Below are 103,422 nucleotides of genomic sequence, written 5' to 3' on the forward strand. Positions count from 1 at the left end.
CCAAGTCTATTTTGCTCACTGCTGCATCCCCGGAGCCTAACACACTGCCTAGAGTATAGTAGGTGCTCAATAAATGCTTGTAGAATTAATGAAGAATTCTGAGTTTAGAGAGGCAGCATAAAATACCCACGACTGGAAGTCCTTGGTTCAGCAGTGTGGGAGCTTGTGCAAGTCACTGAATATCTAGTTCCCTAGGTCACTCAGCTAATCTAGAGTTGCTTGTATGAATCATCAGCAGTGCCAATTTATCACCCCGGGGTTTTGGCATCCTTTAGCAACTTCCAGAAGAACGGTTTAAAAATTTTAAAACCCCACTTCCTAGCCCATAACATCCGTATCACCGTGTGTTAGAGTAGGGGCCCTGAAGGGTCAGGGTGCTCTATAACCTGCTATGCTAAGTCTCAGCTATAGAACACATAGTGGCCCTTTCCTTTCCTTTCTTTATGTCAAAGGATACCGATCACTAAGAAAAATCTCGTGCTCTCTAGAAGAGTGAGAGGCCTGAGTGTACTCATCCAAAAGAAAAGCTGGAGCTTTTTGTTCCCATAAAAACACTGCATCCAGGGAACTAGAGCCACTGAAATGTCAATTTAATCCCATCCTCAAGAACTGATGTTCTTTGTGGAGTTTGGAACACCAGAGCATGTACAGCTAGCCAGGTGTGGTGATGCTTTCTCTTAAATTAGAACTCACTTATTGATAGTAGTGTAATAAAAGGTAGAAAGCTTCCAATAAATATAAAAACACTTTTTGTCTGTCTCCTTGCAAACAGATACATGCCATAAGACGTCATAATGCTGCTAGTGAATTTGCTCATCTATGCTGATCCAGATGGCCTCTCAGCGAAAAAGGAATTAGAAAACGGGTAGCAAGGAGAAGACAGCAGGGTGGGTGAAAATGAGGAAAACTAAAACCAAAAAGGTGCTTACAAAACCTTAAAAGAGATGGTATTGTCAGAAAGTTAATAGGAGAAATCACTGAAGAACTGAAAACAAGGCCTTGCAGAAAGCTTCCCTTACATGCTTTGTAGAGTGATATAGTTAGAAATACCAGTTCTAAAGGAAGACATCCTGGATTCCAATCCTTTTTGCCACCGATTACTTATGGAGCCTTGGGGAGTTTGCTTAACCTCTCAGTGCCTCTATTTTCTCATTTGTAAGATGGGGATAACAACAAGTATGTCATAGAGTTGTCGTGAAGATTTAAATGAAATAATTACATTACAGAAGTGCCTGGAACACAGTAAATGCTATCTGCTAGCTCCTCTCATCATTATCACCATTCCCTATTTCCAGAAGTGCAGTAGGTACATTTACTTTACTTAAGCACCACCCTGACATTTAGGAAATCAGGTGAGTCTAAAACTGATAGAACACCTAGAAATAAGCCTTACAAAAATGTGCAAGACCCACAGCAAGAAAACTATACAACTTTACTGAAGTATATTTTAAAATATTGAATGAAATGTACTTCAGTAAATTCGTATATAGTTGGCCCTCTGCATCTGTAGATTCAACCAACCACAGATAGAAAATATTCATAAAAAAATTCCAGTAAGTTCCAAAAAGCAATACTTGAATTCACTGTGCACTGCCAATAATTTACATGACATTTACATCATATTTACAACTATTTACATAGCATTTACATTGTATTAGGTATTATAAGTAATCTAGAGATGATGTAAAGTATACGGGAGGATATAGACAGGATATATGCAAAAACTATGCTATCTTATATAAGGGACTGAGGATTTGCGGATTTTGGTACCTGCAAGGGGTCCTGGAACGAATTCCCCACAGATTCCCAGGGTTGACTATAGTTTTCTTGCTACAGTTCTTGCATATTTATGGCATAGAGTACAGTGATACTTCATGGATGTATACTTGTCTCCAAACTCATCAAGTTATATTCATTAAATACGTAGAGGTTTTTCCTTGTCAATCATATCTCAATAGAGTGATTTTTAAATATTTAATGAAATGGAGAGTTAAATTAACATGAAATTGACTGATCCTATAAAGATGTAAATTCCATCCAAAGTAACTTAAATAATTTAATGCTATCCCAATCACAGTCTCAACAAAATCTTCTTTTGTTGTTATTGTTTTGCTTTGTTTTGGTTTTTGGTGAGGGAATTGACAAATTGACTGTAAAAATTTATTCTGTTGGGAAGACCAAGCTAAACTGCTCTATCAGATATGAGCTGTGAAAGGCCTTTCTAAGAAAAGCATGGGATCTAAAAGCAATAAAGAATTTGAATATATAAAAATTTAATGCTTCAAAATGCCAGAAAATACTACAAGTATATTGTCTCTTATATGTATTGTGTTGCATATCTGTTACATGTATGACATATATATGCACATTTAAAATATGTGTGTATGCATCTATGATCAATTAATCTTTGACAAAGGAGGCAAGAATATAAAATGGAGAAAAGACAGTCTCTTCTATAAGTGGTGCTGGGAAAACTGGACAGCTCCATATAAAACAATGAAATTAGAATATTCTCTAACACCATATACAAAAGTAAACTTAAAATGGATTAAAGACCTAAATGTAAGGCTGGACTATAAAACTCCTAGAGGAAAACATAGGCAGAACACTCTTTAATATAAATCGCAGCAATATTTTTTTCGAACCAGCTCCTAGAGTAATGGAAACAAAAGCAAAGATAAGCAAAAGGGACCTAATTAAACTTAAAAGCTTTTGCACAGCAAAGGAAACCATCAACAAAATGAAAAGACAACTTATGGAATGGTAGAAAATAGTTGCAAATGATGCAACTGACATAGGCTTAATTTCCAGAATATAAAAACAGCTCATAGAACTCAGTAACAAACAATCCAGTCAAGAAATGGGCAAATGAACTAAACAAACATTTCTCCAAAGAAGATATACAAATGGCCAATAGGCACATGAAAAAATGCTTAATATCACTAATTATCAGGGAAATGCAAATCAGAACTACAATGAGGTATCACCTCACACCTGTCAGAATAGCCACCATTAAAAAGTCCACAAATGATAAATGCTGGAGAGGGTGTGGAGAAAAGGGAACCCTCCTACACTGTTGGTGGGAATGCAGTCTGGTGCAGCCATTATGGAAAACAGTATGGAAATTACTTAAAAAACTGAAAACAGACCTACCCTACGATTCAGCAATCCTATTCCTGGGCATATATCTGGAGGGAACTCTAATTTGAAAAGATTCATGCACCCCAATGTTCATAGCAGCATTATATACAATAGTCAAGACATGGAAGCAACCTAAATGTCCACTGACAGATGACTGGATAAAGAAGTTGTGGTATATCTATACAATGGAATACTATTCAGCAATAAAATAGAATAAAATAATGCCATTTTCAGCAACATGGTTGGACCCAGAGATTGTCATACCAAGTGAAGCCAGAAAGAGAAAGAAAAATACCATATGATATCACTTATATGTGGAATTGTAAAAAAGGACACAAATGAACTTATTTACAAAACAGAGGGATTCACAGACATAGAAAACAAACTTATGGTTACCAGGGGGAAAGGGGGTCAGAAGGGATAAATTGGGAGTTTGAGATTTGCAGATACTAACTACTATATATAAAATAGATAAACAACAAGGTCCTACTGTATAGCACAGGGAACTATATTCAATACCTTGTAATAGCCTATAATGAAAAAGAATACAAAAAGGAATATATATATATATATATATATACACACACACATACGTATGTATAACTGAATCACTATGCTGTATACCAAAAACACATTATAAATCGACTATACTTCAATAAAAAATAAATGTATGTACACACACACACAAAACACTATGCAAATATATACATACATACTTATCCACAGCAGAGAAAGAATAGCCAGAATAAGTAAATAGCTCCTCCAAATTAATAAGAAAAAGACAAACAATCCACTAGAAAAAGTGAGTAAAATATATAAATAAGAAATTTAAAGAACAGAATGACTAAGCATGAAATAATGCTCAGTTTCACTCATAATTAAAGAAAGCAAGTTATTAAAACAGTTATAGTTACACAAATATTTGGTTTAAAATATGAAGAAACAGGCACATTCATACACTACTAGTGGGAATATAAATTCATACGTTTTGGAAGGGTTATTTGGCAGTACTGATAAAATTCTAAAGGAGCATATCTTTTCACCTAGCAATTCTACTGCTAAGAATTTATTCTACCAAGTATCATTCCACTACACAGATACTTATAAAGATGTTCACAGGAACATAGTTTGTAATAAAAAAAACTTTTTTAGGTGGAAAATTATAAATAAACTTTAATCTTACCAAAAGCCAATTATGGAAATAAGAATGGTCCAATGCATATAAGGGAAATATATATTTATCATCATCATTATATATGTACGTATAAATAACTTTTGAAGAAATATTCTCATACTTTTGAAAAAGACATGTTGATGAATAGAATGTTTAATGAAGTCATTTTGGGGGCAAATATATATATACATATACATAATATGTTGTATGTATGTTTACATTTACATAGTAAAAAGAAGTCTGGAAGGATATACACTAAACGGTAAACAGAGATTACCTTTGGGAAGTGAGATTACATTTCCTGTTTTACATATATTCTACATGGTTTTGAATCTTTACCATAACCATGTATGATTTTTATAGTTAAAAAAATAAGGATCCAAGGACCAAAAATAGTAATAGACGATCATGGTAAAAAGAAACTGAAACCATATAAAAGGGTATAAAGTAAACGCTAAAAGGTGGCTGACTTCTCATTTTCACTCCCTAGAGGTAAATCGTTTCTTGCATACCTTTCTAGAAATAGTCTGTCCATATACGATTTCCTGCAGGTCATTCGGTTTGTGCGTTATCACTTTTATAATGCATACATATTTTAATTAGATGATTTAATTACTCTCAAAATTCTCAAGAGGAAAGGCATCATCATTTCTGGGGACTTTTCTCCCCAGACTACTGTCAATTCTAGGCATGTAAAAAGCTTCAAGACGAATAGAACTTCATGAATAATTCTTAATGGAGAAAAAGAGAAAAGAGGGCAAATTTCCTCCTGACATTTATTTGCCAAGCAGGGTCAAGCACCCAATAGTAAGGAAATGGTCCAACATCCTACCCACAGCTGTCCCAGCTCCAGCCCAAGCAGATGAAGCTAATCTCAGGCTGTTAAAACTCATTAACAGAATTTTATCTCGGCTTTGAAAACACTGACTCACATTTCATCCTCTGCTTACAGGTCTTAACTCATCTCAGGATCCCTTTTACAAAGTGGGAAATTAAGACAGTGACCTCTTTGGTAACTTCCTTTAAAGATCACAGAGAAGGTCAGAACTGGGACCAGGTCTGACTCGCATCAGTATTCATTCCATACTTGTTTTTCTTTCTCCCCGCTGGAGTTGGGAGAAGTGATTAAATTAGTGGTTCCCCAAAGTGGCTGATCAGAATCAACCGGGGTACTTCCAAAAAATACGGATTCCTGGTCCCCCCACACTCATATTGATTCAGGTCAAAGCATGGAATGTAAATTTAAAAAGGAGTTTTCACCCAGTAATTATGTTTTCTCATGATCAGTAATATTTGGGAACCTCTTATTTAAAGGCAGCCATCCCTAAAGCAACCAACGAGCCAAGCAAGCAAACAAAAACTCTCAGTACAACTTAAACACTGTGGATAGGAAAAATGTCCTACTGGATGCTGGTATTACATGCTTCTTCTGGGCCCAGAGAGGGTTTATCTGTGGCATTTTTAGTCTGGTTTACCCCGGTTTAAGAAATCTGACAGGCCTGAGACGTCTGGCTCCCCAAGTTCTCTGACTATCGGTGCTGTCCAATAGAAATTTCTGCAGAAACTTTCTGTGGAAAGTTCCATAATACCAGTACAGTAATCACTAGGCAAACAGCTATTGAGCATGTGAAATGTAGCTAGCATGACTGAAGAAGTAAATTTTTCACTTTTCATCATAATTTAAATAGCCACATGAAGCTGGTAGCTGGTACACTGGACAGCTCAGGTCTAGATTTCTAAGACCTTTGATTTAAGTGGAGCCCTCCCCTCAACTGACCCCACTCACCTCTACCCAGGGGGACTTCTGCAGAGATCAGGGTCACATAGAGCTGATAGGTCAGCTGGGGCACTGAGCCCAGGAAGGCTTGGATCTGTGACATACGTTTGTAGGCATTGCGGTGCATGGCCAGGGTCCGGATGGAGTGGCCCACTTCCCATTCTATCAGCACCTCCTCGCCATCTATTAGCATCTTCTTTCTGGTGAGGCTGACATAGGGCTCCTCCTGCCCCTCTTTCTTCCACAGTGTGAGGTACTTAATCATGGCCTCCAAACATCTGCAGAAGTAAAGCATCACGGGAACTTAACTAAGACTGTCCTGGGAAGGAAAGTTGCAGTGGTGGGAGGGGATAACTCAGGGAGGTTGTGCTACTTTTTTGCCATTTCTTCTCTCCTGTTCTACTCATTTCTCATGAGTCAAGGAGTTGGTTGTGCCTTCTACAAGTTACTTGAGTCTAAACCCTTTTGTAGTCAGTCATTGACCAACCTAAGAACACCAATTCAAAAGTGTCTGAGGACTTAAGAAATTGCTTTATCTCCTTAAGAATAAGCTTGTGATAGAAAAGTGGCTTGAACACAAAGACATTAATAATGTGTCATGAGAAAATCATGAAGGTTCCAAAAGGCTCTGGTTTTCATAACACCTCAAGCTCCTGAGGTAAAGCATTTCTTATTCAAAGCATTCAGCTCCATTATCAAGGCTTTTGAGCTCTGCTTTTTCAAGACAAAGTCCACACAACTATAACTGTCTCAGCCAGAGTCTTGGACAGCATCTGGGGAAAACAAACTCTGGAAAGCCATTTAGCAGCAAAGGTACTTAAAAGACTTGACAACTCAGAACTGAATGTACTATATACCTAGGGAACTTCAAAAGATCTCTTTAAGGGTTGTTTTGGGGGGCCCTCTTGACCTGTTTAGGAACGATAGCCTTTTAAACTTCATGCTTTCTTTACAAAGAGGAAAACATCCTTCTGAAAGCCTATCACCCTTGAAAATGGTGAGATCACATTTCCTGTTGTACCCGTCCCATCTCCCCATGTAAATCAGAAGTCTTTAGCAGTTCTGATGTGGTGAAACGAAAAGCTACTAGAACATCTTGTTTTGGAACACCTGAGTTACCACTTCCCCTGCTCACCCTGAAATGAATGGAAAGTGTGGACTATTTCTTATGATAAGTAAGAACAGTTGTGTCGAAAATTAAGCTGTCTTTCCTGATAGGCTGAGCGCATGGGTTGTACTTATCCTGTCCACTGCACTTACCACATGGAGCATTGAATAAATATGTGCTGAGTAAGAAGGAAGAAAAGAATACAGAGTGAGAAGTGATGAGGGGAGATGATAATAATAATGGCAACGTAATTTAACAGAAAAATAGACTGAAGGCAAGCTCAGAGATGTATATGCTCTCCGGACCTTCAACTCCCAATATGAAGATCTGGAACATGCGCTGCCATTCTCCACAGGACCCCTTTGGTGCATGTGTGCCAGCCTGAAGCATGTAGTTTGAAACATCCACGTTGTAGGGACAAACTCTAAAATCCAGGGAGAAAAAGATAGAAGGAGAGAACAGAGAAGAAAAAAAGCAATTTTCTCTTCCTATTGTGGAAAAATGCATAAGTGCATTTCCAACAAAAGATTTTCACTTTTAACCTGAGCCCATCAATGCTATTGCTGAATAAAATATTGGGGGAGTCAATGGCATGAAGCATTCTGTTTACGCTTCTGTTCTATTCTTAAGGCTACTTACTGGTTTAAGTAACAGTGTCTGCCTTGCCTATAAGTGTCAGGAAATTAGAGTACATTTTCATTTTCAGAAGTATCTTTGTATTTCATATAAGGGAGCCAGGCCCTCCAAACACCTTCATGTGCCTAATAGCACTAATCAAGTTCCCACCTACCTAAAACATAATTTGCCTTGAAAATAAGCATTATCCAGGGTATCACTTATGAGTTTTTAATTATTTTTCCCTGCTGTGGGGTTAGCTGATTGAGATTACAAATGCTTTCCAATCATTTCTAGTGGAAGCTGAATGACAAAAATGAAACAGTACTCAACACTCCACATGGAGAGTCCAAATCAAAGATGGCTTGGGGGCCACAAAGCAAAGAAAGAAGTCAAAACTGGGAACTGGGGCAGTATTTACTGAAATTTGCATCATGACAGTGCTTGATCTGTTAACTCAATATATTGTATTTGCAAAGGGGGAGAACGGTTTCCTTGCTTCTCTAATCTCTAAAAGGACATCTTGGTTCCAAGTCAAAATGAGGTCTTCCTTTTACATCTGACCTTCAAAGATTTAGAACTGGAAAGGACCTTTAGATTACCTTGTCCAGAGGTTGTACATAACAGAGGCTGTCTGGCCTAGACTGTGTTTTTATTTGATTACCATAATCAGTTGTCAGAACTTTAAATCATTATATTTCACATAAAATCCTGTCTTGGGAGCTTCCTCTGAAAAGTGGGGCCCTGGCAATACTGGGTCCGAATTTCAACAGGGAAACAATGGGCCAGAGCTGTAGAGTGGCTGCCTCCTTTAGGCAGATCTTGCGGACTCCAGATTGCCACCATACTCTCTACTCTCCATCATTTCCCTAACACTGAGACTTCATTTTTATTTATCATCACAAATGAAGCTACTGTATCTTCTCATACTTGGCTTGCTTCACTCCTTTATGATACCTGCCTGGCCTCTGTAAGCATTTCAGTTTGAGATCCATAATCTAGCCCAACCCATTTATTTTAACAGACGAAGGAACTGAGGCTCAAGGCATCTTCAGGGATTTCACCAAGGCCATGTAACTAGTCAGTGACAAAAGGAGGACTAGATCCCAGGTCTCTTGAATTTCAGGCCACTGTTTCTGTTGATAGTCCATATTTTCTCTGATGAAACATAATCAATTCCTCCCCGTTTAAATAGATTGATTTAAAACAATTTTAAAGGGGGAATTCCATCCCTAGTTTCAGACTGTTTACTTCTCTCAGGATGAAGTATCTTCCCATTGCAATTACAACATCAACACTCTGACACACATTCCTCAGCTGACTGCAGGTTTCTGCCTCTCTTGCAATCCAGACAAACTTGGTCCATTCTTTCCTACTGACCTCATAAGTTTTGCAACATCTCCCTACCTTGGAAATACCATAGCATCCAGGTGAGACTTCTGGCACAGATGCCTGACTCCCTAGGATAAGGCATATTCTTGTCCCTTCAAGGCAATCTGAATGGAAAGACTCAATACTATCACAGGGTGCTACAAGCATCCAGATGGTGAGACAGACTATCTTCCTTTGCCCTTTTCTGTGTATTCTTTACTGCAGAAAGATACAAAGAGATAAATAGGAGACAGATAAACTGACAGAGAAAAATAAACTACAATGGCACAGATGAGCACAAATGGCTTAAAATATTTTCCAGATGTCAGATAACTCCAGAAAATTTGAAAATGTCAGTAACAGCAACCCAAGCAGCTCAGGGTAAAGAAACTGAATGTGAAATGGAATGGAGGGGGTTAGGAATTTTCATTCAATTTAAAGAGCAGCTAAAAGGTAGAGTCAAAATAACATACTCAGAAGCTACGATCTGTTTTCACAAGGTGGCGACATCAATTGGTCCCATACAATTTTCACAGCCCAAATCCAGATAGCAAACATTGTCTAATGAAATCTTATCAATGGTAACCATACAGTTTTAAAACACAGGTACAAGCCACATCTTCACCGTGGTGGCACTTAAGAATGCAGATAAAGAGTTTTTGGATGGTAGGCAGGGAAGCCAAGAGTGGGAGAGAATGGGAGAATCACTTAGAGGCACAGTATCAGTCTTAGAAATATTAAATTCATCTTTCTGTGTACAAGTCGGGTGTAGGGGAGGAGGAAAACAATTCAAAAGTTGCTCACCTAATAACAGGTCCCAAGAGGATTAGATGCATAAACAATGAGAGTGGCTTGTCTTTGGCCAGATCTCTGTGGACAAAAATGAGGGTCAACTGGACCATAATGGATGAAAACATAAAGAAGGAAAAGGTGTATGTCATCCAGTAGGTTTCACTATTCTTCCGATAGATTCTAACCATGTACAAGGCAGATGCTGCCTCCCCACAGTACAAAAAAGTGGAGAAGAGGATGCCAAATGGAAAGGTAAATCGGGGGTTGGTTCCACGGATGACATCTTCCTCCAGAGAGGACACTGGCTCCACGTTTGGCTCCTCAGGAATTTCAAAAACTTGGTCCATTGTCGAGGTTCTGAGTGTTGTGGTTTGGTCTTCAGAGCACCTCTGCCACAATTCCCCTCAAGAGAATCCAGGAGCCACTGCAGTCCAAGTAGTGGTGAGGACAGCTGTCAAGTCCAACTCCACAACGTTGATCTACTAGTTAGAGCAGGAGACCACTGTCTTCTGGTCTCAGATTAGACTTGCTGGAGTCTGGGATGGAGAGCCCTGAGTGCCACTTTGAACTTGACTCCACTGGGCCTGGATTCCAATTGTCAAGATGCGTGCTGTAGAACTTGGACAAGGCAAAAGCAAGCATTTTAGCGCCCAGTCTGGAGTCCAGTTCCAGGACTGTAAAGAGCCATGGGAACAGCTGTTTCTGTGGCGACTCCGGCTTCGGCTTCAGCTTTCGCAGACCCCCAGGGATCTGAATCCAGAGGGAAAGCCACTGTGTCAGGGGACACCGACACTCAGCAGCTCTTCTCGGGGAGTCCTGACCAGTGTGCCCTCTCCAGTCAGCTGAGAACTGAGCCAGGGCAGAAGAGGGGGAGCAGCCTAAGCATCCCTTCAGGGATTCAGTTCAGTGCCCAGGTACCCTAGCTATCGCTAGGCTGTGGCTATTAGCTCGCCCGCTCGCCGGCGCCGGCGCTCTCTCCGGACCCGCGCAGAGTCGAAGGTTCTCACGCTGGCTCCTCGGATTCTCCAAGCTCCGCCCCCAAGGCAGCCAGGCCAGGGGCTGGAGCAAAGCCACAACCCCGTCCCGGAAGCGCAGTCTCGGGGAGAGAAGCAGAGCGCGCGCCTGCTACAGGATGAAGAGAAAGCTGGAGGGGCTTCTTTTCCAAGGAGAAACTTTGCTAGCGAAAAACACGACGTGCGGGCGCCAACCCCGCCAGACGGATGTCGCCAAACACTTGGGCGCCCGTCTGCTGCCGGGGTCCTGCCGGGCCCGCAATTCCAACTGTCGGTGGCTTCAGAAACTAAGGCAACGAAGGCGCCTGCGAGCGAAATGGGAGACAGCTGGGGCCAAACAAAACCAGCCTGCGAGTTCCAGGGCGGGCAGATGAAGGATGCTCGGTGCATAGAAGCGCGACAAAAAGGGGCTTAGGCCAACCTTCGCAAGTCCTTCTCACCACGACTCCCGGACCCGGGAGTCACAGCTCTCCTCTTCCCAACAGCAGCACTCACTCCTACCCCGCCCTCCCTAACTAGCTCGCTCCCACACTAGCTCAACCCACGCGGTTAGGCAGGTGTGTCTCACTCGGCCTCAGGGTTGAACCTCCCTAGGTCCTATTGCCCTCCAGATATTGTCACGGTGGGGTTGCGGGGGAGACGTGGGAGGCAGTTAGGCCATAGTTTCTTTTCCAAGCGAGACTGTATGCAGCAGAAGGAAGAAAGAAAAGAGTTAGAGGGGGTGTCAGGACTCAAGGTCAGCCTACAGACCCTGAAAACTGATACTATATATGCCTTGATTTCTCCACTTGCAAAATAAGGCCGGGATAGGAACTTTAGAATGAACTTTCAAGTTTTTGGCTGGAACGTTCTGAAGAGGTGCCAAATTCTAAATAGACTGGAGAGGAGCCAAGAGAGCTGTTAGTAAAAACTGAGAGAGCTGTCTTAAAGAGCTCTGTAAATTGCCTAGTTCTTAAGAGCCATTCTCCCCCACCTTGCTCAGCTTTTGTTTTTGTGCCTTCATTTGCATAATTCTCAACCCCAGGGTAAAAGAGAAAACAGCTGCCCCCTGGTAATATAAATGTAGCAGAACCTGTGCCAATCTCCTGCTGCTGCAGGAGGTCAGGAGAAAGAATCTATGTGAGGAGGGGCCAAGTAGCAGCCACCAAAAAAGGATGGCCTCAAGAAAGACAGTCTTGCCCTTGTGCTGGTTTTTTAAGATTCCTGCAATTGCTGCCTCCTTTCCCTAGGGCTGATTCAGGGACAGATCAGCTTTTAAAGATTGTTGCCTTTGAAGCTGACACTCCAGCTTGGTCTGCACCTGTGCTTGCAGCTGGGCTAGCAGGCTGATCCTCCCTCCTTTCTGTTTCACAAGGCAGGTCAACACTGAGAACACTTCACACTTGATGGGCTGGGACTTTCCAAATAGCACAAGGTTCACTAGCAACAGTGTTACGGTGCAGAATTTCTTGGGGGTTTCTCAGAAAACTATTCTCAAGGTGGATCACAAGCAGGGTGACCAGCTCATCTCAGTTCGCTGAGATGGGATGAGTTGGTCACCCTAGCATGGGAGACTGAAGCTAGGGAGATTAGAATCCACATGTTTTGCTTTTAGCCTTTCCTCTTTCTTCCCTGTGCCCTTGCCGCTCCCCAAATACGCAAATCTATGATGCCTTCCTATTTTGTTCAAATATGACTCCTTCTGTCTGCCATTCAAGGCTTTCTATAATTATCACACAATTTCCCTCTCCAACTTCATCGCCCACGTTACCCAGCCACACCCTTTGCTCCAGTCCAGCAGGTTTTCTTGCTTAATCACATTTGGTTTGCACTTTCCATGCCTTGCTGAGGCCATTTTCAGCCTCCTTCACTCTTTTTTCCATTAGTCCAAACCCTAACCTTCCTTCAAATGTCAGCTCAAGTACTACCTCCTCCAGGAAGCCTTCCCTCACTTCCCCAACTCATACTTTTCCCTGTCTTTGTGCTGCTGGCACATACTCTCTTGCTCTGGTCCTTCAACTCTTTCTGTGTCTGCCCTGTCCTGCCCCCAACAGAAGCGCAGACTCAGGGAGGGATGCTCAATTAATGTTTACTGTGGTTCTTGTTGATGACAATGGTGATTAACAAATAGTGATGATGATGATGAAGCCTCCTCTGCTATTCATCCTCCGGGGAAACATGAGGCACACTCATCTCTAAAAGCTGTAGCCACTGTAGCTGGGGCATAAAGTCTTTTGGGACACCCACTGCCTCAGTCAGCCATTCAGGTCACAGAGGATGTCAGCCCACAACATCTGTCCCTTCCCGGAGTTCCTATAGCACTTTTTCTGTTTCTCAGTCCAACAGTTAAGCAACAAATTACAAATTATTTCAAGTCTATTAATTTTTATTTCACAACTGAATTACTATAAGCCCCTTGAAGGCAGAGCCTACTGTTATAAATATTTTGGATTCCCCCAAGGCTGGTATAGACCTGTAAATCTGCCATCTGATCCCCCTTACCCACCAGCTTCTCTGTTTTCAGCTGCAGGACTCCCTGGCGCTCCAGGTCACTAAATCCTCTGGTCTCTTATTTCCCTGTTCCTTTTGCCCTGCTAGGAGAAACTAACTGAGAATTTGCCCTGTTTCGGTCTAACTCTTTCCTCTTTTAGGCAATCTCTAGACTCCAGCCCTTTACTCTTCCTAGGACTAGAGATGCTGGAGATGTTTACAGTCATGAGACTGCTGAGGCCCTGGGAACTTCTTCCCCATAAAGATCACTGATCTCCCAAGGACTGATCATGTGCGGTGACACCCCTAGGCTGTGCCCTGAATGCTAGGCCGTGTTCAAAGGTTTGGTTCTCTAAGAAAGGGAGACCCAAGATTTGATTCCCCATTCTCCCTACACTCAGCCCCCAACTCAGCACGAACAGAGAACCGATGTAAAAGGCATCTGGTCGAAAAGCTCTTGGCATCTTTATCAGGTTTCAGAACCCCTCTGAACCATATAAGGCCCAGGGATAGGTTTGGGTTTTCAAAGCCCACTGCAGCCAGAGCTGACTCATAAGAGGTAGGTGGCATCCACGAGGGAAGAGGATAGGAAGGAGACTGCTGTGCAGCAAGTGGCTCATAGTCCAGTCACAGAACACTGTTTGGTGGGAGGTGATGGGCCAGGCCCAGAGAATCAGTAGCTAGGATGGAGGAAGGCTTCCTTCTAGAGGACACTCAGTTTGGACTGTTCGAATCCTTCAAAGATACCTAATGCAAAATCAGTCACCTATCCTCTGGGCCGTCTCTTTTTAAGTTCCCTGGGGACAAAGACTTTTGCCCATCTTATTCTGAGCCACTCTCTCAACAGGTATCATCCATTTCTCAAAGTGGCCGAATCATTTTACATTTCCATCAGCAGTGCGTTTCACCACATCCCAAACAGCATTTGTTACCTTTTTTCATTATGGACATCCTAGTGGTTTTGGATTTTCACTTCTCTGATGGCTAAATTGTGTGTGTGTGTATTTAAGGTCATTTGACCTTACTGGCTGGCCACAGTCATTGATTACTTCAATAAACATTTATTTGTAATAGCAATGAGCAAGACAAAGATCTCTGCTCTCAAGGAGTTCACACAGTATAATAGACATTTGTCCTTTTGGGGGTGTTGCTGTACAGCATTTGAACCCTTTTGTTTGGGGGAGAGGACATAGGAATCTTGTAAAGAAGCAGGCCCTCCTTGGAGTTGGGGCACAGGCATATGACTTCACTCAGTTCAAGGATCCATCCCTTGAATTGGGAGCTAGGGACCCAAAGAAGTGGACAATCTTCTCCGACTGAGACAGTCATGAAAATGTGCCTCTTGGTTCTTCCAGTGGGGGAGAGTGTCAACGACCTTGGCCCCAGCTGCTGTGCTTTAAATTCACCCCAATATTTGCTGCTTTGCTCTGAAGCCACACTGCTCCCAGCCAATGACTGAGCACAGCAGGAATCCTAAGTCAGGCACACTTCTAGGAGATGCAGGACTATGTGGCCTGTGACTTTAGTAACAGGACTCCCCATCAGTATGGTGGAACTTTATTAGCACAGCACTTCAGCCTATGACTCTTCCTACCCCATCTTCTTTCCTTCTCCCATCCAAAAGGTCAGATTTACACTGCAGTGTAAGAGCTCTCCCAGCTTCCTCTGGTTCCCTCCCTAGGTTCCCTCATAGACATTTTCCCACAATAAATCTCCTGCATGTCTAATCCCAGCTTGGTTTGTGCTCCTCTGAGGACCTGAGCTAACATACTAATGGTGCTAGCATGGCAGCAGTAAGGGTGGTAGCTGTGATGTTGGCTGTGTAGCCCTGAGTCTGGTTCTCTGGTCCAATGTGTGATTCTGTAAGCTATTCAAAATGCTTTTAAGCATCTTCTGCTTAAATTAGCCAGTCAATTTCTGTTGCTTGCAGCTAAGAACCCTCTGGGTTATAGGGAAAGGGACAAAAACATTCAATTACAATATAGCATGACAAGGGTTATGACAGGAGCAGAGTCTGTGGTAGCACACAGGGGCCACCTAACCCAGGCTTTATAAATCTTCTCAAGTGAAATAACCATGTGCTACCTGGAATGGCTAATCAGCTCGTTTCACAGGCCACTGCAAATTCAACAGCGCAAAACCATCTTCTCAATTTTCCATTTCTCAGGCAGTAGCTCTCATAGTTACATTCACATGAGAAGTTTCTGAGGAGGAAGACTGCTTGCAGATTTCAGGGCCCCATCCTTTAAGCAATGCTCAAGTGCTCAGATGATCATAACTTGAGAAAAACTGTCCCAGGGATAGGTCTACAATCTGTTCCTAAAATAATTTCATCCATCATCATAGTGTGCATTTCACAGATGCTGGCAGCAGTTTTCCCCTCTATGGCCTGGGCCAGAGTAAAGAGATAGATTTAAAAGTCATTCCACACAAGGGTCCTTGATTTCCTTTGGCTGCGCACAAAGACTATCACCTGTAGTTTGCTCCCTAGCACAATTCGGTAAGAATTAAACTATCTGCACACGGTTTCATATTCTTTCCTATTTGGCACATTATACATTTGTTGGACCTCAAGGTGCTCAACCCTATGGCCAAGGAAAGGAGATAGCCAAGCCGTGCCAAGAGGAGAAAGGCACTTCCCCTAGACTATATGATGACTCAATGGATGTACCAAGAGAAGAAAGCTTGTGTAAGATCATAAATCTTGTGCCATTACCAGATGTCTTCCCCATACTCCTGCCTCTCCTACTTGGCTTTACTTCAAAAGGGTCCTCTAGTTGTAATGGACTTCAATTCTAACTTTAAAAAAAAAGATGGCATTATTATTAGTGGGAGAAGTCAGAGCAGCAGGGAAAGTAAGGTAAATTAGGTTGGAAAAGTCAGATCCTGGAAAGAGAAAGCATGTAAAAACAGGGTAGTGAGATCACGGCAGGGCAGATAATGCAGAGTCCTACCTGTCAGGACAGAAATCGGGCCATGTCAAATCTCTCTGACAGACAGAAGCATGGTATAGTAAAAAGAGCTACATTATGGACTGGAGTAAAACACTATGGGTTTTAATTCTGGACCTGCTTCTGAATTTCTGTGTAATCTTGGTCCGCTCTGAGATCTCTAAGATTCCTTCTAGCTTAACATTCCATGACTTCTCTGTAGTTGGGCATAGCTAGGCCTCCTAGAATCTTTGATTCTACACATAGTACTGTGGTTTTATCGTCACCAAGCAACTGAACAAGCCAGTGACCCAAGTGCCCTAACCAATTTCTCCTAGAGATATACTCTCACATGTGAAATATAATATCTATAAACATGTTTATAATAGCTCAAGGTTGGACGCAATCTAAATATCCACCAACAAAGGACTGCTTAAATAAATTCTGGTACATCTATAATAATTATGGAATGCTGTGCAGCCATGCAGCCATAAAGAAACTCTTTATGTACTGATATGAAATAGTCTTCTTGGGGGGAGGGTATAGCTCAGTGGCAGAGTGCATGCTTATCATGCACAAGGTCCTGGGTTCAATCCCCAGTACCTCCATTAAAACAAACAAACAAACAAACCCAATTACCTGCGCTCCTCCAAAAAAAAAAAAAAGAAAAGAAAAAGTCTTCTATATAAAAATTGAAAAAAAAGCAAGGTGCAGAATAGCATTTACGGTATGCTACAATTTGTGTAAAAACTAAGGGTATACATATACAAATATGCATAGACTATCTCAGAAAGGATACACAAGAAACTGTTAACAGTGACTGACTCTAGGGAAGGGAAATGGACAATGAGGGAGATGATAGGGAAAACAGATACTGATCTGCTCAAAACATAAAAAAGAACCTTAACCAATCATGTCACAGACCTATCTTTTTCAACCATTGAACAGAACCTAAGGGAACAAAGTTAGAAGCAACTTTCTGAAAGCAGAAAGAAGAGTCTAAGGCAATTTCCTGGCTTGGCCTGTCTCAGAACAGTGTAGGTGACTATGCTGGGTCTTCAGCTGTTTCCTTCCCTCTGCCTTCCAGACCTGAAGGTGCATCTTGAGAGTTGCACGAGCAGCTGACTGTCAACGGAAACTGGCGAGGCTAAGAGAAGCTTCCGTTTGAGTGAGGCCTGGAAGAAAGTGAAGCAGCAGCCAAAAGTTCACAAACTACCAAGCGGGCATCTAGAGACTTTCTCATTCCACGAAAAAGCTGTCACTGCACCCACAGTACATCGTGAGCTCACTGACAGCAGACAAGAAAATATCTTATTTTCATTATCAGTCCCCTATGAGAACAAGGAAGAGTTCATTCTTTCTTTCTGAAATGAGTATCGTAATAGCATTCACTGAAAGCTAGTAGCAATGTAAAAATACAAAGTTTAAAAAGATATAGAATTCATTGCCAAGAACTAACCATAGATTAAAACATTCAGTGGGAAGGAAAATTTGTCCTCTATTTAGACTTATTTTATGAAGGATAATCATATAATAAATTAAGTGAAGAGTTATACTTTGAAATAGAACTCATTAAACAAAAAGTCTAGGGCTCAGTTTTAATATTCTGAATGGGCAAATTTAACACTTTTTTGGTGAAGATTAGCTTTAACTATTATATAAATTGGAATAAAATAAAAGAGCTCTTTAGTTTAATATTAATACGAACATTAATTGAATGCCTACTATGTGCCAGGTGCTGTTGTAAGCTACTTAAGATCTCATTTAACACTCACAATGCCCCTATGGGATAGAGGCTATGATCATCTCCAGCTTATAGAGAAGGACATTGAAACACAGAAATATTAAGAGACTTGTCTGAGACAAAACAGCTTAGATAGTAGGGCTGGGATTTGAAGCCAGGAAGTCAGGCTGTGCTGCCTAGGCCTTAGTCATTTAAAGTAGCCAACAAATTGTGTGCAAAATTCAAATATGGCCTGCTGGGAAATATTAGGGATTGATTTGACAATTCCAAGGTACCAGCCAGAAAGAAGATCAGGATTTGTGAAGTTCATGTCTGAACTACTTTAACAGTAGCCTAACTGGTTTCCTTAGCTAGTTTCTGTATCCTACAGCATCTCACCTTATCAAGCTTCCTATGATTCCTCTATCACCATGTCACTCCTTTGACTAAAAGCTTCCAGTGGCTCCCTTCTGCCTATCTGATGGATCTCAAACTTGAATGTGCATCTTTCATACCTGCAGAGCCTACATACAACACTGATTTCCTAAGCTGCAACTCAGAAAATTTGATTTAGTAGGTCAGGGAGGGGCCTGGGAATCTGTGTTTTAAGCAAGTGTTGCAAAACATTGGCCTCTGTGGACAAAGCCCAAGCACTTTTCTCTAGCATTCAAGGCTGTCCATGACCTGGCCCAAACCCACCTAACTCCTGATATGAATACTTATTCTAGAAAGGCCATTGTCCTTAAAGTTCTCATATAGGATGCATTTCTAACTAAACTTTTGCCCACCCCCTCCAACCCGCTGGAATGACCTCCTGCCATCTTTCCTCCTATCCGAACACTAGACATCCTTCAAGGTGAAACTCAAGTTTCACCTGTTCTACGAGACTCTCCTTAAATTCCCCAGCCCAGAAAGGGTATCACTCTTTTTCTGAACAATTAATTGTCTGACCCCAATTGTCTGGTATTTAAATGGTTTCAAGAGTATATGCCTTACTTCCCCAGTTAGACTGATGGCTGCCACTATCCACACATGGCTATTTAAATTTAAGCTGATTAGGATTAAACAGAATTGAAATTTCCATTTCTCAGCCACACTAACTACATCTCAAGTGCTCAACGGCCACATGTGTATTTGTCAGAACAGAGAGAGAACATTTCCACATTGCAGAAAGTTCTAATGGGCAGCATGGTAAGAGTCTGCTATGTCTGTCACAGCTGCAGCTACCTTCTTACATACTCTCCCTAAAAGCACTGCTTGCTCTGAAGTTAAAGTAAATATGTATCCTGGTCACAGAAAGTGATGGATTTTCTTTTTAAACTCCAGTTCCCACTTCCAGTAAAAATAAGGAGCTCAGAAGAGAAGTCTCAAATGTAAATATCACTCTGCATTTCTAATCAAGCCTCAAAATCCTTGCCTTTTCTCAGTTCTCATCCTCCTTGACCTCTCTGCTGCATTTAGCATTAGGTAGGGCAGATGTCCCTTGTCTACTGAAAATGCTCTCTCCGTTTCCATGACACTGTAACAACAGCAAGAATGATCATCATTAATTTATTGAGCTCTTACCATGTGCCAGGCACTATGCTAAGTAATTTGCATACCTTAACAACCATATTAGGTAAATACGATTATTGGACCACTTTACAGATGAGGCAGCTAAAGTTCAAAGACAACTGAGTTGCTCATAGTAAGTGGCAGTGCTGGGACGAGAACCCAAAACCTCTTTTAAGGCTCTTCTCAAGGATCATTACTATATCAAGTGCCTAAAGCAGGCAGGGCAGACCATCAAAGCCAACATCAAAGAAAGGAAAGAACCCATTAAAGAGAGTCTCTTCTTTTCTTTTCTTCCATTTTCCCCTGCCCTTCTCAAACTTTCTTTTATTCTATCTCACATACACCTCTGATAGACTTTCAAGGTGTTAACAATCTAGGGAATTTAGAGCCAATTACTAAGTAATTGAGAAAAAGTAACCACAGTAGGTCAGGGAGAGCAGGGACCATGTATTGCCTTTTCGTTTTCAGGAATTCTGTTTTTTCCTAAATACCTCATAGGCCCTTAACATTAAAACCTGTGTTGTCCAGGACTTAGAATTTTGATTCAAGCACTCTGCCAATAGTCCATTTTAATTATACCAGAGACCATTTATAGCTTTTCTGTTCTCTGGGCTAGGTAGGCTTTGAATCCAGCAGCTATGCCAGAGCTAGTCAAACATGACAGAAATGCTGAAGTAGTTCAGCTTTAGATTGGAACACTCACCTGCTTACTAGTGTTTCATGTTACCCTGTTTACTGATACCCCTAAACAGGTCCAACTCAGCATTCCTGGCCAGTAGACAGAAGGTGAGGATGTAGGAAAAAAAAAAGTTTATAGCAACCTTGCCCCTCTGCCTTCATGTAAAAGAGACGATTAACCTGTTGATCCCCAAACTCAACAGGCTCCTATAATGTGTTCTGAACTACACAAGGCATATGGTAATGACGGTGCAGACCCTTTAGAGTTTGATGCCTCCATTCCTTTGGTTAAAGAAGAATAAGGAATATGGAAAATCTCTGTACCTTCCACTCAATTTTGCCTTGAACAGTAAACTTCTCTTAAAATTAAGTCTTACTTTAAAAAAAAGAAAGAAGAAGGAATACTGGTTTCTCTCCCTAGCTCTGCCACTAGCTGGCTGTGTGCGAGTACAAATATTTAGTGAGAATTTTTTTTCCTTTTCCTTTCCATGCATGTACCATAAACATTACAGGATATTGTTTTGTGTTCTCATATTTTACATAAATGTAATTATATAGAACTTTATGTTTTTTCCTCAACAGTATGCTTTTGATTCATTTTGCTCCAGTTCTATGTTGCTACATGTAGTTATAATTCATTTTAACTGCTTTATGGAATTCTATCAGATGAATACACCATACTGTAATGAATGTATTCATTCTGTTGATAGTCATTTAGGTTGTTTTCCATTTTTTACTATCACAAACCAAAATCTTCAGTGGACATCTGTACATGCATATGTATCCTTGTTCACACGTGGGAGAGTTTCTCTTGATTTAAAATCCATGAGTGGACACAGACATAGAAAACAAACTTACGGTTACCAAAGGGGAAAGGAAGAGGAGGGATGAATTTGGAATTTGGGATTAAGAGATACACACCACTATGTATAAAATAGATAAACAATAAGGTCCTACTGTATAGCATACAGAACTATATTCAATAGCTTGTAATAACCAATAATGGAAAATAATCTGAAAAAGAATACATATATGTATAACTGAGCAACTCTGTGGTACACCTGAAACACTACAAACCAACTACCCTTCAATTTAAAAAAATAAAAATTAAACAAAATCCATGAGTGGAATTATTTGGTCATAGGTTATACATAAAAGTTCAGCTTTACTAGGCACTGCCAAATAGTTTTCCAAAGTGGCTGTTCCAATTTATATTCCATCAATAGTGGAAGAAAGTTCCAATTCACCCACATCTTCATCAGTACATGGTATTGTTGGTCTTTTTTCACTTTAGCCACTCTGATGGGTGTGTACTGGTATCTCACTGCAGTTTTAGTTTTAATTTCCTTGATGACTAGTGAGATGGAGCACATTTCATAGGTTTATCATCTGATATGTTTTCTTAAAGTAGATATGGATAAGAACAAGAAAGGGCTGAGAGGGAGGATACGGGGCAGGTAGTGACTAAGGGACATAGGTGGGAAGAGAACACCGTAGAAACAAGAGCCTAAGGGCATTAAATCAAACTTTCTGAGAAAACCAGTTTTTCTGAGGACTAGCCAAGTGTACACAGATTTGGGAGTCTTGACAGCTAAAGGTGCTGTCAAGGTGCATATAAAACATGTTTGAAGTCCAAACATAAAAATCTCCTGGCAGTGACCCAAGGCCAAGTTCTCCTTCCTTGTGTCACTGTTGTCAGCAGCAGCTCTGGCTGCTCCCTGGCACCTTTCACCAGGTTAGGTTCCCGACTGGCTCTCAAAGCCCTTGTCTCAGAAAATGACAGCTCTGGCTTGTAGATTCCACTTAGAAGGCCATATGATGCCAATGTTAAAGAGCACAGAATGGTAATTCTTTCTTTCCTGCTTTATTGAAGTACGACTGATAAAATAAAATTGTTTATGTTTAAGGTGTACAACATGATGTTTTGATATATGTATACACTGTGACAATTACTACAATCAGGCTAATTAACATCTATCACCTCACATAGTTATCTTTTTTTGGTAAATGTTCTTTTTACTGATCAAACAGAACTGTCTACAGTATTCAGTAATAGACTGTAAAGTAACATGATTTCAAGTATTGCATTGCAAACTTTCATGTGCATGTGAATCCCCTGGAGATCTGTTAAAATGCAGATTCTGATTCAGGAGGTATGAGGTAGAGCCTGAGAGTCTATATTTCTAACACGCTCCTGGATGCTGCTGATCTGAGACCATACTTTGAGTTTAGAACATGAGCCATGGAGTCAGACAGACCTGAGCTGAAATCTCAGCTCTGCTTTCTTAGCTGTGAAATCTCTGGTAAGCTATTTAATCTCCCTGAGCCTTAGTTTCCATGCCTATAAAAAGATAAAAATCATTATCTACTTCATAGGGTTGTTGTGGAGGTTAAATAAAATAATACATATAAAACATGTACAGCACAGTGCATGGAAAGAGTAAGTAATGGATAAATGTGAGCTATTATTAATATTCCATGAACTGGCACTCCTACACATTATGATACTCTGAAGACTGTGCTTCAGAATGATTATCTGGAAACACTGCAAGAGCCTAGATTAATCAGAGAGAGACAGATTGAATCATATTTAGTCGTATTTTATGTTAGGCTTACTTTATTGTATTCTAAGCCTTTGAAAATTGAGACTTCATCTGTTTCAGTCAGGGTCCCAGCAGGAAACAGATGGCACACTCAAATTAGTGTAATTAGTGGAAAGTTTAACAAAAGGACTAGCTACAAAAGTATGAGCAGGGTATAGGAAAACAAAGAGGGATATATAGTTTAGTAACTTGGGGCTGTTACCACCCCTACACACAAAAGGATGAGGTAGAGAACATATACAAGAAAAAGGAGAATGTGGTGTAGAGAGGGTCCCCTTGAGAGGCACTATGACCTTTAGTTAAGGGATAGCAGCCAGCCAGAGGCAGTCCTACAAGGAGGAAACCAGGAATAAACACACTGACCTCAGTTTCATTCCTCTCTTTGATGTCCTGCCAGTGATCTCCACTGGCCAAAACCTATCAGAAGCTAAGAAGGAAAGGGAATTCACTGATGTAATCCATACAGATTAGCCTCCTTGGGCACAGAGCAAAGTATACAAGGGTGGAGTGTGGATCAGGGGGATCAGGAGGGCTAAGCAGAAGATATCTGGTACACCATCCACGATACATATACTCAACCAAAACACTACCCAAACCAGAGCACTATTCCTCTGACCAAACCAAAAGAGAACAGACTACCTACTGTTTTAGACAAAGCTAAACTCAACTAGTTCATCATCAAATAAGGATCAATAACTTCCAGGGTATCTCCCCATTGGACATCTTATAGTCAGCCAAAATGCAACACTGCTAAAAGTGAAATCATCTTCCTCTACCACCATAACTCAAGTTTCCCACTTCCATCAAAGGTGGCCTTTGCTATCCCAGTCTCTCAGCCTGAAACATTCTTCCCTTTCCTCCTTGCATATTTAAATCCTACCTACTTACCTTTTTTCTTTTAACATTTTTATTGAGTTATACTCATTTTACAATGTTGTGTCAAATTCCAGTGTGGAGCACAATTTTTCAATTATACATGAACATACATATATTCATTGTCACATTTTTGTCACTATAAGCTACCATAAGATCTTGTATATATTTCCCTGTGCTATACAGTATAATCTTGTTTATCTATTCTACATTTTGAAATCCCAATCTGTCCCACCCCCCACCCCCTTGGCAACAACAAGTTTGTATTCTATGTCTATGAGTCTGTTTCTGTTTTTTTTTTTTTACATTTTTTATTGATTCATAATCATTTTACAGTGTTGTGTCAAATTCCAGTGTTGAGCACAATTTTTCAGTCATTCATGGACATATACACACTCATTGTCACATATTTTTTTCTCTGTGATTTATCATAACATTTTGTGTATATTTCCCTGTGCTATACAGTGTAATCTTGTTTATCTATTCTACAATTTTGAAATCCCAGTCTATCCCTTCCCACCCTCTACCCCGCCCCCCCCCCCCCCAGTAACCACAAGTCTGTATTCTCTGTCCATGAGTCTATTTCTGTCCTGTATTTATGCTTTGTTTTTATTTGTTTGTTTGTTTTTGTTTTTTAGATTCCACATATGAGCGATCTCATATGGTATTTTTCTTTCTCTTTCTGGCTTACTTCACTTAGAATGACATTCTCCAGGAGCATCCATGTTGCTGCAAATGGCATTATGTTGTTGGTTTTTATGGCTGAGTAGTACTCCATTGTATAAATATACCACTTCTTCTTTATCCAGTCATCTGCTGATGGACATTTAGGCTGTTTCCATGTCTTGGCTATTGTAAATAGTGCTGCTATGAACATTGGGGTGCAGGTGTCTTTTTGAAGTAGGGTTCCTTCTGGATATATGCCCAGGAGCGGGATTCCTGGGTCATATGGTAAGTCTATTCCTAGTCTTTTGAGGAATCTCCATACTGTTTTCCATAGTGGCTGCACCAAAGTGCATTCCCACCAGCAGTGTAGGAGGTTTCCCTTTTCTCCACAGCCTCCTCAGCATTTGTCAGTTGTGGACTTTTGAATGATGGCCATTCTGACTGATGTAAGGTAATACCTCATTGTAGTTTTGATTTGCATTTCTCTGATAATTTGTGATACTGAGCATTTTTTCACATGCCTATTGATCATTTCTATTTCTTCCTTGGAGAATTGTTTGTTTAGGTCTTCTGCCCATTTTTGGATTGGGTTGTTTGTTTTTTTCTTATTAAGTCATATGAGCTGCTTATATATTCTGGAGATCAAACCTTTGTCAGTTTCAATGTAATACATCACATCACAAGAGAAAGGACAAAACCCACATGATCATCTCAATAGATGCAGAAAAAGCTTTTGATAAAATTCAACACCCATTTATGATAAAAACTCTCACCAAAGTGGGTATAGAGGGAACATATCTCAACATAATAAAAGCTATATATGACAAACCTACAGCCAGCATAGTACTCAATGGTGAAAAACTCAAAAGCTTCCCACTAAAATCTGAGACAAGACAAGGATGCCCACTATCACCACTCCTATTCAACATCATCTTGGAAGTCCTGGCCACAGCAATTATTGAGAGAGAGAAATAAAAGGGATCCAAATTGGAAAAGAAGAGGTAAGTGTCACTATATGCAGATGACGTGATACTATATATAGAAAACCCTAAAAGGTCCACACAAAAACTACTAGAAATAAAGAATTCAGCAAGGTAGCAGGTTACAAGATTAACATTCAAAAATCAGTTGCATTTCTTTACACTAATGATGAATCAACAGAAAAAGAAAGTAAAGAAACAATCCCCTTTAAAATAGCACCCAAAGTAATAAAATACGTAGGAGTAAATCTAACCAAGGAGGTGAAAGACTTATACACGGAAAACTATAAAACGCTGATGAAGGAAATTAAAGAAGACTTTAAAAATGGAAAGATATTCCATGCTCTCGGATTGGAAGAATCAATATTGTTAAAATGGTCACACTGCCCAAGGCAATCTACAGATTTAATGCAATCCCTATCCAATTACCCAGGATATTTCACAGAACTAGAACAAATCATAATAAAATTTATGTGGAACCATCAAAGACCTAGAATTGCTAAAGCATTACTGAAGAGAAAGAAAGAGGCTGGAGGAATAACTCTCCCAGACTTCAGACAATACTACAGAGCTACAGTCATCCAGACAGCATGGTATTGGTACCAAAACAGACATATGGACCAATGGAACAGAATAGAGAGCCCAGAAATGAACCCACAAGCCTTTGGTCAACTCATCTTCGACAAAGGAGGCAAGAATATACAATGGAATAAAGATAGTCTCTTCAGCAAATGGTGTTGGGAAAACTGGACAGCAGCATGTAAAACAATGAAGCTAGAACATTCCCTTACACCATACACAAAAATAAGCTCAAAATGGATCAAAGACTTAAACATGAGACAAGATACAATAAACCTCCTAGAAGAAAATAAAGACAAAACATTATCTCACATACATCTCAAAAATGTTGTCCTAGGGCAGTCTACCCAAGCAATAGAAATAAAAGCAAGAATAAACAAATGGGACCTAATGAAACTTACAAGCTTCTGCACAGCAAAGGAAACCAGAAGTAAAACAAAATGACAACCTATGGAATGGGAGAAAATTTTTACCTACTTACCTTTAAGGTCTAACTAAAACACTTCTCCTTCTTTCAGAGGTCTTCCCCCAGCTACTTTAGCCTACACTGATTTCCTTTTTCTCTGAACCCCCACTGCCAGTAATTTAGTCACTACTGTCAGGTATTGCTATTTAACTAGTTTGGCTTTACTTACCGTCACCCCAACTAGATACTATACTTCTTGAAGGCAGTAACTATGTTTTAACTTTTTTTTCCCTCCTTGTCAAAACTAAGCATCCTGAGACTTAATTGAATATAAGTACATGATAAACACCTAAAGAATGAAGAATAGGGTAAGAAGCAAGGTTCAAAATTTTAATCTCATCTTTCTATGAGAGCTTCTCAGAAAAAGCCTCTCTGAGGGACTGGATGGCATTATGTAGAAATATGCAGGCACAAAGGAGAGCTCTACCTCCCATCTATCCACTTGGCATTTCAAAAATGCTCTTCTAAATAATAATTGGGTTAAACAGAGAATCAAAACAGAAATTATCAACTGTTTAGAAATAATCAACAAGGAAATCAACACCCATGAAAGTCCATGACATCCAGCTAAAGTGGTACTCATAAGAAAGTAGTAGCATTAAAGTCATTCGTTTACTGCAATATATTCAAATATAACTCAGTTGATAATACATAGACTATTTCGACTGACAATAAATGAACTAAACAGTCAACCCAGGAATACAAACAAATGACAATAAAATATACCCAAAGAAAGTAGAAAGAATTAATAAATTGTTTTTCAAAATTAGTGGTCCATTTCTCACTAGTTCTCCCTTTCACAACAACAAGGAAAAAAAATCCTTGACAAAATAACAATCAAGCATAGGAAGACTTGAAAAAGTGGAAAGGAGAAAGTAGACTGCCTGGGGACTTCAGGATGTGAGGAACACTATAGTGTTGAGTTGCCTGGGATTTCTTTTTGATTCCCATATATTGCAGATGGGGCACTGGAGAAGACTGCAACCTGAAATTGCCAATAGGGCCAAGCCAAAAAAAGACCCAGGAAAAGGTTGTTCCCTTTAGCTAAATAATCAGGGAAATGGTGGCCTATCTGAACAGAAAACTTTTTTGGTAATACTCAACCAATTCTGGCCAAATATCAAAGGAAAAACTGCCCCTTCCCTGTGGTGTCAGTCACATAGAGCTACCCATGTCTGGCCCCACATGGCAGCAGTTAGGCAGGGAAAGTTAATCTCTCTCTCACAGGGGTGATGTCAGTGGGACCAAACAGAACTTCCACCCCACCTCTCTAGTAGCAAAGAAGTGGAACAAGGCAATGCAAGGTGGTGATAGTTGACACTTCATTTTCCCCATTGGGGTGACGTTAGTGGGGCCATTCCCATCTGGCAGCAATGAGGTAGCAAGAGTCAACCCTCTATTCCCCATTTTTCCACCTGGTGTTGGGGGAACCTAACAGGGAGCTGAACTTCCACCTCTTCCTAGCAGGAACAGGAAAGAAATTAACAGAGCCTCAGGGACCTGTGGGAAAATGAAAAAAGGATAGCATTTATATCACTGGAGTTTCAAAAAAAGAGAAAAAGACTATGGGGCTAAAAAAGTACTTGAAGAAATAATGGCTGAAAGGTTTCCAAAGGTTAAAATGATGACATTAGTAGACTGTGATAAGTTACTTATTTATAATGTAATAACTAGAGCAGCCACTAAAAAAACTATACAAAAAATTTACTCAAAACCTGTATAGATAAACCAAAATGGAATTTTCAAAAAAGGTTCAAGGAGCACACAGCAAGGCAGAAAAATTGAGAAGAGAAATAAAAAAGAGGGAATAAACAAGAACCAAAAAATAAAACAGCAAACATAAGCCTTAGCATATCAATAATTACATTAAATGTAAAAGTAATAAACATTTACATTTGGCCTACATAAATCAATTAAAAATGAGATTGCCCAAATGATTAAAAAAAAATGACCCAAATATGCTGTCTACAAGAAATCCACTTCAAACATAATGACATAAATAGGTTGAAAAGAAAAGGATGTAAAAAGAAATACCATGCAAAAGAGTCAAAAGATAAGACAGACTTTGGAACAAAGAAAATTACCAGAGACAGAGAAGGTTATTACATAATGATAAGAGGGGCAATTCCCTAAGAAGACAGCAAATCTAAATGTATATGTGCCAAACAACAGAGATGCAAAATACATAAAGCAAAACTAATAGAAATGAAAGACAAACAAATACACAATTACACTCAGAAAGTTCAACATCCCTATCTCAACAATTGATAGAACTATTAGAAAATCAGCAAGTATATGGAAGAACTGAATACCATTAACCAACATTTGTAAAACATTCAACCCAATAGCAGAACAGACATTTTTCTCAAGAGCCCATGGAACATTCGCTAAGACAGACCACCTCCTGGACGATAAAATGAATGTGAACAAATTTAAAAGAACAAAAACTATAAAAGTGTGTTCTCTGACCACAGTGAAACCAAGCTAGAAATCAATAACATTAAAAAAAAAAAACAGGAAGATTTCCAAACATTTGGAAATTAAGCAACTCACATAAAAATATATCATGGATCAAAGATGAAATCTCAAGGGAAATTTAAAAAATACATCGAACTGAATAAAAATATAAATAAAATATACCAAAATTTGCAGATGCAGCCAAAAACAGTGCTGAGAAGGAAATTTATAGCAATAAGTCCTTATCTTAGAAAAGAGGCAAATTCTCAAAATAAATAATCTAAGCTCCCATCCTATTTTAAGAAACTAGAAAAACAACAGCAAACTATACTCAAAGCAACAGAAGGAAGGAAATCATAATGATAAGAGCAGAAATCAATAAAATTGAAAATAGAAAAACCATGCAGAAAATGAATGAAATAAAAAGCTGGTTCTTTGGTGGGGGGGGGAACCAATAAAGCTGATAAACCACTAGAAAGACTGAAAAAGAAAAAAGAAGATGCAATTTACCAATATCAGGAATGAAATATTGCCACAGAACTTGCATACAGATATGACAACTTAGATGAAATGAACTGATTCTTTGAAAAGCATAAATTACCACAACTCATTCAATATGAAATAAATAATTTGAATTGCTCTACAACTATTAAGGAAATTAAAGCCATAGTTCAAAAACTGCTGAGAGTTCTCCAGGCCCAAGTGGTTTTACAAGAGATTTCTACCAAATTACTTAAAAAATTAATTATACGCAATCTCTTTCAGAAAAGAGGGAATTACAAATCACTTTATGAAGCCAATATTATCTTGAGATCAAAATCAGATAAAGCCAGTAGAAAAAAAAAACTATAGTTCATTATCACTCATGAAAAAAGATATAAAAATCCTCAACAAAATATTAACAAAGAATATCCAGCAATGTATAAAAATAATTATGCACCACAACTAAATGAGGTTTATTCCAGGGATACAAGGCTGGTTCAATACTTGAAAAATCAATATAATCCTACTATCAACAGGCTAAAAAAGAAAAACCACATTATCATATCAAATAATGTAGAGAAAGCATTTGACTAAAACTCAACATCTATTCATGAGAAAAGCTCTCAGCAAATTAGGAATACAAGATAACTTCATTAACCTAGTAAAGAACACCCACACAGTTGAAAGACTGAATACTTTCAGAAACAAGAGAAGGAAGTCTGCTCTTACTACTGTTATTCAACATAGTACTAGAGATTCTAACCAGCACAGTAAGGCAAGAAAAATGAAATCAAAGGACTAAAGATTAGAAAGGAAGAAATAAAACCACTAATTTATAGGTGACATGATTATCTATGTAGAAATTCTGAAGGAACACACACACACACACACACAAACTACTGATACTACACACAACAAATTGGATGGATCTAAAGGGAATTGTGTTGAGTGAAAAATCCAATCTCAAATCATACTGTATGATTCCATTTATATAACATTCTCAATGATAAAATTATAGAGATCAAGAATAGATAAGTGGTTGCCAAGACTTAGAGATATAGGAGGAGAGATGATTGTGACTATATAAAGGGGTAGTCAGAGGATATCTGTAGTTGCAGAACAGTTCTATATTTCATTATGGTTGTGGTTACAAAAATCTATGCATGCGTTAAAACTGCCCAGAATTTGGGGACAACTGGATATCCACCTGCAAAAGAATGAAGTTGGACCACTACCTCATACCATTTACAAAAATTAACTTAAAATGGATAAAAGACCTAAGTTTAATAATTTATAAAATTATAAACTCTTAGATGGCATAAATCTTCATAAACTTGAATTAGGCAGTGGTTTAGACGGCATAACTCTTAGACGGCATAAACTCTTAGACGGCATAAATCTTCATAATCTTGAATTAGGCAGTGGTTTCTTAGATATGATATGCAAAGCACAAGTAACAAAAGGAAAAAGATAAACTGAACTTCATCACATTTAAAATTTTTTGCTGCAAAGGAAACCATCAAGAAAGTGAAAACACAACCTGCATGATGGGAGAAAATTCTGCAAATCATTTATCTGATACAGTTCTTGAATCCAGAATATATAAATCTTACCAATCAATAATAAAAAGATAGATAGTCAAACTTTTAAAATGGACAAAAGATTTGAATAGATTTTTTTTAACATTGTTGTGGGGAGGAGGTAATTAGGTTTTTTTATTTATTTTTTAATGGAGCTACTGGGTATTGAACCCAGGACTTGGTGCATGCTAGGCACATGCTCTATCACTGAGCTATACCCTCCCCACCTTGAATAGATATTTCTTGAAAGAATATATACAAATGGCTAATAAACACATGGAAAGATGCCCAACATTATTAGACATCAGAGAAATACAAATTAAAACCACAATGAGATACCCCATCACACATACTAGAATGGCTATAATCAGAAAGATAGATAATAAAAAGTGTTGGCAAAGATGTGGCAAAGTTGGAACCTTCATACACTGATGGTGGGATTGTAAAATGGTGCAGCTGCTTTGAAAAATTCAGTTTGGCAGTTCCTCAAAAATTTGTTACCATATGACAGCAATTCCACTCCTAGGCATATGATTGATTGAGAGAAATGAAAAGATACACCCTTACAAAGTTTTGTACACAATACACAATATCCATCACAGCTTTATTCCTAATAGCCAAAAAATAAAAACAACCTAAATGTCTATCAGCTGATAAATGGATAAACAAAATGTGGTGTATCCAATACAATGGAATATTATTTAGCAATAAAAAGAAATAAAGTACTGATACATGCTACAACACGGATGAATCTTCAAAATATTATGCTAAGTGAAAGAAGCCTGTCACAAAAGATTACATGTTGTATGCTTCCACTTACGTGAAATGTCCAGAATAGGCAGTCAATAAAGACCGAAAGTAAATTAGTGGTTGCCTAAGGCTGGGGGTGGGAAGAAAAGGTGAGTGACCTCCAATAAGGAATATCCTACACAGCAAGGTTATCATTCAGAATAGAAGGAGAGATTTAAGAACTTCCAGACAAGCAAAAGCTAAAGGAGTTCATCACCACTAGATCAGCTTTATAAGAAATGTTAAAGGACTTCTTCAAGCTGAAACAAAAGGGGACTAATTAGTAACAGGAAAACATGAATGAAAGTAAAATCTCACTGGTAAAGGTAAACACTTAGTGAAATTAGGAATATTCTAATATTGTAAAGGCAGTGGATTAATCACTTACAAAGCTAGTATGATGGTTAAAAGACAAAAGTAGTAAAAATAACTATAACCACAATGCTTTGTTAATGGGTACCCAAGATAAAGAGATATAAATTGTGACATCAAAAACATAAATCATGGGGGTTCAAAATGTAGAGCTCTAGAATGCATTCAAACTTAAGTTGTTACCACCTTAAAATAGACTGTTATAAATATAAGTTGTTACATGTAAGCTTTATAGTAATCACAAAGCAGAAACTTATAGTAAATATACAAAAGATAAAGGACTACATAAAATCATCAAATCACCAAAGAGGAGAGCAAGGACAAAGAAACAGAGGAACTAAAGCACAGGGAATATAGCTAATATTTTATAATAACTATAAATGGGTATAATCTATAAAAATTTTGAATCACTATGTTGTACACCTGAAACTAATAATATTGTAAATCAACTATACCTCAATTTAAAAATATAAAATCACATCCATCTTGTTAAAAAAATCCTGAATATGAATGTTTATTCTAGCTCCATTCATAATTGCCAAAAATTGGAAATAATCCAAACATCCTTCAAAAGATGAAATAAATACACCGTGGTACATCCACACACTGGAATGCTACTCCATAACAAAAAGAAACTATTTATACACACAGCTACTTGGATGAATTTCAAAAGCATTAGACTGATGTAAAAAAGCCAGTTTTAATCATAAATGTATGATTCTGTTTATATAACATTCTCAAAATGACAAAACTATAATAATAGAGAAGAGATGATTAGTTGCCGGAGGTTAGGGGTATGTGGGGGGAGGGAGGGGTTGGGGGAGAGGTGAAACTATAAAGGGAAAGCAACAGGGAGTTTTTTGGGGTGATGGAACTGGTCCTGTATACAGATTGTGGTGGTGGATACATGAATCTCTCTGTGTTAAAATTATATACATGTGTTTTTTTTAAGTGTATTTTATTTTTTGAAAACATTTTTAATAGAGGTACTGAAGACTGAACCCAGGACCTTGTGCATGCTAAGCACGTGCTATACCGCTGAGCTATACCCTTCCCCCCAAGTCTATTTTAATGTATGATAATTTTAAAAAGAAAAAAGAAAGGAATAGAGGATAAACCTGTAGATTAAATAAGATGATAGTTACTAGGGTGTTCAATTTATAGTAACTCTTTAAGCTAAGTTTTGTTTTCTGTATCTTTATTTTTAACTAAAAAGTTGCTTAAAATAACAGGGATGAAAGGGGAAAGGGAAAAAACCTGGTTCAGGGAAGGTTTCTTTTGAGGTGACAAGAAGATGAGAGAATTGAGAGATGAGAAGGAACCATGAAAGTGAAGGGTGGGAGGAGAGTATTTAAGGCAGAGACTGGACGCAGGAGATAAAGGGTAGGACAGGAAGTCCTGATGCAAGAATATGTAGTTGTTCATATCCTAGCAATAGGATGTGAGAGTGTGTAGATTTATTATAAGGTATTGGCTCATGTATTTATATAGTCTGGCAAGTCCCAAGATTTGCAGGGTGAATTGACAAGCTACAGGTCCAGGAGAGCTGATTAATTGGTTCCAGTATAGTCCTAAGGCCTGAGAACCAGAAAAGCTGATGGTATAGTTCCAGTCCCAATGCAAGCAGGCTCAAGACCCAGGAAGAGCCATTGTTTGACTCTGAGCCTGAAAGAAGGAAAAGAATCCAATGTCCCAGCTCAAAGACAGTCAGGCTTCTGCCTGACTTCTTCCTCTCTTACTGGGGGGATGGTCAGCTTTTTCCTTCTAGTCAGGCCTCCAAATGACTGGATGAGGTCTACACATTAGGGAGGGCAATTTGCTTTACTAGGTCTTTCTATGTAAATGTTAATCTCACCCAAAAACACCCTCACAGGAAAACTCAGAATAATGTTTGGCCAAATATCTGGGCACCCCATGGCCCAGACAAGTTGAAACACAAAACTAACTTATTACACTATGTGTATTACAAATGTATCAAACAACTTCACTAAAGGGGGTAGGCAAGACGTGTTGACCCAACTAACTTTGGAAATAAGCGGAGTCTGTAACACTAAAGGCAAACGGAACTGCTGCATTAAGGAAATGAGAATGAGGACTTTAGATGACCTTAGTATATCGATACTGGTTCTTACCTAATGCACTATATCAGCGTAAGGTGCTGTAAAAACTAATAAACAGAGTCAAGAAGCCAGAAGGGGTAGTTCTCACAACCTAGACACAGCCGCCACCAACGGGAAGTAGAAAGACTTCCTCTTTTTGCCTAGTAAGAGCTCAGCCAATGAGAGACTGCCACAACTCAGCCAATGAGAAGCCACTATACTGCAAACTCTCGATTCCACCAATGGAATCTTTGCTTACTAGGCCTCTCAACCGCCTTTTTTCTTTTATAAAAGAGTTCTCTCCCCTGTGTGGTAGAGGGAGTTGCCTGTGGCTCGCCAGAGTTGCAGGTCTGAAACTGCCGTTCTCCGCTAATTCTGAGTAAATCTATTTTTCGCTAGCGAAATAACTGACAGCCTTTTTTGTTTAAGGTCAACATTTTGGTGGCTCACAAGGGGATTCAGAGAAGACCCCCCCAACGACTCTGAGGCTGGTGAGCAGACAGGTGTGTGGAACCCAAGGAGCGCACTGAGGTAATTTTTTTCTCACCACCCCGAGGTTTGAGGGTAAGTCTTTTTCCTGGATCCAAACTTCTGCCCTCTTTGCGTTTTGAAACTCTCCAGGTTTAATTTGGGGTTTATTCTTTCTGATTAAGGCATTGTTCTGTGAGTACTTGTTTGGCACTTTGGCCTCGTTTCTTTGAAATTACGCTGTTCCAACTAGAACTGTGCTAGCCTTTAGCTTGATTTCTTTTGGAATAGGAGCTGTTTCATTGGAAACTGTGCTGTTTGGCCTTCAGCCTGACTCACTTCAGGAATAGGCTGTTCCATTAGAGCTGTACTGAGCAGCCTTTGGCCTGGCTCCTTTGAGTCTAGACTGTTCCCTCAGAACAGGCCTGCACGCTGTTTGAGGCTGTTTAAGCTGTTTGAGCTGTTAAGACTGTTTGAAAATTGTTATTTTACTCTAGAAAAAAACTTCTGAGAAATGGGATCCCAATTATCTAAATATTTTGAGGACACCCCCGCCTACAGGGACCCTGGCTGATTTTATGTTTAAAAACTGCAGTTCTTCCTCATACATATTTCTAACTAAAGGGACCAACCTCACCAAAGGCAACTTAGAACATCAATGGACATTATGGGGAAGTTCTGAAATCCCAAACTTACTTTTCTCAAAACCAAACTGGACAACCACAGCTCTAAAATTTCCAAAACTGAATGGAATGCCTATTCCGATTATTTTGAGGCTTCAATACGTTATCAGGAGCCTAAAATTGCATCTCTGCAAAATAAAGTTTTAGGATTAACTGAGGCAAAGAAAGAAAGAAAGATAAAATGGCTTCCAAAGCCTCATGTCCCTCTTCCCTGGCTTCTATGTCTCACATCCTGCCTCAGGTATTATCTTGTTCCTGTTCCCTAGCTCCACCTCCAACACCATCCTCCTTCCCTTCTATATTGCCTACAGTTCCTCTGTAACTCTCAGTTCCCCCATACCAATTCTCTCACCAAACTTTCCCTTTTCTTTGAAACTCTCCCCACTGCCTTTTCCACTGAACTTGTCAGAACCCATCCCTTTAAAATTAAGGCTTCTGAGGATCCAGAAGCTAAACTCAATCTTTTTTTATATTCCCTGGACTAAAGTAGAGCTGTGAACCATAGTCAAAGATTTTCTCAAAGTAACTGAAGATTGTCACAGGTTTTCTGAGGAATTTGATACAGCCATTCAAACTTACCAACCTGGTTACTCTGACTTAAATCAGCTAGTCATATACTCGTCAGCGAAGGCCAGGCCCAGCTTTGGAAGAAAAAATTGCCAACTGGGAAAATCCTGAAAGAGCTCTGAAATTACAACTGAGAGACCAGCCCATTAACTTATTATATGATCAAGTTCAGGCAACTGCTAAGTGACTTCATAGAGCAATTCATAGGGCTTTTCCAAAGCCTGTTGATTAGAACAAAATTCAAGCTTGCACACAAAAAAATCTGATAAACGTATTCATGACTATTACGATCAATTTCAGAATGTATTTAAGGAAAACTCTGATCTTTCAGATGTTGATTCCACCCAGGTAGCCTTCAACTCTATTTTTATTAATGGGCTGAACTGGGATCTTTTCTAGTAAAAAGGACCAGGATGGAATGGAAAACTATGTCCACTCCAGATTTACTTATCTGGCAAAACACCTCTCTCACACTCAAGATAAGTCACATAAAAGGAAAATTGCTAAAATTCTTAATCTTCAACTCCAGGAAATGGAGGCCCGTAACCAAAATCAAAACCCTCCTAGTTTCTGCTATTATTGCAAAGAGCCAGGACACTAGAAAAGAGATTGTTTACAAATTTAAGCACTTCAGGTGACTTCAGCTTTCTAACTTGCCTTTCCAACATCCTCCCAATGCTAATTGACAGGACTCCAAGGAACTACAGGGGTTTCTCCCAACCCCTCCCTCTTGATTATCTTGGAGAAACATTTCTCCAGATTAAGGATAAATCTTTTTCAGTCCTGACACCAGAGCCACACTCCTGGTGCTCAACCTTACTACTATAAAACAGTCCCTGTCTTGGAGTATTAAAACATTTCAAACAGTGGGGATCTCTAATGAACCTCAAGAGATTCCTCCGAACCTGTTGCTTTTTATTTAGGTCATTTGAGAGATACACACCCTTTTCTCCTTACTTCTTCCACCGTAGCCATTTATTTGGCTGAGACTCCTTATAGAAGTATCATGCTGGAATTTTTCTCTCAAAAGGAGGAAATGATTCTTCAATTTGATACTAGTCATCAAAGCAGCTAATCAAGTGAATTAAATGACTCTGTGAAATCTTTTTATTTGCTCTGTCTCCTTACGTGCAAAATCTCCAACTAATATTGGTAAAATTCACAGAACACCTCCCATCAAGATCCAAATAAACTTCTCAAAACTTCTCCCAGAATTAATCAATACCCTATAAGTAAAGAAGCTATTCAAGGTAAAAAGCTCATAACAGAAGATAATAAGGCTTAAGACCTTATTATCCCTTGTAATAGTCCCTGTAACTCTCTGATTTTACCAGTGAGAAAACCTAAGGGCTGAGAGCAGAGGTTTGTCCAGGACTCCTGAGCAATAAACAAGACTGTTATCCCTCGACACCCTGTTATTCTTAACTCTTATATGCTACTAACCTCCAATTCCACCAGAGGCAAATTCTTCACTATAATTGATTTGTGCAGTGCATTCTAACCAATACCTTTTTGCCTTCATTTGGGAAGAAAAACAATTCACCTGGATGGTAACACCTCAGGGTTATACTGAGAGTCCTTCTTATTTCTCACAAATCCTGAAGGCTGATCTGGATGATATAAAGTTCCTTGGGAGTTCTACTTTGTTGCAATGTGTAAGGTCTGCTTCTTTGCTCTCCTTCTCAGACCTCCTCACAGAAAAACAGTATCCACCTTCTAAAGTTTTTAGCCTTAAAGAGACATAAGGTTGTCAAGGAAAAATTGCAGTTTGCCCAAACCCAGGTTCGATATTTAGGGCATCTAATATCTGAAAAAAAGCTACATCTAGATCCAGAAGGTTTCATCATGTCCTAATTTCCCCCAAAACCAAAACTAAGTGCCAACTGTGAGGTTTTCTTGGGCTAGTTAGTTATTACTGGAACTGGATTACAAGTTTTTCTCCTATGGCCAAACCTCTGTATATTTTACTAAAGAGCAATACCAACCCAACTTTATGGGAAGAACCAGGCAAAATAGCCTTTAGGACGTAAAGGAGAGTCCGATGAACCCACCCACCAATTATCCAATTATCAGATTCCCTTTTTCATTTTTATATATGAAAAGGACGGTAATGCCTTTAGGGTACTCACCCAAAAACATGAGGACCACCATCCATCCATAGGGTATTATAGCCAGCAACTGGACCCTGTGGCACAGGGATACCCACCTTTTGCCTTAGAGCCATAATGCCACCTCCCTTTTGGGTAAGGCCACCAAAAAGATCATTGTGCAATCCCCTTTAAGCATTTTTGTACTTCATGCAGTAGAAGCCCTTCTGAATTCTCATCACACTCAACATTTCTCAGTCAGCCTCCTCACCTCCTGTGAAGTCCTTTTGTTAACATCCTCACATAATTCTTTTAGGTTGTTAATAACCTTAATTCTGCTACTCTTCTGCCCTCCATCACCAATGAAGTCCCTCACGACTGCTTAACACTGATGGATCACCTCCTGATACCTCGTGATGATCTGCAGGAAAATCCTTTGGGTAATGCTGACTTCTCATCATTCGCTGATGGTTCTTATTTAAAAGATGATAATGGCAAATATTGTGCTGGATATGCTATTGCAACTCCTTTTGATGTTGTTGAGGTAGCATGTTTACCTCTGGCTACTTCAGCCCAACAGGCTGAATTATATGCTCTTACAGAGCTTGTACTTGAGTCAAGCACAAAACTCCCAATATTTGTACTGATAGTAGATACGCTTTTGGAGCAGCTCATGTTTCTGGAACACTGTGAAAGCAACATGGCTTCCTAACTTCTAGTGGACATAAAATTTAAAATGGCCCCTATGTTCATGAATTATTGAATGCAATTCTTTTACCTACCACTTAAGCTATTATTAAAATTCCAGAGCATTCTAACCTTGACTCCCTGGGAGATAAGGGAAATTACCTTGCTGACATTTCCACAAGGAATGCTGCCCTTAAAGGAACCAACAGCAGTCAAATCTCTGTCATGGTCCAAAGGGATATTTCCCCAAATGATACTTTAGAAAAACTAGCTGGATTGACACAACATTGTAAAATGACTATAACTAAATAAAAAAAAGTTAAAAAAAAAAAAGAAAAGAAAAACTAGCTGGAGGAGCCCAACAGCTGACCTCAGAAAAGGAAAAACAAGACTGGAAATACAACAACTGTTGGTCTGATAAAAAGAGAAAGCTCTGGTTCAGACCAAATAACAACTCAGTCCTACCGGAGACTCTAAAATTCCCCTTCCTAACCACTGTACATGCATTAAACCATTGGCCTACTGACCAAATTATAGCTTTCATGAATCAGTATTGGTGGGGAAACATTAACAAGGCTGCAAAACTACCTACCTCACTTGTCCCACTAGTCCAAAGTACAACCCGGGGAAGCCTGTTCTTACTGCTCCTGGACATTTAAACTGCCTAATGGACCATTCGAGGTCTGGCAATTGGATTTCATACAACTTCCTCCATCTCAGAGATATAAATATGTTTTAGTCATGGTCTGAATGTTTTCACACTGGACTAAAACATTCCCTTGCAAACAAGCTACTGCCTCTTCTGTGGCTAAAGTCTTTTTGTAAAATATTATCCCCACCTGGGGAATTCCTCTCAAACTTCATAATGATCAAGGGACCCATTTTCCTGGTCAGGTACTTTAGCAAGTCTGTACTGCTTGGCCAGTTTTACAACACTTTCACTGCACTTAACATCTTCAACCCTCTGGTCTGGTCAAATGCACTAACAGCATTATTAAGACTCACTTGGCAGATTTGTAAGGGCCCTCTAAGTAACTTAGCCAAAAGCATTGCCATTGGTCCTTCTAAATCTTAGATCCATCCCTTTTGGAACTCAAACTCTCACCCTTTGAGATAGCCACAGGACACTCAATGCACTTGGCTTCTGCCTCTTTTGACCCACAACTGATAAAAGGAGAGATACTTCAATATTGAAAAAGCCTATTGCTTCTATTTAAAATAACCATGTTTTGGTAGAGCAATGTTTTCACAGTGCGCTCTTAGGAGACGAAGACCTTAAGCATCCTTGCAACCTAAAGATTTCATCTACTGGAAAAGACACCACCAGAAGGGCTCTCTAACCTCACTGGAAAGACCCCTATCAGGTACTGCTAACCAACCTTTGTGCCATCAAACTCCAGAGAACAGACTGCTGGATTCTTATGACATACCTAAAGAAAGCACCACACCCTGAGAGGACCTGCATATCATCTGGTGACCTGAAAGTTAACAGTTCCCGGAATTGAAGCAGACAACATCTGATGAGACAGCTTACCCGAGACATCGAGACCAGACCTGCTGGAAGTTTGTCTGCCAAACCTTTGATGATGATGTAACACTTCATATGATCCCCAATGTCTATGATCTTGATGATATATGGACTTTAGATAAAAAATGCCTGAGAGATTTCCCTCCTACCCTTCCTTGTTACTTGAATGTGACCTCAATAGGTTTCCAATACGTGCACTTTCCCTCCACTGTGGGACACTATACCCAGTAAAGGTCCCTTCTGGCATTCAAGGACAAAAAGCCACTGGAACCAGAAAACCTGACTCTTGATCAGCCATGCTTTTAGAGAAAGATCATGATCAAAAGGAGGAAATGTAAAAATGAATAAACAAAAATCACAACTGAAAGTCAGGAGGCTAGAAAGGGGAGCTCTCACACCCTGTGACAACAGCAGAACCCAACAGGAAGAAGAAAGACTTCCTCCTCTTGCCTGGTAAGAATTCAGCCATTGAGATTGCCACAACTCAGTCAATGAAAAGCCACTATAATGCCAACTCTCAATTCCTCCAACAGACTCTTTGTTTACTATAGCCCCCCAACTTCCTTTTCCCCTCCTTGCTGTAAGAGGTACCTGTGTGTGGCTTGCCATGGTTGGAAACCCCAAATTTTAATTCTTTGTTGACCCTGAATAAACCCATTTTTGTTGGCAGTCTATTTGTTTTAGGTCAACATTGTTAATAATAGGGGAATATGGGTATTTGGGGACTATCTGTATTTGTAATTTTTCTGTATATCTAAAGCAGTTCTAAAAATAAAGGTTTTTTAAAAGTTGACTAAAAAAAAAAGATAAGTACCATACAGTTTGTCCAGAAGAAATGGAGAGGCCCAGAGCTGAGACAGTTACTGTGGTACCCGAAATCTCACTCACACAGCCTGTCAGACCCTTAACTTTAATACACAGACGCTGAAGCCAGACCACCTGGCTTTGAATTCTGGCTTTACGACTTACTAGCTGGGTAACCTTGGGCAAGTTACTTAACCTCTTTGTGAACCTCATCTCTTAAAAAGAATGAAAGCCCTGCTTTTTGTCATGTTATAATAAGGATTAAATAAGTTGAATATGTATAAAATACTTAAATGTGTGCTGGTAAATAGTAAGTTCTATACGAATACTTTGTAAACTGAAAAAGGAAACCATGATGACTAAAAGTTCATTTAGTAATTAGCTATAATCATACAAGGTAGGGAGATGTGGGTTTGGTTGCTATGAATCAGGCAGTGGTTGCCATGGACATGACAGAACCTTGCCAGCCACTGTTAGGACAATGTCATACCCTTTATAAGGGGGCAACTGAGCTGTGTTACTCTGCCAAGAAGGCTAGAAAGCTTAATACACCTTCCAATTATTCTACACATCTTATGTCTTTCACCCAAAAAGAACCAACTTCTAATCAGATACATAATTAACCACCTCAAGGTAAGAAAAGTATATCATTATCTCCATTCTATAGATAAGAAATCTGAAAATGGCAGGTTTAATTTAGGTGATTTCATCCCAGAGTACCCAGGAGAGGTGCTAAAAATGAAAGAAAGGACCTGATAATTCCTAGCCCAATTATTTTCCTTCTCGGTTACCCTATGTATCCTTCTTTAGGATATGTTCTTAAGGAAGAATTTGTGTGATACCAGTTTGACCTTTCTTAGTGGCACTAACAAATACAGACTGCCTGAGATCAAGTTAGGAAGCTCTGCCAATTATCAGGAAATAGACATGAAGCTGCTACTGGCCTCGTCTCAAAGGGAGATGGCTATCATGGAACCCAGACGATCAGACTCTGGTGTTTCAGGCTTCAGGTCTTATCAGCTTTATGAGCAAAGCTGGAGTGAGGCTGGTTTTGATCATAGGCCACGTATAAGGTTTCTCTTTTGTCTGGCATAAACCAGAGCCATTCTCCAAGAGGTCCTTATGGGAAGCCAAATAATTTCCTAGAGAATGAACTATGCTCTAAGAAATGATATGAAATGTGAGTCTCTGTGGGAAAGGCCATTGTCCAAAACAGTGGGTGACTCTGCAGAACCCTGCTAAGCTGGCACATACCACTGTGCTCATAGACAGCTAAGCAAAACCCATCTGGGTATGAGCCTAAGTACTTTGTTAACCCAACCAGAGCTTCCTCCAGCTCTGGACCCCAACATAATTATTCATTAGGAAAATATGAATCAAAACCACCACTAGATACTACTTCACACCCACTAGTATGGCTATAAACAAAAAGACCAAAAGAAGTTGGAACCATCCTGCACTGCTGGTAGGAATGTAAAATATAGAAAGAGTCTGGCACTTCCTAAAAGGGTTAAACATAGAGTTATCATATGACCCAGCTGTTATACTCCTAGGTATACACCCAAGAGAACTGAAAACACATGTACACACTGAAATTTGTATACACATTTATATAGCAGGATTATTCATAAGAGCCAAAAAAGTAGAAACAATCCAAATGTCCATTAACTGATGAATGGATAAACAAATGTGGTATATTCATACAATGGAATATTAGTCAGCCATAAAAAGGGATAAAATGCTAATACATGCTACAACATAGATTAACCATGAAGTGATTGTGTAAATTACTTTTTACTTAGGCAATCACTCCCAAATATGGCTATAATTTGAAACCACCTAGGCTGCTTATGCAACCCCAAGAATCTTTGAGAGTACAGCACCTGGACTGATGTTTGAAATCCATTAGACTAAATGATCTCTAAGGTCTCTTACAGCACTAGAAATTGTATGCAATCTACGATAGTGGGTCACCAACACCCACATTTCTGAAGCAGAGGCAATAAGAGAACCAAGCCTAATGGATAGTTGTTACTTAGAACAGGTCTTCCAATAGCTCCTTCTTGAAACCTAAGGTAGTTCTTCTCCAAGACATCACTCCATCCCACCCCGACCCCCAAAGCTGAATGAAGATATTCCTAACAGGGATAAACCAAGATTGAAGGGATAGGCCATACCTGATGCCATCATGCCTGTGTGGGTTGCTTTAGTGAGAAATCACCCTATTTTGCCTCTCGAGTTGATGATAACCAGTCCCTCCCTATATGACATAGGCAAGGTTGGACAGAATGAAGTAATGGACTTCCAGTAGTCCCAGGCTTTCCGTTTATCAGTACCCGTGTACTCATAAGCTGACTTAGGTTTGGTGTTAATAATGGGGCTGATTTCTTGTTTACTTGTTTTCTTTAATATTAAAGAGCAAAACTGAATCATGTTCCGGCTACTGACCTCCTGCTGGCCTCACAGTAAGGAAACTGAAGAGACACGAAGGTAATGTTGTAATTATTTCTCTAGACCTGTTCTCTTATTTCCTCCAATGTATCTGCCCACAATCCCTCAAAGGACAAGTCTTTATGATATTTATTGTTAGGTGAAGTGACTAAGCAGTGTCTACAAGACTGGGGGCAGGGTTGGGGGAGGATGGGCCATTCTACAAAGCCAGTGAATTGGGGAAGAAAAGCAGCCTTGGAGGCTTTGGGGAGGGGTTCCCATACCACCTTCTAACACCTTGCTGTGCCTGCCTACTGCAGGCAGAGCCCCAAACACCAGGAAGAGTAGAATCCTTTGTTTAGCCTGGGAACTAATGGTGCTTTTAAGGCTTTGGCTCATTTTTCTTTTCCATTTCTAGGAATGTGACCCTCATCATCATTGGATTGGACAACTCAGGCAAAACTGTTCTTATGGAGGCGATCCGGAGACGTAAGGAACTAAGAGCATTAGATACTGGTTTAGGTCTCCCATGGGCCCCAGGGACCAATGAAATAATAATTCCCTCCTAGCCCTTACTTCATGGCCCTCAGATTTCCTCTTTTGAAGGTAAACACTTCCCAACACACACACACTCACTCACTCCTCTCCTTAGGTGTTAGCAGCCTGTTTATGTAATGTCTGTCACCTGCTCCCTTTACAAGCTATCCTAATTGAACGTCCTCTCATGGTGTCAGTACGAATGAACTCAGACTATATAAAGCACTGCAGTCAATTATGAAGGATATTTGAAACAGTGTCTAGTTTCAGAGCTCAATTAAAGTGGAATTTGGTCTAGATAAGAAAGACAAGTGTGGGATGATGAGGAAGTTTAATAACATGCAACTCTTTGTGACAGTTCATATAGAGGGTTGGAGCTTGAGAAATGTTGTCAGTCCAGAGATGTGCAAGTTTAATACTAGATCTCCAGTTTAATACCTTGACATTTCAAGAAGCAGTTACACAGAATTGCAGGGAGCTACTTTTCCAGTTGTGAAGACCTTGCTAACTGCAGGCCAGTTAATCAAAGAGCCCAACACAGTGGCTGGCATAGGATGCCCTCCACTGAGTTTTAATAAATAAAAGAAGGGGGTATGAGCACGTGGCCATATTTTATATAACCTGGCAGCCCTATTCAAAGTATAGCAAAGGGCTAATCTGACTCCTCTGCCTCTGGCCAACTTGAAGCCAGTATCAGTTTCCTTGAATGACAGCCATAGCCCGCTGGCTGGTCTCACCGTCTCTAGTTGTCTCCCCAGTATTCAGTCCACACAGTTACCGGAAGGACTTGCCACACCTCTGCCATCATACCATTCTCATTCACATGCCCACACTTTCTGTACATGCTGTCCTGCTCCCTAGCACTTCATCCCCTCCATCATCTACCTGCTTAATCAAATGCCTCAAGACACAGCCTCAGCTTGACCTCAGGAAAGTTATCCCCAATGCCCAGCGCCTCCTTCCCTGGCTCCCACTCTATTCTGTGCCTCCCTCTATCATGCACTTACCACGGCATCGTTGTGCAACTGCAAGTCCACCCCCTGCACTGTGAACCCTTGAGGGAAAAGAATGGATCATTTTAGCTCTGTATCTCCAGTCTCTGTACTTTTATTGCCTTCAGGTAGGTACTCATATACATTTGTGGAATAACTGTTCTCCCAGACTCCACCATTCTCCTGAGGCTACATGTTGACTCTTAACAACTTCTCCCTCTCCCCCACCGACCCCCCAGAGGGGCAGCCCCAAGCACAGTTTAGCCAGTGGTTCAGCCTAGTATCCCACCTTATAACAGGCAGCAAATTTGACTCCACCTCTCCCAATTCTCTGATAGGCAGACACAGTAAAAAGGTAAGCAGTAGCAAGAAAACCAAGGAGCCAGGATAAATCACAAGATTGCTGATAAAGGTGGGGGTAATTTTTAGAGCCCAACTCAACCCCACCCTAGGTTCCTAGGTTTACCAGTCTGGGTGAGGCCTGGGAATCTATATTTTAAGAACTCCCCAGGTCTTTCTCAAAGCCAGCCAGCTTTGAGAAGCACTCACCTGCAATTACCCCTATGCTATTTTGTCTAGGAGAATACTGTCTGCTTTCCATCCTCATTTCTAGAGGATAGAGCCTGGACTCTTAAGTTCTTACTGTGTAACTTGCCTTGTGCTTGGTGAATAACTTGGGGCTGATTCCTAAACCAACAGGTTTATGGTTGTGACTTCATTCACAGAGTTTTCAATGGCTAAGGAGCAAAGCGCCACTGATGTCCATTCTGAAGAATATCTCAGGCCACCTCTGTCCATGGAGGACTGCCAGAGTCAATCCAGTAGGTTGCTATGTACCCAAAACATAATAGCTCACCTCCCCTGCTCCGGCAGATGTTTATGACTGCCAGAAACAGACAATAGCCTAGGCAGGAAGTTCTAATCTACGAGTCATCACTTGTGTATTTGAAGATACCAGCTATAAAATATTTTGGGACATAAGCCATTACTGTCAATGACTCTATTCACTGTAACTGTGTTGTCTGGCATGGTCATGTGGGGCAAGAAACCCGAGCATGAGCACAAGCAGGTGCTCTAAATGAGAGCGTTTAGAGCAGTGCCTCTTAAAACCTGGCTATAGATTTCAATCATCTGGGGAGCTCTGAAAAAAATGATGCCTGAACCCCACCGCAGGTCTATGGCATCAAACCCTCAGAGAATGCGGCCTCGTGGCAGGGGTTTCAAAAGCTCCACAGGTGATCCTGGAGCACAGTGAGTACTGAGCCAAAAATCAGAATCACTTGAAGCACTTTCGCATCTACTGACCTGGGGAACAAAGGTTCAGATATTTTCCTCTGAAGAAGGCTCAGGAATCAAAATCTTAAGCACACCAGACAATAATGAGACACAACAGGCATGAGTTTTACTGCTCTCTAAGCTGGCCTTGATACAATGAATATTTTAAAATTACCTTTAGAGTTTTAACCTATTCATTTATTTTTAAGTAGTCTAATCCAGACATAACAAATAACACATCAAAGTTATAAGTAAAAATTGTATGTTATGCGAAAGCTATAATTAAAATCATTGACTAACATAAAAACAGAAGAGGACATTATGAGATGACATTAAATGTGATATGTATATATACACACATACATAGAGACATATTATGTATACATAGAAATGTGTGGATCATGTATTTCCAAAGATCTGAAAGCATCCTGTTAACTTCAGAGCTAAATGACTTGTTCTGGCAATCCTATGGAAAATGTCCCAGGTAGATCTGATACTATAAATAAGACACTACTGATTCTGGTCTTGGAACTCCCAGGTTTAAGTGCACAGAATCTATAAAATCATTATGCTACTAATGTAGGCAGAGAGCTAGGCCAGAACTGTCAGCTCAACAAACTGGAATGTATCTACAGGCTGTCATGCTGAACTACGTTTCTCTGGGGCTGACTGAGGTGTGGAAGGCCCTGCAGGATTGTATGGTCTGACCATAGCCCTGAAAGGGCAAATGAATCTGAGTTTAGCATGGTTTCTCGGGGGAGATATGAGGAAGAGGACTTCATACTCTCATTCACAGTAATAGGCACGATGACCATTTATTGAACACCTACTAAGTGTAAGGGAAGGCGAGCCCCTCCCTCACAGAGCTTAAATTTTTGTTGGAGACAGCACACGCACAGAATGAGGTGAACGACCAGTGTAACAGACCATGTGCTCAAAGAGAGAGAGAAGTGAGAGCCGGGCAGGTCAGAGAGGCTTCCTAAAGAAAGTGGTACTTGAGATGAGCCTTGAGAAGAGCTAGGAGAGAAGGGCTTTCTGTTCATTTATTCATTCGCTTATCCAATTCAGTTAATAAATATTTCTTCAGCCCCTGTGTGCCAGCTTCTGTGCTCGGCATTGTGAAAATAACAGTAAAACCGAGGGGTTCCTATCCTGTTGCAGTTTATAACCCAGACAAACAAATCACAGAATGCAGAATGCTGTAATATGTGCCATGATAGTGGTTAAGTCCAGAAGACAGGCACCTTATCCAGACTGGGGGGACGGTGGTGTGCATTAGAGAAAACTTTCTAGAAGCAAGATCTAAATTGGTATTTAAAAAACCAACCAGGTGTTAAGCCAGCAGAGCGTAGTGGAGGAGTGTCCTAAGCGGCAGGAATAGCACCTTGTGAAGGCCCAGGACAAGAGAGAGTGTGACAGTCATGTGGAGTAGGGGGTGGGGAGGTGCAGGAGCCAAGAAGTAGAGGGAGGAAGAGATGGCGTGTGGACCAGGGACCCTGGACACCAGTCAAGGTAGAGATGGATCTGGCAGGTTAGGTGGTAAAGGAGTCTGTAGTCTATCCTGGAAGCGGTGGGCACTCACCAAACGTTCCTGAGCCAGGAGAGGGTAGCACGGGTAAAGTGTCAGCTTAGGAAGATGAATCTATGAGCAGGATGGCAGGACACCCCATAGGAGTCCTCAGGGCAGGCTCTATTCAAGTCTCAGATCACCTTGTGACAAATTCCTTCATCTAACTCTAGACCCCTGTCTTGTGGTTACTTCTCCTTTCTTCCCCTATGCATAGTGCTCCCCAGTAGGATGGGCAGTTGTATGCAATCTGAACTGACCACACTCCTGCTGGATGATCATGAAGTTTCCATCTATGAGCTGAATGGAGATACGAAGGGTCAAGAAATCTGGCCCAACTACTACGCGCAAGCACACGGGCTTGTTTTTGTCCTGGATTCCAGTGACTTCAGCCGCATGCCAGAAGTGAAGGTCATCCTAACACGCCTGTTGTCTGATGAAAGAGTGGCAGGAAAACCCTTCCTTATGTAAGATTCTACCTTTGTGTCTGATCTCCCCTTCCCATTTTGTGCCTTTAGAAAAGCAGCGACATAGGAAGGACCTAGGTGGTCCCTTTGTCACATCCAGCTAGTCCTCCTCTCCTCTTAGGCTCAGTGAGGGGGAGCAGCTCAGTCCTCTGGGGGTGGTTTTCAGGAGCCACTTTCTAGCAGACACTGCCATGGGGAAACCTATTACCTAATGGTGCAAAGATAATTCTGAAGGCGAGCATCAAAGGGAAACAGAGTAATATCTGGACCTTCCACCCCTATCCCTCAACTTGTCCTGAAGACTGCCTTCTTAAATTTGCTTCTCTTTTCTGGCTTCAGTCTCTGACCCTGAGACGATGGCAGAAAATCCCTATTTTGTATATTCATTGCCAATGGCCTCCTCCCTTGGTGGACTGCCTAAAAGTTATGTAACTAACACTTATTCCAGGCTAATAATTCGGGTGGCCCATCAATCTGCATCCCTCACCCCACTCCCTTTTAGCCTTTTTGGTTCCTCATTAGCACCCCCAACTCCAGCATGAACAGAGCTTGGAGGATGTCAAAGCTCCACATCTGTTCATATCCCAGGTAGCAATTCTAATGAAAGTTTAATGGCATAGCGTAGAGGAAGTGGGAAATGAGGCCTGGAGATTAATTGTGGTTTCAAATTATTTGTGCTATTCTTTCCTTCACTGAGAGGTGGCTAGAAAAATGTCTGGCTCACCTCACTGGATATGAACGCTAGTTCCTGGATACGCAGCAACTGTACCAGAATTGGTTGACCCCTCCCTTCCCTTTCTTTTCTTGCCCTTGACCTCAATTTCTGTTTCACTTGTCCTCTCTTCTTCCCTCCCTCTCTCCAATGCCCTGCCCTAGCCTGGCCAACAAGCAAGACAAGAAGGATGCCCGCCTCCCTTGTGATATTATTGAATATCTGCTGCTGGAAACACTAATGAATGAGAAAAAGTCCCCGTGCCGAGTGGTAAGTGTCCAGCCCTCCCCGCCTTCATCCTCTCCGGCAAGGCCAATGCCTCTCCTGGCCTGGTCCATAATCAGCCTCCTATGGCGGGTCTTAGGCAAAGATTCTCCCCGCCAGGCAACAACCATGGTCATGATTTCTGACTCAACAGTGATAATAAATATCACACTCTGATAATACTTCACATCTGTTTTCTCATTAGGCCTGCAAAATAGCTCTTTAAAATTGGAAGTTTCAAGAGCCTCGTTTTATGGATAAGAAAGCTAAGGCTCAGAGACTCTCAGTGACTTGTCCAGGGTCACACATCCAAGACATTACACTTGATTAAAGGATCTTAGCTTTTGTGCCTTTCATTTACTCTCTCAGGAGTGAATGCTGGGTGTCTTCTGGAAAGTCCTTTTTTTTTTTTACTTTGTTATTGTATTATTTAATTATTTTATCTCGGTTGGGGTGGGGAGAGGTAATTAGATTTATTTATTTTTACAGGAAGTACTGGGGATTGGACCCAGGACCTCGGGCATGCTAATAATTTGCTCTACCACTTGAGCTATCCCCTCCCCGCTCCTGGCAAGTCTTAAGAGCCTCTCTAGGCACAGCAGAGCTTACATGTACCTCTGCTCTTTGGCTCAGGGTGATTGGGATTGTGGGCCCCAGGACTCCCAGGCTCCTGGGCTGGAGCCTTCTCTTCTTTTTTTTTGTCACAGGAACCCTGTTCAGCCATTATAAACCTCCAAAGAAAGAACCATCAGCCTGTAATTGAAGGCCTGCGCTGGCTGATATCTGTTATTGAGTATAAACGTGAAGAGCTGCGTACTCGCCAACAGCCACCCCCATCAAGCATTCCAGCTTCCGGAAGTTTAGGCGAAAGATGCTCATCAGAAAGGTACTGAGCGGCCTGCTAGGTGTACTGATAAGAATAGATGCAGGATCAATCTTCAACATAAGCAGGGAGTCCTGGGAGGGGCTTGGATTCTGTGCAGCACTGGGCAAATCTCTCAAGAGCAGCTGGCCCCAATGGGGCAAGAGCAGTGACCTTGAGCATGCCAGCATGGTTCGGTACTCCCTCCCCCTGGCACAATGTGAGTCATCATGTTAGTGGGATGAGTTGTACAAAGGTGAAGCCATCAGAATTAGAGCTTCTCCAAAATAGGGTTTCTATTCCCTGGTTTGTCACACAGAAAAGGAGCACGAGCCCCTTAAGGAGCATACTGGCAATATTCTGCGGGTGAATATCCTGAAGCTGCCCCACATTCTCCGCTTCCCATTCTCTGATCCTCCCAATAATAAGGAAAGATGGGAGAGAACAGGAATGTGGAAAAGAATAGGATCAAGGTTTTGAGGAGTAAAAGGACTAAACCTCCTCTTGCTCGGTTGTCCCTTTCATTGTCCAAACACATATGGCAGGGATGGGGTGATGGCTGTGTTTGATTAAGGAGCTTGCACCTTTTTTTCACTATAGCTTTGTCCCTTCTATCTTTCCCAGTTTTGCTACCCGGATGGGAATGGCCAAAGGAAAAAGACCACTTCAAAGACAATCCTCAATGGAACCGAGGCCTCTAAAGCCAATCCTACAGGTTAACGGCTCATTAAATGTCACTGCCCTAGGGACCAATCACTGCACTCTCAGGCACCAACTGACCTTTTTTTTTTTTCCATCTTGCTATACAGAAAGAAGATATAAGAGTAAGAGCTAAAAAGAACATATCAGTTACATTTGCTTTAGAAGAACCCATGGAGGAAGGTGAATGTTCTGGGGGAAATGGATCTCAGAACATCACTGAGCATCACTACAATCAGCGTGCTAACTTGCAGTCCCAGGATCCATATGCCAAGGACAATCCTTTCGAAGGTAATGCCGGATCAATGGTTCGTCAGAGAAGAAAAGATAGAAAGACCTTCCCTAACAATTTATAAAACAGTATTCCTATTTTGAGTTTGAAACTTTTCTCATACTGTGGTTGGTGGTCAGGAGAAAGAGGAGTAGATGAAGTGTAGGGAGAGTGCTCAGGGACCACTCGCTGGCAGCCCAGTATGATGCCCCAGCACTGGCTGACACAAGATCTTTGTTTGGATGGCTGTAGGGTTAGCTTAAAGGTTATGATTTCCGGTGATGGAAGTATAAATTGGTACAACCTTTAGGGAGAGTAGTTTGGTTGTCAGTCTCCCTCCTGCTCTCCCTCTCGATACATATATCAAGAACTGTCAAAATGTGGGAACCCTATGAGCTAATCATCTCATATCTTGAACTATAGCCAAAAATAATTCTACAAGTACCCAAAAAAGGGTGCTCATGGTTGTTCAATCATGGTATTGTTTACAACAGCCGAAAGTTGGAAACAAGCTAAATGTCTAACAGTGGTGAACGGCTAAATAGATTATGGTGCCACCCACACATATGGAATGCAATGCAGACATTAAGAGGGCTAATGCTGTCTTACATTTACTGGCCTGTAAAGTTTTCCAAGACCTGACGTTTTGTTAGAGAAAATGGCAAGTCAGAGGACATCATGTACAGCATGATGTGTATACATGTGCAGAATATCTGGAGGGAAATCAAACATGAACAGTGGTTTTCTCTAGGGCTAAGATTCTAGGTGATTTTGAGAAGTAAAGGATCAAGGTACCTTTTTGTGGGTTTTGCTTTTATTGGAACTTTTTAATAATCATATATGATTCTCCCAGTACACTAAAGGCACTGAAAAAAAGCTGTGAGGACTTACAGGCCCATTGTTGTTAATAGCTTATGCCATCTCAGTGTTCCTTGGCCCCAGTCTCCATGATGGTAAACTGCCCATATTATAATTTCACCTCTGCTCTTCAAGGGATCTGGCCCTTCACACTACCCCAGAACCTTAGGCTGTCACACCCATACCAGAGGGGCCTGAACTTGGCCAGGGCTGCTGAGGAAGAGAGAGGCACTGCTCTGAGATTGAGGGGTGAGGATTAGAGTTGAGTGGAAGGAATCTGGTAGAACAGAGGAAGTGTTTTACTAGAGGTCAGAAAATACCCCTAAAATCTCTGTCCAAAATTGAAATCCATTTTTTATTTCTATAACCTCAGAACCAAGGGCAAAAAAGAGAATGGACACCTGGGACCCAGAGGAGATATTAGTGGACAATCCCTGTGAAGAAGCCTTTGGATCCTGTGGTTAGTATTCCTCACGGGAAGGGGAGAGGGGAGAGAGCAAAAGGGAGAGAAAGTATGAGGTCAGGGCAGAGGGTGTGTAGCTAGTGGGGTGCAATCTACACCCCCTAGGGAAGTAGTGAACACCCTCCTCCCCCGGATGTGGTGTGGGAAGGACAGGAAGCCTAGTACTTAGCTTCACTTGCAGTGACTGGCTGTTTTCTTTCTCTTTTTAGACTTTTAACAGAGCACTGAAGAGACAAATGGAGGGAAGTCAAAAGAAATATATCCCTCCTTCAGTGAATGGGTTTATTTAGAGAACCATCAGGATTACTTAGCTTTTCAGTTTCTGTTTGCTAATACCTCTACAGTCCCCCCTAAAACTCCACCTAATCTAACATAATATTCCTAAGAACCCCTATTGTTCTTGTCCATCGACATTCTAGCCATCAAATGAATCTTATCCCCACGGAGAGGCTCAGGAACAGCAGGGGAGCATCCATTTGAGAATGAAAACAACGTTGGCAAAGAAGATCAGAGCCTTGACATTTCTGTACCCAGATGCTCCTGATGAAGTTTGTGAACATGTCATGGGTGACCAACTGAAACTGAGGTTTAGATGTACACAGTCAGTTTAGAATTACATCTTCCCCTCTATGGTTATTGGGTATAAGGGGACTGGCATAAACAAACAATTTTTCTGCTGAGAATTAGGCTCTGTTGAATCATTTTCAGTCAGCCTCCAAAAACAACTCAGTTTTAAATTCCCAGCCACTGTCTGTGAAGCCTGGCAACGATTCTTTTGCTGGCCCTTCAAGGAATAACAATTGCTGTCTGTCCTAACATTTGGGTTAGGTATGCAAAACCTGTATGAACTTAAACCCATTCAACTCTCCATCCCAAGAAGGGCAGTGGTAGTGGTGGTAGTTATGATTCGCTATTATTACGACTATTACTTTCACCATCAGCAGCACAGCCCCCATTTACTGAGTGCCTTCTGGACATCAGGTGCAGCACTAAGCCCTTCCCATTCATTATCTTATTCACAACAACCCTTGGGAGTAGGCAGTATCCGTGCCTGCGAGTTACAGATGAGGAAACTAAGGGGCAGAGACATTAAATAACTTATCCAAAGTCCCACAGCCTGTAAGAAGCAGAGCAGGAGCCTGTATCCAGATCTCACTCTGGGGCTACTTCAGGCCAGAAAGATCTGCTTAGGCTTTTCTCAGACTCCATCCAGAAAGAGAAAGCTACACCCAGGAGAGATGCTGAAGCTTAGCTGTGCCCAGGTCAGAATTATGTTGTTAGCAGAAAGCACACCAGTAGTCTTAGCGGACAGCTGAGTGAGCACTTCCACTGTACCAGGTGCTGGGCTAAGTGTCTTACATACATTATTGCCTTTCATCTTCACAAGTTCTGAGGTCGGCTCTATTATCATCTTACAGAGGGAGACACTGATGTTCAGAGAGGTCAAATCACTTGTCCCAGGGCACCCACTTGGAAATGGCAGAACTGGTGTTCAAACTAAGGTCCAGCTCCATAACTCAAGCTCTTAATTCCTACACTATATGGTCTCACCAGGCAGTATAAACCAACTAGCCTCCAATTGTTTCTGAGAAATAGAAACCTGGCCCAGAAAGCTCAGTCTCACAGCCCCATCTGGAGGACCCAACACTGTCTAAGGCTGCAGCATTGACTATTCTACCTGGCCTGTGGCCTTATGCCCAAGGGGACCACCCCAAGAACCTTGTGGGACTTTGACAGGATTCTGACTGAGGCTCAGCTTATTAGTGATGGAGCCGGAAGGAAACTTACAGAACCTCCAGTCCAACCCCAGTTGTTAAAACAGATGAGGAGTTTGGGGTACAGAGAGGTTAAGTGACTTGCCCAAGACTATACAGCTGATCACTGACAGACATGCTCCTAAGATCCAGATCTCCTGAGTACCCGAGCCAGCGCCTCGATGTACTATGTCCTCCCTGGGTCTTCTCTGGCCACTCTTCACCCACCTCCTCCAATTTGCCCAAAAAATATCACTGGACAATTCTGCTGACAGTTACTCTCTGGGGTGCAGCAAGTATCTGTACTGATGCAGAGTTTTATCAGGCAGGAGACCATGATTCAACAAACCAAGGTTCTTCAGAAAACAGAATCTTCCACATTTCTCTTTATGGCATGTATGTCTACAAGGCAGGCACACTTTCTCTGCCAAGGGGGAGGAGGGCATGTGGCTAAAAGGGGCTGGGAGTGCTACCTATGACTATGGACAGGGTGGACAATTTAGGTTGAAACAACCTCTGACAAAACTGAAATTCAGAATATGGGCACAATTCCCTTTCTACAGTATTGTTCCTGTGCTCCTGGGTGTCAACCAAATTTTCCTACATAGAATCCATCAATCTCTAAAAGTTATTTAAAGAATATCCTCCAAACACAGCCAGCACGCTCTTATTTATTTGGAGTGAGTAGTTTTGTTGCTGCCAGCTGTTACCGTACTTTCCAACCCCTTATCAGGCTGGGTGACTGGCCAGTTTCCCCCAGTGGAGGCAGGAATACGAGAACCTATCTCACAGGCTTGCTGTGAGGATCGAAGGGGACAATCCAGATCCAAATGCTTAGCATAGTGCCCAGCACATAATAAGTAGCTCCTGAAATGCCAGCTGCTATTATTACGATTAGGGGAGGATCTTAAATCATTAGACAGCTATACCCCGCTTCTGGGAGAAGTATCCTCTTTTCTGTAAAGAACAACCCAAGGAGAGATGTCTTAGAGTCTATGGTCCAAAGAACATTGAGAATCTATGGTAACTATAACCACTGCCAACCACTGCTTCTCACATCCTTGTCTTTGAGAATCCTAAATCTGCCAAAAAGGTCTTACAAATCTATCTCAGCATGGCAGCACAGAGACCAAGATTAATGAGAGTTTCTTGAGCCTCGAGGGCAAATTTTCTTTCAGGCAAGTGGTTGCCTTGGAGTTTCTCTCCTTTCCTTGTCAAGGTCCTGGCCTCCTCTGCCAGGACTTTTAAAGTCTAGCTCCTGTCAGAGGCACTTCGAATATGTGACCCTGGACCATCATTCAACAAGCCCCATGTGGTCTGGGTTCTTGTCCATTTTGTCTTGCAAGACAGGCCTGGGCTTTCTGACTAGAGAATTCAATATGCATACGTAGAGGGGTCCCTCTGCTCCAAATGGTTTTTACTCTTGAAAGCTGATCTCCGCTGTTCATATATTGTTTCTACCCACCCTGCAGTGCCCATTCTGCAGGGTTGGTATCCAGTATGACCTGCAGAACATGGGTCATAGAGTCACTACAGAGTAAGGATTAAGGAAGAACTGTGATAATTTAGGGCTGGAGCATGGAAACCAAGAGTAACTAACCCAGCTACAAACGCCCTGAGATTTAAATGTGTGTTGCTTGGGCCATCCCAGTTGTGTTTTGAATATCACTTCTCCTTCCCAGTAACCTATTAAAATTACTTGCTTTCCAGGCAGTTGCAACTTGCAAGACTTAACCAAATACACCGAAAACACCACCACTCAGAATTCTGCCAAGTAGCATTCTTAACCATAAAACACCACTGGCTATGGGTGGGGTAGGGGGCAAGCCTGGACTCACTGCTTTGTCACTCACTCCTGTAAACCCTTCATTGGATGGCCGAAACTAGGATTTCTAACAGGAAGTGGGGTAGAGAACAGGACTTGAAACCATACCCCCATCCCACTTCATTTTCATAGGTGCACCTAAAAGAACTGTTGCCATGTCACCCCGACCTCTGCCTTATTCCTTTAGCTATAATAATCTATCTTCCCACTCCCCTTGCATTTTCTCTCATATCAAGCCCTGTGGGAAACGCAGGTGGAGTTGTTATCCCAGGCGAGAGAGAAAGCAGCAGGAACTTCCTGCTGTTGGCAAGGAGATAGTTTCAGCCGAGGGTTGTGGGAGTCAGGGTCTTGCACTTCCAATCCTGCGCCCATGAAGTGCCTGGCTCAGGTCCAGGGAGCCCAGGAGGCCCTGCTGCCGGGTGGTGGGCAGAGCGATGTTAACAAAGCGCTCAAACTGTGCTGTGCGCTGATGACTCAAGAATCCCACGCAATCCCACACTCAGGCTAGTCGCCACTTCCAGGAACTAAAATAGACCTCTGGTGCTAAGAGACAGCAGGCCTTTTATATCTGCTCAGAAAAATGAGCCCAGCCCTAAGAACCATCCTGCTATGTGATACAATGGAATGTTTCATTAGCCATTAAAGGTGACAATTATGTGCACTGTGTAGGTGGGAACCAGAATGTGAAATAATGTCACGAAAAAAAAAACAGCAAAATAGGGAACAGGTACACATGCTGATCAGAACTATGGAAAATGTACAGAGAAGAGCTCATCCCTAAAGAGTGAAGAGAATGAGGAGCACCAGAGTTGGAGTTTCCACTCTCCCTCCGCTGACACCTTCTGTAATGATACACTTTTTAAAATCGCTGTGCTGGTCACACTAGGTTACTGAGGCACCTGACTTTTAACTGACACAGGAGTTAACTCTGTAGATCATCTGATTCAGGCAATAATGAAGAACTGAATGCTAAGGGGGCTGTTGCTTTAAAATGACTGGATCCTTCCTCTTACCATTTCCTTTCTCAGAATCAGTGCACAGATGAACATTTCAGGTTTAGCGCTATGAGAAATTAGCACTATGAGAAAATAACAGAATTTAGCACAATGAGAAATTCCTTCCAAACACCTGGCCAACCAGACTCTAAGATGAGAGTTTAAGAAAATGTGTATTTGGACCTCTCTTAAGTTAAGCTGCTGTGTTTTGAAGTTGGCTAGCTTATATGGAGAGAAAGGAACTGTTTTTTGACAGGCTGCCAGAAATTCCTTATTGTAAAAGAATTTGCTCAATGCTCTCCTCCCCACCCTTTGTCACCTTGTCACATGTAGTACTTACAGTCAGCCAAACATCCAGCATATTATCTGTGTTATCTCCTGGGGCCCTGGCCTCAACCCTTGCCCAGACTTGGTTTTTCTAGAATTAGCTTTCAATCAGTATGTTTAGTTTTTAAAAGATTATGTGTAGGTTTTTTTAACTTTGTATCTTTAAAATAATTTTAGATTTGCAAAAGAGTTGTAAATACTGTGCAGAGGGTTCCCATATACCCTTCACTCAGCTTTCCCTAATGTTAAGACCTCACATAACTACGGAACTTTGATCAAAACCATGCTATTAACATTAGCACAATACTATTTACTACACTATAGACTTTGTTCAGATTTTCATCAGTTTTTCCACTAATGTCCTTTTTCTGTTCAGGAGCCAGTTCAGGATCCCATGCAGTATTTATAGCATGGTTAGTTTAAAAAAAAAAACACCCCTAGAAATAAGTTTCCTTTTAGAAGGTGGAATAGGTAAGTAAATGTCTGGGCAATTTATGATCCTGAGCTGTTGTACCCAAAGGGGACCTCTATCACTTCTGTACCAAAGCCCTTAATTCACGACACCTCATCACAGTTATTTTCAGAAATCATGTCTTACATCACTACTTCTCACAGTAGTACAAAGGGATTTGACAAGTGAGTTATTTTAGCAACCAATATTATAAGGGTGACAAAAACGAGAGGGATGGCCTTATCTGTTTCCTATGCTTCATTTTTCTTCAAACTGTATTGAAACTTTGTACCAGAAGCTGTAATATTTGACTATAACATAAATGCTGAGAAACACCCACACCAATAGCAAAGGGACTCTTTCCAATGTGCATTTGGTTTTGTTTGCCTGAAATTTAAGTATTGAAATCTTACAGAAACCAAACTGATTAGGTTATTTTGGCTCATTAATCTCAAGAGAGGGAAGGGAAGCAGGCTATGACATCCATTTCTCGCTTCAACAAATAATGAGATTATTAAGAATAACTCTCACTTAATCCATGCCAACTGTGTGCTGGGCAATTTGGAAAGTGCTTTACATACACTGTTTCGCTGAATGGGGCACAAGAATGCTGCGAAGTAAGTATTGTTATTACCTTTCTTTTACAGGGAGAGGGGCAGGGAAGAGAGGATTGAAGAGGTTAAGTAACTCGCCCAAGGTCACACAGCATGTAAGTGATGGAGCCAGGTTCAAGGCTAGGTCAGCCTGATTCCAAAGCCGGTCCTCTTGGCCACCATGCTTATTGCCTCTCTGCCACCTGCCACATTCAGACACTGGGCTGGGGTGTGAGACAGAGATACAAGAGTGAATGGCCCTTATTCCCTCAAACCTTACAGTCTAGTTGGAGGCGAGAGACCATTAAACAGCTAAGTAACAGCCCTCTCTTCTCAGGTACTCCTTGCATTGGTTACAAATAAAGGTGATCAGCAAATGCAAGCAGTGAATCCCCACACCTTTATATATTTAAATTCCTTTTTCAGGTCCTCAGGGGAAAGTCCTCTCCCCTCCCTGTACCCTGAGGATCCCTAACAGTTAGGAATGGACTTGAGGATACTGACATGTTCCTCCATTTTGTGGCTCTAGGCTAGATGTTGGCATTGCCACCCCACTGTCTCCTTTGAGGAGAAACAATAGGAAATATAATGTGCAGATACATATAATGATGGAATCAAACCAGCTGATGGAAAATTGTTAAGTCTGAGACATAATAATTATACTCCATTTCAACTGTCCTTTTTTAATGTTTATTTATTTATTTATTTTTTTAATGGAGGTACTGGGGATTGAACCCAGGACCTCCTGTGTGCTAAACATCAACTTTTGCACTTGCATTAATTGGTGAGCTCTAAGGGAGCTTCAACTGATTAATGACTGTACTTCATGGACACGCCATTTCGAGACATGTTTCTTAGAAAAATGACAATGATGACCCTGTAAATTATAAACTGGCAACATGATTTTGAAAGTGAAGGGCTGGAAGACTTAAATCTCAGCAAATGACAATCACTCTCTTCTCCCTCCCAACCTCCAAACAGTCAAATACCCTAACCTTGTGGTATTCAATGCCAGCTGCACAAGGAAATCACTGGGGAAACTTCAAAATTACCAAAGCCTGTGTCCACCCCTCAGCAATTGTGATGATTTAACTGTTCAGGGGTGTGGCCTGGATTTTGGACATTTTAAAAGATCCCCAGGGGATTTTAATGTGCAGACAAGTTTGGGAACCACAGCCGTAATGCCCTAATCAGAGGATCATAACCCTGGCTGCACATTAAGATCACCTTGGGGGAATCTTTTAAAAATCCAGATGCTGGAGCCACACCCTGGAACAAATAAATTAGGATATCTGGAGGTAGCACCCAAGTCCCAGGAACCAGGATTTTTTGAAAAGCTCTCAAAGGAGTCCGATGTGCAGCCAAGACTGGGAAGCATAGCAGTAGCTGCAACTCCACACCTACAATAAAGGTGCATGCCAAAATTTGCACCCAGAGCTGCAGCAACTCTAAGGTAAGCCTAATGAGAAGCAGCCAGCTCTAGGAGCCAGGTAGGAAGCAGGCTGAGGATAAACCCTTAAAACAATCTTCCTACTTTAATATTAAAATGAACCCCCTTTTCTCTTGCCGTACGAGGGTGAATTTTAAGGCTTATCTAGCATCACTAGTAACTGATGGCATCTAAGCCCCACTCTCTACCACACACAGCAAAACAACTGCACAACGAATGGGAAAGAGAATGCTTTAAAGGGATGAAAACCTTTGCAAAGGACTGCAAACCAGTGCTCAGACAAGAAGGAAGCAGACAAGCGAGCTATTTGGCCCACATACTACCCAACTAGTTAGTTTTTATGTGCAACTTGATGTGCATTTTTATTCATCAAGCCAAACACCGGGCTTGGAGAAAAAAACAAAGCAACCTAGATCGTGTTTCTCATCCTTACCTACACATGAGAGCCATCTGGGGAGGTTTTAAAATAATGATGCTAGGGCTGCACCCAAAGTGAGTGAGCTCAATCTCTGAGTAACTCACCCAGGAATCTCCATTTTAAAAGGTCCCCAGGTGATTCTAATGTTGCAACTATAAAACAAAGAATGTTGCCCACCATCCAGTTCTACCTAGAGTCCACCCTGTAAGGAATCCAGGAATGAGGCACTCTCTGCTCTGGGAAAACAGGCAGAACAGGCCCTCAGATTATCTTCAGAGAAATTTTTATGAACCAAGATTCTCGCATCTTCTCACACTTAGAAAAGCACTAAAATCATTAACAGATAATCATCTGTTCCTTGTTACTAGCACCAACCTTCTTGTGACTAGCAGGAACCTTCTACTGAGCTGTGTGCTGGACTGCATGTATCCCTTCTCCAAAATCACATCCATGCTAACCTCCCAAGCTACCTCTTCATCAGAGCTCTCTGAGAGGCTGTGTCCGTAAGTCCCCAAATAAAACTGAAACTCATAGCTCTCGCACTGTGCGTTTTTAATTTTAGTTGACACAACCAAGGCTGAGAACTGTTGCTCTAAACCAGTGGTTCTCAAACTTGAACATGCATCAGAATCACCTGGAGGGCAAATTAAATAAAACACAGAGAGCTGGATCAGTGTTAAACCAGGAGAGTCCCAGGCAAACCAGTACTGTTGGGCACACTACAGTCAGATTCCTAAGTGGCCCCAGTGCCGTTAACAAAGGGTGGGGAGACTGTTCTAGATTAAAAGAGACTAAAAAGACTAAAATGCAACATGTGAACTGGCCATAAAAGACATTCAGGGGACCGCTGGGGAAATCTGAATATAGAGCAGTGCTACTCAGCCAGCCCACAGATATAAATGAACCACGTCACTGAGCACACTATTTAATGCGGCTGACATATTTTTGGTAACAAGATTTTCTCAATGAAGGATGTGGCACACTGATACACTCTCTGGTGCAAGCTCCTTATCTCTGTGAACCATCAAGCAGTCTGCAAATCACACGAGGAAGCACTGGACTAGATATTAGATAATGTTAGTAAAGATCAGTGATGGACTGGTCATTATTTTTAACTGGGCTTATGGTATAATAGGTAGAAAAATGTCCTTATACTTAGACAGTGTTGCTGAGATATTTAAAGGTGAAGTGTCATGGTGTCTACAACTGACTTTAAAATGGTTTATCGAAGAACAGATACACACATAGATAAAGCAAATATGGCAAAATGTTAACATTTGTTGAATCTCTGTGTTACACTGATGTTCATTGTACTACTCTTTCGACTTTCTTCTAAGTTTAAAAGTTTTTATTATAAAAATGACAAAACCATGATTCTAAAATCATCTTACTTACAAGATACAACACTAACAGAAGTTGATTATCTACAGCTAATCCTGTATTTATTCATTAGATATTCCTTGTGGAAATAGCTAAGTTAAAAATAGAAAGATGAGCTAGCCAGAAGGAAAAAGCGCATTCCAAACTGAGGAAATAGAATGTGGAAAGGAGCAGGACAGAAGAAATTTGTATTTTTCAGGGAAAGGAACTCAAGATGTATAGAAAAATGAGGCTGCCTAGATTATGAAGGGGCTTTGAGGCTAATGAATCATTTGGGAGTTTATTTTAAAAGCAGTAATAAGCCAATGACAGATTTCAAGCACTGAAGAAACACAGTGAGCTTGGCATTTTTGAAAACCCACTCTGGTTGCTTTACATTAAAATTGTTTAAGTTATAGAAATAATATTATTTACATAAAATGAAAATTAGAAAAATGGAAATAAATAATACATAACAATATTTATATAAAATGAAAAATAGGGAAATGGAAATAAAACTTGTCAATCTGACTACCATTAATAATTTTTGTCATTTTAGATTACTTCTTTCTAGTATTTTTTAAATGGATATCTATATAAGTAGTCTTAAGAGCCATATTTTTCTGAGAAAGGCTTCTCAAGAGGTATTTAGGATTGAGAAGAATTGAAAACTCTAGTTGATCTTGTATCATTTTGTAAATCAGACGGTGTTTGCTAAGTTACACGTCCTTAGGCTGTTAAGATTCAAAACATAATCTAAATTGCTGGGCAAGTATCCAAGAATAACTCCAGAGTTAAAGAAATCATGACTAGAGAATATTAATTTCAATATCCAGTTTATTATAGCACATACTGGATCATTAGGGGATTCTAGAGCTTTCTGTCTCTACACTACACAACACAATTATAGGGATTCAGTGTCTGCTTTGAAGTTCCCCTTTCTTATAGGGTCTCCACTACATCCAACTCTCCCTCCACAGGTGAGAGCTAATTGGTGCTATTGCTCCCAGGGGTAACCACATTTTTAAAGACTGTTCTAGAAGCCTCAAAGCCTAGAAAACCCAAAGGAATGAAGCCCTAACGAGATCACGCAGTCGCTCTGCAGTCACGTCATAGCTTACTCTGCTTTTTAAAAAAAGCTAGACTTGTTTCCAGTTCTAATCCTTGGCTACCTCATGAATGCAGATCACAACTAGTAAAATCTCTGGGCAAATACAGAGACCCGAGTCAATACGAAATGATGACCAGCTTCAGAGAAAAGCTCACTGGTCACCCTACCACGGTGACCACCCTACCACCTCAGGCAGAGCCAGAGACAAGACTATAGACAAGGACCCAGGGAACCACGGCCGGCTGACGGCAAAAGGAAGGAACAGTCCAGATCCAGGGCCAGCGAGTGGTCACAACCTAGCAAACTCGCACGACAGCCAGTGAACCTGAGAGCTAAGGTTATAAATCTGCCTCAGACCAGAGGCCCACTAGATTCTTCCTGCTCACGAGCCAAAGATTGGTTTCCCCAGCAATGCTCTCAGGGTCTGTAATGTAGCAATATGCCAAACCTGGAAGTCACCGACACTTCAGCCTTAAGAAAGAGCTTGCAAGCTTGTAGGAGGCTGCTTATCTATCGGGTGAAGAGGAGCACCAGCTCGCAGTGCGGGGTGTGGGGGAACAGATCCACGGGCACAGCTTGTCTCAGGACGAAAGGCTCCCCAAGGAGCTTCTTCGCAGAGTTTGGAGGACAGCACAGCCTGTAGAAACAGACCATAATTATCAGTTCCACAAACCAAGAAGAAACTACAGGAACAGAGTTTCTTAGAACTGAAGCCCTTCCTCTGTTCCCACAGCCCTCTGTGTTTCTCACTAGAATAGCATTTATCATATTTTTTAAGTGTCACTTTTTTATTGTCAGTTTACAACGTTGCATCAATCTCTGGAGTACAGCATTTTTCAGTCATACATGTACATATACTTCTTTTCATATTCTTTTTTATTATAAGTTACTACAAAATATTAAATATAGTTCCCTGAGCTACACAGTAGAAATTTGTTGTTTATCCGGTTTTGTAAGGATTTTCCTCATAATTCTGATAGTAAGAGGTATTCTACCGAAGTTCAGTAGGTATTTTGTACAAATTGTTCCACATACAGATGCAGTTTTTGTTGTATTCTTGGGAGAGGGTGGGTACCACGTCCTTCTACTCTGCCATCTTGGCAATCCTCCTGGCATTCACTATATGTAATGTAACCACCTGGTTACTATCACTATATGTAAGGTAACCACCTATATACTCACTAGAGTATATAATCTTTTTCAGGGTAGAATTAAGGCAAAAACTACTTATTATTCATCTCTGTGTTCCCAGTGTGTGGAGTAAGGGGTTCAATGGTGAAAGGAGTGAGGGGCCTGAACCATATATTTTTCTGTATGATTTGCACACAACAGGTAATTAAAATATATTACTGAATTAAAGTGTTCTATTGAAAATTCTCAAAGCAAATTACTTTTCCCCTAATTTTAAAGGCAGTCAAATACATCTATCAAAATTCATCAAATTGTACATCTTAAGTATGTCTAGTTTACTATATAGGAATCTTATCACAATAAAGGTGTTTTTAAAAAAGAAACCAAAGGCAGTCAAGTAAAAATGAGAACAAAAATCCACCTATAAATTCACCATTCAGAGGATAACCACTGCTCACTTTTCAGGATGTATCTTTCCATATATGTATGTTTAAATCGGTTTCTTCAAGTGGAGTCACACTGTATATATTATATATACTGCTTTACAATAGTTTCTTCAGTTAATAATCCATCATGAGCATCTCTCCACTATATTATATGTAAAGCTACCTCACTTTTATTGGCTCTATGGTATTTCATTAAATAAATGTAACAGCTTGGAAATGTAAGCTGTTTCTAACTTTTCGCTATTTCATAAAGCCCCTTCATATTCTTATAGCTTTATCCTTGCATACATGTTCAGTTATTTAGTGGAACTGCTGAATTGAAGGACCTGTATGTTTTTAAGGCCTTAAGGTATATACCGCTAAACTGTTGTTAATAAAAAAAAAAAAAAAGATTGTACTAATTTACACTCAAACCAACAAAGCCGAAGAGTTCTTGTTTGCCTGGCTAACACTCAGTCATATCAACAGCACTGTCCCATGAAAATCAGGAACAAGACAAGACATGCACTATCACTCCTACACTGGAACATTTTCTTATTCAATGTAGTAAGGAAAAAAAGTATTGGAAGGAGAGAGACAAAACTTTTTATATGGTGATCATATGACCAGCTACCAAGAAAATGCAAGAGAATCAACTGGAAAACAAATAGAACAAATAAAAGACTAAGGTAGCTGGACATAAAATCGGCAATAACCAATTAGAAAATGTCATGAAAAAGGTCCCATTCATAACAGCAATAAAAACTTTACAATATCTTGTATTAATCTTAAGAAAAAAGATCTATATTGGGAAAAATACATGTATGTATTTTTGGAGAATTACAGAAGCCTAGAGTAACTGAAGAGACAGGTCACATACCTGAACAGAAAAAATAATATAAAGATTTCAATTCTCCTTAAATGACTTAATAATTTCAGTGTACTTCCAATCATAAGCCCCAAAGAATATTTCTGAGAAGTTGATTCTAAAGCTCTGTTAGAAAATACATGAAAATGAAGAGCATATATTCTTTAACCCAGCAATTCCACATCAGGGATTTATCTAATATATAGACTATCACATACACTTATTCATCATATGTACATACACATTACACAAATGTGCAAAGCTATATGTACAAGAATAATCACTGCAACATTGTGGTAACAATAGAGTAGAAACAACCTTAAAATTCATTAGCAAGGGACAAGTTAAATGACACATTTATGTAAGTTAAAACTAAATGGCTCCTTTTAAAACTCAAGTAGACCTATAAGTATTGATGCAGATTCTCAATCATTGTAGAACAATCTCCAAAATCTATTATTAAGTGACAAGCATGGTGCAGAATAGTGTTTACAGTTTGTTTCTATTTGTTAGAAAGACAGAGACAGAGACAGAGAGTATCTCTGGTAGGCTACACAAAAAAACTGGTAAGAGTGGTGACATCTGAAGGATTAAGGCCATCTTAGCTGAAGGACTAGCTGAAGGACATCTGAAGGCCAGGCAAGAAAAAGACCTATTATTCACTGCATACTCTTTTGTATTTTTGCTTTTTTTTCCACATATGCACATACTGCCTTTTTAAAATACATTTTTCTTGCCTTTTTGAGGCCATGTTTGTTTTACTCCGTATTAGCAGAATCCAATGTTTACTCTTAATCATTGCATTTTTTAATCTATTATTTGCAAAATAAATATTTTCATTTTATTCAAAAGTGAAACAACATAAAATATACAGTGAAGTTCCCTCCTCACCTATGACTCCCATCCTTGCGATTTTCTCCCACCATCGACAACTACTATTATCAGTTTCTTATAAAATGTACCAGTTTCTCTACCCATATACAGCAAACACAAGCATATATTCTTCTCTTTATCCTTTGTCCTTTTTACAAAGATAGTTTAATATATAAACAATTCTGCATACATTGCTATTCCCACTTAGTAACAGACCCTAGAACCAAAAATCACAAATCACAAAGGAAAAAACAGACTGGACAGCTTCAAAATTAAATACTCCTATCACTTCTCGGCCTTTTGGCTAAGATCAAGTATAAAATTAAATACTCTTGTGCTTCAAAGGATACTGTCAAGAAAATGAACAGACAACCCACAGAATGGGAGAAAATTTTTGCAAATATGTATCTGATAAGGAACTTGTATCAAGAATTTTAAAAGAACTCTTAAAACTCAGTAATAAAAAGACGACCCATCTAAAAAATGGTTAAAAGATGTAAACAGACATATCTCCAAAGAAAATATATAAATGGCAAATAAGCATGTGAAAAAATGTTCAATGTCATTAGCCATGTAGAAAATGCAATCAAAACCACAAGGAGATACCACTTCTTACCCGTCCGGATGTAATAAAAAAGACAGATGATAATAAGAGTTGACAAGGACATAGAGAAATTGGAACCCTCATACATTGCTGGTGGGAATGTAAAATGTGGCAGCCGTTTTGGAAATAATCTGGCAGTTCCTCACAAGGATAAAATAGTTACCATTTGACCCAGAAATTCCACTACTAGGTATCTACCCAAGAGAAATGAAAATATATGTCACCACAAAAACGTGCACACAAATGTTCCTAGCAACATTACTCATAAGAGCCAAAAGGTAGAAACCACCCAAATGTCCATCAACTGATGAATGGATAAATAAAATATTGTATATCCATACAATGGAATATTATTCAGCCATTAAAAAGGGGTGGAGTACTGATACATGCTACAACATAGATGAACCCTGCAAACATCATGCTAACTGAAAGAAGCCAGATGCAAAGAACCACATATCACGACTGTATTTGTATGAAATGTGCAGAACAGGAAAATCGTTAGAGGCAGAAAGATTAGTGGTTGCCTAGAGCCAGAGGGTTGGGGGAAAATGAGGAATGACTGGTGAGAGGTGCAGGATTTCTTTTTGGAGTGATAAAAATGTTCACAGTTAAATGGTAGTGATGGCTGCGTGAATTTGAAAACATACCAAAAACCTTTTGAATTATATGTTTTAATTAAGGATGGATTTTATGACATGTGAATTATAACTCAATAAAGTTATCAAAAAATAATATACTTTCGAGATCTTTCCATATCAGTACACAGAGAACATCTTTATTCTTTTTTATAGCAGCATGGTATTCCATTGTACAGATGTAGCATATTTAACTAGTTCCCCACTGATGGTCTTTTATATTTCATCATCTGTTGTTACACTGCAATAATACTTTTATATACATATATATACACACACACACGTCATTTTACATGTGTGTCAGTATATCTGTAGGATCAAGCCTTAGGAATGGAATTACTGGGTCAAAGGGTATATATACATTTAAGTCTTAATCTATGTTGCTAAATTTCCCTCCATAGAGATAGTACCAATTTACACTCTGATCAGCATTTTTTTAAAAATTCATGGTTCCTAACAGTATTGCCAATAGTACATTATCAAACTTTTTAACTTGTGCCAATCTGAGATATAACAAGTGGTATCTCAGGGTACTTTTAATTTGCATTTCCACTAAAATGGAAGAGACCAAGCATCCTTTCATGGTTCCTAAACACATTTATATTTTCTTTTTAGACCTTCTGTTCATTTTTCTTTTGGATTGTTGTTCTTTTTCTTACTGATTTCCAGGAGTTCATTATAAATTAAAAGAAAAAGTCTTTGTCCGCGATATGAACTGCAAATTTTTTTACCAGTTTGTATGTTGTCTCCTGTCTTTGCTTTTGGTGCTTTTTGTCATGCAAGGTCTTGATTTTTTAAACGTTTTATTGTGATATAATTCAATTTCACATAGCTCACCCAATTACACAGTTCAGTGGCTTTTAGTATATTCACAGAGTTGTGCCTCTATCACAACAGTCAATTTTAGAATATGTTCACTAACTTCTTAGTAGTCACTCCCCATTTCTCCCTAAAATCCCCACTCTTAGTTCTAGGCAACCACAAATCTACTTTCTGTCTCTAACAATTTGCCTAGTCTGGACATTTCCTATAAATGGAATCATATAATATGTGGCCTTTTGTGTCTGGCTTCTGGATACCAGTCCATTATCAAGTAAATGATTTGCAAATATTTTCTCCCATTCTTTGGGCTCTCTCTACACTTTCCTGACGGTATTAGTTGCAGCACAACAAGTTTTATTAACTTTGATGATGTCCAATTACACACAGACACACACACATATTTTGTTGCTGTTGTTGCTTGGTTCTTTGATGTTCCATCTAAGAGGGCTTTTGCCTTGCCCAAGGTCACAAAAATTTACTTCTATGTTTCAAGCTCTTACATTTAGTTCTATGATCCATTGTGAATTCAATTCTCTGTATGGTATAACAAAGGAAGTTATTTTTTAAGTAGCCAAATTTAATAACTTTCTATTATATGGCTTCCGAATTTTCATAGTTAGAAAAGGCTTCTGAACTCCAAGAAATTCTCTGATTTCCTAGGGTACATTTATGATTTCCCCTTTTTACACTTAAATCTCTAACTCTTCTGTAATTTACTCTGGTCTGCAGCATGAGATATGGATCCAAGTTTTTTATTTTTCACCTTGGTTACCCAGTTGTTCACCACTATTGAATAGTTTGTTTCCCACCGATTGGCAGTGCCATCTTCATCATAGATTCAAAAACATTTTTAAACTGTACAATGAAAATAAAGGTAAAGCACAACTGGCAAAGTGTGCAAGAAAAGACAAGGAAATAAGAGTGTGAAAACATATGGGCCCCATGCTTTTATCCTGGGTAGAAGCAGCTCTTTGACAACTTTCTCAGTTTTTTCCCCATGGGTACTGGTATGTTTAGGTTTACTGTAGGTTCCAGAATTAATATTAGCCATTTGCATTTTCCCAGAAAATCTCCCATTTCATCTAGGTTTTCAAATGTATTGGGAGGGAGTTATACAAAGTACTTTCTCGTATTTTTAAAAAATTTCTTAACATACGTAGGTATGCTCTTTTTCTCATCTAAGATTTTTTATTCTTGATTAGTTTTATTTCTCTATTTTTTTTTCTCTCAGTAACACCTTCTGGTTTACAGGTTCTTTTGTAGTTCACTAATTTCTGGATTTTAAAAATGTTATTGATTTCTTCTTTCAGTTTCCTTTAGTTTGATTGTTCTTTTTCTAGCTCACTGACTTGAAAGCTCAACTCATTTCCTTTTAATTCTCACTTGCTTCACCCAGGTATATCATCTATACTTTATACCCACCTATGTTGTTTGAATATTACCAAAAAACTGTGTTACTTATGTTACAAAGGGGGAGGGATTGATTACAAGAAGAAAATAGAATCAAAATAATTGACGAGGGCCAGGAGTGGAGTGAAGCAAAAGGCACTCATCTCAGATGTGAAATTTAAGAGGGTGACCAAAACTCAGTAATCAAAACAAATAATACTTTGATGCAGTATTTTGGAAAAATCAAATTGTAAAACTACAGCCTGCAGGCTGGCTGCCTCATTTTTATAAATAAAGTTTTATTGGAACTAGGGCAAGGACTAGAGTAAGGTGAGTGAGGCAGGGTTTAGCAAGTACAGGAGTGGATCTCACCTTTTTAAAAAAACTTAACATTTTGTTCAACATTTTCCAAATTCTGTACAATAAGCATAACAATAAGGATTACTTCGATCAGCAGGAAAAAAATAATCTAAAAAAGAAGTCAAGACTCACTCAATGATGTTCCTTGCGGTTTCACCCTGGGGCTTGCAGGAAACAAAAACTAGTGTGCGGATGGCCCTGCAGTTTCGAATAGCTTGAACCACCTGGTAATCTGAAGGAAGAAACACATTGCTATTAATAATAATTAAACTATCATGATCCAGGTGATTACAATCTCTGAACTGTGATCACAACACCAGCACCTAGGATTGGTTAGGAACAGAGAGGGAAGCCAGTTCAGAGCCAGCCCACTGGGAGCACCCCTAGCATGGTGTAGAAATGAGAGACTAAAGCTGGCGGACATCATGGGAACACCTAACTAGTTCTGCAGCAGGAAAGCTATTCATCCTTACGCAGTCCCGCCCGGGCTGGGTTCACTACAGCAACAATTAACTGCCCATCTTCCTTTGACTTTAGTAGCTGTGGCAAAATCTTCTCTGCTCGACCAGTGTGGAATTCACAGTTGGTGATGCCTGCAAAAGAGAGGCCCACATAATATAACTAAAAACATAAGTCCAAGGGGTGGGGGTAGAGCTCAGTGGTAGAGCATGTGCTTAACATGCATACGGTCCTGAGTTCAACCCCCAGTACCTCCATTAAAATAAATAAATAAATAAATAAATACACCTAATTATCTGCCCCCTAAACAAACAAAAACAACAACAAAAAAAAACCCCACAAAGCCCAGCAGTGAGGGGCAGGGAGCTTTAGCTTTATAGAAATGTACAGGAACCAGGGAGGGCTCTGCCAGCTTCCCTTTGGATCCAGCATACTTCCGAACAACAATGAAAGAAATGCTTTTACACCTACTTCAGTTTTTCCAACGCACTTTCCCTTGTAACATCTCACCAGGCCTTTCAGTTTGATAGACTAGTCGTGTTCTTTTACAACTTAGCAACTCACACAGCACATAAGGACCTACACTAAGAAAAGAGCCTTGACTTTAACATAAGTGCTCTTTCTGCTATATTGGAGGTTTTCGCACAGAGCCTCAGGAGTTGTCTGGAGGTGAGGCATAGGGACAAGAAAATATGTTCTCTATACTGCAGTTTGGCATAAGGTTTTATTTGAAGAAAAGGTCCTATTGCTAAAAATAGTTTGAAATTTATTGTGTTACGTTAGGACGCCTCATGAGTCTAATGTCAAGAAGGCTCTTCTATTTTATCTAGTTTTGTCAAGTTCCCTTCCTATCAGCTAGGCTTGTTCCTGTCCTCGGGCTCTTCTGGATAGAAAAAAAGATAGATTAGCTATGGGGACCTCTTTTAGAAAACCATTAGGATCTAACTCTGACCACTCCAGAACACCATCCTTTCCTTCTCACAGTCATGGATATGGCAAACGCCCTTTCCCCTACAACCCTTTCCATAGCACAGGAACAACTGCACCTCTTAACTTCTCCCCGGAATGTAAGCAGTGTACCATTGAAGGCTGCAGTCCACCTGGCATCCTCTACCGCCTGCTCCACTAACTCAATCCCAAGGACCTGGGAGGTATACGGAGCCAGAGAGAGGCCGATCACACCTGGGGAAGTAAGAAAGAATAAGAGGAAGGTATTTTAGGGTATTAAGCCAACGAGATTATGCCTACATCATTACCACTACCCCTCCACCTTGGCTTCATGCAAGGGTCGTGGGTGCTGAGGGGATGGCGCTGGGGAGATAAGCTGCATGTAGATTCTGCCCTGGGCTGTCACTTGCCAGTTCCACAGCAGATGTCAAGGAGGATGGTGTTAGAGTTCACTCCACTCAGCTCCCCCACTGTTCGATACAGCATCTCTGCACCAGCAGTGTTAATCTGGAAAAAGGCATCTGGAGAAATGCGAATCTTCAAGCCCAAGAGATCTTCAAAGATGTGGGGTTCCCCAAATAGGAGCTGGTAGGGGGACTGCTGATGGCTGCAACGGGTCATGGTGCTAGAAAAGAACAAGAGAAGAAAGCAACTTGGAAGGGCAGACCAATCCGTCTTTAGTGGTTGGCTGGAGGGGGAGGCACCAGCTTCTCAGCTAGGAGACACTACCTCCACAGCATGGCCCTGAGAGCTCTGAAGGAGTCCCCCTCTCAGGGGATGGAGGTGCATGCAGATACTCCGCCATCAGCAGCGCTGCCCCAGTTATCCACAACTCAGACTACGTATGGCAAGCCATCAGCCTCCTGTTTCCTGCTGGGCTGTCCCAGGTTTACCTTTCCTGGAAGTAAAGTGATGTCAAGTCACAGACTGCTCCTGGCCCTTTGGTGAAAAACTCCTTTATGGTCTCCTTCTGAACACAGAGCTCCTCCTGCCCAGACCACAAAATCAACAGTCAAGCAAAAACTCATCTCGGACAAATTTTCTCTCCAAGCTCTAGAGTAATCAGCCCTGCAGTAGTCAGACAAGAAGGCACAAATCCTATTATAAATAACACTTAACATAAAGCAACATTTTGTAGGACCAAAAAAAAGCTATTTTCACACCTCAGCAGAAGCACTGCTTTGCTTTTCAGCTTTTGACAAATCCTATACAATAGATACAGCACTTTCTCTAGTTTAAAACTCTTAGTAGTTCCCTAAAGAAAGTGTGAGTTATTCTTGTTGTAACCAAGGAGCTAAACTAAGCTTTTGTTCCATCACGAAGAAGCAATAACCTTTCAATTCCTTTCATACATCTCTACTTCAAATATCCCAACCGCCCACCCAAATACCACCTCAGAAGACATGCGACCTAGGAGAAAGGAAAGAGATGGCATGGAAGAGAAAGGGCACATTAACTAAATCCTTTCTTTGAGTTCCAAACATTTAAAAATTCTTGACACAAGAATATACGACTATGAACTATGCTGGAGCTATAGAGATAAAAGGTCAGGAATCAATGACCTGGGTTCAAACCCTAGCTTTGTTATTTATTGGCTCTTTCACCTTCGAGTACCTGTATGCCTCCAATTACTCATCTGTGAAATGAAGGTGACAATACCTCTCCTCCAGCCTACTTCACAAGTTGGTTGAGATGATCACATAAGTATATTTTCATGCAGGAATGTTTGAAAGCTCTAAGCGTTATTACAAATGTAAAAGTATTATTTGGATTATGAGATTCTGACTATATATAGTCTAGTCTCTTATTGATTGGCTTTTGGATTTAGTAGAGCACCCACTAACTTCCATGGGCAAAGTTCTTGTGAAAATACGCAGGAGTCCTCACATGATAATTAACTTGGTAGCCTAGCCTGTCTGTTTGGTTTGATTATTCCATTAGCATAGTTAAGAGTATACTTGCCAGCTCCTCTTCATCATCATCCCCAACCCCTCTTTCCAACCCATACAGATATTCTGTGGATGTGTTGCTTCTGCCCTGAAACCTCTAAATACCAACTACAGTGTAGTGATAGTAAGGGTTGCTTACTAAGCTGCCCCTTATCATCCTGAGTCTCACCTGCGTTAATTCCTGGGGATGGAAAGTGATGATGGCCATTGTATGTCCTTGGCTATTGGTGCGGACTATGAGCTCACGCCAGTACCCACCTTCATGAAACAGAAGGCAGGGCTCCATTGGGGACTGTTGAAGGAGTATTTCATAGTACTAGGAAGAAAACAGTAATATTACACAGGCAAAACCAACAAATTCCACAGCTGATTATTCATGCTGGGTGATTGCTACAAACTGAAGTGTATCCCTCACCACCCAACAAACTCATATGTTGAAACCTCAGTACCTCAGAATGTGACCAGATTTGGAGATAAGGTCTTTAAAGAGGTGATTAAGTTAAAATGAGGCCATTAGGGTGGGCCCTAATCCAGTCATTTCAGTGGGACCAGGCTACCACCCCAGTGGGCCCGGAGGACAGTTATCAAATCAAAGAGGATTATTCTCAAGCCTTAAAATCTAATGGAATTTGCCCTGCTAGGTTTCAGATTTGCTTGGGATTTGTGACCCTTTCTTCCTTCTGATTTGTTCCTTTTGGAATGGGAATGTCTATTCTATGCCTGTCCTATGATTGTATTTTGGAAGCAGATAACTTGTCCAGTTGCACAGGTGCACAGCCAAAGAGGAATTCTGTCTTTGAAGATGAATTATACCTTGATTGATACCTCTAATCCACATTTCATTTAGATGATATTTAGATGAGATGTGGGATTTAGACTTGGTGTTGGAATGGGTTAAGAATTTGGGGCTGATGGAATGGGGATGAGTGTTTTTTGGATGTGAGAACATGAATTTGGGAGTCCAAAGGATAGAGTGTTATGGGCTGAATCATGTCTCCCCGTAGGATTCATATGTTTAAGTCCTAACCCCCAGTAGCTTAGAATGTGAAATAGAGCCTTCAAAGAGATGATTAAATGAGGTCATTAGGGTGGGCCTGAATCCAATCTGACCGTTGTCCTTATAAGAGGAAATCTGGATACACAGAGACATCAGGGTTGGACACGTGCACGGAGAAAAGGCCACAGTGAGGACACAGCAGAAAGGCAGCCATCTGCAAGCCAAGGAGGGAGGCCTTTGAAGAAATCAAACCTGCTGACACCTTGAGCTTAGGCTTCTAGCCTCCAGAACTGTGAGAAAATAAGCTTATGTTGTTTAAGCCAGTCTGTGGCAGCCCTAGCAAACCAATGCAGTGATATAAGAAACATGATCCCTGCCTTGCGACCTTACGGAGGGATCCTACCCATCGTAGCCCAAACAGTACACTCCATGAAGGCTCAGAGTTGTATCCTTAGTCTAGCACATAATTGCTCAACAATTATTATTGAACAAAGGTATGAATGAAAGAACAGGAAAGGTATTCGCATGTAGACTCTCAGTTTATTGTATATACAATGTGGAATACGATTATCTTCCATGTCTCTGAATTCCTCCTGGGAGCAATTCCTAATATACTACTAAGCTGCTATAATTCCATTCTTACTTATAACGTCCTGATGTAAGCCCATCATTTCTGTATTTCTTCATATAATCAGGTGCCAACTACAGGATAGCTTAGTTGGATTCTTCATTTTCTCCTGGTAAATACAGGTCAAATGATTTAGTTGTTAAGATACCAAAAATCCTTAAAGCCAAACTTTTCAAACACGAGCCAGCTGCTCCCATGACAGAACACACTATCTGATTCACTAGGTCCTCTTGTTTTCATAATGCATGTGTTCTGGGCCTACTGTATATTCAAACAAACCCAAAATGGTACATGGAAGGGAGAGTTACACCAAAAAAAGTACTGCTTATGAGGGTAAAAATCAATTAAGGCTGAACTTGATCACTTTTGCAATAACTTCATATAAATGCAATGAAGATATGCTTAACTATATTGAACATATTTTTCCAAATTTTGAAGTTGGTGGTTTAAAGAAAGACTGATTCAACTGTTTACTTGCTGGTTGGAAAGGAATGTGTTCTGGAAGCAAGACTCAAATGTCATTGAGGTCCTAGAGGACAGGAACTGAAAAACTGAGTCTGACCTGGAAGATAATGGGTAAGTAAATATGAAATACAGCTTCTCCACTGTATGAGCTAAGGCCTTGGTTTCTTCATTTATAGTGACTACAACTCCTATTCTTATAAGGAAATGCCTAAGTATCACACTGCAATATACAACTGACCCTTAAAGAACATGGGTTTACATTGTGTGGATCCACTTATACACAGATTTTTTTCAATAAATACTTACTACAGTACTATAGAACCTGCAAATGGTTGAATGTGGGGGTGGTTGGACCCGAGATGCAGAACTGTAAACATGGGAAAACAAAGGAGGGCCAACTAAAGTTACAGGCAGACTTTCTCTTCTTTTAATTGAAGTATAGTTGATTTACAATGTTGTGTTACTTTCTAGTGTACAGCATAGTGATTCAGTTATATATATACATACATTCTTTTCCATTGTAGGCCATTACAAGCTATTGAATATAGTTCCTTGTGCTATACAGACAGTCCTTGCTGTTTATCTGTTTTACATAGAGTAGTGTGTATATGTTAATCCCAAACTCCTAATTTATCCCTCCCTCCATTTCCCCTCTGGTAACCATAAGTTCATTTTCTATGTCTCTGAGTTGGTTTCTGTTTTATAAATAAGTTCATGTGTGTCATTTTTTTAGATTCCACACATAAATGATATCACATGATATTTGTCTTTTGTCTGACTGACCTCACTTAGTATGATAATCTCTAGGTCCATGCACGTTGCTGCAAACGGCATTATTTCATTCTTTTTATGGCCGAGTAGTATTCCATCATGTATATATATACCACAACTTCTTTATCCAGTCCTCTGTCGATGGACATTTAGGTCGCTTCCATGTCTTGGCTATTGTATATAGTGCTGCTATGAACACTGGGGTGCATGTATCTTTTCAAATTAAAGTTTTCTTTGGATATATTAGGCAGGTTTTCAAAATGTACAGATGGTCAGCACCCCTAATTCCCATGTTGTTCAAGAGTCAACTGTATAAACGTATCAAATCAACATATTGTACACCTTAACTTACACAATGTAGTATGTCAATTATATCTCAGTAACATTTTTTTAAAAAAAGACTGAAAGGGCCTTCTGGTTAAATAACAGACTATTCTTCTTAAAAATCCTACTAAAATGAAATAAAGGAATAAAAAACATGAACTTACTTAAACTCATTGCTCCACCAATTCTCCCTTCTCTTTCTCCTGCATCATTTCCTTCCCTCACTGCTGGATCATTCTCATCAATATACAAGCATGCTCTTACTCTCCCACCTTTGAAAAGGAACCTTCTCAACCTCACTTCCTCCACTAGTCACTATTCCATTTCTCTGCTCTTCTTTGTAGCAAAACTCCTCAAAAGAATTGCCTATATTCACTGCCTCCCACTCTTCTCCTTCTATTCACTGTTCTCCAATTACGTCCCCACCCCTTCACCAAACAGCTCCTATTAAGGTCACCAATGACCTACATGCTTTGCAATTCACTGGTCAATTTTCAGCCCTCATCTTAACTTGACCTACCAGCAGCACTGGTACAGCTGATGGGCACCCACACCCCCTCCTCAGTTCACTGTCAGTTGGCTTCCAGGAATCCACACTCTTTCAGTTTCCTCTGGCCTCGCTGGCTGCTCCTTCTCAGTCTCCTTTATTGGCTCCTCCTCTCCTCCTAGATCTCTTAAAATGGGAGTGCCCCCGAGCTGAGTCCATGTTCCTCTTCTCATTCCTATCCACTGTCACTCCCTTGGTGATCTCTTCCAGTCTCATGACTTTAAATAACATCTACATGTTAACGACTCCAAGAATTCTGATTTTTGAACCTCATCCTAATATATCCAACTACCTATTTAACATATCCACTCAGATGCCTACTAAGTATGTCAAATACCGAACTACTAACCCCTACTGCTCTACCACAGTCTTTTCCATTTCAGTTGATAGTAACTCCATTGTTCCACTTTCTCCTCCCAAAAACCTAGAGCCAATTTTTTTTCATTCTTTCTCTTATATGTCTTATCAATTCATCAAGAAATCCTGTTGTTCTATCTTCAAGATAGATCCATCTCCACTGCTACTACCACTAGTCTATACCATCTCTCACCAGGATTATCACAAGAGCCTCCTAACTGGTCTCTCCCTGCTTCTACCTTCCCCTACAACAATCCATCCAGAATGCAACAGCCAGGGCGATCCTGATAAAAAACCTAAGTCATATCATGATATTCCCCCCATCAAAACTTCTAATATCTCAGAATAAAAGCCAAAGCCCCTATGATGACCTCGGAGGCACTGCATGATCTGGACCCCATTAACCATCTTTACCTCATCTTCTGCTACTCTTCGGGGCCTACTTTCAGTTCCTCCACAAAGCCTGCCACACTCCTATCTTAGGGCCTTTGCCATGGCTGTTCTCTTAGCCTAGAATGCTCTTTCCTCAGACCTCCACATGGCTGACATCCTCATTTCTTTTAAGTCTTAATTCCAAAGTTTCCCAACCTTGGCACTACTGACATTTTGGGCCAGATAATTCTTTGTTGTGGGAGGCTGTCCTGTGTATTGTAGGATATTTAACAGCATCCTTGGCCCCAACTCACTAGATGCCAGTAGCACCACCCAAGCATCCCCTGGTGCTGACAACCAAAAATGTCTTCAAACATTGCTAAATGTCCCCTGTAGGGCAAAACTACTCCCAGCTGAGAACTACTACTTTATTCAAATATCACCTTCTCAATGAAGCCTATCTTGACCCCATTTAAAATTACAACCCATGTTTCCCCCAACCCTAGAACTTCTCATCCTCCTTATCCTGCTGTATTTTTCCCATGGCATTTGTCTTAGTCTGTTTGGGCTGCTAAAACAAAAATACCATAAACTGGGTGACTTATAAACAATGGTAATTTATTTCTCACAGTTCTGGAGACTGGAAAATCAAGAGGCTGGCAGTTTCAGTGACTCATGATGGCCTCTTTACTGATGGCTGTCTTTTCACTGCAACCTCACACGGCAGAAGAGACAAGCTAGTTCTCTGGGGACTGTTTTATAAGGGCACTAATCCTAACTATGAGGGTTCCACCCTCATGTCTTAATCATATCCCAAAGGCCCCAGCCTCCTCATACTATTACCTTGGGGCTTAGGATTTCAACATAGAAAATTTGGAGGGGCACAAACATTCAGATTGGAGCCACACTTTTCACCTTCTAACATATTATATAATTTACTTTACTATGTTTTTCAAAAAATCTGTCTCCTTTCTAAAATGTAAGTTCCACAAGGTAAGGGATATTTTCTTCATTACTGTATTGTATCCTAAGCACTTAGAATAGTGCCTGGCATTTGTAGGTATTCAATAGTACTTGTTGAATGAATAAATGAAAGAAAGAACAAAGATAATGGGAGAGAAAACTAAAGAAAGTCTTAAAAGATGGAAAGCAGATTGGAGTGGCAACTTATTAGCAGGATGAAGGATGCTACATCTGGATTGCCTACAAAAGGGGAATCTGATGAAAAGGCGGGCTTATTTGCTCCATACAAGCCTGGAAGGGCTCAAACTTGAAGTGCAATTTACTGCAGGATGCAGAGATGGGATAAGGTACAGGGCTATAAACAGGGTTTGGTTGAAAATCTGGACATAAAACTGGACAACCTCATCCTACCAAAGATTTCCATCCTCCTCTAGCAAGAGACTGGGGATTTTTTCTCAGAAGAAAATGAACACACAAAAGCTCTGAATTTGGAAATACCAGGCAGAATGGTGGTGGAGGGGTGGAAACAAGAAGATTCAATGTAAATTCTCTCAAGAAACTGAATAGTCCCAGAGTAAGGATCTCCCAAGACAGACATGGGCCCATACCCACAATCATCAGCAATGAAGCCAAGAATCAACAAATCCACTCAAGCTGAATTGCCAATCAATTTTTAAGGGCTCATTCTTAAATATGAACAATCAGGCAAGTATTACCAGCTATTTGATTAAAGTTTCCATTGTGAAAGATGATACTCAAACAAGAAAAAAAAACCCTGAAGGAAGCAGATAATTCAAAGAACAGGAAAAAACAAAGCAAAAGCAAAATACTAATGATAAAGTATATATATATATATTACATTACTAAAAAAAAAAAAGAACAAGATGTGTACAAAAGGAACAATCAGAGGACAAGAAAGTTTTTGAAAATTAAAAGCAGTAGAAAAAAATTCAATAGAAATGTTGGCATTTATGTCAAGAAAATTTCATAAAAATAATAAAAAGGCAAAGAGATAGAAAATAGGAGAGGAATGAGTAGTAGTTACAGAATCAATTAATGAAGTGCAAAATCCAAATAATAGGTGGCATAGAGAGAACATAGAAAATGAGGGGAAGGAGGTAATTAAAGAAATGATACAGGAAAACTTCCCATATCTGAAAGTATTAGTTTCCAGATTGACAAGGGCTAGAAAGTGCCCACCACAATGAGTTAAAAAAGGACTACATGGGCACAAAGTGTCAGGGATGAAGAGATTCCCTAAAAGCTTCTACAGAAAAAAAGAGGGGAGAGATTATCTGCAAAGGAATAGGACTTAGGGAAAGTAGCATTTGGACTTATACAACATTAGCAACCAGATGACAATGAAACCATGTCTTCAAATTTATAAAGGCAAGTGATTCAAACCCAGAATTTGAAATCTAGAAGAACTCAGTCATATGTCAGGAAAGAACAAAGACATTTATAGACATGCAAACACACTAAAACTTTACTCCTAGGCACATTTCCTCAGGAAGCTAGTGGAGGTTGTACTTTGGCCAAATGAGGATGTAAACCAGAAAAAGGAAGACAGGGGAATCTAAGAAACAGGGGGAAAGATAGGAGAACAGCAAAAGGAGTCCTAAGATAACAGCCAAGCAGAAGGCTTTGGGGGGCTTGGATGGAGACCCCAGGAAGAAGGTCCTCAGAGAAAAAAACTAAACTCAAGCTTTTGATCACATGGAAAATACTGATGAATGTCTGACAGAGCTCTTAGAGCACTCAGAAAAATAATTAGCACTTCAACATAATTATTCAAGCCAATGAAAACACAAAGTTGTAAAATCCATCATATTACATAGAACTAAGCAGCTATAAAAAAATGAAGTACATTATTATGTGGGGAAAAGGTACAGAACAGTGTCCATATTAAGCTACCTTTTAGCTAAGAAAAGGGAGGGAATACAAATGTTTCCATTTTTTAAATAAAAAAATGAATTAAAATTTTACCTATAGAAGGGAACTGGGTAGAGGAGACAAAGGTGAAAACTATACCTAAGATGTACCTTGATTTTGTAGATTTGACTTTGAAAGCATGTAAATATTTTACAAAATTGTAAAACAAAATGTAATCAAAAGGAGAAAAATCAATCCCTAGAATCTGAAAGCAAGCAAAATTTAAAAAGAAAAAATCAGTGGGGAGGATATAGCTCAGTGGTAGAGTGCATGTTTACCATGCATTAAGTCCTGGGTTCAATCCCCAGCACTTCCATTGAATAAATAAATAGATATAATTACCTCCTCCTGCAAAAAACAAAAAGTAAAAAGTAAAAAAAACAGAAAGATCCTGTGTATCAAGTGTCAAGTTGGTGGTGTAACTACCCAAAGAGATGAATTCCTTCAGAGCGACAATAATTTGACAAAAAGAACTAGACAGAAATCCTGTACTCTTTTCAGTAATCATTTGTTAGTAGTAATATTGGTACTATTGTTCTGAAATTATATATGTAAAGAGTAGGATAGAGTAAGTACAGCTGACTGTTGAACATGGGTTTGAACTGCACAGGTCCACTTACATGAGGGTATTTTTTTCAGGAAACATGTACTACAGTACTACACGATGCATGGTTGGCTGAATCCGTGAATGTGGAACCACAGATACAAGGCGGATTTTCGACTGCACTGGGGTTGGTGCCGCTAAACCATGGCCTTGTTCAAGGGTCAACTGTAATTATGTTAACGTCAGGACTAAAGTTTTCTTTAAAGTTTAAGAGACAAAAGATAAAAATATAAAAATCAAAGGATTTAAGTAAAAACTCTATAATTTTAAATTTGATTTGGATGTATCACTGTGAACTCATATATTTTCTATTTTAAAAATATTTCCTAGCTCTATCCACTAAAAAGTCCTTGAAATATGACCAATCCAGTATAAATGAGCATCCCTAACACCTAGTCATTTCCCACTGAAAGAGAGAAGGATTCCTTGAAGAAATGGCTGATTTCAGTTTCCAGGCAGAAAATGGACTAGATATGCTAGAAAAATCTTATCATTCCAGAACTGTCAGGGCAACCTGGGGCTCTCAGGCAACTTAAAGAGGTTCCAATTAGCTAAACACAGAACAATTAAGAGTAACGAAAAAAAAGAAAAAAAAAACTAGTATCTGCAGTAGATTGAAACATATCAGGTATGTTAAAAAAAATCTGAGTTCATAATGATACTAAAACAGACAAATTTAACTGATCATTTTCTGAGGAAGACGAAAGAACCAAGGATTTACCCTGCCTTTCTTGTATAAGTAGCTTAGAGTCACCAAAGGGTTGATAGGGAAAAGTTATTTCCAGAAGAATTCCACCTAATAAATGAAGAGGGCATGATAGATTTAGAATATCAATGCACTGCACCTTCTCCTGAAATAAGGGATCTAGGCAACGATCAGCAATGACTGCTAAACCACCAAGTGAAAAGCTGAGAAGGAACATTATTTAATCCTTTTTTTTTTTAATGGGGGATTGAACCCAGGGCCGTGTGCATGCTATGTTCGCACTCTACCACTGAGCTACACCCTCCCCACTTGACAGGGAACTTTTTAATGAGTGGATCAGGCTGATGACAACTGAATCCACTGTTCAATCTTAACATCACCAAAAGAAAGCCCATTAGACATCTACGTAGAAAAACATTCTTGCCAAAAATCAAACCTGCATCTGATCAATACTCTAGACCTACCAGCTTATGGGAAACACAGGGTATAGAGGAAGAACATTCAATGGTATCAACCAGGAAAATCCAGAATGTGAAAATCTCCATGGGAAAACGAACCATTTTCTTCAAAAAGTAAATTGCAGGGACAAAAAAATTAATAGGAAGGGGTCCTTACAAATTAAGAGACTAGAGAGACACGTTAATCAAATGCAATGTGTTTACCTTGTTTGAATCCTGTTTTGAACAAACCAACTATAACAATCAAGCTTTTTATGAGATAAAACAGCACCAAATCTGAACATTTACTAGGTAGTTGATGATATTATGGGATAAATGTTTATTTGTAGGGTGACAATGGTATGAAATTATGTTAAAAAATTAACTCCTTTCTTTTCAAACTCACACTTTGGTATTTACACTTTGTATGACATAATGTCAGGAATTTGCCTCAAACAAATCCAAAGGGGTTGGTGTGGAAAGCGGGTGAGAGTATACCTAAAATAGGATGGGCATGTTGACAGCTGCATGTTGAGTTACTGAAGTTAAGTAATGGGTACACATGGAGTTTGTTATACCATTCTATACTTTTATATGTTTCTAATTTCCCATAGTATGAAATGTATGAAAAAACATGCACAATAATGAAAACAAAATCTTAGTACATCTATTTGGCTCAGGAGTGAGTATCTACATAGTCATAACAATATGAACACTAAATATCAGTGAGACCAGTTTGGAGGCTACTGTAGTAGTCTTGGCAAAAGATGGTAGCTTGGACTGGAGTGGTAGTGGTGATGATGGTGGTGGTAATAGAAAGAAGAGGGTAGAGTCAAGGTCTTTTCAGAAAGGAAAACTGAAAGGACTTGGAGATTAATTAGAAGTGGTTAAGAAGGAACTGGTGGGATTAAGAGAGAGAAGTCTAGGATGACATATGCTTCCAGTACATGGTGCTACCATTTACTAAGGTGAGGAAAAAAGAGCACATTTGGAAAGGAAATAGGATAAATTTAGTTTAGGGCAATGATTCTCAACTGGAGGCCATTGTGCCCCACAAGAGATACCTGGAGACATTTTTGGTTGTCACAACTGATGGCATCTAGTGGGTAGAGGCCAGGGATGCTGCTAAACATCCTACAATGCACCTAAGAGTCCCACTCGAAAAAAATTATCCAACCTAAAATGTCAATAGTGCAGAGGTTGAAAAATCTTGATCTAGGGCAATGCTGATTTGAAGAGCTCTGCAGGACAACTAAGTGAGGGTGTTCAGTAGCATTCTGGAACTGTACCTCCCGAAGCTCAAGAGGGAGCTGGAATGCAAATATAAGTTTAGGAGTTGTCAATTTATAGGTGGTCATCCCAAGCATCAGCTATAGTTATGTGCAATCTCCTATGAATAGATTCAAAAAGAAGGCCATGAACAGAGTCCTGGATGACACCAACACCGTGAGAAAGACTAAGAAGTGGCCAGCAAAAATGGAGGAAACCCATCAGAGAACTATATCACAGAAACCAAAGATAATGTTTCAAAGGAGAAAATAAGAATAATAAGTGGTGCCAAAGGCAGAGAAAAGTTGAGTAAGTTACGGGCAGAAAGTTTCCACTGAATTTGTTAAAATGGAGGTCACTGATGACTCTGGACAAGATCAATTTCTATGGGCTATTGGGGACAGAAGCAAGAACCATCAGATTTTTTTTTAAAAAATGAGAGATATTGAATATGAACTGAAGGAAGAGAACTGACAGAGGTGGGGAAAAAGAGGGTATGTAATGAAGGAGCAAGGATCCTGGGGAGGGAGATGACTCCAAGGTGGTGTTTCAATGAAGAAGACTGACAGCATTTCACTGAGATTGGAGGGGAGGTGGGGTAAGATTTTCAATGAAATTGGCAGATGGTAGGGGAGGCAGCTAAGGGTGTTCTCATCCGATGGTCTTAATTTTCCAGTGAAGAACCAGGCAAAGTCATCTATCAAGAACAAGGGTAAACATGATGGGATAGGAAATTCAAAGAGAGGTAAGAGTTTAAAATAATCACTGAAGAGAATGGGAAAAGAAATTGACAAGGGTCATGTAGGAAGATTTCTAGAGAATGATTCTAGATGGGAGCTGTGCCCTAGTGAGGAAATCTTGGAGATCAAGATGTGTCCTATCAGAAGGTACCACCCAAGTGTCAGAAAGCTGAATCATTAGGAGGATAGGTGTTGGTAAGTATAAACAGGGAACAAGTATGTCAGTTGGGAGTCTTGTTTAGTCCTCATAAGTAAGGCTTTTGTCTTTTTTGTAAGAACCAGGAGGGCAGTCACCATGTTTGTTTGAGTCACCACTGGATCTCCAGCACCTAGCAGAGTGTCCAACACATAGTAGGCACTCAATAAAGAGTGGGCACATGAAATCGAAGGATATAAAAATGTCTCAGAGACCAACCTAATGATGTAGATGCCTTACCACCACTCCTATACCTCTCATGATATTTTTCAACTCTGTTCTGCTGAAAACACTAGCCTTCCAAATATTTCAGACACCTGCCACTTGCTATACTGTCCTCATCAGTACCTCTCGATCCTAAATTCCCCTATTAAATTTCTTGGATGCTTGATATTTGCAATAGTGGATGCAGCTCTCTCTCCTCCTCTCCACCTTCTCTGAAATGAAACACTAGTCATGTTCCCTCCACCATTAAGAGGTATGCTTTCAGAACAGAACCTTACTCCAGTGCAGCACTAGAAGAGGCTCTATTATTAAAATGTCAGGGATGCTGCTGTTATAGACTACAATGCCCGGGGTCACCTGCAACCAGCCTTTGTTCCTTATTACCTGTGCCACTTGATTGTGTTTCTCGGGGATGTTTTTCAGATGGTTAGATCGTACACAGACGACGTTCCCCTCTACAGAAAGAAAAAGAATTTGATTTATATGGTTTGCTTCTTAAGATTAGTTAGAAGAAAATGTCTGGCAACTCAAATCCCTCCTTCAAAGAGACATATGCAGATATGAAGAAGCAAAGTACCTAATTTCAAGCTCAAGGCCATTTTTCAGAGAAAACCTGTTTCCCAGTCTGGCCGTTAAAAAGCTTCTTCTTAATGGAGCTAGTCCACAATATTTTCTCTCATGCCACAAATGCACAATATGACAATGTCTGCTTTCTGTTCAGATTTTAAGAGGGAAATAAAATGTAATGGGTTTTGTTTTTCTGTTAGTGAATAGCAGAACACTGACGTTACATACTCATTTAATTCAGCAGGGGAAAAAAAACAAAGCCAAGCACCTGCCCTAATGAACTGTAGTTTAAGGCATATGGATATTAAACAGTGTGACTAATATAAAATGATGGTATTTCAAGTGGATTTATTGAAAATGGGCAAATAGAAAGTTCAGGAATGGAATTCTGGAACGGATACTGGAATTAAGTCTCAGAAATACGCGATTGTGATTTCCCTCACCAGCATTCACCTCTCCTACCAATTCCTTTAAGGTAGATTTATCACAGAAAGCTCTAGTTTTCAGAGATATGGGGCTGTGAACTAGAAAGCGCATCTCTCTAATAAGCAGGATATTGCTCCCAGTACAGAAAACAACATAAAATGATTATGATGACAACAATGATGATGATGATGACAACGATGATAACGACAGAGCAGCAGCAGCAGCATGAACATTTACCAAGTGCTTACTAGGTCTCAGACATGGCTTTCAGAGGAAGAAAGCAGGGAGTGGGGGAAAAGAAGGGTGTTGATCCCTAGCACTATGGTACAATGACTACCCACCCAAAAGCATCTCCAGTTAACCTTGTGATCATGTTCTGCATCAAAGACTTCCAACTCAACCTTCTCCTTTAAAGCCACTGCATCCCCTACTCCTCTCCACTCCCAACAACACTGTTCTCTGTACCCTTTCCTTTCCTCTCAGTCCTTGGTTTGTTATTTCTACTAGTCACAGCCTTCAACTGACCTCTCCAAGATCCCAGGTAGTACCCCACAGTCTTCGGATTGCCATCTGGACCTCGGTTCACAGAGAAGGTGGACTTATTTCGGTAGCCATCAATGACAGGCTGGAGAAGGCAGAAGGACAGGAGAGGGACAATACAAGGAATGAAAGAACATTCTCTGGATGAGGACAAATAAATGATGCTTGCTTGGAAGGTATGGCGTCTCTGAAAGTCCATGGCTGAGAAGATCAAGGCACTCCACAGACATTCCACATAAAAAAGGAGTTCCAATCTTGCCATAAAGCAAGAGTTGAAAAACTTTTCCAATAAAGAGCCAGGTAGTAAATTACTTCAGGCTTTGCAGGCCATATGGTCCCTCTCACAACTATTCAACTCTGCCTGTGTAGCACAAAAATAGCCACAGACAATCCATAAACAAGTGAGCTCGCTGTGTTCCAATAAACCTTTATTTACAAAATCAAGCAATGGAACAGATATGGCCTAAAGGCCATAGTCTGTCAACCTCTGCCATGAATTAAGTTTGACCTCTCTGAAGAGAGGATGAGGATTAGAAGATTTTCAAAGTCTGGAATCTTCTAAGCAGGTAGGAATGTACTGGTTGAGAAAGGAGGCTGTGCATCAGATCAACCTCAGCTCTGGCACTTTCTAGATATATGACCTTGGGCAAATCACTTAAACTCTCTGAGCCTCAAGTATTCATCTGTAAAATGATAGTGTCTACCCCTCAGTGTGATCGTAAACAGTAAATGAGACAATGATGCGTGTTACTCACTAAGCATAAGGCCTGGATCCCAGCAAGTGCCTGGTTAAGTACTGGCTTACATTATTAGCTATTAAGGGGACTTAATAGATAAAGGATTGGGAGTGGGGGCTTACAGAAGGTATAATAGGATGGAGAAAACAACATAGCCCCTCGGATCTGGGTGCAGCTATTGTTCCATTGACTCCATTGAGCATTTTGAGGTAAGACTCTAGTCTCTGTAGAATTTTCTTCTGAGCTTCAAATTTCATCTGCAAAAGAATATAAACAATGAAACAAAAGACTTTTGCAGTATCACCACAAAGAATAGAAAACAAACAGGATAAGAGAAGGCTGTTCCACGGATTCTTGGGTCACGGTCTCAGCAGATAAGAAACCCTTGGACTGATGGAACAGCAACCAACCTAATGAGGTATTGGGAAAAGGTCAAGCGAGCTCTTGTGTAAGCTCATCATTTTATCTGACCTTTCAGACTGAGCATTGCAGCTATATGTTAGTGCTGTCCAGTGGAACTTGCTGTGATAATGGAAATGTTCTCTATTGGTGTTATGTTCTATGTAATATGGCAGCCGACACTAGCTACATGTGGCTACTGAGCACTTGAAATGTGACTTGTGACTGAGGAACTAATTTTTTAATCTTACTTAATTTTAATTAACTTATATAGTCAGCTCTGCTATCAAATGACAAAAGCATTCCTACACCATACTATGCAAAATTACTCCAAAAAAATCACAGAGCTCATGGGGAAATAGGATTGGGCACACACATCCCAAAACCTTGTCAGTAACACACAGAGAAAAGATAGGAACCCAATAAAATTGTAGTTTTACGCATGTTAAATGGTTAAGCAATGTCTAACTACTACAATAAGGATGGCACTTTACCCTGATGAAGCCCTTTAGTTTGCTCGTGGAAGTGGCTCTCCACTTGTGAGTTATCATGAGGTAGTGAAAGGAGGGTTATGTGAGTGGGACAGAAAGTTCTCATAGCAGATGTGAATGAGTGTGGCTCACAACACACTCAGTGAACTGAGGAAGCCGGGAGAGGTGTGTGAGCGTGTTCATTTCACAAATTATTACGCAGCTCAGTTTGGCTTGGTGCAAACCCCCTCTTTCATGGAGTGTTTCTCACGGACAAAATCACTCACAAGCCAACGTGAAATGTGCATTATGTTCAAATTGTTCCCTAATATGTCACCTGGTTGGAACAAATTTTCATTTTCAAAACAAGTATTTTAGCAGAATTGACTGTACTTAAATTTAAATAGCCACATGTAGCTAGCAGCTACTGTGTTGGAAAGTGCAGCTGTATATGAGGCAGCAAGAGCACTTGCTACTCGCACTCACAGAGCTATGAGAATAGCCAAGAAAGCAAGGAAGAGAGGAAACAGGCATTTGGATACATAGCTCGAGAGCTTGGAAGACATAACTGGCCTAAAGCTAAAATTTCAGCTTCATTAGCATACTGAGTTTAAGGACCTGTTGAGGCATCTGGATAGAGCTGTCCAGTCAAGCCTCCTACAGGTCCAGCGCCATTCACCTGATGGAATGGACGAGTGAAGACTTAAGCTGGGTTCCTACCTTGAGCTGTTCTTCATAGCTCAGCCTCCAGAGTGGCGTCACAACATCAGCCAGCCTTGAATAAAATAATCCAGGCATCTAATTCATTATATAAATCTGTACTGAGCACCTACGACACACAAGTACTTCCTGCCACCATTTTCTCTGGCATTTAACTTATCATTCAGAAGACCTAACTCTTGTGCCCCTGGAGAGAGTCTGGGAGAAGAGCCCATTTTGGTGCTGTCTACTTAACAAAGCAGAACAGATGCGCAAACCTAATATAAGAAAAATATCCAGATTTATCAGGAGGTAATTAATCATATTACAAAAAGGCTTCACTGTTGGGTTCCTTTAAACAGCTCACCTCCCTAATGCTTTTAAAATATAATTTGATTTAGAAAATACATTTGTTGCATAAAATGAGGTGTATTTGTGTTTGCATGGCTGCAATGGGACTATTCATTTCTAATCCATCTAATCTCTCTCTGAGACCCTGGTTTTCAGCATACCTGTCCTGGACCTTTTGAGAAAAGTACCCAGTTTAATAACCCCTTTCTGCCAAAAACACACATAAAGTCAAGGAGAATATTTTCTGCAATCCCAAAGCATTTTCACCAACATTCCTTAATGTCTTAAGCTTGCCCTGGGTATCCTACCTGAGGTGCCCCCTCAAATACTTGCAATGCCACATTGTCCTTCAGGAACACAGAGTTTCAACAGGCTCCGAGATTCAGACTCGGGCCTTACCTTTCCTGCCAGGAACCATCTGGTGGTCCAAGATGTCTTGGTTTCTTCTGACTTTTCTGTCCTCTTTGGTGCTTCTTGGCTATCACGTGGGTGAAGTTTCCCTTACATGCTGAGCCCAAAAAGAGCTGTGACCAACACGGAGGTTTTCTGGCACACCAGGGGAGCAGTTCTGATTTGGAGAAGAGATCCACCCTGGAGAGGAAGCATCTTGTGCTGTGCATTGGGACTCTTCTCTTAATACCTGCCCACCACAGAAGCACGGACATTCATCTGCACGAAAGGTGGACAAACAGAAGTCGGGAAGCAGAGACACAACTCCCAGAGCCCTTCATTCATTTATAAACCTTACAGAACCCCAGCACATAGCACAGTGCCTGGCCCAGGGTCAACCTCAGCAGAACTGAATTGCTTTACACTAGGCACTGGCTTCAGCTCCCAAAATTAAAAGATGAGGAACAGATAGCTTTTGTCCTCCAGGAAAGAGTTCAATTCTCTGGATACACTTCAATGGCCAGTCCGTCTCCATAGTCTACCCTCCTACTCCACAACTGATCAATCAACTAATGTTTAATAAGTGCTGGGGGGAGGGTGTAGCTCAGTGGTAGAGGGCATGTTTAGCATGCACAAGATCCTGGGTTCAATCCCCAGTACCTCCATTAGAATAAATAAATAAACAAACCTAATTACCTCCTTCCAAAAGAAAAATAAAACAAACAAAAAGAGAAGTATTCCCTAAAAGGCCTCTGATTTAAAAAAAAAATTAGTAAGTGCTTACTATGTGCCACACTAGACACCAGCGGGGTTACAATGGTTATAATCTAATTGAGGAGATCAAGCACAGACACAGGAAAAGATGATAATAAATAACACGATATGCCTGGTTCCTGATGAGTGCTCAGGAAAGGCTTCCCAGGGCAGGTAGGCCTTGCGCTGGGTCTCAAAGGATGGCAAGGAGGTGAGTCAGGTATTTGGAGGACAAATGGCTAAAATGGTAGTTCATTTTAGGGAACAGGGAAAATAAGACTGAAAAGTTATATCAAAATGAGATCTAGAAGAACTTTAATGCTCGAATAAAATATGGACTTGATTGTGAAGGCAACAGTAAGTTGATGGAGGCTTTATGTAGAAAACTAAAGATGAAATATGGAGGCGACTAAAAAGCCAAGTCATGTTTGAGGTATGCGTTTGAAACAGTAGGCAAATATCAAAAAGGAAACATCTGACAGTAAGTAGAAAAGCAGCACTGCAAGTCAGGAGAGAAGTCAGGGTGAGAGGTTTGGTCAAGTGTCCATAAGAAATACAAGCTCTAAGATAAAGAAGAAAAAGCTTTTAGTAAAGAGAAGAGCAAAAGGTCAGTGATTAAACCTGGGAGAAAGGCAGTATCTGGAAAGCGAGAAGAGATGCTGGTGACCCCGGAGAATCAGGAAAGTGTGGAGCTTGGAGGCCAGGGGAGATACCTTCCGGGAAAAGCACTGATGCATCCAGTAAGTCTAAAGCCAAAGAAAAGGGAAGTGAGGCGATGGGACAGGCAGTGGGGACAATGGAAGGTTTCAGATCTCAGGCACGAAGACCCTACCTAGAGTCAGGCAGACTTGGGCGGTCCCCTGGCTCTACCACTTACTAGCTAGGTGGCCTCTGGAACGTTAATCACTTTTTCTGACCTTCCTTTTTTTCATCTGTAAAATGGAAATAATAATAGCACCTACATCATAGAGTAGTTGTAAGTATTAAATAAAAAGCACTTGGCAGAAGATTAAATAGAAATGATGTTTGTGAAGCTCTGAGCACAGCATCCAGCACCTGGGAAAACCCCAGCACGTGTTCATTATAACTGTCATGATATTTAAGGACAGTATGGGACTGAGTAGGGGTGGCAATATTAAAGGAGGGGAGGAAGGAACAGTGGGAGTAACTATGAGGCAAAATCTGGAAGAGTTAGAACAGGTGAAGGGCTTCACTTTGGAAAGAGGAAGGAATCCCTCTTCCTCCAACACAGGACTCTGTGTTACTGCCTATTTACCTTATGGTACCTGATCATTGATGTGTAACTTTTTTGAGTACCCTGACACGTCTGGACTTGGCCAGACACCTTACTGATCTGCTATGAAATTGTTTTGCCCTTGCCCTCTACCTTGGATTTCATCCCAATCTTAAGTCATACCTTAATTCCGAATGATACATATTTAAAGTCCAATGTATGGAATAGATTTATTAACAAAGATTCCTCCATGGCTCCCTCTATCACTGTGAAATTAATATGCATGATCACTAGGTAACTTAGGGGATGCTGCCACGGATGCTGTAATATCTAGCCCACACACCATTTCGTATGCTTACAAAGCACTAAAGTAACTGTCACAGCCTGGAAGCATTTTGAGGGAATTTCAAATTTCTAACAGAATAAATTTAAGGTGGCCCAGAGTTCAGGTGTTAATGGTAACACACTCCACCCAACTTCCAGGAAGGGGCCCGTCGTTAAGAACATAGGCTTTGGGGCCATGCTCTAATCCCAGCTCTGCTTCTCATTAGCTGTGACTTTGGGCAAGTTACTTAAGTGCTATGAATTTCAGTGTCATCATCTATAAAAATAGGACCGATAACACGTATCTTTCAGCGTTGTGGTAAGAATTAAATGAGCTCATGTATCGGAAGCACTCAGGATTGTGCCTAACACAGCAGGTGTTCAACATGTGCCACTGCCTTGCCTTAGGCTCTGATTTGAAGCATGTCCTTTGACTTCCCTATGCCTCAATGTATCCAACCTGCAAACCTGACGTGATGTAACAGTGCATGTGAGTGCTGTGAGGGTAAGATCGATTATGTGGAAACTTAACAACAACAACATCACACACACACAAACATTCCTAACCTTCTGCATTCGTGCCTGCTGCCCTGGACCACCTGTTAATACTATCAAATGTGTGACCTGTGACAGACATTTTTCCAAGGTGAGACAAACATGTGTATTTGATATGAAGAAAAGCAAAAGCTGGAGACAAGCAATGAGTGAAGGGGCAGGAGATAAAGAATATAGAATGGTTTGGAGGGGGGCACCGAGGAGGCCCAGACTACAGCGGGAGGGAACAGTGCTCGTCCACGAAAGGGGCCCTGTCCCTCCAGCTGGCAGGCAAGGATGAAGGAAGCTGCAGGCCCATTTGGGGGTTGGCAGAGGAGGGACAGGGGAGCTGAGGGATTTAAAAACAGCTATGTCTACCCCACAGTATTTAGACTTTTTGGTGAACATGCCGGCCCTCTCCCTGGTGACTGCCACCATGATTCTGCCCCATTTGCCCCGCACCTCTTGTCCTTCTAGGTTTCTCTCTCCAAATTATCAGAGTCTAAAACAGGACTCTACTATTTCAGCGTACCAATCAGACATCGCTCATCATACTTAGTAATTTCACTAGTGAAATATATTTTTCAAGGCAGTACTGTAATACCAGTCAAAGTGAGTTATACTTCTTTGTTTCTTGACGGGCATTTGTTCACAGAAAAGACTATGTTGTTTTTATAGTTTTTCCTGTTTTAAATAAATGCTTGGGTTTGTGAGCGAAAAATACTGCAAACCGTATCAGTAAACAAAGAATGCTGAAACCATCAAGTGATCAGCCGCTGCCGCCAACCCCCAGTGAAGACAAGCTCGCAGCCCAGCCTCTGCAGCCACTCACAAAGGTGCACCCTGAGGGGACTCAGAATAAGAAAGGACAGGATACTGGCCCTAGATAGCTAGGTGCTTGTCAAAGGAATGAATTCAATGAACCCAAATGTTTGCTTCCTCCCATACATTGAAAAGCACTAAATTCTTTAACTTGAGATACCCGGTTTTCTTTAGTTAACAAGCAATCTTTTAATGTTCCAACTACCTGGTCTTTGTTGGAAAACTCCTATATATCCTGGCTCCTCCCCTACCTCTTCGGAGCAGTCCCTAACAGCGATCTGAGAGGCTGTTAACCCCAGGCTCGAAGGGGTTCGAGTTCCCAGAAATGTCCGCCAAATAAAACATAACTCTCAACTTTTAGGCTGTGCATTTATTTCAGCAGACAGGTTCAAAAAAAGAAAAAAGTGTATGACAACTGTTCTGTTTCTGCCTCAGGAATTGATTAGAGAGGGACCCAAGGTCCCCAGCTGCCAGATAACAAGGCAGACTAACTCTGGGGCTGGAATAGGTAAGCAGCCTGAAATGCTCAGAGGTTCAATTCAGAGATGATGTGATAGTTCTGATCCTCGCAGAGCCCACTATCTCCTTGGAACAAAATGTTTACCTACGGAAAGGGATCCTGCTTACACTCTCTGTTCACCCTTCCTACCGTTGGCCTGGCCCTAGGCATGGTTCCTGGCTAAACCGGATAGGCAGATGGGCTTAACTGTTGCGTCCTGACTGCAGCCCCCATGCAGTCAAGTCCTTCCCTCCCCGACCAGGCCCCCTTCACCAGCCCCTCCACTCGTTTCTTCTGGGCAAGTTCTGCCCACCGTGACTATAAGAAGAGTAACAAGGAAGAGACACTAGGAAAAAGGCTACCACTGAACTTGGGCGGGCTGCAGGGCCAGGGGAGCCGGAAAGAGGAAGGGGGAAGGTCAGAGGACAGGCGGACGCAGGGCTGGACTCGACCTCGTGCAGCCAGCGTCAGGTCCCGTGCGGGTCTCCACCCCGCCCGCCTTCCCAATTCCCCGCCCCGCAGGCAGTTTGGCGCAGTAAGCAGTTTTCTGTACTGTGGGGATAAACCGGGTTTTCGGACACTCCCTGTACCCACCCCCCGACCTCCGTAACCAGTAAATACTCTTACTAACCTGAGGCAGTTAACGAAAAGGCCAGCCGAGGGCCTGGACCGCAGCCGCTGGGAAGAGTCACTTCCTGGTGCGCGCGGCGCCTCCACTCCCGACGCGCGCGCAGCCAGCCCGGGGCAGGCGCGGCGGGGCGCGGGGCTCCACGCGGAGGAGGCGGGCCCGACCTCGAGCAGCTCGTCTCAGGAGTCCTCCTCCCTACTTTGTCAGGGGCGCTTCTCTAGAGACCTTCCTCCAAAACACTCGTTGCTCCGTTGCCCGGCGTCTTCCTTCCCAAGTTCCCCTCCCACCCCTCCCCGGGACCCCGCCCACTGCCGGCTCTCTTCACCCTCCCATTGGTGGATCCGGATAAACCTCTAAAATCACAGAGAAATTCGCGCTAGAGTGTAAACAGCGCTACCCGCGTCGGGGGTGCTTGTGGTTGAACTCTTTCAACCAAAAGAATAGTCTTCTAATGGTAGAATTGCAGGCATCATCTCCAAAATGGGTTGGAAAATTGGGAGATGAAGAGAGGAGTGGTTTCCTCAAATCGCAACATTTTCTGAAAGTCAGCTTCCTTTGGGTCATAGGGTTTTTCAGGTTTTCGTTCACCCTCTATTTTATATTGTATCAGCAAAGTATTACGTTATTATGATAAGACAAACCTGCTTTCGTAAGTGTATCCCACATAGATCTCACTAAATCCTAAAACCTCAAGGAAAGAATTGTTTTTCTTCAGCTGCAAAACTCAGAAGGCTAGATACCACTAGTTCATTTACCAGCTCCTAGACTACATTCAATGATTTAAATGAGTAAGAGAACGTTGAAGAATGCATACATCTGTGTGCTGTAAAAGGCTGTTACTTTAACAGAATAAAATTCACAGCGAAGTGAATTTACAGTTTTGACACTTGATTTGTATGCTTAATAGTAATTAGGCTTAAATGGAAAGCACTTTATAGTCAACATTTCAGATCTTTATTTATTCAAAGCATACGATGCCTATTATGTGCAAGGCAATGCGTTAGCCCTAGTGAGTACAGCAGTAAATTAAACATGGCCCAGTAACTCAAATAGCAGCAAACGCTGTCAGCCAGACCAAGGTTCAAAGCACACACTTAAAAGCTGTGTGAATTTGGGCCAGTTACTTAATTGCTCAGTGCCTCAGTTTTCTCATATAAAAAAATGTCCATAATTGCACCTACTTCCCTGGGTTGTGATAAAGATTAAATAAGTTAATACATGCAAAGTGCTTAGAACAGAGTAAGCACACACACTCAATAAATGTTAGCTATTATCATTCAAAAATAATTTTATGTACTGTGTGTATACATACACATGCACACACATGCATATATGTCTTTTTAAAAAAGAGATCTTTATATAATGTGTAAAATAAATAAGCTACAAGGATCTATTGTACAGCACAAATATACCCAGTATTTTATAACTTTATTTTTTATTCTTTCTTCTGTGTTCTTCTCTATGTAGATTAGACTTTCTGACATATATAATTTTTCTCCATCTCTAAAGTTTATTTTTGTTTGTTTGTTTTGGTGGGGGAGGAGGTAGTTAGATTTATTTATTTATTTTAATGGAGGTACTGGGGATTGAACTCAGAACCTTGTGCATGCTAAGCATGTGCTCTACCACTGAGCTATACTCTCCCCCTTACAGTAACTTTAAATGGAGTATAATCCATCAAAATTTTGAACCACTATGTTGTACACCTGAAACTAATATAGTATTGTAAATCAGCTATACCCCAATAAAACATTTTTTAATCCACTTTAAAAAGAGAGAGAGAGATCTTTGCTTCCCATTCTAAAGACTTGAGTAGGTAAGTGTGTAACTCAGATTGTGGTCTTCCTAACTGCTCTAATGGCTCTTAAGCAAAATTGGTGCTCAAACCAATGCTTCGGGTTTCTAGGCCTGTACTGTGTGCTATCAAGTCAGACCAGGCCTGAGAATGCACCTTTGGGTCTCTTCTCCCTTTCTCTCCTTTTAATCCCCTCTTATTCTGATTGCCAGCTCTACTGCTTTCCTCACCTTGTCTTCCCATGCCCTTCTGCTCCGTCATCATTTCTCATCTTGGCATTCTTTGTTGTGCCTAGCACAGAGCCAGGTGCCCAACAGGAGCTCAATAAATATTTGGTGAATTGAATTGAATCTCACCTTGTCTACTGTAAGGAAAAGGGCATAGCTTCGCTCACCCCCACTCTCACCTGCATCCAAGCAAACTCATTTAAAGCAGGTCTGTCATTTGAGAAGGCAGAACCCTGAGGGATGAAGAGAGAAAAGAGATTAAGGAAGCTATAATGTAATCATTTAGCCATTAACACTTTTATATATATTTAATCTGATAAACCATGTTCTTCTATAGAAGGCAAATCATTACATTTGTAAAAGGGGAAAGAAATAGCCCATATTATAGAAAAGGTTAGACTCTTCAACCGGAAAGTCAATAAATGAACATGTCATAGGTGATAGGCAATATTGTTAAATTAAATAAGAGCTGAAACCAAGATAACCTTTGCTTAACTTTGTTATCAGGAAACCAAATCACAACAAAGTGAAGTCTGTAGAAATTTGTCAAATAGTCTCATTTCAGGCCAAGGAAAAGATTTCTGAGAGGCTACACCATTAACTTTCAGAAATAACAGGTATTAAAATCACCTGGCAGTTAGGGCTGGTTTGGTTACACTAACCACATTCTTCGGGTGTACATTCCTTGCGTCCAGGACTGTGTTAGAGTCCGTGAGGGGTAGACACAGACCTCGCCCTCGAGACTGTGCGACCTGATGGAAAAACAAGACTCACAAAGTGAGAATACACAACCCTGGGCTTTGGTAATTCTAGGAAGGCAGTTGATCTTCTTGGTATTCACGGAAGGAAGAGAACGAAAACTGAATTGAATGCATAGGATTTTAACAACCTGAGAGGAGGTGGGGCTGCAGCATGAAAACAGGAACGAGCAATATGCATCCCATGTCCACGAGGAGGGAGGCAGGCTCAGCTGGAAGTCAGTGGAGATGTGGCAGATTAGGTTAATAGGTCCAGGAAGATAATGAAGGGCCTGGAATGCTGGGGTGAGGGGTTTGATCTAGTTCCCTTAACAGTAGGCAGCTAAATGAAGAGTTTTTCATGAGCTGTTTCTGAAAGCAAACTCTAGGAGCTGTGTATAGGATGGATTTCAGGGTGTGTTGACCTGGAAGCTGAGGGAAGCAGCTATAACATCTAGCTGGGAGGTGCTGAGTCTCTACTAAGGTAGGCCACAGTGTGTTCTGCAAGAGTTTCTCAAAATGTGCACAGGGACCCATGGGCAACGTTATCAGAAGGGTTGATTGTAACAAATGCAGGTAGGTCCCTGAGCTCCACCTCATACCTTCAGAATCTAAATCTCAGTGGGGTAGGTTTCAGGAATACCTGGGTTTTTAACAAGCACCCCAGTGATGCCCATGAAAATCTGAGCCCTACTACCATGCTTCAACTTAAATTCTGGAGGAATGAGTTGAAGATCAAAAAAAAATCAAATCATAAAAGCCCTAAAATAAAATATAGATGATTATGCATTTGAAATTTGGACATAGGACTTTCTAAATGGAAAAACAGTAGGAAAAAAACTGTTATGTAGGTAGATTTTACTACATAAACCTTAAAAACTTCTATGTGACAAAAATATAATTAAATTCAATCATAAACAAACAGAAAAAGATATATGACTATAGCAAAAAGTCACTATCTTTATTGTATAAAGTGCTATATAAACTGATAGGAAAAAAACATGGTGACCCCAATAGAGATCTTGGAAAAGGTATGGAGAGATAATTCACAGGAAATAAACAAAACTGGTCAAAAAGTGCTTTGTTCTACCTCACTAGTAATGACAGAATGTGCAAAGAATATCAAGTAGATAATATGATTTTACCTATCAAATTGATGAAGATTAAAAGAACTGATCAAAGTAGATCATGAACAGCGAGGTAGGTGCTCTTTCGCATTCTGTTGGGATTGTAAATTGATACAAACTTCCTGGAAAGCAATTAGAATCCAGGGCCTTTAAAATTTCATACTATTTGCCCCAGAAATTCCACCTTTAGGAATCGATTCTAAGGAAGTAGAGATATGAACATAGATATACACCCAGAGGGTCTCAAGGTTAAAAATAAAAAACCACCTTCTAAGTCCAACATTAGAAAAACAGGGAATGGTTACATAAAATATGGTCTGTCCATAGACTATTGCAGACACATTGAAAATTATGCTCACGGTATGGTGTTAGAACTCAAGATGGCATTACCTTTAGGGTGCAGGGAGTGGCTGGCAAGGGACATGAGGGGGCTTTTGAGGTATTGATAGTGTTCTGTTTCTTCATCTGGGTGCTGGTTATACAAGTGTGTTCACTTTGTGAAAATTCATCAACATACTTTTTTGATATGTGCACTTTATTTGTGTTATGTTTAAATAAAAATTTTAACTTGAAATTCTGTCTTTGAAAAGTTTGTAATGACATGGAAATATATGAAGGCAACCTTAAGTGAAAAGGGCAGGATAAAGAATTGTGCATTCAGAAATCCCTATCAAATTACCAATGGCATTTTTCACAGAACAAGAAAAAAATTTTTTAAATTTGTATGGAAACACAAAAGATCCCAAAAGCCAAAGCAATATTGAGAAAGAAGAATGGAGCTGGAGGAATCATACTCCCTGACTTCAGACTATACTACAAAACTATAGTAATCAAAACAGTATGGTACTGGCACAAAGAAATACAGATCAATAGAACAGAATAGAAAGCCCAGAAATAAACCCCTGTACTTATGGACACTTAATCTATGACAAAGGAGGCAAGAATATACAATGGAGAAAAGATAGTCTCTTCAATTAGTGGTGCTGGGAAAACTTAACAGCTACATGTAAAAGAATGAAATTAGAACATTCTCTAAAACTATATACAAAAATAAACTCAAAATGGATTAAAGACCTAAACTTAAGACCAGATATTCTGAGACATAGAGGAAAACATAGGCAGAAAACTCTTTGACATAAATTGCAGCAATATTTTTTAGATTCCTCTCCTAGAGTAATGGAAATGAAAACAAAAATAAATAAATGAGACCTAATTAAACTTCAAAGCTTTTGCACAGCAAAGGAAATCATCAACAAAATGAAAAGACAACCTACAGACTGGGAGAAAAAAATTAAAAATAATGCAACTGACAAGGGCTTAACTTCCAAAATATACAGACAACTCATACAGCTCAATATAAACAAACAAACAAACAAACAAACAAACAAACAACCCAATCAAAAAATGGGCAGAATACCTAAACAGACATTTCTCCAAAGAAGACATACAGATGGCCAACAGCCACATGAAAAGATGTTGAATGTCACTAATTATTGGAGAAATGCAAATCAAAACTACAGTGAGGTATCACCTCACACCAGTCAGAATGGCCATCTTTAAAAGTCTACAAGTAATAAACGCTGGGAAAGGTGTGAAGCAAAGGGAACTCTCCTACACTGTTTATGGGAATATAAATTGGTGCAGCCACTATGGAGAATAGTAGGGAAATTCCTTAAAAAACTAAAAATGGAGTTACCAAAAGATCCTGCAATCTCACTCCTGGGCATATATCTGGAGAAAACTCTAATTCGAAAAGATACAGGCACCCTAATGTTCATAGCAGCACTATTTACAGTAGACAAGACATGAAAGAAACCTAAATGTCCATTGTCAGATAAATGGATAAAGAAGATGTGGTATACACACACACAAACACACATACACATACATACATACATACATACATACATACATACATACATACATATAATGGAATATTACTCAGCCATAAAAAAGAATGAAATAATGCCGTCTGCAGCAACATGGATTAGAAATCATCATACTAAGTGAAGTAAGTCAGAGAAAGGCAAATATCATATGATATCACTTGTATGTAGAATCTAAAAAATTATACCAATGGACTTATTTACAAAACAGAAATAAATTCACAAACATAGAAAACAAACTTATGGTTATCAAAGGGGAAGGTGGGGAGTAGGGGAGAGATAAATTAGGAATTTGGGGTTAACAGATACACACTACTGTATATAAAATAGATAAACAAGGACCTACTGTATAGCACAGGGAACTATATTCAATATCTTGTAATAACTTATAACTGAAAAGAATCTGAAAAAGAATATTTATGTATGTATAACTGAATCACTTTGCTGTACACCTGAAACTAACACAACATTGTAAATAAACTATACTTCAATTAAAATAAAAAAAATTAAAAATCATTCATTCAGTAAAAATGCACTGGAAGGCAATATGCCAACTGTTTACAGTGGTTGCCTCAAGAGAGTGGGCTTGGGGGTGATCATTTGCAAAATTCTTTTTCATTTCTGTGCTCCCCAATTTTTTATACAATGAACAGTCATTACACTGATAATTAGGGAAAAAACTCTAAAATATCAGAGAAAAAAGTGAATTGATGAATCTTGGTGAAGCCCCCATAGCCCAATCTGTGAAACTGAGAACTAGTTTTCATCAGTTCTTGAGGAAGTCATTTAGACTCTGAGGGACTAACTTACACGAAGCAGATTTATAAGAGACTGGCTTACAAGCCAAATGCCAGCAAGGAATGTAGTTTCTAGTGGCTGAAATATTCTTGTCTCCTACACAACTATATCTGCCAGCTATTAATTTACCTGAAAAGCCAAATTAACAATCACTTGTAATTTGAACATATAGAGCTGAATGGTTTTGAGGAGCTCTTTGACTGGGTTATTTGTTACATATCTACCAGAGCAGTGTTACTGTTACTTGAATAGTGCTGGATAAACACTGACTCCAATGTTCTTTTTCCATCATCTCTAACTAGTTACCAGAATCTTCTGTCATTACAATATTACCTGCTTCCTATCCTCATTACATGTCACTGTTGCCAAGGTAACAGCTCATCTTACATGAATTACATTCTAGGTTGGTAGCTCCCAGGTGAGATATTGGGAAGCATCTTAATCTCATCTGCAGTATATCTACAAATTATATTTGCAAGAAGTCGCTTCAGGGAAGAGTCACAGATGGCTAGTTTCATCCACTGTGAGCCTTTTTTAAAAAATTTCAATTGAAGAGTATCATTTCCTGATTTATGTGTCTAATTTTTTCTAAACTCCATCTTTTAGGTTTGGAGTTACATATTACTTTTGGGGCCCTTCAGTTCACTGATAAACGTCAAGGGTTTCTGACGATAGTACTTAGGAGAATGGCCTTGGAGCTTACAAAAATAGGGAAGTCAGAAAGGGAAACTTTTGGGAGAGGGAGATGATAATGTAGCATCGAGTGAAGGTCCAGTGGGCATGTAGAGAAAGAGTTAACATAATAGGAAAGCTCTTATGTTGGAGATAGGACGAATTACCCTGGAAACTGTCACAAAACTACCTAGCTACCTTTATGTTCTGGTTTCTAGGGTAACAGATATTTACTACCTCACATTTACATGGCTGGTGCTAATGTTCATTTTCTCACCTAATAAGGTCTCAACCCTTTTCTTTTTATAGTGTTGAAATTTACAATTCAATGTCAATAAAATTCCAGCACTGACAGCTCATCCCTCAGAGCTAGATGTAGAGAAATAACATGGGGACACCTATTCCATGTTCTGCTCTACATTGGAATGCCATCAGTACGTGAACCACGGCTTCATGCCTGAGACTCTGCACCAAGGGCACAAATTCTACAACTACCTAGAGGCTATAATTTCAAACCTTTCCAAATCACCATCCTCAGCAAACCCTCAGTAATAAAGACACTTATCTCTACTTTCTTTCCTGATGCTACCAGGATTTCTTTTAAGAGCCATTATTAGGTTGAATGGAATGGTAGAACTGGATTGCTTTTAAGGTGCACCCCCACTTTTATGTTCCGTGATTCTGTGAAGAAACTGGTAGATGAAATACCTTCTGCCCCATCCCCACTGAGTTGTTTAAAATACACTGTTTGGGTTCTGATCTTATAATTAGAATCTTTTCCAAAGGAACCCAATCATATCTGAAATGAAAGTTGATTATCCAGAACAGCCCATACAATGATAACAATGGCTATCCAACATCTATTGAATCCTTACTTTGTGCCTCACAATCTGCTCAGTGCTCTATGTGCATTATTCCATGTAAGCACCTATTTTACAGATAAGAACATTGGTAGCTGTATTTTACAGATGTCAAGACTGAGATTTAGAGAAGGATCAATAACTTGCTCAGGGTCACACAGTAAGTGATGGAACCAGAACTTGAATTCAACTGTCTGATGCCACATCTCTATTTTTCTTTTTTTGCTTACTTTTTTTGTTGAAGCATAGTCAGTTTACAATGTTGTGTTAGTTTCTGGTGAATAGCATAGTGATTCAGTTATACATATATATGTATATTCCTTTTCGTATTATTTTTCATTATAGGCTATTACAAAGTATTGAATATAGTTCCCTGTGCTATACAGTAGGACCTTACTTTAAATCTTTAAACTTTAAGCCAGCAGTTCTCAAATTTTTGTATGCCTCAAAATTACCTGAAGGGCTCCTGAAAACACAGATTGCTGGGTCCCATCTCCAGAGTTTCTGATTCAGTAGGTCTGGGGCAGGGCTTGGGAATCTGTGTTTCTAACAAGTTCCCAAGTGATGCTGATGCTGCTGGAGTGGAGGACCTGCACGCTGTACTCTACTGCCTCCGTCCAAGAGCAGAAGAGCCCAGAGCTGAAATGAAGTGGAGGGGGCTTATGCTCTCCTCAGGGGATCTCCTCAGTGCTCAGGGATCCTGGGGATGTTCTGAACTGCAGATTTCAGCCACTACCTCTGCCTCTCCAGGAAGACCAGACAACTGGGTAGAGACTCCAACCTGCGGGAGAACACAATGCATAGGCTGCCCTCATAAAACACGTTTCTGGAAAGAGCCAAACATATCCTGGGTTACTTTCTAACTTAGTCCTGACAGCTACAAAAATCTGATTCATTTACAGTGTGATCTTGGTTCTTCTTTGCAAGTAACCTGAAGAGTTAAAATTGAAGCACAGGATTTGCTGACAATGGGTACCTGTCAGTTGGGATTTTGATATAACTCACACATTCGATCCGAGGCTGTGGAGGGTCTCGATTAGCACTACTTGTGAAGCTGAGAAAAGAGCCATTACTGTGCAAGCTCTCCTCAGAACCGGTTGTTCACACCTACCTTATAAAGAATACATGTTGCCTATAGTGGGCAGAGAGAAGCAT

General features: G+C 40.3%; 3 protein-coding genes and 1 non-coding gene across 9 annotated transcripts in view; 2 read left to right on the plus strand and 2 right to left on the minus strand.

Moving 5' to 3' along the window:
- The window catches only part of XKRX (XK related X-linked), a 13,742-nt gene extending 2,252 nt beyond the window's left edge, over positions 1-11,490 (minus strand). Inside the window, exons 1-2 of the mRNA XM_006210261.4 lie at positions 9,991-11,490; positions 6,102-6,370 (exon numbers count right to left, since the gene is read on the minus strand). Of these exons, the coding sequence (XP_006210323.1) occupies positions 6,102-6,370; positions 9,991-10,325 (604 nt within the window). The 5' untranslated portion in view covers positions 10,326-11,490. The remainder of the gene's footprint in view (positions 1-6,101; positions 6,371-9,990) is intronic.
- Positions 11,491-16,925: 5,435 nt separating this feature from the next.
- Positions 16,926-16,998, plus strand: TRNAD-AUC (transfer RNA aspartic acid (anticodon AUC)). Its single transcript has one exon. It is a non-coding gene; the product is annotated as a tRNA-Asp (tRNA).
- Positions 16,999-34,271: 17,273 nt separating this feature from the next.
- ARL13A (ARF like GTPase 13A) lies at positions 34,272-53,196 on the plus strand. Of its 5 annotated transcripts, none has more exons than XM_072956429.1 (12): positions 34,272-34,640; positions 34,722-34,856; positions 43,534-43,606; positions 43,965-44,035; positions 45,801-45,896; positions 48,135-48,384; positions 49,261-49,366; positions 50,068-50,246; positions 50,847-50,937; positions 51,032-51,212; positions 52,424-52,510; positions 52,723-53,196. In XM_072956429.1, the coding sequence occupies exons 3-12, from the start codon at positions 43,548-43,550 to the stop codon at positions 52,728-52,730; spliced, it is 1,128 nt and encodes a 375-aa protein (XP_072812530.1). In that variant the 5' UTR covers positions 34,272-34,640; positions 34,722-34,856; positions 43,534-43,547; the 3' UTR covers positions 52,731-53,196. The 5 variants fall into 5 exon arrangements, with proteins under 5 accessions (XP_072812530.1, XP_072812527.1, XP_072812532.1 ...); XM_072956426.1 differs by having other exon boundaries at positions 34,273-34,640; positions 34,722-34,823; XM_072956431.1 differs by lacking the exon at positions 45,801-45,896 and having other exon boundaries at positions 34,273-34,640; positions 34,722-34,823.
- A 9,308-nt stretch (positions 53,197-62,504) lies between these two features.
- On the minus strand, positions 62,505-94,434 carry TRMT2B (tRNA methyltransferase 2 homolog B). 2 transcript variants are annotated; one of them, XM_072956692.1, is made up of 13 exons: positions 94,169-94,434; positions 89,381-89,650; positions 88,652-88,706; positions 87,185-87,319; positions 86,311-86,410; positions 85,177-85,247; positions 73,429-73,575; positions 72,204-72,298; positions 71,721-71,935; positions 71,443-71,544; positions 70,377-70,496; positions 70,036-70,135; positions 62,505-63,433 (listed from the first exon to the last, which is right to left on the minus strand). In XM_072956692.1, the coding sequence occupies exons 2-13, from the start codon at positions 89,644-89,646 to the stop codon at positions 63,307-63,309; spliced, it is 1,533 nt and encodes a 510-aa protein (XP_072812793.1). In that variant the 5' UTR covers positions 89,647-89,650; positions 94,169-94,434; the 3' UTR covers positions 62,505-63,306. The 2 variants fall into 2 exon arrangements, 1 of the variants encoding a protein (XP_072812793.1); XR_012067614.1 differs by having other exon boundaries at positions 63,406-63,433; positions 70,344-70,496.
- Positions 94,435-103,422: the final 8,988 nt, after the last annotated feature.

Source organism: Vicugna pacos, chromosome X (genome assembly GCF_048564905.1).
Source record: "Vicugna pacos chromosome X, VicPac4, whole genome shotgun sequence".
Classification (NCBI taxonomy): Eukaryota; Metazoa; Chordata; class Mammalia; order Artiodactyla; family Camelidae; genus Vicugna; species Vicugna pacos.

What these genes read in the sequence shown, in the direction of transcription:
- ARL13A (XM_072956429.1), top strand. Translation starts at nt 43,548, where the DNA reads ATGTTCCGGCTACTGACCTCCTGCTGGCCTCACAGTAAGGAAACTGAA. An exon ending in AAAAGTCCCCGTGCCGAGTG is followed by an intron (nt 49,367 to 50,067) that starts GTAAGTGTCCAG and finishes TTTTTGTCACAG; the next exon opens with GAACCCTGTTCAGCCATTAT. An exon ending in GAAAGATGCTCATCAGAAAG is followed by an intron (nt 50,247 to 50,846) that starts GTACTGAGCGGC and finishes TATCTTTCCCAG; the next exon opens with TTTTGCTACCCGGATGGGAA.
- TRMT2B (XM_072956692.1), bottom strand. Translation starts at nt 89,646, where the DNA reads ATGTCCGTGCTTCTGTGGTGGGCAGGTATTAAGAGAAGAGTCCCAATG. An exon ending in GCTATGAAGAACAGCTCAAG is followed by an intron (nt 87,320 to 88,651) that starts GTAGGAACCCAG and finishes ATTCTTTTGCAG; the next exon opens with ATGAAATTTGAAGCTCAGAA. An exon ending in CCCAGCCCGGGCGGGACTGC is followed by an intron (nt 70,136 to 70,376) that starts GTAAGGATGAAT and finishes TTCTTCCTTCAG; the next exon opens with ATTACCAGGTGGTTCAAGCT.